Raw genomic sequence first — 144,179 nt, 5'->3', positions numbered from 1 at the left:
TCTTTGCGGAAATGGAATCTAAGTCATGGCTAGAATCGGCTCTAGCTGCTTTAGATGATCTAACGATATCTTTTTCTTGGTGCCACTCATGTGAGTGGGAAGCAGTATTATCAATAATTTTGTAAGCATCAGTTTTGGTTTTCTTCATAATAGAACCACCAGCTGCTATATCTATGTCTTTCCTTGTAGTGATGTCGCATCCTTGGTAGAATATTTGTACTATTTGACAGGTGTCTAAACCATGTTGCGGACATCCTCTTAATAACTTTCCAAATCTTGTCCACGCCTCATATAGAGTTTCATTCGGTTTCTGTGTGAACGTAACAATTTCTGCTTGAAGTCTTACGGCTTTAGATGCCGGAAATAATTGTTTAAGAAATTTTTCAACTAAAACATCCCATGTATCAATCGCCCCTTCAGGTAACGATTCCAATCAATCTTTGGCTTCTCCCTTTAAAGTCCAGGGAAATAACATGAGATATATCTGTTCATCCTCCACTTCTCGGATTTTAAATAGTGTGCAGATCCTATTAAAGGTACGTAAATATTCATTTGGATCTTCCTTCGGCGCACCACTAAATTGGCATTGATTAGTCACCATGTGTAGAATTTGTCCTTTGATTTCATAATCTGGCGCATTAATGTCTGGATGAGTAATTGCGTGACCTTGGCCAGTGTGTTTAGCTCTCATTCGGTCTTCCATACTTAAAGGTTCCAGATTCTCCATAATTGAATTTGTTGAGTCGGAATCACTAGAGGATTCTGATTTTATGGTTCGTTTCTCAACAATCTCTGTTTGAATGATTGGTGGTTCCGGAGGAAAGTTTAGTGGTTCAGGATCTACGAATCGTTCCTGAATATTCTCCGGATTCTCAATTATGAGGTCGGGTTCAAAAAATGGATTATCGGAAATTTGAACTGGAGTACTTGGTCGACTGGATGACGATTCTAAAGAAAAATCAACGGCGGTAATATTTGCTAAATGTCTTGATCTAGTTAAAGGTGGTGAACGTACAAAAGGTGGTGAACGTCTTGCTCGGTGCATTCACTGAATATCCTATTAGTTTTTAAAAGGAAAGAAAAATTATAATAAGTTATCCAATCAATAGACTTTTCTGATTTTGCCCACGTTTCGAATAGCCAAAAGATGCAGCAGAGGGGCAGGATTCGTTTGGTCTCAATATAATTGAGGACTGTTTGGCTCCAATAACCCGGTCCACGTACAAATTCAACTATTACTACGAACCAGAAAATTTTGATGTCTATCAATTTAACCACTTAAAATAAATTTTCGTAATTTTAAGAAATTTAGATAAGAAGTAGAATAAAAATCTATGTCCTAAAACTAGAATAGCGAGAAATAAGAAAGAAAAAGAGCGTTTCGAAAAAGGTCGAAAAAGAAAAATGGTTGAAAAATAAAAGGTGACGGAAAAATAAAAGAAACTTATAAAACTTAAAAACACTTGACTAACCTAATCTTATTACTACAACTAACTTAAAATTATAATCGCAAATTGAGATTATTAATTGGAATGATAATTGATACATAGGTAAAAGTCGTCTAAAAATATGAAAGCTTACAGGAAAAACTAAATCCCAAATGGAAATAACTTAAAAAGAAACTAAAACTTAAAAAGGCGTCGCAAAATTCTAAAGCACCTAAATCTTAGTCTAAAGAAAAAGCACTTAAGGAATTCTACGGCAAAGCCTAAAAATCTAGAAGTAAAATAACTATGGCTAAAACTAAGTTTAAAACTAAATATGAGCTAAAAATACAAATATTACGTTAAAACTATTGAAAAGGGACAAAATATAAAAATATACAAAAAGTTGTAAAAAGTACAATTTTTATAAAAATATTATTTTTATATTATTTATTTATTAAAACTATTAATTTTACAATTTAATTAAACTAATTTAACTAAAATATAAATTAAATAAAAAGTAACTTAAAATAAAACTAATTATAATAATAATAATAATTAGGGTTAATATTAATAATAATTAATAATTACCCGTAATTAATGCTGAATTAGGGTTCTGTCAGCGCGTCAGAGAAGCTCCGCGAGTTGCGGTATTCCAAGAAGCAAACCCCGCGAGTCGCGGGGTTCAGAAATTCAAATGACAGCTTGTTTAAAATTCGACGCGTTTTTATTATTTTTTTTTATTTTTTTTTCTGTTTTTGCTGTAAAATATAAAATATATTTATAAATTAAATAAAACTTATATTTTTACAAACTAAAAAAATAGAAATAAAGAAACTTTATAAAACTTAAATATTTACCAAACTCTTAAAACAAAAAAAAATATTTATATTTTTGTTTTTCTTTTAATATTTTTGAATATTTAAAACGTATTTTTACAAAAGCGTACTAAAAATAAAAATCTTTTTTTTTATATTAGCGTTGGGCTTCCGGCTTTTAAGCTAGATTGATTCCCCGGCAGCGGCGCCAAAAAATACTTGATGTTTTAGCAGAGGTATACGAAATACTATTAAATTTCGACAGGAAAATACTATTAAATACGATACAATTTTACACAAGATATTTTTTTATTTAGAGAATGGATATACTTAAACCTTGCTACAACACTTATAGGCAGTGTACCTAATCGTACAGTAGTTTAGTTTTTAGTAAGTCCGGTTCGTTCCACAGGGAAAATCTTTAAACAAAGCTTAACGCTATATTAGTTTACTTTTATAAAAATACAAATATATATATAAGTAATATTATTATTATAAAGGGGGGTTTTTACCGTTTAATGACCGGTTTGTCGATTTTAAAACTTTAGTCGCAGTTAAAACCAAATGTAAAATATTAAAAATAAATACAAGACTTAAATTAAAGCGTAAAGTAAATAACGATAATGAAATTGCGAATAATAAAAGAGCGATAAAATAAACTTGTGATAATTAAAAAGTACGATAATTAAAAGTGCAATTAAATACAATAACAATAAATAAAAATGCGATAATTAGAAGTGCAATTAAATATAAAATAAAGGAAATAAAATATGAAATAAATTAATTATGCTTATTTAAACTTCCGTAATCATGATGTTTGACGTGTTGATTTTAGTTTTATGCCCATGGGTTAATTGTCCTTTGTCCTGGATTATTTAATATGTCCATACGGATTTGTCCATAATAGTCCATCAGTCATAAATATAAAGAGCGAAAGCCTTCGTCAAATTATTCTTATTCCCGAAGTCAAATATTTCAACTAATTGGGGATTCGAATTGTAACAAGGTTTTAATACTTTGTTTAATGAATACACCAGGTTATCGACTGCGTGTAAACCAAGGTTTTACTACTTTGTTAACAATTACACCAATTACCCTTGAATGTAATTCACCCCTGTTTCAACAAGTTTATTAACTATTAATCCAGTTCCGTATCCGGTAAAATGAATAATTATTGGTATATATAGATATCCCGCCCACCGTACCCAGTCAAGCGTATGTGGTTATATATAAATACGTCAAATTATAAGTTTGTATATTAAATTAACAAGGTATTGTTTAGTTAATATAAAACTCATTAATAGCCCATAGTCTAATTTCCACAAGTGTCGTTCTTTTATCCAAACCCCAATTATGGTACAAAGCCCAATTATCCAATTTTAGTAATTAGCCCAACATCATGATTACTTCGGATTAAATAAGCATAATAATAACTTAGCTACGAGACATTAAATTAAAAAGGTTGAACATAACTTACAATGATTAAAAATAGCGTAGCGTTACACGGACAGAATTTCGACTTACACCCTTACAACATTCGCTAACATACCCTTATTATTAGGATTAAAATTAAAATTAAAATTAAAATATAAATTATAAATATAAATATTACGATATAGATAGAGAGATGGATATATGTTGGATGATTTTTACGATCAGAATGCGCAAGCTTTATAGGGAGTTTCAGAATTTGGGGCTCCGCGACTCGCGGTCCTTTTTGCCTTCAAACTCCGCGAGTCGCGGAGTTTGTAAATACAGCTCACCCAAGTTTGGAGCCTTTCTTGCCGACGGTTTATAATATATTATATAATATATAAATAATTATAAGAATTATTTAAATATTATATTATATTTATGTGCATAGTTGATTTGTAATTTTCAGTCCGTTGCGTCGAGCGTTGAGAGTTGACTCATGTTCCAGTTCCGGATTTTTGAATGTCCTTGCGTACAATTTTATATTTCGTACTTTGCGTTTTGAATCTTGTACTCTTGTAATTTCGAGACGTTTCTTATAAATAATTGGAACCTCTTTGATTGTCTTTTGTACCTTTGAGCTTTTTGGTCGTTTGCGTCTTCAATTCGTCGAATCTGTCTTTTGTCTTCACCTTTTATTATTTAAACGAATATCACTTGTAAATAGAACAATTGCAACTAAAAGCTTGTCTTTCTTGAGGAATAATGCTATGAAATATATGTTCGTTTTTAGCATTATCAAATATTCCCACAATTAAGCGTTGCTTGTCCTCAAGCATTATCGTCTTGAAATACTAGAATCACTTCTTTATTCTTCACACTTTGTACATCAGTGATTTCTATACGGCGGTATAAACAATGGTAGTAACGATATGGTTTACAGTCCCACATGACTATAAAAATTTAGATCCATTAAGGAAATTGGATCTTTATGAAAACATTTGATCTTTTGAAAATTGAATCTAGTTTTTACCCTAGATAAGTGTTCCGGAATAACCCTTCACCGGTGTTTGCAAAATATTTTTGTGGGTTTGGTAGGTTTCAGATTTGAAAATTTTAGCTCAAAACTTGCGGTTTTGTGTCACCCACTTGCTAACCTTGTATTAGGAAAGCAACACGTTCAGTTTACTTGTCCCGTATATTACCTTTCAGTAAACTACCGTCCGGTTGTAAAGGGAAGCGTTGAACAAGCAACTGTTAAGGCAATGTCCCCTGACATGCTTTTAATTATGGTCTATAACGTGTCAGACGCAATTACTATCCTTGGTAGGAGCAATAGTAAAGCTCACCCTTATAATTTTTTGGTCTGGCATAAGGTCCTGTCTTTGACCATGCTATGCAACCACCATTCTTACGGTTGACACCCGATTTGGTTCAGGTGACCTAATGAATTCCAGGTGAATTCCTAGGATTTTACGTTCAATGGTAATGAACGCATTGAAAATAGGGTTTTCAGAAAACAAATTGGTTTGTAATTTTGATCAAAATATTTTCTCGTTCAAGCTCGAGTTTAGATATCATTGAATTCCATGAGTTTGTAATTCTCAATCTTTAAGGTCAATCTCAAGGATTGAGTAATATCAGGCTTAAAAGCTGATTTTTGATCTTTTAAGAAGATTATCCTTTCTGGGGATCTGATTCATTAGTCTTATCCAGCTAATTTGCATGGTGCCCCCCATTGTACGAGATAAATCCTTCTCATGGTTAGGATAAATCTGACCACTTGGCGACCCTGTTTAATGCCGAGGTCCGTGGATTTCCTGCTGATTTTAGTGATGACTTTTCTAGATTTTTCGTCAACCTACAGCTGGTCTGGACGACAACTTCTTGACCTAAATCAAGAAGCGTGTGTCTTTTTCCGGAAGACTTTACTTCCTCTTAATGATGGAATTGATTCATCGTGTAGATCCATCTTTTCTTTTCTTTCATCGGGTAAAATAGTTAATTTAGTCCAAGACAAAAGTATTTTCAGTTATTTGTTACAGATATATGTGACATATGTTTAAGATAACTTGGTAAATTTTCCCACACTTGGCTTTTATTTTCCTTTTTATCGTCCTCTATTCCATTTTAAATGAATTTTAACATTTTGGTTTGTTTCTCAATTTATGTCCTTTCTGAGGTAACAATAATTTCGGTGTTAAAACCTAGTTTTATCGTTCATAAATATGTATAAACATAATTTTGAGTTCATTTAATTGAAAATTTTTACTAGAATTGGGTAGTCAGTTTTACAGACTTTGCTTATCGCGTCAGAAATATTAATCATACAAAGATTAAGTTTAAATTTGGTCAGAAATTTCCGAGTCATCACAGTACCTACCCGTTAAAGAAATTTCGTCCCGAAATTTGAGTGAGGTCGTCATGACTAACAATAAAAATGTTTTCATGACGTATATGTGTTGATAAATAGAGTTTTATCACCGTTGAATAATATGGATAAAACAATCCGATTATTCGAAGTGTATGAGAGAAGTTATCGTAAAAAAGTGAAATGAAGAATAGAGATTCGTCTTAACTCTTGACATATTAATGATTGATTTCCGTAATTTAAGGAATAGAAAATCTCCATAATCTAAATAAGATTTGATTCTTCGGAATTTAAGGAAATTAAGATTTCTTTTGATTAAATGCGTAATTTGCCTCGATTGCTATGTTTGATATTTCGCTATAAATTGACCTCTTCCGTTTCATTATTTTCATCACTCTTACATCTTCTTCCTCATTTTCTATTTTCAAAAGATTGTGAAAAATGCTTCATCCAGTTCTGATTCTTGATATACTCCTAACTTTCATATCTGTCATTCTTCTTTTTCATCTACCACCAGAGGAAGCAATTTTCTTCTACCATTACCTTGGGGTTATAGTGTTTTTTATTCTCCCGTGTCTTTATATTGCTATACGCATTGATATACACGGTTTATAATTTCTGGGTGGTTGTTGGGTTTTATATCTTCCCTTATATTTCGATGTCTCTGCTTATGTCTTTCCATAATCATTGACATCCACAGTTAATACTCTCTCCAATTTACTGTGATTTATATATACTCCCATTGATATTTTGAAGCTTCATGCTTTTGTTTTATCTTCCCGACTTTAAATCAAGCGAATAATGGTCCAGAATTCTTAGGTATGAATTTCGGAATGAACATAATTAATGTTCTAAAAAGAAATGGTAATAGCACAATCTGACTTGTCAAATTACCAGAATACCTCGAAAAAGACAGAAAATATTTTCTTGATAGTTTAGAGGTTAAATTGAATGAAAGAGTTATGTAACATGGTTTATAATGAGGGTATGATCTGTGAACCTTTATCACATTCTATTAGAAACTCAGCATGACTTACTGTAATATAATCACGTTGATCAAGTGTCATTATATTATACTAACTCATGCTTCAGTTCCCAATACCTCTTCAAAAATATTCATATTTTAAACTCGAAGGTTTCAGAATTTAGAAACTAAAATAGTTTTTTTTTATGATGTTACACAGATATCGCAAGGAGAAAATTGATATCCGATAAGAATGATTATGGAATTATCTCCAGAAATATGGAGGATATTTATAATGAAAGATACAATGATATCTTAGAATTTCTAATATCAGAGGATGATGAAAAATATTGTCCGCAAGGGTTTAGATTCAGAAGCAAGGTATTCGTTAATGTCTTCAGCAGATACTGAATCATTTGGATTCTTTGAAGTCAGGTTTCGTACTTGTGATTTATCCACAGCCTCTTTCATACTTTGCTCAATCCGTTTTCCAGTTCCAAACTTTCTCTTTTTCTGAGCTTTGCCAGCACACTATCCTTTATCATCAAACTTTTGGCTATTAAGGTCGTTTACAGTTTTTGCTGCTTCATCAGCATTCAAAGTTATCATAACCGAATCGCTGATATCAATCCGAGGTGTTTTCAAAAGTTTGAAGGGTTTGCATGAAGATTGTAATTGTCAAGATACATATGATGTTCTAGAATTTTGAACGATACAAATTTTTTTTTCTGGGTTTATGAATAGAAGTGATGTTCTAGCACAGTTTTGAAGTCAAAGTATAGCATTTGAAAGATGTAAGAATCTAAGAGTGATGTTTTCTGTTAAATCTTGGCTTGGATTCTGATTTTTCAAAATCAGAATATGTAATTGAATTTGTATGGAAACGATTGTATATCGCTGTGAGCATAGTTAATAATTTTTGAATCAAAGTTGAAGAATGTACAGTATAACTTATTAATTGTGAACTTATATATTTCCCGAGTATTACCTACCCGTTAAAGATTTCACAATTAATACTTTGTACAAAAGAATTTTTTTTTATTACCGTCTTTATGAAAATATATGTATGTATATCTTCTTCAGATGTAATACAGATTTGATGAGTTAATATCATATTAAGCTCATTTGATTTTTGAATTGAATGAATAATCTCTAAAACATTAAGGATTACATAATCTTGGCGGAGTATTTCACTAATGAAATCAATACTTCATTATTTATTCTTATTCCTCGGTGAAGGATGTTGATGCTCGTGGAATTCTTATGAACTTCATAAGATATAAATGATGTTTTCTAGAAAGTTTCGAATACATCGAAGATGAAAGTATAAAATCAAACATATAATTGAATAATATACTTAGTTTATTATGAAATGGAATTCATTGAGTTGAAACAGAGATTGTAGTTAACGATGGTTAAGTCGTTAACGAAGGATGTACATCATAGCATATTAGTAATATGAATTAACCGAGTAGTATTTACCCTTTTTCAATTCATACATAATAGCTTAGTACGAAAAAATTTATAATGGTTTTAAAATTTATATATATAAGATATACATATAAATTCTTTAGAGGAATTGAGTTATTACTTCATAACTCATTGATACAATATACTCGTTGTTGACTCGTAATGATGTCCACGGTGCTTTCTTGAACTGACGGAGCTTGTGATGTTAGAGGTGCTGCTGATTCTGACGATGTTGACAGCACTGACTGTGCTGGTGAGGCTAAGGGTACTGTTGATGCTGTTGGTAAAACAAGTCTAGCTTATATCTTACACCATTCGGATAAGGGTTTCTACTCTATCTGATTTAGGGTTAAGGCTAGAATAGATAATCTTTAAACTTTAGAAATTACATAATCGCCGTAGAATATTTCTCCGATGAAGTTATGAATCCATACTTCATCGTTTGTCGTTGCTGGTACTTCTTGGTACCTATGGTGCGTATGATGTTGATATCCGAGGTACAGATTGTGATGTTGAGGCGTGTGATGCGGATGTGGTTGTTGGTGGTGGTAATGATCCTGTTGGTGTGGATGATGGTGGTACCGGTTATGCTACGGCTCCTGCTGCTGGTGTTCGTAACCCTTGCACCATATTCTCCAAAGCCACTACCCGAGCACGAAGCTCGTTGACTTCTTCTATTATACCGGGATGATCGGTGGTTTGGACGATCGGATAAATAAGATTTATAATATGGGATAGTATATAATCATGATGAGATACTCTGGAAATGAGAGAGAAAATAGTATTACGAATAGGTTTGCCAGTAAGTGCTTCAGGTTCTTCGCCAAGAGGTGAATGTGGTGGATGGAAGGGATCACCTTCTTCTTGTCTCCAATGATTAAGTAGGCTACGAACCCATCCCCAATTCATCCAGAATAGGTGATGGCTGATTGGTTGATCCATTCTGGTTACACTTTCTTCAGAGTTCAGGTGAATATCCATATCGGAATAGCTGTCAGAATTTAAGAAATTTGAACTAGATATGTGATCCATCTTGTTTAATTAGAGGGATAATTTTTGATATGAAATAGATTATAGAATTTAGATTGGTACTCTTCAATACATAATTTACATATGTATATATAATACCAAAATCCCGTAAATTACGAAGAAATTTTCGAAAGATGGCAGTAAAAGTTTACTGTAATAGATATGCCAAGATATGAATTTTGTCTATACACTATCTATGCAATCAATGCAATAAGACGCATTTAGACTTAAGATGATAGACAGGTAATTTCTGACAAGAAATGATAAGCAAAACTTTTGACATGCAGACACAGTCGAAGTCCAGACTTACTAATGCATCCTAAAAACTATCAGTTAGACACACTTATGCAAGACCTGGTTCACTAGGACCAACGCTCTGATACCAACTGTGACGATCGCTCCAAATCCATATGGATGAACACGTCATTCATTGATTTCATTGCGAGGTATTTGACCTCTATATTATACGTTTTGTAAACATTGCATTCTTTTCAAAAGGTACACAATAAATGAATATCAATTTCTAAGGTTTTCAATGTTTGATGATTTCTACATATAGACAATCACCATAAATAATAGTTTACCATAATACATCCGTTGACAATAAAGTCAAAATAAGATACATGGTGATGATTTTGTGAATGCAAAGTTTTCTTGAATAAAGCATGTATGACTCCATGCACATAGCTTGTATCACATATAAGCAAACAGCGGAAGACTTCTAGAAACCTGAGAATAAACATGCTTAAAAGTATCAACACAAAGGTTGGTGAGTTCATAGTTTTAATGTTGCGCATAATCTGTATATAAAGGTGAATCACAAGTTTTCAGTTGTTTCATCTAGAAACGTTTATCAAAATATTCTACGAAATTGAGCACCCTGGTAACTAAACTTAACGTATATATATTTTATACCCTTTGTATAATCATATTAATAATACACGCAAACCAACGTGTACGCTTCTCAAATAGCATACGTCCGTTAAAAGGCTAGCGCTCTAGCTCAGACGGGGATATCAAGCCCTATGGATCCATATACTACTACTCGCGCCCACCAGTTCTTATAACCGGCAGTTACTAGTTACCAAAGCTAAGGGATTTTCGGTTCAAACTCAGTGTAGAATTTAGTATGTACTTGTATACATTGTGTTTAAAATAAAGTGCATGTATTCTCAGCCCAAAATATAGATTGCAAAAGCAAATAAAAAGGGAGCAAATGAAACTCACCTTAGCAACACATAAGGTCATTCACCAAAAAGTGACCGTAACTCGGAATGCAAGATTAACCGTAGATCTCAACCTAGAGAACATATGTTGGTCAATACATGTCTAATAAACTAGGTTGGGTTATAGTGTATCACAATCCTAATGCTCGAGATCGACATACAAAAGTTATCAAAAGTCATTTCAAAAAGTCAATTTTGACAATTGTTCAACAAAACGAGAAGTGCCTTATATAAGGATTCATTTACTTGGCTAGTAGTATTTTATCAATCTCATAAACAGGTTGTTTAAATATTAATTGCAGATTTAAAAGCAATTCCAATTAACGTCAATTATAATTCAGTTGACCATATCTTTTGATTCGTTCATCGAAATTACGCGATTTCTAAATGAAAAGTTATTGATTTTTCACCAGCTTTCCGAAAACATGTATATCATATACCTTTTACCAGTAATATATGTATTTAATTCTTGATTCATTATAAACTGTTTAATGACGAAATTTAGCATACAAGCATGTATAAATATATACTCGAGCACTAGACATGTATACACTATTAATATATAAAAGATAAGATATGAATGCTCACGTATCAATATTGAGATTCAATATTGCAGGAAAGTACATAAACGCAACAGAGATGATAAATACCAGGTTTGACTTGCGAACAATACCCATGAACATTACCCATAACCTCCATAGCTATAACCCATAATTTCCTTAGTTCTATCCCGTTTGAAGCTTGTTTTGAAAGTGACACGCTCATGTCCTCGTCGTAATATTTTATGTATAATATTACTAAAAATATTAAGATTAATAATAATAATAATAATCTTAATAATATAATTATAATAATAATAATAATAATAATAATAATAATAATAATAATAATAATAATAATAATTAAATACTTACAGAATATATGTGTAAAAGAAATTGAGCAGAAACTGGACTTTTATAGGCAACTTTTTGAAATCTGATGCCCATGCGATCGCATGGGTTTTATGCCTATTTCTCATGCGATCACATGGCCATCAGATCCAGCTCACATATTTTTTGTTTTCTTGTTTGTCGACATAATTAAATATAATATATATAATATATATAATTTAAATAATTAATTATATATTATATTAAATTTATGTACATAGTTGACTTGTAATTTTCATTCCGATGACTCGTACATTGTCACTCGACTTATGTCCCGGTTCCACTTTCTCGAACGCATTTTCGTACGCTTAGAAAACTCGCAATTTACGTTTTGTGACTCGTACCTTTGTCAAAATATAGTCTTAAATTATCAATAAACTATATCATTCTAAGTGTATCTTAAACTTTCGAGTGTTTTGGTCATTTACTTCTATAAATTATTGTCTCGCTATTTGTTAATATATATTTAATAACAAATCGTTTTATGACCAAGTTAATATATATTTTAAACATTCATAAACACGTTTTAAATATATGTCGCAAGTTATTCATACAATTAATATTCCAACTTTTCATATATATTCAAATAAATATTTAAACCAATAAGTTTAATGTACGGTATCAAACAATTAATACATTGTTACATTTTCAAGTTATAGTATATATATATATATATATATATATATATATATATATATATATATATATATATATATATATATATATATATATATATATATATATATGTATCTATATACATATAATTGTTCGCGAATCGTCAAGAACAACCGAAAGGTATTTGAATATATGAAAGTAGTTCAAAAATTTTGAGATTCAGTTTTACAGACTTTGCTTATCGCGTCAGAAATATTAATCATACAAAGATTAAGTTTAAATTTGGTCAGAAATTTCCGGGTCATCACACCTCTCTACTACTTTCTCAATATATTTGGATTGAGACAAGTATAGAGTACCTTCCACACGATCACGCACAATACTCATGTCAAGTATTTGCCTAGCACCACCAAGATCTTTCATCTCGAATTCACGGGAAAGTAATCCCTTCAACTTGTTAATTTCGGACATGTTGGAACCTGCAAGTGACATATCATCAACATACAACAATAAGATTATATAAGAAGACTTGAGTTTCTTCAAGTAGCAACAGTGATCCGCTTCACATCTTAAGAAACCAATCTTCTTCATAAAATCATCAAACTTCAAGTACCATTGTCGAGGTGCTTGCTTCAACCCATACAAATTTTTCTTTAGCTTACAAACCCACTTCTCTTTACCCTTTACCTTAAAGCCCTCGGGTTGCCTCATGTAGATCTCTTCAACAAGATCGCCATGCAAGAATGCGGTCTTCACATCTAGTTGCTCTAGATGTAAGTTTTCGGATACAACCATAGAAAGTACCAAACGGATAGTAGTTATTTTAACTACTGGTGAAAATATCTCTTTGTAGTCAACCCCTTCCTTTTGTTGAAAGCCTTTGACTATGATGTGTGCAGCAGCGTATACGAAATAGTTATAATTTTACTGCAAAATACTATTAAATACGATACAATTTTACACAAGTTATTTATTTATTTATAGAGTGGATATACCTAAACCTTGCTACAACACTTATAGGCAGTGTACCTAATCGTACAGTAGTGTAGTTTTTAGTAAGTCTGGTTCGTTCCACAGGGAGACGTCTTATTGCGTACACTATATTTTTATATAACAAGATATAAATATATATATATTACAATTATTATTATTATAAAAAGGGGGTTTTACCGTTTAATGACCGGTTTGTCGATTTTAAATAAAGCGTAAAGATAAATGATGATAATATAAATGACAGAATTTAAATTGCGATAAAGTAAATTGCAGTAATTAAAATGATAGTAAATAAAGGTACGATGAAATATGAAATAAAAGTATTATGCTTATTTAAACTTCATTAATCATGATGTTTGACGTTTTAATTTTAATTAATTGTTACCCGGGTTAATTGTCCTTTGTCCTGGTTTATTTGATACCTATCTGGTTTTTGTCCATAATAGTCCATCGGTCATAATTATAAAATGCTCGTCAAATTAACCTTATTCCCGAAGTCAAATATTCCAACTAATTAGGGATTCGAACTGTAATAAGGTTTTAATACTTTGTTAATAATTACACCAGGTTATCGACTGCGTGTAATCCAAGGTTTTAATACTTTGTTAACAATTACACCAATTATCCTTGTATGTAATCCACCCTTGTTTTAATGAGATATGAATATTAATTTACCCACTTGAACGGAATGAATAATCAATTACCCAACCCGAATAATTAATTAAATGATCGTAAAAGATGTCGTATAAACGTCACTAAATAGAACATACATAATCATTTTAATAATTATTAGATTAACTAAATTGAAGATAGGTTCGACAGATTCTAATGAGTTGTCATTCGATTAGACAATACCCCCTATCTATTAATAGTCAATAGTCCAATGTCCACAAGTGTCGGTCTTTTGTCCAAACCTTAATTATAGTACAAAATCTAATAACCCCGTCTTAATATTTTAGTCTAACATCACGATTACTTTGGCTCAAATAAGCATAATAATAACTTAGTTACGATACATTAATTTAAAAAGGAAAAACATAGCTTACAGTGGTGATTAATCGTATAGCGTTACACGGACAGAGTTCAGACTTACAAAACCTTAAAACATTTCTTACAATAACCCAATTATTATTAAACTTAAATTAAACTTTAAATTATATATATATATATATATATATATATATATATATATATATATATATATATATATATATATTCTTACAGAAAAAGGAAGAGAAAAAGATATGTTTTACTCGTCGAAAAATGCTGAATTTATAGGATCTGGCCAGGTTTCTGGCTTCATACGATTGCATGAATAATGGTCTTCCTGGCCATGCGATCGCATGGCCAGCTGGATCTAGCTCCATCACTTTGTTTTCTAGTTTTGCCGACGTTTTATTATAATATATATATATATATATATAATTTTAAGAATTATTTATATATTATATTATATTCATGTGCATAGTTGACTTGTCATTTTAGCTCCGTTGTGTCGCGCGTTGAAAGTTGGTTCATGTCCCGGTTCCGGATTTTCGAACGTCCTTGCGTACTATTTAATATCTTGTACTTTGCATTTTGCGGCTTGTACTCTTATCATTTTTGGACGTTTCTCATCAATAAATTGAACCACTTGAATTATATCTTGTACATTTGAGCTTTTTGGTCATTTGCGTCTTCAAATCGTCGTTTTCTTCTTTTGTCTTCGTACTTATTTATTTAAACGAATATTACATAAAAATAGAACAATTGCAACTAAAAGCTTTACATATTGAAAGGATATTGTGCCTAAATATATGTTCATTTGGAGCACTATCAAATATCCCCACACTTGAGCGTTGCTTGTCCTCAAGCAATACAAAACTTAAAATAAAATCACACTTCACTCGAATCACTTTTTTTTTATTCTCACACTTTATACATCAGTGATTTTGATACAGTGATATAAACAATGATAGTAACGATGTGGTTTACAGTCCCACATGACTATGAAAATTTAGATCCTTTAAGGAAATTGAATCTTTATGAAAACATTTGATCTTTTGAAAATTCATTCTAGCTTTTACCCTAGATAAGTTTTCTGGAATAACCCTTCACCGGTGTTTGCAAAATATTTTTGTGGGTTTGGTGGGTTTCAGATTTGAAAATTTTAGCTCAAAACTTATGATTTTGTGTCACCCACTTGCTAACCTTGTATTAGGAAAGCAACACGTCCAATATACTTTCTCCGTATATTACCTTTCGGTAAACTACCGTCTGGTTGTAAAGGAAAGCGTTGAACAAGCAACTGTTAAGGCAATGTCCCGTGACATGCAAATAATTATGGTGAAAAATGTGTTGGATGCAATTACTATCCTTTGTAGGAGAAATAGTAAAGATCACCCTATAATTTTTCGGTCTGGCACAAGGTCCTGTCTTCGACCATGCTATGCAACCACCGTTCTTACGGTTGATACCTGATTTGGTTCAGGTGACCTAATGAATTCCAGGTGAATTCCTAGAATTTTACGTTCAATGGTAATGAACGCATTGAAAATAGGTTTTCAGAAAACATATTGGTTTGTAATTTTATCAAAATATTTTCTCGTTCAAGCTCGAGTTTAGATATCATCGAATTCCATGAGTTTGTAATTCTTAATCTTTAAAGTCAATCTCAAGGATTGAGTAATATCAGGCTTAAAAGCTGATTTTTAATCTTTAAGGAGATTATCCTTTCTGGGGGTCTGATTCATTAGTCTTATCAAGCTAATTTGCACGGCGCCCTCCCCATTTTACGATACAGATCCTCTCATGGTTAGGATAAGTCTGACCACTTGGCGATCCTGTTTGATGTTGAGGTCCGTGGATTTCCAGCTGATTTTCGAGAAAACTTTTCAATGTTTTTCGTAGACTCTACAACTGGTCTGGACGACAACTTCCTGACCTAAATCAAGAAGCGCGTGTCTTTTTCAGAAGACTTTACTTCCTTTTAATGATGGAATTGATTTATCATGCAGATCCATCTTTCTTTTAAATATATTACAGTAAATTAGGTAAAACTGATTAATTTAGTCCAAAGCAAAAGTACCTGCAATAATCTGTACCAAATATGTGATATGTGTTTTAAAGAAATCGGTAAATTCTTCCCACACTTAGCTTTTATTTATTTTTTTCTTTGCCTTTTTATTCTCCTCTATTCCATTTTAAATGAATTCTAACGTTTTGGGTTGTTTCTCTATTTATGTTCTTTCCGAGGTAACAATAATTTCGGCATTAACACCTAGTTTTATTGTTCATAAATATGTGTAAACATGATTTTGAATTCATTTAGTTGAAATTTTTTCAAATTTTCACAAAATTTGGCAATTAAACTAAGTGTAAACCCGAGAAAATTTATAACCCTTCCCCACACTTGAGATCATGCAATGCCCTCATTTGCATGAAATCATACTATAATTATAAATTCATGAGGGTGATTAGTGTAGAAAAGTGTTTAAAAATACCGAGTTTGCAAACATATTATTTTATATGACATTTGATATTTTGCGTCTTGTCGTCAAAATTAGTAGCTTTTGCTTAACTTTAATGTCAGTCTTTGAAAATGCGCTGTTTTACCCTGTTTTGTACATAAGATAAACTATAAACATATATATATATATATATATATATATATATATATATATATATATATATATATATATATATATATATATATATATATATATATAAAACCTTTATTTATTAAAACAATTTAAATGAATAATTTTTTAAAATTTTGTTTTCTTTTACTTTAGGTAGTTTCGGTATGTTTACTTAGTCCGTCCCTCGACAAAATTTAAAAATTGTCCTTTTTAAAGCGATTGTTTTAAAAGCAAAGTTTTTTGGGTTTTTTTTTTAATTTTTTTGATATACTTTAGATCAATAAAATTAAAAAATAATGTTAACAAAATTTTTCGCCCCGCCCTCGGGTAAAGCAATTTTGGTTCCATGACCTAGTCTTTAACTTACGACGAATTTTAGAAATCATTTTTTTTTAAACTTAATGAAATAAAGTAATTTTTGTTTTTAAATTCACACAAAACTTAAATTTAAAAAGCATATTAATTTCATACAAAGCCTACAAAACAAAAATTCAGAATGGGGGGAGAAAACTAGTTCTTTAGTGTCTGCTAGTGGAAAAGACCAATCAGATTCCATTCTCGGAACTACATGAGAACAAAACAACTAACTCTAGACAACGTTTTCTTTTTAGAACATTTGAATCTCCCCACACTTAGGTAGCTGTGGTGTCGAAATTGTGATTAACTTCATTGTCAATTTCTTTTGGACCATAGTAAACTTGCATATCTGTGACTTTTGCTTTAAGCCATTGGTTGGATTCCTGTGTAATATCCACAAATTCAACTAGTTTCGCCTTTTCTTTAGGCAATAGATTAGATACTAACCGGTTACATAACTTAAAGTTCCCCTTGGTTCTAGCATTGCGAATCCGTTTAATAAGTTTCTTCACTGAACTGTCAATAACGGAGTCATTTAATTTCGTTTCAACAACGGGGTTCTTTGTTATCAGGTCATCATTAGGTTTTACTTCATCTTCCCCACACTTAAGCGTTTTATTATTGTTAAGCACTATCGTTGGAGTTGGTAAAACAATATGGTTCTTACCAATCATTTTTGTTGGTTCAACGGTATTAGTTGGTGGAGATTTAGACTTTCGAATCACAAAGGTGATCTATTTGTCACCATCACTAAGTGTCATTCTACCCTCTCTTACATCAAATAACGCCCCGGTGGAAGCTAAGAATGGTCGACCTAAAATTAGAGGAATGTTTGAGTCCTCTTCTATGTCAATGACAATAAATTCAACTAGAAAGGTTAAATTACCTACTTAAACGGGTAGGTTGTCAGCAATTCCAACTGGGTGCTTAATGGTTTGATCAAAGAGTCTAACACTCATTTTCGTTGGACTTAACTCACCTACTCCTAATCTCTTATATAATGAAAGAGGCATAACACTTATACTCGCACCTAAATCTGCTAGTGCATCATACATGACACAATCACTAAGTAGACAAGGAACAATAAATTCACCCGGATCACCCAACCTGATTGGAGGTTTCGGTGGAACTGTCTTTACCGGGTTTACTTCTACTGTTTTTGTTTCTTGCACTTTCTTCTTCTTCTTCTTCTTCTTCTTCTTCTTTCCAAAGGTATCACAAACTTTATTACCTATCACTTGCTCATACTCAACTCCTTTTCTTGGAAACAGAATGGGTGGTCTGTTTGGTGCAACCACTGGCTTTACATACTCGGGTGGTGGTGGTGGTGATGTAACTTCTTCATTGTTACTTACATCTAAAACCTTTCCATCTTCTGGTGCTGGTTTTTCAGAATTTGTTGACACCATATTAACATTCTCATTCCAAGGATTCACTTCAGTATTATTTGGTAGCTTTCCTTGTTCCCTCTCACTCATCATGCTAGCAAGAGTACCTACGTGTTTTTCTAGATTCAAAATGGAAGCTTGTTGAGTTCTTAATGACTGATCAAACCTCTCATTTGTTTGGGTTTGAGATGTAATAAATTGTGTTTGAGATTCCATTAGCTTTGCCATCATTTCTTCCAGATTTGGCTTTTTCTCTTCGATTTGTTGTGGTGGTTTATACAAGTTAGGTCTTTGTTGATTGAAAGTGTTGTTTTGAGTTGGTTGGTTATTCAGACCTTGTTGGTTGTACGAGTTATTGTTGGGTCCATTTGGATTGTAAAGAATGTTTTGATTTCGATTAAAGTTTAGCCTTGGCGGTTGATAATTATTTTGATAATTATTTTCCGGCCTTTGATTCATGTAGGAAACATTCTCACGTTGTTCCATCGTTTGCTCAATGTGACAATCTTTTGTTAAGTGTGGTCCACCGCATTGCTCACAACTGATTCGTATTGCGTGAATATCTTTATTCATCTTTTCCATTCGTCTTTCGAAAGCATCAATTTTTGCTGAAACGGAATCAAAGTCATGGCTAGAATCGGCTCTAGCCACTTTAGATGAACGAAAAATATCTTTTTCCTGGTGCCACTCATGCGAGTGGGAGGCTGTGTTATCAATGATTTTGTGAGCTTCGATTGCGGTTTTCTTCATAATGGAACCACCAGCTGCTGTGTCGATGTCTTTTCGTGTGGCGATGTCGACACCTTGGTAGAATATTTGTACTATTTGATAAGTGTCTAAACCATGCCGAGGACATCCTCTCAACAACTTTCCGAATCTTGTCCACGCCTCATATAATGTTTCATTTGGCTTTTGCGCGAACGTAACAATTTCTCCTTGAAGTCTCACGACTTTAGATACCGGAAAGAATCTTTTAAGAAAATTTTCAACTAAGACATCCCATGTGTCAATCGCTCCTTCGGGTAACGATTCTAACCAATCTTTAGCTTCTCCCTTTAAAGTTCAGGGAAACAACATGAGATAGATCTGTTCATTCTCAACTTCTCTGATTTTGAATAGAGTACAGATCCTATTAAAGGTTCGAAGATGTTCGTTTGGATCTTCTTTTGGCGTACCACTATATTGGCATTGATTAGTTACCATGTGTAGGATTTGTCCTTTGATTTCATAATCTGGGGCATTAATGTCTGGCTTAATAATGGCGTGACCTTGGCCGATGCGTGTGGCTCTCATTCGATCTTCCATACTTAGAGGTTCCGTTATTTCCATATTTGAAATTGTTGAATTCGAATCACTAGAAGATTCTGATTTAACGGTTTGTGGTTCAGGAGGAATGATTAGTGGTTCAGGATCTTGGAATTTTCCTTGAATATCCTCCGGGTTGTCAATTGTGAAGTCGGGTTCAAAAAATGGATTATCAGAAATTTGAATTGGAGTACTTGTTCGACTAGATGATGTTTCTAAAGAAAAATCAACGGCGACAATATTGGCTAGATGTCTTGATCGAGTTATAGGTGGTGAACGTATGAAAGGTGGTGAACGTTTTGCTAGGTGCATTCACAGAATATCCTATTAGTTATAAAAGATAAAAATTATATAAGTTATCAAATTAATAGACTTTTCTGATTTTGCCCACGTTTCGAATAGCCAATAGATGCAGCAGGTAGCCAGGACCCTTTAAATCGGAAGTCCACAACTCGCCACTAACAAATCCAACTATTACTACGAACCAGAAAATTTTGGATGTCTATCAATTTAACCACTTAAAATAATTTTTTCGTTTTGAAATTTTAGAGAAGAAATAGAAAATTCTATGTCCTAAAAACTAGAGCGTCGAGAAATAAGAAAGAAAAAGAGCTCGTCGAAAATGTCGAAAAACAAACAATCGAAAAATAAAAATAAGAAAATAAGCATCGAAACTTAAAAGTCTAAAAACTAAAAATTACGTCTAAAGGAATTAAAGCTTAAAAGGAATTCTATATCCAAAATGGCAATAACTTAAAAGGCACTAAAATATATAAACGGCGTCGCAAAATTCTAAAGCGCCTAAATCTTAATCTAAAGAAAAAGCACTTAAGGGATTTTACGGCAAAGCCTAAAAACTAGAAATATAAAAATAACTACGGCAAAATACTAATCTTAAAATTAATTATGAATGATAAATATACAAATTATGAATTAAACAATAAAAATACAAATTATAACTATAATGATAAAAATACAAATTTTATAAAAATATTAATCTTAATAGTAATATTTAAACTTAAAATTACAAATAAAACTAAAACTAAAAACAAATATATTAATTGTTGTAAACCTAATTAGGGTATAATAATAATATTAATTAAAAATATAACCCTAATTCCGTAATTAATGAAGTCCAATGTTCAGCCTGTCAGACGGCTCCGCGAGTGCGGATGGTTATTGCTCAAAAAGCTCCGCGAGTGCGGAGTTTGCAGATTCAGATACTGTGCAGGCTCAAACTGGTTCGGCAGATTTAGTTTATTATTATTATTATTATTTTGATTTTTATTTTATTTTTCTGATTTTAATTTTTAGAAAATTTAATTTAAGTAAAACTTATATTTTAACAAAAATTACTTATTAGTTTTTGTAACTAAAAAAAATAAATAAAAACTTTTTTAATTTAAAAATATAGATATATATATATTTTTTTATTTTGATTTTTTTTATTTAAAACTTATATAAATATATTTTTATAAAAATAGCTTAATTTTTTTTATATAGCGTTTCGCTTTCGACTCCCGGGCAGCAGCGCCAAAAAAACTTGATGTGTGCAGCAGCGTATACGAAATAGTTATAATTTTACTACGAAATACTATTAAATATGATACAATTTTACACAAGTTATTTATTTATTTATAGAGTGGATATACCTAAACCTTGCTACAACACTTTTAGGCAGTGTACCTAATCGTACAGTAGTGTAGTTTTTAGTAAGTCCGGTTCGTTCCACAGGGAGACGGCTTATTGCGTACACTATATTTTTATATAACTATATTTGTACAAGATATAAATATATATATTACAATTATTATTGTTTTACCCATAACTTCTTCATTTTAAATCCGTTTTGAGTGAATCAAATTGCTATGGTTTCATATTGAACTCTATTTTATGAATCTAAACAGAAAAAGTATAGGTTTATAGTCGGAAAAATAAGTTACAAGTCGTTTTTGTAAAGGTAGTCATTTCAGTCGAAAGAACGACGTCTAGATGACCATTTTAGAAAACATACTTCCACTTTGATTTTAACCATAATTTTTGGATATAGTTTCATGTTCATAATAAAAATCATTTTCTCAGAATAACAACTTTTAAATCAAAGTTTATCATTGTTTTTAATTAACTAACCCAAAACAGCCCGCGGTGTTACTACGACGGCGTAAATCCGGTTTTACGGTGTTTTTCGTGTTTCCAGGTTTTAAATCATTAAGTTAGCATATCATATAGATATAGAACATGTGTTTAGTTGATTTTAAAAGTCAAGTTAGAAGGATTAACTTTTATTTGCGAACAAGTTTAGAATTAACTAAACTATGTTCTAGTGATTACAAGTTTAAACCTTCGAATAAGATAGCTTTATATGTATGAATAGAATGATGTTATGAACATCATTACTACCTTAAGTTCCTTGGATAAACCTACTGGAAAATAGAATAATGGATCTAGCTTCAACGGATCCTTGGATGGCTCGAAGTTCTTGAAGCAGAATCATGACACGAAAACAAGTTCAAGTAAGATCATCACTTGAAATAAGATTGTTATAGTTATAGAAATTGAACCAAAGTTTAAATATGATTATTACCTTGTATTAGAATGATAACCTACTGTAAGAAACAAAGATTTCTTGAGGTTGGATGATCACCTTACAAGATTGGAAGTGAGCTAGCAAACTTGAAAGTATTCTTGATTTTATGTAACTAGAACTTGTAGAATTTATGAAGAACACTTAGAACTTGAAGATAGAACTTGAGAGAGATCAATTAGATGAAGAAAATTGAAGAATGAAAGTGTTTGTAGGTGTTTTTGGTCGTTGGTGTATGGATTAGATATAAAGGATATGTAATTTTGTTTTCATGTAAATAAGTCATGAATGATTACTCATATTTTTGTAATTTTATGAGATATTTCATGCTAGTTGCCAAATGATGGTTCCCACATGTGTTAGGTGACTCACATGGGCTGCTAATAGCTGATCATTGGAGTGTATATACCAATAGTACATACATATAAAAGCTGTGTATTGTACGAGTACGAATACGGGTGCATACGAGTAGAATTGTTGATGAAACTGAACGAGGATGTAATTGTAAGCATTTTTGTTAAGTAGAAGTATTTTGATAAGTGTATTGAAGTCTTTCAAAAGTGTATAAATACATATTAAAACACTACATGTATATACATTTTAACTGAGTCGTTAAGTCATCGTTAGTCGTTACATGTAAGTGTTGTTTTGAAACCTTTAGGTTAACGATCTTGTTAAATGTTGTTAACCCAATGTTTATAATATCAAATGAGATTTTAAATTATTATATTATCATGATATTATCATGTATGAATATCTCTTAATATGATATATATACATTAAATGTCTTTACAACGATAATCGTTACATATATGTCTCGTTTAAAAATCATTAAGTTAGTAGTCTTGTTTTTACATATGTAGTTCATTGTTAATATATTTAATGATATGTTTAATTATCATAGTATCATGTTAACTATATATATATCCATATATATGTCATCATATAGTTTTTACAAGTTTTAACGTTCGTGAATCACCGGTCAATTTGGGTGGTCAATTGTCTATATGAAACATATTTCAATTAATCAAGTCTTAACAAGTTTGATTGCTTAACATGTTGGAAACATTTAATCATGTAAATATCAATCTCAATTAATATATATAAACATGGAAAAGTTCGGGTCACTACAGTACCTACCCGTTAAATAAATTTCGTCCCGAAATTTTAAGCTGTTGAAGGTGTTGACGAATCTTCTGGAAATAGATGCGGGTATTTCTTCTTCATCTGATCTTCATGCTCCCAGGTGAACTCGGGTCCTCTACGAGCATTCCATCGAACCTTAACAATTGGTATCTTGTTTTGCTTAAGTCTTTTAACCTCACGATCCATTATTTCGACGGGTTCTTCGATGAATTGAAGTTTTTCGTTGATTTGGATTTCATCTAACGGAATAGTGAGATCTTCTTTAGCAAAATATTTCTTCAAATTCGAGACGTGGAAAGTGTTATGTACAGCCGCGAGTTGTTGAGGTAACTCAAGTCGGTAAGCTACTGGTCCGACACGATCAATAATATTGAATGGTCCAATATACCTTGGATTTAATTTCCCTCGTTTACCAAATCGAACAACGCCTTTCCAAGGTGCAACTTTAAGCATGACCATCTCTCCAATTTCAAATTCTATATCTTTTCTTTTAATGTCAGCGTAGCTCTTTTGTCGACTTTGGGCGGTTTTCAACCGTTGTTGAATTTGGATGATCTTCTCGGTAGTTTCTTGTATAATCTCCGGACCCGTAATCTGTCTATCCCCTAATTCACTCCAATAAATCGGAGACCTGCACTTTCTACCATAAAGTGCTTCAAACGGCGCCATCTCAATGCTTGAATGGTAGATGTTGTTGTAGAAAATTCTGCTAACGGTAGATGTCGATCCCAACTATTTCCGAAATCAATAACACATACTCGTAGCATGTCTTCAAGCGTTTGTATTGTCCTTTCGCTCTGTCCAACAGTTTGTGGATGATAGGCAGTACTCATGTCTAGACGAGTTCCTAATACTTGCTGTAATGTCTGCCAGAATCTTGAAATAAATCTGCCATCCCTATCAGAGATAATAGAGATTGGTATTCCATGTTTGGAGACGACTTCCTTCAAATACAGTCGTGCTAACTTCTCCATCCTGTCATCTTCTCTTATTGGCAGGAAGTGTGCTGATTTGGTGAGACGTGTAGTGACCCGAACTTTTCCATGTTTATATATATTAATTGAGATTGATATTTACATGATTAAATGTTTCCAACATGTTAAGCAATCAAACTTGTTAAGACTTGATTAATTGAAATATGTTTCATATAGACAATTGACCACCCAAGTTGACCGGCGATTCACGAACGTTAAAACTTGTAAAAACGACATGACGATATATATATGGATATACATATGGTTAACATGAGATTATGATAAGTAAGTATCTCCATAAGTATATTAACAATGAGTTATATACATATAAACAAGACTACTAACTTAAGGATTTCGAAACGAGACATATATGTAACGATTATCATTGTAACGACATTTAAATGTATATATATCATATTAAGATATATTAATATATCATAATATCATGATAATATAATAATTTAACATCTCATTAGATATAATAAACAATGGGTTAACAACATTAATTGAGATCGTTAACTTAAAGGTTTCAAAACAACACTTACATGTAACGACTAACGATGACTTAACGACTCAGTTAAAATGTATATACATGTAGTGTATTTAGATGTATTAAAATACTTTTGGAAGACTTCAAGACATATATCAAAACACTCATACTTAACGAAAATGGTTACAGTTACTTTCTCATTCTTTTCTTTCATCAAGAATTCTAGTCGTATTCTTACCCGTATTATACACAGCTTCAAAACGTACTTACTATGGGTATATACCAATAGGAACTAGCATGGGATTCCTCTCTTGATTATGTCATGTATGACTAATCAATTTTAACTTCTACCATGAGCTAGTCAACTAACTAGAACTCCTTTTAACCCCACTCACCACTCACCAATTACCACTCATCATTCACTCCATTTCACTTCCAATTCTCTTTCTAATTCTCTCTCAATACACACACACTATTATGAACGTATTTTTCCATTAGTTAATCATTATCTTCATCAAAAATCACTTCAAGAATCAAGCTATAATCATCATAGGAAGAACACTTCAAAAATCCCTTCAAGTTTACTAATTTACTTCCAAGCTTTCTAATCCATTCCAAGTAATCATCTAAGATCAAGAAACCTTTGTTATATACAGTAGGTTATCTTTCTTATTCAAGGTAATATTCATATTCAAACTTTGATTCAATTTCTATAACTATAAACTATCTTAATTCGAGTAAAAATCTTACTTGAACTTGTTTTTGTGTCATGATCCTACTTCAAGAACTTTCAAGCCATCCAAGATCCTTTGAAGCTAGATCATTTCTTGTCACTTCCAGTAGGTTTACCTACTAAACTTGAGGTAGTAATGATGTTCATAACATCATTCGATTCATATATATAAAACTATCTTATTCGAAGGTTTAAACTCGTAATCACTAGAACAAAGTTTAGTTAATTCTAAACTTGTTCGCAAACAAAAGTTAATCCTTCTAACTTGACTTTTAAAATTAACTAAACACATGTTCTATATCTATATGATATGCTAACTTAATGATTTAAAACCTGAAAACACGAAAAACACCGTAAAACCGGATTTACGCCGTCGTAGTAACACCGCGGGCTGTTTTGGGTTAGTTAATTAAAAACTATGATAAACTTTGATTTAAAAGTTGTTATTCTGAGAAAATGATTTTTATTATGAACATGAAACTATATCCAAAAATTATGGTTAAACTCAAAGTGAAAGTATGTTTTCTAAAATGGTCATCTAGACGTCGTTCTTTCGACTGAAATGACTACCTTTACAAAAACAACTTGTAACTTATTTTTCCGACTATAAACCTATACTTTTTCTGTTTAGATTCATAAAATAGAGTTCAATATGAAACCATAGCAATTTGATTCACTCAAAACGGATTTAAAATGAAGAAGTTATGGGTAAAACAAGATTGGATAATTTTTCTCATTTTAGCTACGTGAAAATTGGTAACAAATCTATTCCAACCATAACTTAATCAACTTGTATTGTATATTATGTAATCTTGAGATACCATAGACACGTATACAATGTGCCGACCTATCATGTCGACACATCTATATATATTTCGGAACAACCATAGACACTCTATATGTGAATGTTGGAGTTAGCTATACAGGGTTGAGGTTGATTCCAAAATAGATATAGTTTGAGTTGTGATCAATACTGAGATACGTATACACTGGGTCGTGGATTGATTCAAGATAATATTTATCGATTTATTTCTGTACATCTAACTGTGGACAACTAGTTGTAGGTTATTAACGAGGACAGCTGACTTAATAAACTTAAAACATCAAAATATATTAAAAGTGTTGTAAATATATTTTGAACATAATTTGATATATATGTATATATTGTTATAGGTTCGTGAATCAACCAGTGGCCAAGTCTTACTTCCCGACGAAGTAAAAATCTGTGAAAGTGAGTTATAGTCCCACTTTTAAAATCTAATATTTTTGGGATGAGAATACATGCAGGTTTTATAAATGATTTACAAAATAGACACAAGTACGTGAAACTACATTCTATGGTTGAATTATCGAAATCGAATATGCCCCTTTTTATTAAGTCTGGTAATCTAAGAATTAGGGAACAGACACCCTAATTGACGCGAATCCTAAAGATAGATCTATTGGGCCTAACAAACCCCATCCAAAGTACCGGATGCTTTAGTACTTCGAAATTTATATCATATCCGAAGGGTGTCCCGGAATGATGGGGATATTCTTATATATGCATCTTGTTAATGTCGGTTACCAGGTGTTCACCATATGAATAATTTTTATCTCTATGTATGGGATGTGTATTGAAATATGAAATCTTGTGGTCTATTGTTACGATTTGATATATATAGGTTAAACCTATAACTCACCAACATTTTTGTTGACGTTTTAAGCATGTTTATTCTCAGGTGATTATTAAGAGCTTCCGCTGTCGCATACTTAAATAAGGACGAGATTTGGAGTCCATGCTTGTATGATATTGTGTAAAAACTGCATTCAAGAAACTTATTTTGTTGTAACATATTTGTATTATAAACCATTATGTAATGGTCGTGTGTAAACTGGATATTTTAGATTATCATTATTTGATAATCTACGTAAAGCTTTTTAAACCTTTATTGATGAAATAAAGGTTATGGTTGGTTTTAAAATGAATGCAGTCTTTGAAAAACGTCTCATATAGAGGTCAAAACCTCGCAACGAAATCAATTAATATGGAACGTTTTTAATCAATAAGAACGGGACATTTCAGTTGGTATCAGAGCGTTGGTCTTAGAGAACCAGAATTTTGCATTAGTGTGTCTTATCGAGTTTGTTAGGATGCATTAGTGAGTCTGGACTTCGACCGTGTTTACTTGAAAAATGATTGCTTAACAAATTTTGTTGGAAACTATATATTTTTAACATGTGAATATTATGTGATATATTAATCTCTTAACGCGTTTGATATTATGTGATAGATGTCTACCTCTAGAATAAGTCCCATTGACTCACCTAATAATAATGAAGAGTCAAATGTAAATTGGAATGATTCGTGGACTGATTCACAAGTTCCCGAAGAGGAACCGGAAGAAGAGTCGGAACCAGAAGAAGAATCGGAACCGGAAGAAGAATCGGAATCGGATGAAGAAATAGAACCGGTGGGGGAAATAATAAAACGGTTAAGTAAAAGAAAATCCTCAACCAACCGACCAAGGTTAATTATGGTCAATGGTGTTTCCGCTAAGGAAGCAAAATATTGGGAGGATTACCAATTCTCCGATGAATCGGATTCTGACGAGAATTCCGATGATGTTATAGAAATTACCCCAATTGAATTTAAAAAGGCAAAAGAAAATAATAAGGGAAAGGGCATAAAAATAGAGAAATCTAATTCCAACCCCGATGAACTTTATATGTATCGTCAACCCCCGAAGTCCTTAAGTTGTAACAATGACCCGGGAACCTCTAAACCACCAGGTTTTTCTAAACCAATGTGGAAAACGACGGCTCGTATTAGGGGAACATCATATATCCCTAGAAACTTGGCAAAACGAACCAAAACCGAAGAAGAAGAAACAAGCGAGTCGGAATAAGATAGTTGTATTCGTGTGGTGTAATATATGTAATATAATGTGCTTATGCTTTATGATATATGTAAAAATTGCTTGTATTAATAAGTATTTTTTTTTTGAATCTAACTCTTGTCAATTTTACAGTATAAAAACACAAAATGGATAGACAACCCAATATTTTAAGAGACCTACCCGGAGACATGATTGATTAAATCTTGTCTAGAGTCGGTCAGAATTCTTCGGCACAACTATTTAAGGCAAGATCAGTTTGTAAGACATTCGAAGAACGTTCCAAGAATGCCTTGGTTTATAAAAGGCTTTCATTCGAAAGATGGGGGATATCACATTGGGAAATCCATAAGTTACGATGTGTTTACTTTGACGCATATATTGCGGGGAACCCAAATGCTATTTTACGCAATGGGTTAAGAAATTATTTTGACTCAATATATCCGAATATTGGACTTCGTGATTTAGAAAAAGCGGCTAACATGCAACATAAAGAAGCATGTTATGCTTACGGATTAGTAATGTTCGCTTCTCACCAAAGTGAGAACAAGAACATCGGCCTACAACTATTTAACAAAACGTTCCCACAAGTGACGGAGTCGGTAATTGGGGTAAGAAATGAGGTTTTTAGATTGTTACGGGACTGTTGGGCATTACGTAACCCTCGTCCCTTTGACGACGTTACAACACGCTGTCTTATCAACGGCCATAACGGTTATGTTCCACAAGACCAAGGATGGGAAGTAGTCCTAGTAAAACCAGAATGCATGACTTGTTTCTGGACGTATGAATTACGTGTCTTTATTGCCTTTACTGAACGACTTGTGTACTAGCTAGAATTATCTTCACAACTATCTTGTATCAAAGTTATTGTATGCTATATTTCATGCTTTATGTAAAATAAGCGGTATTGTAAGTTTGTAAAATAGTGTATAAAAGTTTGAACGCAAAATATTATTATAATCAGTTTTTCATATAGAATTGTAGTAGTTGAATTGTATATTAGCTACTAAGTATGAACTTAACGGGTAGGTACTACCCAAATTTAAACTTATAAAACGCTAATATGAAGAAAAAGCTTTTATAAATGAGTTCATATTATGCTACGAAATACTATTAACTACTCTTAATATTCTGTATGATTAACTTGTTCCATTTGACTATTTTGAAGGAAATGGCACCGACTACTCGACACACCGTGAATATGAATGAAGAGGAATTCCGTACTTTTCTAGCTTCAAACATAGCCGCAGTACAGGCTGCGCTACATACCAACAATAACCTTGGATCTAGCAGTACAGGAAATCGTGTAGGATGCACCTACAAAGAATTCACTGCCTGCAAACCTTTGGAATTTGATGGAACCGAAGGACCGATTGGATTGAAACGGTGGACCGAGAAGGTCGAATCGGTGTTTGCCATAAGTAAGTGTACTGAAGAGGACAAAGTAAAGTACGCTACGCATACCTTCACAGGTTCTGCGTTAACATGGTGGAATACCTATCTAGAGCAAGTGGGACAAGACGATGCGTACGCACTACCGTGGTCAGCATTCAAGCACTTGATGAACGAGAAGTACCGTCCCAGAACCGAGGTCAATAAGCTCAAGACAGAACTTAGAGGGTTACGAACCCAAGGATTTGATATTACCACGTACGAAAGACGATTCACAGAATTGTGCCTATTGTGTCCGGGAGCATTCGAAGATGAGGAAGAGAAGATCGACGCGTTTGTGAAAGGATTACCGGAAAGAATCCAAGAAGATATAAGTTCACCCGAGCCCGCCTCCATACAACAGGCATGTAGAATGGCTCACAAACTAGTGAACCAGATTGAAGAAAGAATTAAAGAACAGACTGCTAAAGAGGCCAATGTGAAGCAAGTCAAAAGAAAGTGGGAGGAAAACGGTGATAAGAATCACCAATACAACAACAACAGCAATTACAACAATAATCGCAACAATTATCCCAACAATCGCAACATCAATCGCAACTACAACAAACGGCCCAACAACAACAACAACAACAACAACAACAACAACAACAACAACAACAACAACAACCACAACAACAACAACAGCAACTACAACAATCATCTCAACAACAATAATAACCGCAACAACAACAACAACAATCAGAAGCAGCTATGCCAAAGGTGTGAAAAGTATCACTCGGGGTTCGGCACCAAATTTTGCAACAAGTGTAAAAGAAATGGTCATAGCGTGGCGAAGTGTGAGGTCTACGGACCAGGGGTTAATGGAACGAAAGGAACAAATGGTGTCGGAACGAGTAATGGCGGAGCAAGTAGTGTCGGAGCAAGTTATGCCAATATAGTTTGTTATAAATGTGGAAAACCGGACCACATTATTAGAAATTGCCCGAACCAGGAGAACACGAATGGACAAGGCCGCGGAAGAGTTTTCAATATTAATGCGGCAGAGGCACAGGAAGACCCGGAGCTTGTTACGGGTACGTTTCTTATTGACAATAAATCTGCTTACGTTTTATTTGATTCGGGTGCGGATAGAAGCTATATGAGTAGAGATTTTTGTGCTAAATTAAGTTATCCATTGACGCCTTTGGATAGTAAATTTTTACTCGAATTAGCAAATGGTAAATTAATTTTAGCAGATAATATATGTCGGAATCGAGAAATTAAACTGGTTAGCGAAACATTTAAGATTGACTTGATACCAGTAGAGTTAGGGAGTTTTGATGTGATAATCGGTATGGACTGGTTGAAAGAAGTGAAATCAGAGATCGTTTGTTACAAAAATGCAATTCGCATTATACAAGAAAAAGGAAAACCCTTAATGGTGTACGGAGAAAAGGGCAACACGAAGCTACATCTTATTAGTAATTTGAAGGCACAAAAACTAATAAGAAAAGGTTGCTATGCTGTTCTAGCACACGTCGAGAAAGTACAAACTGAAGAAAAGGGCATCAATGATGTTCCCGTCTCAAAAGAATTTCCCGATGTATTTCCGAAAGAATTACCGGGATTACCCCCACATCTATCCGTTGAATTTCAAATAGATCTTGTACCAGGAGCTGCACCAATAGCTCGTGCTCCTTACAGACTCGCACCCAGCGAGATGAAAGAACTGCAAAGCCAATTACAAGAACTTTTAGAGCATGGTTTCATTCAACCAAGCACATCACCGTGGGGAGCTCCTGTTTTGTTTGTCAAGAAGAAAGATGGTACATTCAGGTTGTGTATCGACTACCGAGAGTTGAACAAACTTACCATCAAGAACCGCTACCCACTACCGAGAATCGACGACTTATTTGATCAACTACAAGGCTCGTCTGTTTATTCAAAGATTGACTTACGTTCCGGGTATCATCAAATGCGGGTGAAAGAAGATGATATTCCAAAGACTGCTTTCAGAACACGTTACGGTCATTACGAGTTTATGGTCATGCCATTTGGTTTAACTAATGCACCAGCTGTGTTCATGGACCTTATGAACCGAGTGTGTGGACCATACCTTGACAAGTTTGTCATTGTTTTCATTGATGACATACTTATTTACTCAAAGAATGACCAAGAACACGGTGAACATTTGAGAAAGGTGTTAGAAGTATTGAGGAAGGAAGAATTGTACGCTAAATTTTCAAAGTGTGCATTTTGGTTGGAAGAAGTTCAATTCCTCGGTCACATAGTGAACAAAAAAGGTATTAAGGTGGATCCGGCAAAGATAGAAACTGTTGAAAAGTGGGAAACCCCGAAAACTTCGAAACACATACGCCAGTTTTTAAGACTAGCTGGTTACTACAGAAGGTTCATCCAAGACTTTTCCAGAATAGCAAAACCCTTGACTGCATTAACGCATAAAGGGAAGAAATTTGAATGGAAGGATGAACAAGAGAAAGCGTTTCAGTTATTGAAGAAAAAGCTAACTACGGCACCTATATTGTCATTGCCTGAAGGGAATGATGATTTTGTGATTTATTGTGACGCATCAAAGCAAGGTCTCGGTTGTGTATTAATGCAACGAACGAAGGTAATTGCTTATGCGTCTAGACAATTGAAGATTCACGAGCAAAATTATACGACGCATGATTTGGAATTAGGCGCGGTTGTTTTTGCATTAAAGACTTGGAGGCACTACTTATATGGGGTCAAAAGTCTTCAACACATATTTAATCAGAAACAACTGAATATGAGGCAGCGTAGGTGGATTGAATTGTTAAATGATTACGACTTTGAGATTCGTTACCACCCGGGGAAGGCAAATGTGGTAGCCGATGCCTTGAGCAGGAAGGACAGAGAACCCATTCGAGTAAAATCTATGAATATAATGATTCATAATAACCTTACTACTCAAATAAAGGAGGCGCAACAAGGAGTTTTAAAAGAGGGAAATTTAAAGGATGAAATACCCAAAGGATCTGAGAAGCATCTTAATATTCGGGAAGACGGAACCCGGTATAGGGCTGAAAGGATTTGGGTACCAAAATTTGGAGATATGAGAGAAATGGTACTTAGAGAAGCTCATAAAACCAGATACTCAATACATCCTGGAACGGGGAAGATGTACAAGGATCTCAAGAAACATTTTTGGTGGCCGGGTATGAAAGCCGATGTTGCTAAATACGTAGGAGAATGTTTGACGTGTTCTAAGGTCAAAGCTGAGCATCAGAAACCATCAGGTCTACTTCAACAACCCGAAATCCCAGAATGGAAATGGGAAAACATTACCATGGATTTCATCACTAAATTGCCAAGGACTGCAAGTGGTTTTGATACTATTTGGGTAATAGTTGATCGTCTCACCAAATCAGCACACTTCCTACCAATAAGAGAAGATGATAAGATGGAGAAGTTAGCACGACTGTATTTGAAGGAAGTCGTCTCCAGACATGGAATACCAATCTCTATTATCTCTGATAGGGATGGAAGATTTATTTCAAGATTCTGGCAGACATTACAGCAAGCATTAGGAACTCGTCTAGACATGAGTACTGCCTATCATCCACAAACTGATGGGCAGAGCGAAAGGACGATACAAACGCTTGAAGACATGCTACGAGCATGTGTTATTGATTTCGGAAACAGTTGGGATCGACATCTACCGTTAGCAGAATTTTCCTACAACAACAGCTACCATTCAAGCATTGAGATGGCGCCGTTTGAAGCACTTTATGGTAGAAAGTGCAGGTCTCCGATTTGTTGGAGTGAAGTGGGGGATAGACAGATTACGGGTACGGAGATTATACAAGAAACTACCGAGAAGATCATCCAAATTCAACAACGGTTGAAAACCGCCCAAAGTCGACAAAAGAGCTACGCTGACATTAAAAGAAAAGATATAGAATTTGAAATTGGAGAGATGGTCATGCTTAAAGTTGCACCTTGGAAAGGCGTTGTTCGATTTGGTAAACGAGGGAAATTAAATCCAAGGTATATTAGACCATTCAAGATTATTGATCGTGTCGGACCAGTAGCTTACCGACTTGAGTTACCTCAACAACTCGCGGCTGTACATAACACTTTCCACGTCTCGAATTTGAACAAATGTTTTGCTAAAGAAGATCTCACTATTCCATTAGATGAAATCCAAATCAATGAAAAACTTCAATTCATCGAAGAACCCGTTGAAATAATGGATCGTGAGGTTAAAAGACTTAAGCAAAACAAGATACCAATTGTTAAGGTTCGATGGAATGCTTGTAGAGGACCCAAGTTCACCTAGGAGCATGAAGATTAGATGAAGAAGAAATACCCGCATCTATTTTCAGAAGATTCGTCAACACCTTCAACAGCTTAAAATTTCGGGACGAAATTTATTTAACGGGTAGGTACTGTAGTGACCCGAACTTTTCCATGTTTATATATATTAATTGAGATTGATATTTACATGATTAAATGTTTCCAACATGTTAAGCAATCAAACTTGTTAAGACTTGATTAATTGAAATATGTTTCATATAGACAATTGACCACCCAAGTTGACCGGCGATTCACGAACGTTAAAACTTGTAAAAACGACATGACGATATATATATGGATATACATATGGTTAACATGAGATTATGATAAGTAAGTATCTCCATAAGTATATTAACAATGAGTATATACATATAAACAAGACTACTAACTTAAGGATTTCGAAACGAGACATATATGTAACGATTATCATTGTAACGACATTTAAATGTATATATATCATATTAAGATATATTAATATATCATAATATCATGATAATATAATAATTTAACATCTCATTAGATATAATAAACAATGGGTTAACAACATTAATTGAGATCGTTAACTTAAAGGTTTCAAAACAACACTTACATGTAACGACTAACGATGACTTAACGACTCAGTTAAAATGTATATACATGTAGTGTATTTAGATGTATTAAAATACTTTTGGAAGACTTCAAGACATATATCAAAACACTCATACTTAACGAAAATGGTTACAGTTACTTTCCCATTCTTTTCTTTCATCAAGAATTCTAGTCGTATTCTTACCCGTATTATACACAGCTTCAAAACGTACTTACTATGGGTATATACCAATAGGAACTAGCATGGGATTCCACTCTTGATTATGTAATGTATGACTAATCAATTTTAACTTCTACCATGAGCTATTCAACTAACTAGAACTCCTTTTAACCTCACTCACCACTCACCAATTACCACTCATCATTCACTCCATTTCACTTCCAATTCTCTTTCTAATTCTCTCTCAACACACACACACACTATTATGAACGTATTTTTTCAGTAGTTAATCATCATCTTCATCAAAAATCACTTCAAGAATCAAGCTATAATCATCATAGGAAGAACACTTCAAGAAAACTAAAAAATCCCTTCAAGTTTACTAATTTACTTCCAAGCTTTCTAATCCATTCCAAGTAATCATCTAAGATCAAGAAACCTTTGTTATATACAGTAGGTTATCTTTCTTATTCAAGGTAATATTCATATTCAAACTTTGATTCAATTTCTATAACTATAAACTATCTTAATTCGAGTAAAAATCTTACTTGAACTTGTTTTTGTGTCATGATCCTACTTCAAGAACTTTCAAGCCATCCTAGATCCTTTGAAGCTAGATCATTTCTTGTCACTTCCAGTAGGTTTACCTACTAAACTTGAGATAGTAATGATGTTCATAACATCATTCGATTCATATATATAAAACTATCTTATTCGAAGGTTTAAACTCGTAATCACTAGAACAAAGTTTAGTTAATTCTAAACTTGTTCGCAAATAAAAGTTAATCCTTCTAACTTGACTTTTAAAATTAACTAAACACATGTTCTATATCTATATGATATGCTAACTTAATGATTTAAAACCTGAAAACACGAAAAACACCGTAAAACCGGATTTACGCCGTTGTAGTAACACCGCGGGCTGTTTTGGGTTACTTAATTAAAAACTATGATAAACTTTGATTTAAAAGTTGTTATTCTGAGAAAATGATTTTTATTATGAACATGAAACTATATCCAAAAATTATGGTTAAACTCAAAGTGGAAGTATGTTTTCTAAAATGGTCATCTAGACGTCGTTCTTTCGACTGAAATGACTACCTTTACAAAAACGACTTGTAACTTATTTTTCCGAATATAAACCTATACTTTTTCTGTTTAGATTCATAAAATAGAGTTCAATATGAAACCATAGCAATTTGATTCACTCAAAACGGATTTAAAATGAAGAAGTTATGGGTAAAACAAGATTGGATAATTTTTCTCATTTTAGCTACGTGAAAATTGGTAACAAATCTATTCCAACCATAACTTAATCAACTTGTATTGTATATTATGTAATCTTGAGATACCATAGACACGTATACAATGTTTCGACCTATCATGTCGACACATCTATATATATTTCGGAACAACCATAGACACTCTATATGTGAATGTTGGAGTTAGCTATACAGGGTTGAGGTTGATTCCAAAATATATATAGTTTGAGTTGTGATAAATACTGAGATACGTATACACTGGGTCGTGGATTGATTCAAGATAATATTTATCGATTTATTTCTGTACATCTAACTGTGGACAACTAGTTGTAGGTTATTAACGAGGACAGCTGACTTAATAAACTTAAAACATCAAAATATATTAAAAGTGTTGTAAATATATTTTGAACATACTTTGATATATATGTATATATTGTTATAGGTTCGTGAATCAACCAGTGGCCAAGTCTTACTTCCCGACGAAGTAAAAATCTGTGAAAGTGAGTTATAGTCCCACTTTTAAAATCTAATATTTTTGGGATGAGAATACATGCAGGTTTTATAAATGATTTACAAAATAGACACAAGTACGTGAAACTACATTCTATGGTTGAATTATCGAAATCGAATATGCCCCTTTTTATTAAGTCTGGTAATCTAAGAATTAGGGAACAGACATCCTAATTGACGCGAATCCTAAAGATAGATCTATTGGGCCTAACAAACCCCATCCAAAGTACCGGATGCTTTAGTACTTCGAAATTTATATCATATCCGAAGGGTGTCCCGGAATGATGGGGATATTCTTATATATGCATCTTGTTAATGTCGGTTACCAGGTGTTCACCATATGAATAATTTTTATCTCTATGAATGGGATGTGTATTGAAATATGAAATCTTGTGGTCTATTGTTACGATTTGATATATATAGGTTAAACCTATAACTCACCAACATTTTTGTTGACGTTTTAAGCATGTTTATTCTCAGGTGATTATTAAGAGCTTCCGCTGTCGCATACTTAAATAAGGACGAGATTTGGAGTCCATGCTTGTATGATATTGTGTAAAAACTGCATTCAAGAAACTTATTTTGTTGTAACATATTTGTATTGTAAACCATTATGTAATGGTCGTGTGTAAACTGGATATATTAGATTATCATTATTTGATAATCTACGTAAAGCTTTTTAAACCTTTATTGATGAAATAAAGGTTATGGTTTGTTTTAAAATGAATGCAGTCTTTGAAAAACGTCTCATATAGAGGTCAAAACCTCGCAACGAAATCAATTAATATGGAACATTTTTAATCAATAAGAACGGGACATTTCAAGACGATCAACTATTACCCAAATAGTATCAAAACCACTTGCAGTCCTTGGCAATTTAGTGATGAAATCCATGGTAATGTTTTCCCATTTCCATTCCGGGATTTCGGGTTGTTGAAGTAGACCTGATGGTTTCTGATGCTCAGCTTTGACCTTAGAACACGTCAAACATTCTCCTACTTACTTAGCAACATCAGCTTTCATACCCGGCCACCAAAAATGTTTCTTGAGATCCTTGTACATCTTCCCCGTTCCAGGATGTATTGAGTATCTGGTTTTATGAGTTTCTCTAAGTACCATTTCTCTCATATCTCCAAATTTTGGTACCCGAATTCTCTCAGCCCTATACCGGGTTCCGTCTTCTCGAATATTAAGATGCTTATCCGATCCTTTGGGTATTTCATCCTTTAAATTTCCCTCTTTTAAAACTCCTTGTTGCGCCTCCTTTATTTGAGTAGTAAGGTTATTATGAATCATTATATTCATAGATTTTACTCGAATGGGTTCTCTGTCCTTCCTGCTCAAGGCATCGGCTACCACATTTGCCTTCCCCAGGTGGTAACGAATCTCAAAGTCATAATCATTCAACAATTCAATCCACCTACGTTGCCTCATATTCAGTTGTTTCTGATTAAATATGTGTTGAAGACTTTTGTGGTCGGTATATATAATACTTTTGACCCCATATAAGTAGTGCCTCCAAGTCTTTAATGCAAAAACAACCGCGCCTAATTCCAAATCATGCGTCGTATAATTTTGTTCGTGAATCTTCAATTGTCTAGACGCATAAGCAATCACCTTCGTTCGTTGCATTAATACACAACCGAGACCTTGCTTTGATGCGTCACAATAAATCACAAAATCATCATTCCCTTCAGGCAATGACAATATAGGTGCCGTAGTTAGCTTTTTCTTCAATAATTGAAACGCTTTCTCTTGTTCATCATTCCATTCAAATTTCTTCCCTTTATGCGTTAATGCAGTCAAGGGTTTTGCTATTCTTGAAAAGTCTTGGATGAAGCTTCTGTAGTAACCAGCTAGTCCTAAAAACTGGCGTATGTGTTTCGGAGTTTTTGGGGTTTCCCACTTTTCAACAGTTTCTATCTTTGCCGGATCCACCTTAATACCTTCTTTGTTCACTATGTGACCAAGGAATTGAACTTCTTCCAACCAAATTGCACACTTTGAAAACTTAGCGTACAATTCTTCCTTCCTCAATACTTCTAACACCTTTCTCAAATGTTCACCGTGTTCTTGGTCATTCTTTGAGTAAATAAGTATGTCATCAATGAAAACAATGACAAACTTGTCAAGGTATGGTCCACACACTCGGTTCATAAGGTCCATGAACACAGCTGGTGCATTAGTTAAACCAAACGGCATGACCATAAACTCGTAATGACCGTAACGTGTTCTGAAAGCAGTCTTTGGAATATCATCTTCTTTCACCCGCATTTGATGATACCCGGAACGTAAGTCAATCTTTGAATAAACAGACTAGCCTTGTAGTTGATCAAATAAGTCGTCGATTCTCGGTAGTGGGTAGCGGTTCTTGATGGTAAGTTTGTTCAACTCTCGGTAGTCGATACACAACCTGAATGTACCATCTTTCTTCTTGACAAACAAAACAGGAGCTCCCCACGGTGATGTGCTTGGTCGAATGAAACCACGCTCTAAAAGTTCTTGTAATTGGCTTTGCAGTTCTTTCATCTCGCTGGGTGCGAGTCTGTAAGGAGCATGAGCTATTGGTGCAGCTCCTGGTACAAGATCTATTTGAAATTCAACGGATCGATGTGGGGGTAATCCCGGTAATTCTTTCGGAAATACATCGGGAAATTCTTTTGCAATGGGAACATCATTGATGCTCTTTTCTTAAGTTCGTACTTTCTCGACGTGTGCTAGAACAGCATAGCAACCTTTTCTTATTAGTTTTTGTGCCTTCAAATTACTAATAAGATGTAGCTTCGTGTTGCCCTTTTCTCCGTACACCATTAAGGGTTTTCCTTTTTCTCGTATAATGCGAATTGCATTTTTGTAACAAACGATCTCTGCTTTCACTTCTTTCAACCAGTCCATACCGATTATCACATCAAAACTCCCTAACTCTACTGGTATCAAATCAATCTTAAATGTTTCGCTAACCAGTTTAATTTCTCGATTCCGACATATATTATCTGCTGAAATTAATTTACCATTTGCTAATTCGAGTAAAAATTTACTATCCAAAGGCGTCAATGGACAACTTAATTTAGCACAAAAATCTCTACTCATATAGCTTCTATCCGCACCCGAATCAAATAAAACGTAAGCAGATTTATTGTCAATAAGAAACGTACCCGTAACAAGCTCCGGGTCTTCCTGTGCCTCTGCCGCATTAATATTGAAAACTCTTCCGCGGCCTTGTCCATTCGTGTTCTCCTGGTTCGGGCAATTTCTAATAATGTGGCCCGGTTTTCCACATTTATAACAAACTACATTGGCATAACTTGCTTCGACACTACTTGCTCCGCCATTACTCGTTCCGACACCATTTGTTCCTTTCGTTCTATTAACCCCTGGTCCGTAGACCTCACACTTCGCCGCGCTATGACCATTTCTTTTACACTTGTTGCAAAATTTGGTGCAGAACCCCGAGTGATACTTTTCACACCTTTGGCATAGCTGCTTCTGATTGTTGTTGTTGTTGCGGTTATTATTGTTGTTGGGATGATTGTTGTAGTTATTGTTGTTGTTGTTGTTGTTGTTGGGCCGTTTGTTGTAGTTGCGATTGATGTTGCGATTGTTGGGATAATTGTTGCGATTATTGTTGTAATTGTTGTTGTTGTTGTTGTATTGGTGATTCTTTTCACCGTTTTCCTCCCACTTTCTTTTGACTTGCTTCACATTGGCCTCTTCAGCAGTCTGTTCTTTAATTCTTTCTTCAATCTGGTTCACTAGTTTGTGAGCCATTCTACATGCCTGTTGTATGGAGGCGGGCTCGTGTGAACTTATATCTTCTTGGATTCTTTCCGGTAATCCTTTCACAAACGCGTCGATCTTCTCTTCCTCATCTTCGAATGCTCCCGGACACAATAGGCACAATTCTGTGAATCATCTTTCGTACGTGGTAATATCAAATCCTTGGGTTTGTAACCCTCTAAGTTCTATCTTGAGCTTATTGACCTCGGTTCTGGGACGGTACTTCTCGTTCATCAAGTGCTTGAATGCTGACCACTGTAGTGCGTACGCATCGTCTTGTCCCACTTGCTCTAGATAGGTATTCCACCATGTTAACGCAGAACCTGTGAAGGTATGCGTAGCGTACTTCACTTTGTCCTCTTCAGTACACTTACTTATGGCAAACACCGATTCGACCTTCTCGGTCCACCGTTTCAATCCGATCGGTCCTTCGGTTCCATCAAATTCCAAAGGTTTGCAGGCAGTGAATTCTTTGTAGGTGCATTCTACACGATTTCCTGTACTGCTAGATCCAAGGTTATTATTGGTATGTAGCGCAGCCTGTACTGCGGCTATGTTTGAAGCTAGAAAAGTACGGAATTCCTCTTCATTCATATTCACGGTGTGTCGAGTAGTCGGTGCCATTTCCTTCAAAATAGTCAAATGGAACAAGTTAATCATACAGAATATTAAGAGTAGTTAATAGTATTTCGTAGCATAATATGAACTCATTTATAAAAGCTTTTTCTTCATATTAGCGTTTTATAAGTTTAAATTCGGGTAGTACCTACCCGTTAAGTTCATACTTAGTAGCTAATATACAATTCAACTACTACAATTCTATATGAAAAACTGATTATAATAATATTTCGCGTTCAAACTTTTATACAATATTTTACAAACTTACAATACCGCTTCTTTTACATAAAGCATGAAATATAGCACACAATAACTTTGATACAAGATAGTTGTGAAGATAATTCTAGCTAGTACACAAGTCGTTCAGCAAAGGCAATAAAGACACGTAATTCATACGTCCAGAAACAAGTCATGCATTCTGGTTTTACTAGGACTACTTCCCATCCTTGGTCTTGTGGAACATAACCGTTATGGCCGTTGATAAGACAGCGTGTTGTAACGTCGTCAAAGGGACGAGGGTTACGTAATGTCCAACAGTCCCGTAACAATCTAAAAACCTCATTTCTTACCCCAATTACCGACTCCGTCACTTGTGGGAACATTTTGTTTAATAGTTGTATCCGATGTTCGTGTTCTCACTTTGGTGAGAAGCAAACATTACTAATCCGTAAGCATAACATGCTTCTTTATGTTGCATGTTAGCCGCTTTTTCTAAATCACGAAGTCCAATATTCGGATATATTGAGTCAAAATAATTTCTTAACCCATTGCGTAAAATAGCATTTGGGTTCCCCGCAATATATGCGTCAAAGTAAACACATCGTAACTTATGGATTTCCCAATGTGATATCCCCCATCTTTCGAACGAAAGCCTTTTATAAACCAAGGCATTCTTGGAATGTTCTTCGAATGTCTTACAAACTGATCTCGCCTTAAATAGTTGTGCCGAAGAATTCTGACCGACTCTAGACAAGATTTCATCAATCATGTCTCCGGGTAGGTCTCTTAAAATATTGGGTTGTCTATCCATTTTGTGTTTTTATACTGTAAAATAGACAAGAGTTAGATTCATAAAAAAAATACTTATTAATACAAGCAATTTTTACATATATCATAAAGCATAAGCACACTATATTACATATATTAAACCACACGAATACAACTATCTTATTCCGACTCGTTTGTTTCTTCTTCTTTGGTTTTGGTTCGTTTTGCCAAGTTTCTAGGGATATATGATGTTCCCATAATACTAGCCGTCGTTTTCCACATTGGTTTAGAAAAACCTGGTGGTTTAGAGGTTCCCGGGTCATTGTTACAACTTAAGGACTTCGGGGGTTGACGATACATATAAAGTTCATCGGGGTTGGAATTAGATTTCTCTATTTTTATGCCCTTTCCCTTATTATTTTCTTTTGCCTTTTTAAATTCAGTTGGGATAATTTCTATAACATCATCGGAATTCTCGTCGGAATCCGATTCATCAGAGAATTGGTAATCCTCCCAATATTTTGCTTCCTTGGCAGAAACACCATTGACCATAATTAACCTTGGTCGGTTGGTTGAGGATTTTCTTTTACTTAACCGTTTTATTATTTCCCCCACCGGTTCTATTTCTTCATCCGGTTCCGATTCTTCTTCCGGTTCCGATTCTTCTTCCGGTTCCGACTCTTCTTCCGGTTCCGACTCTTCTTCCGGTTCCTCTTCGGGAACTTGTGAATCAGTCCAGGAATCATTCCAATTTACATTTGACTCTTTATTATTATTAGGTGAGTCAATGGGACTTGTTCTAGAGGTAGACATCTATCACATAATATCAAACGCGTTAAGAGATTAATATATCACATAATATTCACATGTTAAAAATATATAGTTTCCAACAAAATTTGTTAAGCAATCATTTTTCAAGTAAACACGGTCGAAGTCCAGACTCACTAATGCATCCTAACAAACTCGATAAGACACACTAATGCAAAATTCTGGTTCTCTAAGACCAACGCTCGGATACCAACTGAAATGTCCCGTTCTTATTGATTAAAAACGTTCCATATTAATTGATTTCGTTGCGAGGTTTTGACCTCTATATGAGACGTTTTTCAAAGACTGCATTCATTTTAAAACAACCCATAACCTTTATTTCATCAATAAAGGTTTAAAAAGCTTTATGTAGATTATCAAATAATGATAATCTAAAATATCCTGTTTACACACGACCATTACATAATGGTTTACAATACAAATATGTTACAACAAAATAAGTTTCTTGAATGCAGTTTTTACACAATATCATACAAGCATGGACTCCAAATCTCGTCCTTATTTAAGTATGCGATAGCGGAAGCTCTTAATAATCACCTGAGAATAAACATGCTTAAAACGTCAACAAAAATGTTGGTGAGTTATAGGTTTAACCTATATATATCAAATCATAATAATAGACCACAAGATTTCATATTTCAATATACATCCCATACATAGAGATAAAAGTCATTCATATGGTGAACACCTGGTAACCGACATTAACAAGATGCATATAAGAATATCCCCATCATTCCGGGACACCCTTCGGATATGATATAAATTTCGAAGTACTAAAGCATCCGGTACTTTGGATGGGGTTTGTTAGGCCCAATAGATCTATCTTTAGGATTCGTGTCAATTAGGGTGTCTGTTCCCTAATTCTTAGATTACCAGACTTAATAAAAAGGGGCATATTCGATTTTGATAATTCAACCATAGAATGTAGTTTCACGTACTTGTGTCTATTTTGTAAATCATTTATAAAACCTGCATGTATTCTCATCCCAAAAATATTAGATTTTAAAAGTGGGACTATAACTCACTTTCACAGATTTTTACTTCGTCGGGAAGTAAGACTTGGCCACTGGTTGATTCACGAACCTATAACAATATATACATATATATCAAAGTATGTTCAAAATATATTTACAACACTTTTAATATATTTTGATGTTTTAAGTTTATTAAGTCAGCTGTCCTCGTTAGTAACCTACAACTAGTTGTCCACAGTTAGATGTACAGAAATAAATCGATAAATATTATCTTGAATCAATCCACGACCCAGTGTATACGTATCTCAGTATTGATCACAACTCAAGCTATATATATTTTGGAATCAACCTCAACCCTGTATAGCTAACTCCAACATTCACATATATAGTGTCTATGGTTGTTCCGAAATATATATAGATGTGTCGACATGATAGTTCGAAACATTGTATACGTGTCTATGGTATATCAAGATTACATAATATACAATACAAGTTGATTAAGTTATGGTTGGAATAGATTTGTTACCAATTTTCACGTAGCTAAAATGAGAAAAATTATCCAATCTTGTTTTACCCATAACTTCTTCATTTTAAATCCGTTTTGAGTGAATCAAATTGCTATGGTTTCATATTGAACTATATTTTATGAATCTAAATAGAAAAAGTATAGGTTTATAGTCGGAAAAATAAGTTACAAGTCATTTTTGTAAAGGTAGTCATTTCAGTCGAAAGAACGACGTCTAGATGACCATTTTAGAAAACATACTTCCACTTTGAGTTTAACCATAATTTTTGGATATAGTTTCATGTTCATAATAAAAATAATTTTCTCAGAATAACAACTTTTAAATCAAAGTTTATCATAGTTTTTAATTAACTAACCCAAAACAGCCCGCGGTGTTACTACGACGGCGTAAATCCGGTTTTACGGTGTTTTTCGTGTTTCCAGGTTTTAAATCATTAAGTTAGCATATCATATAGATATAGAACATGTGTTTAGTTGATTTTAAAAGTCAAGTTAGAAGGATTAACTTTTATTTGCGAACAAGTTTAGAATTAACTAAACTATGTTCTAGTGATTACAAGTTTAAACCTTCGAATAAGATAGCTTTATATGTATGAATCGAATGATGTTATGAACATCATTACTACCTTAAGTTCTTTGGATAAACTTACTGGAAAAGAGAATAATGGATCTAGCTTCAACGGATCCTTGGATGGCTCGAAGTTCTTGAAGCAGAATCATGACACGAAAACAAGTTCAAGTAAGATCATCACTTGAAATAAGATTGTTATAGTTATAGAAATTGAACCAAAGTTTGAATATGATTATTACCTTGTATTAGAATGATAACCTACTGTAAGAAACAAAGATTTCTTGAGGTTGGATGATCACCTTACAAGATTGGAAGTGAGCTAGCAAACTTGAAAGTATTCTTGATTTTATGTAACTAGAACTTGTAGAATTTATGAAGAACACTTAGAACTTGAAGATAGAACTTGAGAGAGATCAATTAGATGAAGAAAATTGAAGAATGAAAGTGTATGTAGGTGTTTTTGTTCGTTGGTGTATGGATTAGATATAAAGGATATGTAATTTTGTTTTCATGTAAATAAGTCATGAATGATTACTCATATTTTTGTAATTTTATGAGATATTTCATGCTAGTTGCCAAATGATGGTTCCCACATGTGTTAGATGACTCACATGGGCTGCTAAGAGCTGATCATTGGAGTGTATATACCAATAGTACATACATCTAAAAGCTGTGTATTGTACGAGTACGAATACGGGTGCATACGAGTAGAATTGTTGATGAAACTGAACGAGGATGTAATTGTAAACATTTTTGTTAAGTAGAAGTATTTTGATAAGTGTATTGAAGTCTTTCAAAAGTGTATAAATACATATTAAAACACTACATGTATATACATTTTAACTGAGTCGTTAAGTCATCGTTAGTCGTTACATGTAAGTGTTGTTTTGAAACCTTTAGGTTAACGATCTTGTTAAATGTTGTTAACCCAATGTTTATAATATCAAATGAGATTTTAAATTATTATATTATCATGATATTATCATTTATGAATATCTCTTAATATGATATATATACATTAAATGTCTTTACAACGATAATCGTTACATATATGTCTCGTTTAAAAATCATTAAGTTAGTAGTCTTGTTTTTACATATGTAGTTCATTGTTAATATACTTAATGATATGTTTACTTATCATAGTATCATGTTAACTATATATATATATCCATATATATGTCATCATATAGTTTTTACAAGTTTTAACGTTCGTGAATCACCGGTCAATTTGGGTGGTCAATTGTCTATATGAAACATATTTCAATTAATCAAGTCTTAACAAGTTTGATTGCTTAACATGTTGGAAACATTTAATCATGTAAATATCAATCTCAATTAATATATATAAACATGGAAAAGTTCGGGTCACTACAAACGGTGTTGAGGGTCCCCTATTTATCAAATAAGCCGTCGTGTTAACCGCATCCGCCCAAAATATTTTAGGCAAACCGGCATGTAGTCTCATACTCTTAGCCCTTTCATTTAACGTACGATTCATACGTTCGGCGACCCCATTGTGTTGCGGTGTCTCCGGTACTGTTTTTAACATTCTAATACCGAGCTTTGTGTAGTGACCCGAACTTTTCCATGTTTATATATATTAATTGAGATTGATATTTACATGATTAAATGTTTCCAACATGTTAAGCAATCAAACTTGTTAAGACTTGATTAATTGAAATATGTTTCATATAGACAATTGACCGCCCAAGTTGACCGGTGATTCACGAACGTTAAAACTTGTAAACACTATATGATGACATATATATGGATATATATATAGTTAACATGATACTATGATAAGTAAACATATCATTAAGTATATTAACAATGAACTACATATGTAAAAACAAGACTACTAACTTAATTATTTTTAAACGAGACATATATGTAACGATTATCGTTGTAAAGACATTTAATGTATATATATCATATTAAGATATATTCATACATGATAATATCATGATAATATAATAATTTAAAATCTCATTTGATATTATAAACATTGGGTTAACAACATTTAACAAGATCGTTAACCTAAAGGTTTCAAAACAACACTTACATGTAACGACTAACGATGACTTAACGACTCAGTTAAAATGTATATACATGTAGTGTTTTAATATGTATTTATACACTTTTGAAAGACTTTAATACACTTATCAAAATACTTCTACTTAACAAAAATGCTTACAATTACATCCTCGTTCAGTTTCATCAACAATTCTACTCGTATGCACCCGTATTCGTACTCGTACAATACACAGCTTTTAGATGTATGTACTATTGGTATATACACTTCAATGATCAGCTCTTAGCAGCCCATGTGAGTCACCTAACACATGTGGGAACCATCATTTGGCAACTAGCATGAAATATCTCATAAAATTACAAAAATATGAGTAATCATTCATGACTTATTTACATGAAAACAAAATTACATATCCTTTATATCTAATCCATACACCAACGACCAAAAACACCTACAAACACTTTCATTCTTCAATTTTCTTCATCTAATTGATCTCTCTCAAGTTCTATCTTCAAGTTCTAAGTGTTCTTCATAAATTCCAAAAGTTCTAGTTTCATAAAATCAAGAATACTTTCAAGTTTGCTAGCTCACTTCCAATCTTGTAAGGTGATCATCCAACCTCAAGAAATCTTTGTTTCTTACAGTAGGTTATCATTCTAATACAAGGTAATAATCATATTCAAACTTTGGTTCAATTTCTATAACTATAACAATCTTATTTCAAGTGATGATCTTACTTGAACTTGTTTTCGTGTCATGATTCTGCTTCAAGAACTTCGAGCCATCCAAGGATCCATTGAAGCTAGATCCATTTTTCTCTTTTCCAGTAGGTTTATCCAAGGAACTTAAGGTAGTAATGATGTTCATAACATCATTCGATTCATACATATAAAGCTATCTTATTCGAAGGTTTAAACTTGTAATCACTAGAACATAGTTTAGTTAATTCTAAACTTGTTCGCAAACAAAAGTTAATCCTTCTAACTTGACTTTTAAAATCAACTAAACACATGTTCTATATCTATATGATATTCTAACTTAATGATTTAAAACCTGGAAACACGAAAAACACCGTAAAACCGGATTTACGCCGTCGTAGTAACACCGCGGGCTGTTTTGGGTTAGTTAATTAAAAACTATGATAAACTTTGATTTTAAAGTTGTTATTCTGAGAAAATGATTTTTATTATGAACATGAAACTATATCCAAAAATTATGATTAAACTCAAAGTGGAAGTATGTTTTCTAAAATGGTCATCTAGACGTCGTTCTTTCGACTGAAATGACTACCTTTACAAAAACGACTTGTAACTTATTTTTCCGACTACAAACCTATACTTTTCTGTTTATATTCATAAAATAGAGTTCAATATGAAACCATAGCAATTTGATTCACTCAAAACGGATTTAAAATGAAGAAGTTATGGGTAAAACAAGATTGGATAATTTTTCTCATTTTAGCTACGTGAAAATTGGTAACAAATCTATTCCAACCATAACTTAATCAACTTGTATTGTATATTATGTAATCTTGAGATACCATAGACACGTATACAATGTTTCGACCTATCATGTCGACACATCTATATATATTTCGGAACAACCATAGACACTCTATATGTGAATGTTGGAGTTAGCTATACAGGGTTGAGGTTGATTCCAAAATATATATAGTTTGAGTTGTGATCAATACTGAGATACGTATACACTGGGTCGTGGATTGATTCAAGATAATATTTATCGATTTATTTCTGTACATCTAACTGTGGACAACTAGTTGTAGGTTACTAACGAGGACAGCTGACTTAATAAACTTAAAACATTAAAATATATTAAAAGTGTTGTAAATATATTTTGAACATACTTTGATATATATGTATATATTGTTATAGGTTCGTGAATCAACCAGTGGCCAAGTCTTACTTCCCGACGAAGTAAAAATCTGTGAAAGTGAGTTATAGTCCCACTTTTAAAATCTAATATTTTTGGGATGAGAATACATGCAGGTTTTATAAATGATTTACAAAATAGACACAAGTACGTGAAACTACATTCTATGGTTGAATTATCGAAATCGAATATGCCCCTTTTTATTAAGTCTGGTAATCTAAGAATTAGGGAACAGACACCCTAATTGACGCGAATCCTAAAGATAGATCTATTGGGCCCAACAAGCCCCATCCAAAGTACCGGATGCTTTAGTACTTCGAAATTTATATCATATCCGAAGGGTGTCCCGGAATGATGGGGATATTCTTATATATGCATCTTGTTAATGTCGGTTACCAGGTGTTCACCATATGAATGATTTTTATCTCTATGTATGGGATGTGTATTGAAATATGAAATCTTGTGGTCTATTGTTACGATTTGATATATATAGGTTAAACCTATAACTCACCAACATTTTTGTTGACGTTTAAAGCATGTTTATTCTCAGGTGAATATTAAGAGCTTCCGCTGTTGCATACTAAAATAAGGACAAGATTTGGAGTCCATGTTTGTATGATATTGTGTAAAAACTGCATTCAAGAAACTGATTTCGGTGTAACATATTTGTATTGTAAACCAGTATGTAATGGTCGAGTGTAAACAGGATATTTTAGATTATCATTATTTGATAATCTACGTAAAGCTTTTTAAACCTTTATTTATGAAATAAAGGTTATGGTTTGTTTTAAAAATGAATGCAGTCTTTGAAAAACGTCTCATATAGAGGTCAAAACCTCGCAACGAAATCAATTAATATGGAACGTTTTTAATCAATAAGAACGGGACATTTCAGTTGGTATCCGAGCGTTGGTCTTAGAGAACCAGAATTTTGCATTAGTGTGTCTTATCGAGTTTGTTAGGATGCATTAGTGAGTCTGGACTTCGACCGTGTTTACTTGAAAAATGATTGCTTAACAAATTTTGTTGGAAACTATATATTTTTAACATGTGAATATTATGTGATATATTAATCTCTTAACGCGTTTGATATTATGTGATAGATGTCTACCTCTAGAACAAGTCCCATTGACTCACCTAATAATAATGAAGAGTCAAATGTAAATTGGAATGATTCCTGGACTGATTCACAAGTTCCCGAAGAGGAACCGGAAGAAGAGTCGGAACCGGAAGAAGAGTCGGAACCGGAAGAAGAATCGGAACCGGAAGAAGAATCGGAACCGGTGGGGGAAATAATAAAACGGTTAAGTAAAAGAAAATCCTCAACCAATCGACCAAGGTTAATTATGGTCAATGGTGTTTCCGCCAAGGAAGCAAAATATTGGGAGGATTACCAATTCTCCGATGAATCAGATTCCGACGAGAATTCCAATGATGTTATAGAAATTACCCCAACTGAATTTAAAAAGGCAAAAGAAAATAATAAGGGAAAGGGCATAAAAATAGAGAAATCTAATTCCAACCCCGATGAACTGTATATGTATCGTCAACCCCCGAAGTCCTTAAGTTGTAACAATGACCCGGGAACCTCTAAACCACCAGGTTTTTCTAAACCAATGTGGATAACGACGGCTCGTATTAGGGGAACATCATATATCCCTAGAAACTTGGCAAAACGAACAAAAATCGAAGAAGAAGAAACGAACGAGTCGGAATAAGATAGTTGTATTCGTGTGGTGTAATATATGTAATATAGTGTTCTTATGCTTTATGATATATGTAAAAATTGCTTGTATTAATAAGTATTTTTTTATGAATCTAACTCTTGTCTATTTTACAGTTTAAAACACAAAATGGATAGACAACCCAATATTTTAAGAGACCTACCCGAAGACATGATTGATGAAATCTTGTCTAGAGTCGGCCAGAATTCCTCGGCACAACTATTTAAGGCGAGATCAGTTTGTAAGACATTCGAAGAACGTTCCAAGAATGTCTTGGTTTATAAGAGACTTTCGTTTGAAAGATGGGGGATATCACATTGGGAAACCCATAAGTTACGATGTGTTTACTTTGACGCATATATTGCGGGGAACCCAAATGCTATTTTACGCAACGGGTTAAGAAATTATTTTGACTCAATATATCCGAATATTGGACTTCGTGATTTAGAAAAAGCGGCTAACATGCAACATAAAGAAGCATGTTATGCTTACGGATTAGTAATGTTCGCTTCTCACCAAAGTGAGAACAAGAACATCGGGCTACAACTATTAAACAAAACATTTCCACAAGTGACGGAGTCGGTAATTGGGGTAAGAAATAAGGTTTTTAGATTGTTACGGGACTGTTGGACATTACGTAACCCTCGTCCCTTTGACGACGTTACAACACGCTGTCTTATCAACGGCCATAACGGTTATGTTGCACAAGACCAAGGATGGGAAGTAGTCCTAGTAAAACCAGAATGCATGACTTGTTTCTGGACGTATGAATTACGTGTCTTTATTGCCTTTGCTGAACGACTTGTGTACTAGCTAGAATTATCTTCACAACTATCTTGTATCAAAGTTATTGTGTGCTATATTTCATGCTTTATGTAAAATAAGCGGTATTGTAAGTTTGTAAAATATTGTATAAAAGTTTGAACGCGAAATATTATTATAATCAGTTTTTCATATAGAATTGTAGTAGTTGAATTGTATATTAGCTACTAAGTATGAACTTAACGGGTAGGTACTACCCGAATTTAAACTTATAAAACGCTAATATGAAGAAAAAGCTTTTATAAATGAGTTCATATTATGCTACGAAATACTATTAACTACTCTTAATATTCTGTATGATTAACTTGTTCCATTTAACTATTTTGAAGGAAATGGCACCGACTACTCGACACACCGTGAATATGAATGAAGAGGAATTCCGTACTTTTCTAGCTTCAAACATAGCCGCAGTACAGGCTGCGCTACATACCAACAATAACCTTGGATCTAGCAGTACAGGAAATCGTGTAGGATGCACCTACAAAGAATTCACTGCCTGCAAACCTTTGGAATTTGATGGAACCGAAGGACCGATCGGATTGAAACGGTGGACCGAGAAGGTCGAATCGGTGTTTGCCATAAGTAAGTGTACTGAAGAGGACAAAGTAAAGTACGCTACGCATACCTTCACAGGTTCTGCGTTAACATGGTGGAATACCTATCTAGAACAAGTGGGACAAGACGATGCGTACGCACTACCGTGGTCAGCATTCAAGCACTTGATGAACGAGAAGTACCGTCCCAGAACCGAGGTCAATAAGCTCAAGACAGAACTTAGAGGGTTACGAACCCAAGGATTTGATATTACCACGTACGAAAGACGATTCACAGAATTGTGTCTATTGTGTCCGGGAGCATTCGAAGATGAGGAAGAGAAGATCGACGCGTTTGTGAAAGGATTACCGGAAAGAATCCAAGAAGATATAAGTTCACACGAGTCCGCCTCCATACAACAGGCATGTAGAATGGCTCACAAACTCGTGAACCAAATTGAAGAAAGAATTAAAGAAAAGACTGCTGAAGAGGCCAATGTGAAGCAAGTCAAAAGAAAGTGGGAGGAAAACGGTGATAAGAATCACCAATACAACAACAACAGCAATTACAACAATAATCGCAACAATTATCCCAACAATCGCAACATCAATCGCAAGTACAACAAACGGCCCAACAACAACAACAACAACAACAACAACAGCAACTACAACAATCATCCCAACAACAATAATTACCGCAACTACAACAACAATCAGAAGCTGCTATGCCAAAGGTGTGAATAGAATCACTCGGGGTTCTGCACCAAATTTTGCAACAAGTGTAAAAGAAATGGTCATAGCGCGGCGAAGTGTGAGGTCTACGGACCAGGGGTTAATAGAACGAAAGGAACAAATGGTGTCGGAACGAGTAATGGCGGAGCAAGTAGTGTCGGAGCAAGTTATGCCAATGTAGTTTGTTATAAATGTGGAAAACCGGGCCACATTATTAGAAATTGCCCGAACCAGGAGAACACGAATGGACAAGGCCGCGGAAGAGTTTTCAATATTAATGCGGCAGAGGCACAAGAAGACCCGGAGCTTGTTACGGGTACGTTTCTTATTGACAATAAATCTGCTTACGTTTTATTTGATTCGGGTGCGGATAGAAGCTATATGAGTAGAGATTTTTGTGCTAAATTAAGTTGTCCATTGACGCCTTTGGATAGTAAATTTTTACTCGAATTAGCAAATGGTAAATTAATTTCAGCAGATAATATATGTCGGAATCGAGAAATTAAACTGGTTAGCGAAACATTTAAGATTGACTTGATACCAGTAGAGTTAGGGAGTTTTGATGTGATAATCGGTATGGACTGGTTGAAAGAAGTGAAAGCAGAGATCGTTTGTTACAAAAATGCAATTCGCATTATACGAGAAAAAGGAAAACCCTTAATGGTGTACGGAGAAAAGGGCAACACGAAGCTACATCTTATTAGTAATTTGAAGGCACAAAAACTAATAAGAAAAGGTTGCTATGCTGTTCTAGCACACGTCGAGAAAGTACAAACTGAAGAAAAGAGCATCAATGATGTTCCCATTGCAAAAGAATTTCCCGATGTATTTCCGAAAGAATTACCGGGATTACCCCCACATCGATCCGTTGAATTTCAAATAGATCTTGTACCAGGAGCTGCACCAATAGCTCGTGCTCCTTACAGACTCGCACCCAGCGAGATGAAAGAACTGCAAAGCCAATTACAAGAACTTTTAGAGCGTGGTTTCATTCGACCAAGCACATCACCGTGGGGAGCTCCTGTTTTGTTTGTCAAGAAGAAAGATGGTACATTCAGGTTGTGTATCGACTACCGAGAGTTGAACAAACTTACCATCAAGAACCGCTACCCACTACCGAGAATCGATGACTTATTTGATCAACTACAAGGCTCGTCTGTGTATTCAAAGATTGACTTACGTTCCGGGTATCATCAAATGCGGGTGAAAGAAGATGATATTCCAAAGACTGCTTTCAGAACACGTTACGGTCATTACGAGTTTATGGTCATGCCGTTTGGTTTAACTAATGCACCAGCTGTGTTCATGGACCTTATGAACCGAGTGTGTGGACCATACCTTGACAAGTTTGTCATTGTTTTCATTGATGACATACTTATTTACTCAAAGAATGACCAAGAACACGGTGAACATTTGAGAAAGGTGTTAGAAGTATTGAGGAAGGAAGAATTGTACGCTAAGTTTTCAAAGTGTGCATTTTGGTTGGAAGAAGTTCAATTCCTCGGTCACATAGTGAACAAAGAAGGTATTAAGGTGGATCCGGCAAAGATAGAAACTGTTGAAAAGTGGGAAACCCCGAAAACTCCGAAACACATACGCCAGTTTTTAGGACTAGCTGGTTACTACAGAAGGTTCATCCAAGACTTTTCCAGAATAGCAAAACCCTTGACTGCATTAACGCATAAAGGGAAGAAATTTGAATGGAATGATGAACAAGAGAAAGCGTTTCAGTTATCGAAGAAAAAGCTAACTACGGCACCTATATTGTCATTGCCTGAAGGGAATGATGATTTTGTGATTTATTGTGATGCATCAAAGCAAGGTCTCGGTTGTGTATTAATGCAACGAACGAAGGTGATTGCTTATGCGTCTAGACAATTGAAGATTCACGAACAAAATTATACGACGCATGATTTGGAATTAGGCGCGGTTGTTTTTGCATTAAATACTTGGAGGCACTACTTATATGGGGTCAAAAGTATTATATATACCGACCACAAAAGTCTTCAACACATATTTAATCAGAAACAACTGAATATGAGGCAGCGTAGGTGGATTGAATTATTGAATGATTACGATTTTGAGATTCGTTACCACCCGGGGAAGGCAAATGTGGTAGCCGATGCCTTGAGCAGGAAGGATAGAGAACCCATTCGAGTAAAATCTATGAATATAATGATTCATAATAACATTACTACTCAAATAAAGGAGGCGCAACAAGGAGTTTTAAAAGAGGGAAATTTAAAGGATGAAATACCCAAAGGATCGGAGAAACATCTTAATATTCGGGAAGACGGAACCCGGTATAGGGCTGAAAGGATTTGGGTACCAAAATTTGGAGATATGAGAGAAATGGTACTTAGAGAAGCTCATAAAACCAGATACTCAATACATCCTGGAACGGGGAAGATGTACAAGGATCTCAAGAAACATTTTTGGTGGCCGGGTATGAAAGCCGATGTTGCTAAATACGTAGGAGAATGTTTGACGTGTTCTAAGGTCAAAGCTGAGCATCAGAAACCATCAGGTCTACTTCAACAACCCGAAATCCCGGAATGGAAATGGGAAAACATTACCATGGATTTCATCACTAAATTGCCAAGGACTGCAAGTGGTTTTGATACTATTTGGGTAATAGTTGATCGTCTCACCAAATCAGCACACTTCCTACCAATAAGAGAAGATGACAAGATGGAGAAGTTAGCACGACTGTATTTGAAGGAAGTCGTCTCCAGACATGGAATACCAATCTCTATTATCTCTGATAGGGATGGCAGATTTATTTCAAGATTCTGGCAGACATTACAGCAAGCATTAGGAACTCGTCTAGACATGAGTACTGCCTATCATCCACAAACTGATGGGCAGAGCGAAAGGACGATACAAACGCTTGAAGACATGCTACGAGCATGTGTTATTGATTTCGGAAACAGTTGGGATCGACATCTACCGTTAGCAGAATTTTCCTACAACAACAGCTACCATTCAAGCATTGAGATGGCGCCGTTTGAAGCACTTTATGGTAGAAAGTGCAGGTCTCCGATTTGTTGGAGTGAGGTGGGGGATAGACAGATTACGGGTCCGGAGATTATACAAGAAACTACCGAGAAGATCATCCAAATTCAACAACGGTTGAAAACCGCCCAAAGTCGACAAAAGAGCTACGCTGACATTAAAAGAAAAGATATAGAATTTGAAATTGGAGAGATGGTCATGCTTAAAGTTTCACCTTGGAAAGGCGTTGTTCGATTTGGTAAACGAGGGAAATTAAATCCAAGGTATATTGGACCATTCAAGATTATTGATCGTGTCGGACCAGTAGCTTACCGACTTGAGTTACCTCAACAACTCGCGGCTGTACATAACACTTTCCACGTCTCGAATTTGAAGAAATGTTTTGCTAAAGAAGATCTCACTATTCCGTTAGATGAAATCCAAATCAACGAAAAACTCCAATTCATCGAAGAACCCGTTGAAATAATGGATCGTGAGGTTAAAAGACTTAAGCAAAACAAGATACCAATTGTTAAGGTTCGATGGAATGCTCGTAGAGGACCCGAGTTCACCTGGGAGCGTGAAGATCAGATGAAGAAGAAATACCCGCATCTATTTCCAGAAGATTCGTCAACACCTTCAACAGCTTAAAATTTCGGGACGAAATTTATTTAACGGGTAGGTACTGTAGTGACCCGAACTTTTCCATGTTTATATATATTAATTGAGATTGATATTTACATGATTAAATGTTTCCAACATGTTAAGCAATCAAACTTGTTAAGACTTGATTAATTGAAATATGTTTCATATAGACAATTGACCGCCCAAGTTGACCGGTGATTCACGAACGTTAAAACTTGTAAACACTATATGATGACATATATATGGATATATATATAGTTAACATGATACTATGATAAGTAAACATATCATTAAGTATATTAACAATGAACTACATATGTAAAAACAAGACTACTAACTTAATGATTTTTAAACGAGACATATATGTAACGATTATCGTTGTAAAGACATTTAATGTATATATATCATATTAAGAGATATTCATACATGATAATATCATGATAATATAATAATTTAAAATCTCATTTGATATTATAAACATTGGGTTAACAACATTTAACAAGATCGTTAACCTAAAGGTTTCAAAACAACACTTACATGTAACGACTAACGATGACTTAACGACTCAGTTAAAATGTATATACATGTAGTGTTTTAATATGTATTTATACACTTTTGAAAGACTTTAATACACTTATCAAAATACTTCTACTTAACAAAAATGCTTACAATTACATCCTCGTTCAGTTTCATCAACAATTCTACTCGTATGCACCCGTATTCGTACTCGTACAATACATAGCTTTTAGATGTATGTACTATTGGTATATACACTTCAATGATCAGCTCTTAGCAGCCCATGTGAGTCACCTAACACATGTGGGAACCATCATTTGGCAACTAGCATGAAATATCTCATAAAATTACAAAAATATGAGTAATCATTCATGACTTATTTACATGAAAACAAAATTACATATCCTTTATATCTAATCCATACACCAACGACCAAAAACACCTACAAACACTTTCATTCTTCAATTTTCTTCATCTAATTGATCTCTCTCAAGTTCTATCTTCAAGTTCTAAGTGTTCTTCATAAATTCCAAAAGTTCTAGTTTCATAAAATCAAGAATACTTTCAAGTTTGCTAGCTCACTTCCAATCTTGTAAGGTGATCATCCAACCTCAAGAAATCTTTGTTTCTTACAGTAGGTTATCATTCTAATACAAGGTAATAATCATATTCAAACTTTGGTTCAATTTCTATAACTATAACAATCTTATTTCAAGTGATGATCTTACTTGAACTTGTTTTCGTGTCATGATTCTGCTTCAAGAACTTCGAGCCATCCAAGGATCCATTGAAGCTAGATCCATTTTTCTCTTTTCCAGTAGGTTTATCCAAGGAACTTAAGGTAGTAATAATGTTCATAACATCATTCGATTCATACATATAAAGCTATCTTATTCGAAGGTTTAAACTTGTAATCACTAGAACATAGTTTAGTTAATTCTAAACTTGTTCGCAAACAAAAGTTAATCCTTCTAACTTGACTTTTAAAATCAACTAAACACATGTTCTATATCTATATGATATTCTAACTTAATGATTTAAAACCTGGAAACACGAAAAACACCGTAAAACCGGATTTACGCCGTCGTAGTAACACCGCGGGCTGTTTTGGGTTAGTTAATTAAAAACTATGATAAACTTTGATTTTAAAGTTGTTATTCTGAGAAAATGATTTTTATTATGAACATGAAACTATATCCAAAAATTATGATTAAACTCAAAGTGGAAGTATGTTTTCTAAAATGGTCATCTAGACGTCGTTCTTTCGACTGAAATGACTACCTTTACAAAAACGACTTGTAACTTATTTTTCCGACTACAAACCTATACTTTTCTGTTTATATTCATAAAATAGAGTTCAATATGAAACCATAGCAATTTGATTCACTCAAAACGGATTTAAAATGAAGAAGTTATGGGTAAAACAAGATTGGATAATTTTTCTCATTTTAGCTACGTGAAAATTGGTAACAAATCTATTCCAACCATAACTTAATCAACTTGTATTGTATATTATGTAATCTTGAGATACCATAGACACGTATACAATGTTTCGACCTATCATGTCGACACATCTATATATATTTCGGAACAACCATAGACACTCTATATGTGAATGTTGGAGTTAGCTATACAGGGTTGAGGTTGATTCCAAAATATATATAGTTTGAGTTGTGATCAATACTGAGATACGTATACACTGGGTCGTGGATTGATTCAAGATAATATTTATCGATTTATTTCTGTACATCTAACTGTGGACAACTAGTTGTAGGTTACTAACGAGGACAGCTGACTTAATAAACTTAAAACATTAAAATATATTAAAAGTGTTGTAAATATATTTTGAACATACTTTGATATATATGTATATATTGTTATAGGTTCGTGAATCAACCAGTGGCCAAGTCTTACTTCCCGACGAAGTAAAAATCTGTGAAAGTGAGTTATAGTCCCACTTTTAAAATCTAATATTTTTGGGATGAGAATACATGCAGGTTTTATAAATGATTTACAAAATAGACACAAGTACGTGAAACTACATTCTATGGTTGAATTATCGAAATCGAATATGCCCCTTTTTATTAAGTCTGGTAATCTAAGAATTAGGGAACAGACACCCTAATTGACGCGAATCCTAAAGATAGATCTATTGGGCCCAACAAGCCCCATCCAAAGTACCGGATGCTTTAGTACTTCGAAATTTATATCATATCCGAAGGGTGTCCCGGAATGATGGGGATATTCTTATATATGCATCTTGTTAATGTCGGTTACCAGGTGTTCACCATATGAATGATTTTTATCTCTATGTATGGGATGTGTATTGAAATATGAAATCTTGTGGTCTATTGTTACGATTTGATATATATAGGTTAAACCTATAACTCACCAACATTTTTGTTGACGTTTAAAGCATGTTTATTCTCAGGTGAATATTAAGAGCTTCCGCTGTTGCATACTAAAATAAGGACAAGATTTGGAGTCCATGTTTGTATGATATTGTGTAAAAACTGCATTCAAGAAACTGATTTCGATGTAACATATTTGTATTGTAAACCATTATGTAATGGTCGAGTGTAAACAGGATATTTTAGATTATCATTATTTGATAATCTACGTAAAGCTTTTTAAACCTTTATTTATGAAATAAAGGTTATGGTTTGTTTTAAAAATGAATGCAGTCTTTGAAAAACGTCTCATATAGAGGTCAAAACCTCGCAACGAAATCAATTAATATGGAACGTTTTTAATCAATAAGAACGGGACATTTCACTTTGCACAATGGTCTTTAAACTCAAGACTACCATATTTCCCTCCATTATCCGACTTCAAGCAATTAACCTTCAAGTTAGTCTCATTTTCTACCATAGCTTTCCACTTCACAAAAGTATTAAATACATCGGATTTAGCTTTAAGAAAATAAACCCATACCTTTTGAGTGGAGTCGTCAATGAAGGTGACATAATAGCGAGAACCTCCATGTGATTCTACATTGGTTGGACCAAACACATCCGTATGAACAAGCTCCAATTTCTCCAACTTAGGAGCATTTCCTGATTTCCCAAAAGTCACCTTCTTTTGCTTCCCATATACACATGGTTCGCAAAATTCAGGTTATACCTTTTTCAAATATGGAATTCTCCCACTCGAAACAAGCATCTTCATACCCTTCTCACTCATATCCCCGAGTCTTCAGTGCCATAGAGTTGACTCAGACTCAACATGAACCGTAGCAACCACCGTGTCTTCATCAAACACTTCAACCATATAAAGAGTTTCCCTTTTAAGTCCACGGGCCACAATACAACTACCCTTAACCACCTTCCATTGGCGGTTTTCAAAAGTAACCGCGTTACCTTCATCATCTAATTGACCAACCGAAATAAGTTTCCTTTTTAATTTAGGAATGTACCTTACGTTTTTCAAGGTCCAATTAGAGCCAAGAGTAGTCTTCAATACAACATCTCCAATGCCCTCTATATTGAGTTGTTTGTCGTCCGCCAATCTCACCTTGCCTTGATATGAACGAAAATTCTTTATCATGAGTAGCATGAAACGAAGCTCCCGAATCCAAAATCCAAGACTCCATAGAATTTTCAACACTATATAAAAGTGCATCATCACTTTCTTCCTCGGTCAAGTTCACACCTTTCGCCGGACCATTTTTACAATTCTTTTGAAAGTGTCCTTTTTGATTGCAACCCCAACAAACAGCTTCACTTCTATCTTTCGATGTATACCTCTTCTTAGACTTCTTTCTACCCTTCTTCTCACCGCGATCAAATTTTCTACCACGGTTGTCGGTACTTAACAAAGAACCGGATGTCGATTCCCCCGAGTTTCTCCTACGAGTATCTTCACCAAGAATCAAATCTCTTATTGCTTCAAACGCTAGCTTAGTAGTTCCCGTAGAGCTACTAACCGCGGTAATCGTACCCGACCAACTTTCCGGTAATGATGAAAGCAAGATTAGTGCTTTTAGTTCATCATCAAACTTAATCTCTACCGATTCAAGCATTGAAACGATATTATTAAATTCATTGATATGATCCGTTGCACTCGTACCTTCCTTCATCTTTGTATTGAACAATTGATGCATGAGAAATACATTATTAGAAGCGGTAGGTTTCTCATACATGTTAGAGAGTGCTTCCAAGCAAGCAAACGTCGTCTTCTCATTCACAACGTTGTATGCAACTTTCTTAGCAAGTGAAAGACGAATAGCGCCCAAAGCTTGATTATCCAAAAGCGTCCAATCAGCATCGTTCATGCTTTCAGGCTTGGTCTCTAACAAGGGTTGGTGTAGCTTCTTATGATACAAGTAATCTTCAACTTGCATCTTCCAAAAGCCAAAGTCTCTCCCATCGAATCGGTCGATTCTAAATTTCCCATCTTCCGCCATCGTTCCCTTAACGAAACCTTATGCTTTGATACCAGTTGTAAGGATATTAGGACCCAAAACAACGCAAGTGATTCAACAAGATCACTCACCGGTAGTAATTCTACAAGATTACTAACCCACTTAATGAACGAAAGATTAAAAATGCAAGAAATGTAAATCGACACAAGAGATAACGTGGTTATATGCAATCGTTGTGATTGCTTTAGTCCACGGACCAACTAGAGAATGTATTTACTGAATATTTGTGGTGTGTTTACAATGAGTTACAAGAGGGTCTATTTATAGAATGGTTTAAGGAGTAAGCTAAAAACAATTCCTTGAAGCTTCATGTGAGTTTCCTGACAGCTTCATGGAGGCTACATGTGAGTTTCCTGACAGCTTCATGTGAATTTCCTCACAACTTCGTGGAAGCTACATGTGAGTTTCCTAACAACTTCGTGGAAGCTTCGTGTGAGTTTCCTGGAATCTTCCCTCTAATTGTTTAAAGTTCTCCATATCTCCAACAACTACATGTATATATAACTATGAGTTTCGTTCGAAACTAAAATCAAAATATAACTAATGAAAAAGAATCTTCGTTAGTCTAAATCATTTATATTTGCGCTTATACGAACACTTAACACTATCAAACTTTGTAGATGGAACTTTACCTTCAAAACTCGATGAAACCTCCAAATTATCACACATAATATCATATCTTTCACTATTCCCATACCACGACATAGCTTTAGACCTTGTCACAAGTCTCACCTTCAAACCAATGTTATAACCACCCTTCTTATTTTCCGACATGTAAACCAAACTCTCATTACCATTAATCAGCTTCAATACTTTTTCACCACTTAATACCACATTGAGTAAACTTTTCTCCTTCTAATGTCCTAAATAAAACACGTCAGAGACCCCTTGAGTCCCCAATAGCTGACCTTGATACATCAAATTCACCTCAATTTTATCAATATGTATCCCAACACGGTTGTAAGGGTTTCGAAAGGTCATGTTAGTCGCAAGATTGTAGAACAAAGTATTGTTTGTTGGTAAAAGCATGAATTGAGTGAGAGCGACATCATTGACATGAACTTTTGGAAAATGACCGTGTGTCATGCCAACAAAGGTTAATGGGATGAAAACGAGTAAGGAGACACAAAACAAACATAGGAAACAAATACATTTGATCATGATGAACAGAACTGGTGAGATGTACGTACGTAAATTGTGGGTTTTTGGAGTGTAGGTACGTTGAAGTTAAAGCAGAAAACATCAACTACACGATTTTGATGCTTATTATAAACTTTCATCAATGCATTGTAGTATTTGTACGTTGTGCATTTGTGAGTTGAACTTTGATCGGTTGCACACCTTATATTTTACACTTAGATTGTGTAAATCTTTGAAACGGGGTATCGTGAACATGTTTAAACGAATGTGTAGATACTCGTACGTTTTGCCGTTCTGGGATACAAATTTATAAAGACGTGCACATTAATTAATTGTGGATCTTGTGTTCTATTTAAGATATAGATAATGATGATATAGATGCATATTTTGTACATATATCATAGATGTTCTTTGTGGAAAACATAGTAATTTTGATTTTGGTGATTCTCCGTATCTAAATATTTAAGACTTTATATATTTTTATTTATTTGTATATTTCATTTATTTTATTTGATGTTTTATGTTGATTATATTGATTGATGACATACTAATATAATTATTAAAAACATAAATATTTAATTTAGAGCAAACTTTATTACTACCACCGTCCCATCTTAAGTGTCCACCAATCTATTTTGGACTGTCTCATTTTAAGTATCCACTTGATGTTTCAACCAATCAGAAAAGGTTATTCTAAAGAGAGAAGATTTATGATTGGTGGCGAATGAAGTTAGTGGAATTTTCTAAAACTTTGTGCAAAAAGTAAGTGGACACTTGTAGTGGGACGAAGAAGTATTATTATATTATTATTATTATTCAAATATAGGTTATCTTTACGGGATTAATTACGTTACATATGATTGCGAAATACATGTCTCAATAAAATATTGTAATGTAGCTTTAATGATAAGAGAAATAATAATTGTGATAAAAATTAGAAGAAAGTGGTGGGAGAATAAATGTAGTTAATTTATTCTGACTAAGTTAAGTATATCATTATGTTTGTAAAAACAACGACAAGTTTCTTAGTCGGATATGTGGTTCCACGGGTCATTAAACTAAATTACTTTAGCATTTACGTTCACTTAATACATAAAACATATCATTAAACTGTTTCGCTTAAACAAACCAGTGATTTCACGGGTTATTTCACTAGTTATATTAATTAGAGGTGTTCCTCCTTTTATCAACTATATGACTAAATATGTCAATTAGACGTGTTAACAAGTCTAAATAATATGTTAATTAGAGTTGTTGCGTCATTAGACGTATCCATTTATTTATTTAGACGTGTTAATTTATTAACACACACACACACACACACACACACATATATATATATATATATATATATATATATATATATATATATATATATATATATATATATATATAAAAGGATCTAATGAGAATAAATGTGATAGTGAGAGTTAGTTCAGAAATTTAATTCGTACTTAAGAGTATTTTCTAATGGTGTAGTAAAATCAAAAGATGAGGGTCTACATTAAAAACACACTTTTAAGTTTTAATGTAGATATAATGTATGGTGTTTTTAATGTATAGACGTGTACTTGTGTTTTTGTTTTTAACTAGTCCGGACCGGCTCGCGCGTTGCGGCGGGGACGTTGGTCCGGTTTGAATGTACTTACTTTCGTTTTGTTGATAAAAGTATTTCGAGTCTAACGTTGCTGGCGGAAAAATTTAACTCGCGGCGAGCAGGAAGATACGGACTGTCGTTGTGTTTAGCTTTTTTAAAAGGTATCCGTTTTGAACGTACTTTTTATTGTTTTGTTCATAAAATTATTTCGAGTAAGACGCTGCTGTCGAAAAAATTTAACTCGCGGCGCCCGTAAAGATACGGGTTGTCGTTATGTTTAGCTTTTTTAAAAAAGTGTCCGTTTTGAATGTAGTTAGTTTCATTTTGTTCACAAGAATATTTCGAGCTTAACGGCGTGGTCGGTGAAATTTAACTTGGAGCGAGGAGGAAGATACGGGCTGTTGAAGTGTTTGGGTGGGGTTTTTATTTTAATTTACAAAATTGACGGTTTAAACCCCTGGAGTTTGGGGTTTTTTTTTGTAAGGTGTTTATAGTTGAAGGGGTAAGAATGAAAAATCAAGTGTGAAAAGGGGGTTGGAAAATTGTCGTTTTGGACCAGTTGAAACGACCAAGATCCTCTTCTATTAGTGTATATATATAAAATATAATATAATATATAATATGTGATGCCCCGTACAAAACCATCGTGTACGAATCATCAACAACAGGATCATTACAAGGTTAAGTACTACATGCTGTAATAAAAGAAGTTGCATTCACGATAAAAAGGTGACGTCATAACCGACATCAAATGTTTTACAATCCAAAAGCATGCTTCGCTAAGTAGAAGCAAATAATAAGTGTATGTGACCACAATGGTCGTTACAAGTCATAGTTCAAAAGTACTAATGTTTGAATGCAAAATAAAGTAGTTCATGCGATAGCAACTCTAAGCAGCGGGTGTCTACAGCACGACTAGTACACAGCGGAAGCTAACCTCAAGCACCTGAGAAAAACATGCTTAAAAACGTCAACACAAAGGTTGGTGAGCTATAGTTTAAGTATAACAGTAAGTAAGGTAGGCCACGAGATTTCAGTGCTACAAAGAGCGTTTCAAAACAGTATGATAAAGTATATGTTAACCGTGGGCACTTGGTAACTAACTTAACGTTTATACCCCCTGAAAGTACACTTGGCAAGTGCGTATGTCTACGAAGTATTAAACACTCGTTAAATGCTAGCGCTACTAGCCCGAGTGGGGATGTCAAACCCTATGGATCCATATCTAAGATTCGCATTCACGGTTCAAAAACCAATGATTAAACGTTACCGAGCTAAAGGGAATGTTTATGCCGTTGTATAACCCACACATATATAAGTTTAAGTACTCGTGCCTAGTATGTAAAACATAAAATCCGCATGTATTCTCAGTTCCCAAAATAAGTTAAAGTAAAAAGGGAATGCTATAACTCACAATGATAATGTAGTCGTAAAGTCGGTTCGGAAAAGGTGTGCAAGTAATCGGTCCGAAGGTCCTCAACCTAAGGAAAATAGTACTAAGTCAGTAAATCGTCTTAATAGGTTTAAAAGTATGTAAATAAGGTCTTAAAGGGTCATCATCATTCATCATCAAACAAAAGGCGTAAAGTAAGTTACGTTTATGAAAGTAGTTTAAAACAAAGGCTGACTTCGGTCAGTCACCACGGCCTCTACCCTTACTGAATTAAGGTGAGACCAGTGGCCATGGCTCCATATATGAGTCCTTTAAGTGTGGTAAAATTTACAGAAGCAAACTCGTCTTCGTTTAACCGTGGTGACGGTTTAAGTGCGAGTAGGTCTGAAATTTCTGCACAACGTTAAAAGGACCTAGTGACGATCGGAGGGCCATAAATCCTAAACCGTAACTCGGATGAAGACGAGTCTTAAATGAAAAGTTATCTAATCGAAAAGAGATATTTGAAAATCATAATCACAATAGTCCAGGTCTACTGGTATGTTACAGAAACAGCAGAACAATAGGCAGAGAACAGTAAGCAGAATAAAAATGGGTTCCGGTGAGTTTGGTGCTTGATGTTCATCATGGTTCTCATCCTTGATGACTATAGCTTCAAGTGTACAACTCATTGATGTGTTTACATCATCTTTACCAAGGTTGGACCATCATAACCCTTGTGCAAGTCTAAGATATGTAGCACAACTTCACTTAAGAGTTGTAAGTGTTTTGATGAACCAAAGTTACATCAAGGTCTTAGATCTAACACATACATGAACTTTAAAGCTAATAACAAGTTACAAACTTGAAAATAAACTAACTAATCAAGATCTTAAGATGTAGAACATAGTTCTTAGTTAGATCTTGAAGATCCAAGACTCAAAAGTCTAGATCAAGCATAAGTATACAAAGTTATATTTAAAGAAAACTTATTTGAGTGTTCTTGAACTTTCAAGTTAACTTTTTGTTCAAGATTAATGAGATCAAAGTTAACTAGTAACATTTGACCAATAATAACATAAATCATGAAATTAAAGTGCAAGTAAATGAAGTAAATAGCTAAGTAAACAAGTAATTAAGTTCATGAGTTTCATACTTTAAAGATTTAGAAAGTAAACATTAAGTTCACTTCATGTACTTCAAGTATGAGTTACAACACAAGAACTTTACATCTTTTGACATAATGTATGTAGAACATAACTAGGAAGTTAGTTCTTGTATGTTCTTGAAAATACAAGATTAATATAAAGAATCAAACTAGAAAGTTCATTCTTGTAACATGAAAGTAAGTAACAACAATAATCAAGTAACAACTATAACTAACAAAAGATTATAACAATCAAAGAATGATGATGATTATGGGGTGTCTTGGTCACGGTTTTGGGACAAAGAAAAGGGAAGAAAAGTTGTTCATAATACTTACAATCTTTAGAGAAAAATGAGAGAGAAAAGAGAGAAAAGTATGCAAGTATGTGTGTGTGTTTGAATGAGGTTTACAAGTAATGAAGTAATACAAGGAAATGAACCAAAAATTCCCTCCAAGACCCCTTAGGCCTACGGCCTGCAGCAGTAACAAGAGGGGGAAGGGAGTTATTTGATGGTTACTTGCAAGTAAAGCTCATAAAAGTTGGATACTTGGTGTTAGTTCATGGGAATTACAAGTTAACTAGATTCCTCATCTCCTTAACTAACTAGTTATCATATACAAGTAATACGTACAAGTCTTATGGGCTAATTAAGTCCATTTAATATGTAGGGTGGGCTTATAAGCCTTATTCATGAGTCTATTAACTTTAAACAAGCCCAAGTCCAATTAATAACAAGTTAATCCAAATAAAGCCCAAGTAATTAACTAAAACCCTTAGTTAATTAAAATGATTAATAAAACTAATCATGAATGTAAATAATATCCTAAAAATATTATTCGTGAAGTTTCGGGTGTCACAAAGACTTTTCGGGCAATTAAAGTCAAGTTCGGGCAATCATGGCAACATGTAAATGTAATAACATACATTCGTTTAATCACACGTATTAATAATAATAATTATTAATAAATAAACATTGGAAAATCCAGGGTCGTTACATTACCCACCTGTTAAAGAAAATTTCGTCCCGAAATTTAAGCTGAGGTAGATGGAGGAGTTGGGAAAAGGTGAGGATACTTTCGCATCATTTGATCCTCTCGTTTCCAAGTAAATTCAAGTCCTCGTTTGGCATTCCATCGCACTCGGAAGATCGGAATCTTGTTGCGTTTCAAAGTTTTGATCTCACGATCCATAATTTCAACAGGTTCTTCCACAAAGTGGAGTTTGTCGTCAATCATAAGTTCTTCCAATGGTATGATAAGTTCAGGTGCAGCAAGACACTTCTTCAAGTTCGACACATGGAAGGTAGGATGAACCGAGCTCAATTGTGCTGGTAGATCCAAACGGTAAGCAACGGGTCCAACACGTTCTAAGATTTCAAAAGGACCAATGTATCGTGGGTTTAACTTTCCACGTTTTCCAAAATGGATCACACCTTTCCAAGGTGCAACCTTTAACATTACACGATCACCAACATTGAATTCAAATTCCTTACGTTTAAGATCGGCATAACTCTTTTAGCGATCGCGGGCAGTCTTAAGTCTAGCTTGAATCTGAGCAATCTTCTCCATCATTTCGTGGACTACCTCGGGTCCGGTGATTTGCTTTTCGCCTACATCGGCCCAACAAATAGGAGATCGGCACTTGCGGCCATACAATGCTTTAAAAGGTGCAGCATTAATGCTAGAGTGATAACTGTTGTTGTACGAGAATTCGGCTAGTGGCAAATGTCTTTCCCAGGCCTTTCTAAAATCAATGACACATGCGCGCAACATGTCCTCCAAGGTCTGAATTGTTCGTTCACTTTGCCTTTCAGTCTGAGGGTGATAAGCAGTACTCATGCCGAGACGGGTTCCCATGGCTTCTTGTAAAGAACGCCAAAATCTAGAAGCAAAACGGGGGTCGCGATCGGAGATGATCGATAAAGGTACACCGTGTCGTGATACAACCTCCTTGATGTATAGATGAGCAAGTCTTTCCATTGTATCAGTTTCCTTCATTGCTAGGAAGTGTGCAGATTTGGTAAGGCGGTCAACAATAACCCAAATAGTATCGTATCCGCCCACCGTCTTTGGCAGCTTGGTGATGAAATCCATTGTGATCCTTTCCCACTTCCATTATGAGATCTCCGGCTATTTAAGTAAACCAGAAGGTCTCTGATGCTCGGCTTTAACCTTCGAGCAGGTCAAACACTTTCCAACATAAGTCGCAACGTCCTTCTTAAGATTCGGCCACCAATACTGTTCCTTAAGGTCGTGGTACATCTTGCCCGCTCCAGGATGAATCGAATATCTCGATTTGTGGGCTTCATCAAGTATCAAGTTTCGTAGATCTCCATAATAAGGTACCCAAGTTCTTCCGGCATAACATCGGAGTCCGGACTCCCTAACCTCGAATTGAGAGACAAGTATGTTCAAATGTTCATGAGTTATGTTCTCCTCCTTGAGAACCTCATCTTGGGCTACTCTGATCTGACTATTGAGGTTCGAATGGATGATGATGTTCAGAGCCCTAACACGAAGAGGTGACATCCTCTCCTTTCGGCTTAAAGCGTCAGCTACAACATTGGACTTGCCAGGGTGATAACGGAGTTCAATTGCTTCTGATCGAAGATGTGTTGGAGACTCTTGTGATCGGTGAAGATAGTGCACTTAGTTCCATACAAATAATGTCTCTACAATTTGAGTGCAAAGACAACAGCTCCAAGTTCAAGATCATGAGTAGTGTAGTTTCGCTCGTGAATCTTCAATTGGCGGGAGGCATAGGCAATAACCTTTGATCATTGCATCAGTACACAACCAAAACCACTTTTCGAAGCATCGCAATAAACAATGAAATCGTCACTACCTTCGGGAAGTGATAGGATAGGTGCGGTGGTTAACTTCTTCTTTAAAGTTTGGAATGCTGATTCGTGTGCGGGTTCCCAAATGAACTTCTTGCCCTTGTGAGTCAGCGCGGTCAAAGGACGCGCAATCAGAGAAAAACCTTCGATAAACCTTCGGTAATAGCCGGCGAGACCTAAAAATTGGCGAATATGCGTTGGAGTAGTGGGGGTCTCCCACTTGCTGATGGCTTCAATCTTGGCGGGATCAACTTTGATACCCTGGTCGCTCACAACATGACCCAGAAATTGTACTTCCTTCAACCAAAATTCGCACTTGGAGAAATATGGCGTAAAGTTGCTCTTGTCTCAAGAGTTCAAGTACTAGTCGGAGGTGTTGCTCATGCTCTTCTTCGCTATTAGAGTAGATGAGGATATCATCTATGAAGACGATAACAAACTTATCCAAGTACGGTTTGCAGACACGATTCATGAGGTCCATGAACACGGCAGGTACATTTGTCAAACTGAATGGCATCACGAGAAACTCATAATGACCATAACGGGTCCTGAATGCAGTCTTCATCACGTCACTTTCCTTCACCCTCAGCTGATGATAACCGGATCGCAAATCGATCTTTGAGTAAACGTTCGATCCTTGTAGTTGATCAAAAAGATCGTCAATTCGTGGAAGAGGATACCGATTCTTGATAGTCAATTTGTTGAGTTCACGGTAGTCGATACACATACGGAAGGATCCATCCTTTTTCTTCACAAATAGAACAGGTGCGCCCCAAGGCGAAAAACTTTGTTGGATAAACCCTCGGTCAAGTAGTTCTTGTAGTTGGCTCTGTAATTCTTGCATCTCAGAAGGTGCGAGTCTATAAGGTGCGCGAGCTACAGGTGCGGCTCCTGGTACTAAATCAATTTGAAACTCTACTGCTCTCGGCGGTGGTAATCCAGGCAATTCTTCAGGGAAGACATCGGAAAATTCGTTCATAATTCGAACGTTGTTCACATTCTTCACCTCGGTTTCTACCGTTTTCACATGCGCTAGGACAGCAAGACGTCCCTTCTTCATAATCTTTTGTGCTTTCACGCAACTAATGAGGTTCAACTTAGAGGTACATCTTTCTCCGTAGATGATCACTGGCTCACCGTCTCCGTGTGGTATACAAAGTGCTTTATCTTCGCAGATAATATCGGCCCTTATCTTGCTCAACCAATCCATACCAACGATCACGTCAAAACTTCCCAGTTTGATAGGTATCAAATCAATTTCGAAATCTGCACCGGCTATGTTGATAATAGCTCCACGACTAATATGGTCAACCTTTTCAAGTTTTCCATTGGCGACCTCGACAAGCATACTCTCTTTTAACGGGACTAATGACCAATTAATCTTATCGCAAAAATGTCTACATACATAACTTCTATCCGCACCAGTATCAAACAAGACAGAAGCTAAAAGATTGTTGATTTTGAATATACCTGTCACCAAGTCGGGGTTTTCGCGTGCGTCCCTTGCATTAACATTGAAAGCTCGCCCGCGGGGTGGTCTGCCATCTTTTCGCTTGTTTGGGCATGCATTTCTGAAATGGCCCATCTGCCCGCACTCGTAGCACTTCTTAGGTCCATTGGTATTCGGCTTCCCGTTCAAAGTGGTGACCTTGCAGTCTTTCCCGATATGCCCAGCCCGTTGGCATTTCTCACAAACAACATTGCAATACCCAGTGTGGTGTTTGTAACACCTCTTGCATTGAGGTAGGGTTCCCTTGTAGTTCGGGTTGGAGTTGGTGTTGTTGTTGAGGTTGGGGTTTCCACCGTTGTTGTGCCTCTTGGCGGGGGTCTGGTCATAGGTTCTCCCCCTGTTGTTGTGGTGGTGGTTGTTGTTGTTGTTATTATTATCCCACTTTCTCTTTTCGCTACTACCAGCTTCAAACTTAGCCTTCTCCGGCTCATCAATAATGATTTGGTTCATGAGAGTATGCGCCATGCGCATTGCTTCGGGAACATTCGGTGGTTTGGACGATGTGACGTTTCCTTTGATGGACTTAGGGAGTCCCCAGAAGTATCTCTCCATACGCTTGAATTCCGGGGTGACCATTGTCGGACACATAAGAGCTAACTCAAGAAACCTCCTGTTGTAACCATCAAGGTCGTTCCCAACGGCCTTTAACTGCATGAATTCCATTTCCATCTTCTGGATTTTGGTTCTCGGACAATACTCATCAATCATAGCAGCTTTGAATTCCTCCCATGGCGTAGCATACGCCTCATCAATGCCTTTCGCTTGAGCTAACGTGTTCCACCACGTTAGCGCGCCGTCAGATAGCGTGCACGAAGAAAACTTGGTCTTATTATCCTCCGAACATTTGCTAACTCGGAATACTAATTCAAGTTTCTCGAACCATCTGGTGAGACCAACCGGTCCCTCGGTTCCACTGAAGTTATGTGGTTTGCAGCTCTGGAATTCCTTGTAAGTACACCCATTTTGAACGGGTGGGATAACCGGTGGTGGTGGCGGTGGAGCTTGGAGGTTTCTTTCTGCTAGGGCTGCAGCTACACGTTCTTGGATCATCTCTTCAATTTGAGCAGTAGTAGGTGTGGATCGACCGTTAGCCATGGTGTTCTATACAAACATTTTGACTCAAGTCAAAATCCAGCATTTAATATATAATAATATAGTGTATAACAACCAACATGTAAACAGCATAACACATGTTAATTAAGTAACGCAAGTTGATACAAGTACCGCAAAACACCATACAGTAACATAAATAGAACATCGTGCAAAGATTAAATAATGTAAAGTTCCATTAATAATAATAATAAGTTTCATACATCCGAATAAGTCCGTACAATACATGAGTAATACAATAAACTACAACTAGATTACATAACGAAATCTAAATACAAAAGTCCTACGGTGAAGGTGGGTGAAGGATGTCTAAAACCTGAGCCAACTGCTCCTCGAGTTCAGTAACCCGAGCTCGGAGGATTCCCACCTCCCTTGTCAATTCCTCGACAGTGGGAGTGGGTGGGGCAAGCGGTGCTGGTGGTGCAGGTGGGGCCGGTGGAGTGGATGGTGCTGGTGGAGCGGGTGGTGCTGGTGGAGCGGGTGGTGCAGACCGCACGAAACGGGGTGCAGATGTCCCGGCTCCAGAAATAGTCAGCACGTAACGAGGTGCCTTACGTATGAGTGGGTCGGCAGGGTACGGCACAAGCCGCTTACTAGCAGTAACCCTCCGACACCGACCAAAAGCGTCAGTGAAAGCACGACCCCCATTCACCCCTAGAATGACGGTGCCGTCAGGATGGTACCGCTTCTTCGGCGGGGTGGAGGGTGCCTGTATAGGTACGTCACCTAGGTCTTCGTCGTCACTGGAGTCCGACGAAGAATCATCTGATGAAGAATCGGCGGATGATGAGTCATTCGAATCATGCGGTGGTGGCACGGGTGGCTGAACTGGCAGTCCGAAGGCGGCCAACATCTCTCTGTGTCTGCCTGGCAGAATCGGCACTAAACGTCCATCTGGAGTGCGTCGGTACGGCATGCGCATATGGTTGCGGAATGGCCCTTCCCCGAACTCCGCTGGGATCACAACTCCACCGATGCGGGGCTGTGAATCCGAGGGTCCGGGAGCAGACGGAGCTGGAATCTCCGTAGGGCTCACGTGTCCATCAGAAGTAGCCACTGGTGCAGTGTAGCGACCCGACCAAATCATGTTTGACGGCGCCGTCTACTTAGGTCCCGTTACGTGGTCATAAGTCTTTAAAACAACGTTTGACCAAAAGATATGTCGCATTCATTTCAAATGTAAAGATTGTTCAAAGTTTACGAGAATAGTTCCACCACAAGTTACGATACAAAGTTTTAAGTACAAATGAAACTTATGCGACACAATTTAAAAGTAGTCAAAAGATGCTCCATGTATGCATATATACTCGACATCCAATGCAAGTATCAAAATAATGAGCGGAAGCATGTATCATGTATCGTTCAAGGACCTGAGAAAAACATAGAAATCTGTCAACGAAAACGTTGGTGAAATCATAGGTTTAAGTAAGTAAGTACAAGTGAACCACAAGATTTGCATCAATGAATTAATAGTAATACATTCCAAAAGTTTGTTTCACGAGCACCCAATTATCAATGCTTAACATTTCCTTCCATTGAACCCCATCACTTAGTGCTAGAACATACACTGTTTCTCGAAAATATATTTCATTCGTAAACGGTAGCGAACCGTTTGAATGAGGGTTTGTCAAACCCATATGGATCCATACAACATAAGTTCTCGCTTACACCCGGCAAGTGTAACTAATGATAATCGAATTGAGGATTTTGTTCTAAACTCGTATGTAGAATGTTTGTTTTCCTGTACTTGTGTTCACTTAGTAAAGAAATGTTTATGTTTTCTCATCCCAAATGTAAGTTCAAAAGAGTAAAAGTGGGACTATGATCTCACCTTGAGTGCACGAGTAGTAAAGTACTTCAACAAGTAAACGTGTGCAAAGAACAATGCTAGTCTTGACCTAAACAATAGGTTGTATCAATAACGGTAAACACGATAGGTCAAAGATGTTCAATTAGTCCTATGGCTCGTTAAGACTCGATCATAATAGCATGTGAATCAAATTGTCATGTTTCATGCAAGGTACAAGTATAAAAACATGTTAGAACGATTGCACAAATATTTGGTTAAGTTTGATTAAAAGTCAACTTGGTCGGGTCAAAGTCAACGAAAAAGTCAACATGTTCGGGTCGGGTCCCGAACTATTTTTCTGAGGTTTTTAATCATATATGAGCATGTTAGAACAAGTTTCATGTGAATCGGAGGTCCGTAGTATGCCAAACATTTTTCGTATTTTGGACATGGAGGTCAGAACCTGACCACGGCATATGCCGCGCCGCGGCCAGAGGTGTCGCGCCGCGACATTAGGCGTGGCCTGGTACCTGGTCAGTTTCAAATGTTCAAGTCTTGGTCAAAACTTCAAACAACCATAAAACGCAAACCGTAAGCAACTAGAAGGCGTATCTTATACCGTTGGAAAGCTCTTTTGACAAGGAACACAACTAAACATGTATCATCAATCAAAAACATCATTTTCAACAACCGATTTCTCGTCAAGTGATCAATAAAAGTCTATTTTCAAATTTTCAAGTTCATCAAATGCATTTTGAGTTTCGGGAATCCAATTCTCACATATGATATGCCGTTTTGAAGGTAATGAGGCATACATTACAACTAAACACTAACAATTAACATTCCATGGCATTCAAGCATCCACAAATTCATGTCAAGAACCATCAAACCCTAGTCAAACATCTCAAAATCAATAATCATGCTTTTGAAGTTTTCTTAATCAACCTACACATCAAATTGAAGCTAGTGATACTAGGAACACAATTAGAACATGAACTTTTAACATCTAACAACATATGATCATCCAAAATTCAAGAACAACACACCAAAATTCAAGTTCATGCTAGTTATACTAAAACAACGAGATCGAGCATACAAATTACATACACGACATCACAATGAGCCATAGACACTAACTAACACCATTTCAAGTCAAAAACACGAATTTAGAGAAATCTAGAGTTTTAGAAATGTTACCCAAATGAGATGAAGTTGGTACCAAAATGAAGAGGATGAAGAGAGGATCACGAATATGTAATTTATTTTGTTGTAAGCCTCCTAGATTGAATTTAGATGATGATTGAATGAATTTGGAAATTGGGTGTGTGTTCTTGCTAGAGAGAAAGAGAGAGATGGAGATGATAATGAATGGGTGAAGGGGGTTTGACCCTTTGACCTAGTCAAGGGTTTGATCCCTTGTCAATTTTAGTCCCTCAACTTTCGTTCGGGTGCGTGAATTACCTAAACGAGATAATTTAAAACGCGTATCAACGGGAGATGTTATAAACATATAACGGAGTTTAAATTAGTATAACGGAAAAGTAAATGGAAAAAGGCGGGATGTTACATTACCTACTCCTTAAAAGAAATTTCGTCCCGAAATTTAAGTAGGCGTAGTAGTCGTTGTTTCTTCCTCGAGATCTTGCGTTTCTGAATTCACGAATAGATGAGGATACTTCCTTTGCATTTGATCTTGTCTTTCCCAAGTAAACTCGGGTCCCCTTTTGGCATTCCAACGGACTTTAACAATCGGGATTCGGCTTTGTTTCAATGTCTTGACGGAGGTGTCCACAATTTCAACCGGTTCCTCCACAAAATGAAGTTTGTCATCAATAGTAAGTTCCTCGAGAGGAATGACGATATCGGGTTCGGCAAGACACTTTTTCAAGTTAGGATGAACGATGGAAGGTAGGATGAACAGAACTCAGTTGAGGCGGAAGATCTAAACGATAAGCAACGGTTCCAATACGCTCCAAGATTTCGAAAGGACCAATATACCGCGAATTTAGCTTCCCGCGTTTCCCAAAATGGATTACACCCTTCCAAGGTGCGACTTTTAACATTACTCGGTCACCGACTTGAAATTCAAGATCGTTGCGTCGTTTGTCGGTATAGCTCTTTTGACGACTTCGGGCCGTCCTAAGCCTATCTCGGATTTGAACGATTTTCTCGGTGGTTTCGTGAATGAGTTCGGGTCCAGTGATTTGTACGTCGCCCACTTCGGCCCAACAAAGAGGTGAACGGCATTTTCGGCCATATAGCGCTTCAAAAGGTGCGGCTTTAATACTCGCGTGATAACTATTGTTGTAAGAGAACTCGGCGAGAGGTAAGTGCTTGTCCCAAGCTTTTCCGAAATCAACCACGCAAGCTCGTAACATGTCCTCTAAGGTTTGAATTGTACGTTCGCTTTGTCCATCGGTTTGAGGATGATATGCGGTGCTCATGTCTAAATGCGTTCCCAACGCTTCTTGCAATGTACGCCAAAATCTAGAAACGAAACGGCCATCTCGGTCGGAGATAATCGATAAAGGTACACCGTGTCGGGCTACGATCTCCTTAATGTAAAGTTGTGCAAGTTTCTCCATTTTGTCCGTTTCTTTCATGGCCAGGAAGTGTGCGGATTTGGTGAGACGGTCAACAATAACCCAAATGGTATCATAACCGCCCGTCGTTTTTGGTAGTTTGGTGATAAAATCCATCGTTATTCTTTCCCACTTTCATTACGGGATCTCGGGTTGTTGAAGTAGTCCGGATGGTCTTTGGTGTTCGGCTTTGACTTTGGAACATGTCAAACACTTGGAAACATAAGTAGCTACGTCCCTTCTGATGTTCGGCCACCAATATAGCTGTTTAAGGTCGTGGTACATCTTATTGGCACCGGGGTGGATCGAGTATCGTGACTTATGGGCTTCATCTAAAATGAGACTTCGTAGGTTCCCATAACTAGGCACCCAAATCCTTCCGGCGAAACATCGGAGTCCGGTTTCCTTAGTTTCGAATCGAGAGACGAGAATGTTCAAGAGCTCGTGTGAAACGTTTTCGTCCTTGAGAGCCTCATCTTGGGCTACCCGAATTTGGCTATTAAGGTTGGTGTGGATGGTGATGTTTAAGGCTCGGACACGAAGAGGCACCGCTCTTTCTTTTCGACTTAAGGCATCGGCTACTACGTTTGCCTTCCCGGGATGGTAACGAAGTTCGCAATCGTAATCGTTTAAGGTTTCAATCCACCTTCGTTGTCTCATGTTTAGTTGCTTTTGATCGAAGATGTGTTGGAGACTTTTGTGATCGGTAAAGATAGTACTCTTGGTTCCATAAAGATAGTGTCTCCACATTTTAAGTGCAAAGACAACGGCTCTGAGTTCGAGATCATGCGTCGTGTAGTTTCGTTCATGAATTTTGAGTTGTCGGGAGGCATAAGCAATGACTTTCTTTCGTTGCATCAATACACACCCAAAACCATGTTTCGAGGCATCGCAATATACAACAAAATCATCATTGCCTTCGGGAAGTGACAAGATAGGAGTGGTGGTTAGCTTTTTCTTCAAGATTTGGAACGCGGATTCTTGCTCGGTCGCCCAAATGAATTTCTTTCCCTTGTGAGTTAAAGCGGTTAGGGGACGAGCAACCAAAGAAAAATCCTTGATGAATCTACAGTAGTATCCGGCGAGACCCAAGAATTGACGAATGTGAGTAGGAGTCTCCCATTTGCTAATGGCTTCGATTTTTGTTGGATCGACTTTAATACCTTGGTCACTTACAACATGACCAAGAAATTGAACTTCCTTTAACCAAAATTCACACTTGGAGAATTTGGCATAGAGTTGTTCTTGTCTTAAAAGTTCAAGCACAAGTCGGAGGTGTTCCTCGTGTTCTTCTTCGCTTTTTGAATAGACTAAAATATCATCGATGAACACGATAACGAATTTGTCAAGATACGGTTTGCACACGCGGTTCATAAGATCCATGAACACCGCCGGTGCGTTAGTGAGACCAAATGGCATGACAAGGAATTCATAACTACCATAACGAGTTCGGAAAGCGGTTTTGGAGACATCTTCCCCCTTAACCCTCAATTGATGATAACCCGAGCGGAGATCGATTTTCGAATATACACAAGACCCTTGTAGTTGATCAAAGAGGTCATCGATGCGAGGAAGAGGATATCGGTTCTTAACTGTCAATTTATTCAGTTCACGATAATCAATGCACATTCGTAGGGATCTGTCTTTCTTTTTAACAAACAAAATCGGAGCGCCCCAAGGTGAATGGCTAGGTTGGATAAAACCACGATCAAGTAGTTCTTGGATTTGACTTTGCAATTCTTGCATTTCGGATGGAGCGAGTCTATATGGTGCACGTGCTACGGGTGCGGCTCTCGGGATAAGATCGATTTGGAATTCTACCGGTCGATGAGGTGGAAGACCCGGCAATTCGTCGGGAAATACATCGGAAAAGTCACTAACAATTGGCACATCATCGATATGCTTATCATCGGACTCGACTTTCTTAACGTGGGCAAGGATCGCAAAACAACCCTTACGGAGTAGTTTTCTAACTTTAAGGCACGAAACGAGGTTGAGTCTGGTGCAACTCTTATCGCCATAAACAATCAAAGGTTCACCATTCTCGATAGGAATTCGGATTGCGTTAAGATCACAAAGGATGTGAGATTTCGTTTTGACTAACCAATTCATACCGATTATTACATCAAAGCTTCCTAGTTCTATGGGTATCAAGTCAATTTCAAATTCTTTACCCAAAATGTTTATCGTACACCCCCGGTAATATGTGTCGGCACTTAATAGTTTCCCGTTAGCCACTTCAATGGTATAAGTGGTATCTAATGGAAGATGTGGAGTGCTAAAAGAATGAGTCAAAGTCTTGGATACAAAGCATTTATCGGCACCCGAATCGAATAAGCAAGAGACATAAGAATTGTTGAGAAGAAACGTACCCGTGACTAGTTCAGTGTCATCCCGGGCTTCCTCGGTGTTGATGTTGAAAGCTCGGCCGCGCGTATTGGGGTTATCTTTCTTCTTTGGGCATGCATTTCTATAATGACCCGTTTGGCCACATTCGTAACAAGTGCCCGTCTTTGGTGCATTGGGCCACTTTCGAGCGACGGGAGTGGCACTTTTACAATCGTTGGCCTTATGACCAACTCCTTGGCACCGGTGGCAAATTAACTTACTACATTCGCCAAAGTGATGTTTGTTGCATTTGTTGCAAAGAGGTAGGTTCCCGGCATAACCCTTCTTGCCGTCGGAGGTGTAAGGCTTCTTAGCAAAGTTGTTGTTGTTGCTTGACTGGGAGGGTTCCCACTTTCTTTTGTTGCCGCCCGATTTATCCTCGGCCTTAGGTGCCGGAACTACGATTTCGTCAACCGTTTCTATCAATTTGCGGGCCATGTTCAAAGCTTCTTGATGATTAGTGGGTTTGGATGACATTACTCCGTGTTTGATACTCTTTGGAAGACCATCCATGTAAAGTTCAACCCTTAAAGCTTCGGGGTTTACAAGATTTGGGCACATCAAGGCTAGTTCGGAAAATCATTGATTGTAAGCCTTGAGATCATTTCCGATTGCCTTTAAAGTTCTTAGCTCTTGTTCGAGCCTTCGGGTTTCTTAACGAGGGAAATATTCGACAATCATCTTTTCCCTCAAGTCGGCCCAAGAGAGGGCGTGAGCTTCATCGGTACCCACCGATTGTACATAAGTATTCCACCATGTAAGAGCGACACCGGCGAAGGTGTGAGTGGAGTATTTGACCTTGTCTTGGTCCCGACAACCGCTTATGCTAAAGACGGCTTCCGTTTGCTCAAACCATCGGGTGAGCACGACCGGTCCCCCGGTTCCATCGAAAGTGTGAGGTTTGCACCCCATGAAAGCTTTATAGGAGCATCCCTCGTTTGAGTTTCCGGCTCCATTGTTGTTGTTGTTGTTGTTGTTGTGGTTGTTATTATTATTGTTGTTGGATGAGTGACCGGCCATGGCCGCATCTACGGCGGTAGCTATCATCCGTTCGAGAGCTTGTTCGGGAGTTTCATTGCGGCGTACACGACGAGGAGCCATTGTTCCTTCAAGACACAAGAATAGCATTGATTAGTATTCTCAATAATACTAACCGTGATATAGAATAAAGATAAAGAGAAGTTTTTCCTCGACTCGCCTTAAATTCTTTATGCCATAATGTCGGAACGTTCATATGAGTCACCGTAATATAATCCCGGAAATTATATTACCCTGATTCATATGTGCATTCGACATTATTCTATAAAGTCAAGGTGGCGTGTCAATCAAATTAAACAACGTGAGATTAAGATGAACTAAGAGTAGATATGAGTAGAAGCGTTCGAGTATAAATGCACAAGTAGTCAAGTAATTCCTACTTCAAGTCTATATGCCGGTTGTACTCTAGACTCACCAATGTACCCTATGACTCGAGGTTGACACCAATGAACTCTAAATCCCTACAACCAACACTCTGATACCATCTGTAGCGACCCCACCAAATCATGTTTAACGGCGCTGTCTACTTAGGTCCCGTTACGTGGTCATAAGTCTTTAAAACAACGTTTGACCAAAATATATGTCGCATTCATTTCAAATGTAAAGATTGTTCAAAGTTTACGAGAATAGTTCCACCACAAGTTACGATACAAAGTTTTAAGTACAAATGAAACTTATGCGACACAATTTAAAAGTAGTCAAAAGACGCTCCATGTATGCATATATACTCGACATCCAATGCAAGTATCAAAATAATGAGCGGAAGCATGTATCATGTATCGTTCAAGGACCTGAGAAAAACATAGAAATCTGTCAACGAAAACGTTGGTGAAATCATAGGTTTAAGTAAGTAAGTACAAGTGAACCACAAGATTTGCATCAATGAATTAATAGTAATACATTCCAAAAGTTTGTTTCACGAGCACCCAATTATCAATGCTTAACATTTCCTTCCATTGAACCCCATCACTTATGTAGTGACCCGAACTTTTCCATGTTTATATATATTAATTGAGATTTATGTTTACATGATTAAATGTTTCCAACATGTTAAGCAATCAAACTTGTTAAGACTTGATTAATTGAAATAGGTTTCATATAGACAATTGACCACCCAAGTTGACCGGTGATTCACGAACGTTAAAACTTGTAAAAAAACTATATGATGACATATATATGGTTATATATATAGTTAACATGATATTATGATAAGTAAACATATCATTAATTATATTAACAATGAACTACATATGTAAAAACAAGACTACTAACTTAATGATTTTGAAACGAGACATATATGTAACGTTTATCGTTGTAACGACATTTAATGTATATATATCATATTAAGAGATATTCGTACATCATAATATCATGATAATATAATAATTTAAAATCTCTTTTGATATTATAAACATTGGGTTAACAACATTTAACAAGATCGTTAACCTAAAGGTTTCAAAACAACACTTACATGTAACGACTAACGATGACTTAACGACTCAGTTAAAATGTATATACATGTAGTGTTTTAATATGTATTTATACACTTTTGAAAGACTTCAATACACTTATCAAAATACTTCTACTTAACAAAAATGCTTACAATTACATTCTCGTTCAGTTTCATCAACAATTCTACTCGTATGCACCCGTATTCGTACTCGTACAATACACAGCTTTTAGATGTATGTACTATTGGTATATACACTCCAATGATCAGCTCTTAGCAGCCCATGTGAGTCACCTAACACATGTGGGAACCATCATTTGGCAACTAGCATGAAATATCTCATAAGATTACAAAAATATGAGTAATCATTCATGACTTATTTACATGAAAACAAAATTACATATCCTTTATATCTAATCCATACACCAACGACCAAAAACACCTACAAACACTTTCATTCTTCAATTTTCTTCATCTAATTGAACTCTCTCAAGTTCTATCTTCAAGTTCTAAGTGTTCTTCATAAATTCCAAAAGTTCTAGTTTCATAAAATCAAGAATACTTTCAAGTTTGCTAGCTCACTTCCAATCTTGTAAGGTGATCATCCAACCTCAAGAAATCTTTGTTTCTTACAGTAGGTTATCATTCTAATACAAGGTAATAATCATATTCAAACTTTGGTTCAATTTCTATAACTATAACAATCTTATTTCAAGTGATGATCTTACTTGAACTTGTTTTCGTGTCATGATTTTGCTTCAAGAACTTTGAGCCATCCAAGGATCCATTGAAGCTAGATCCATTTTTCTCTTTTCCAGTAGGTTCATCCAAGGAACTTAAGGTAGTAATGATGTTCATAACATCATTCGATTCATACATATAAAGCTATCTTATTCGAAGGTTTAAACTTGTAATCACTAGAACATAGTTTAGTTAATTCTAAACTTGTTCGCAAACAAAAGTTAATCCTTCTAACTTGACTTTTAAAATCAACTAAACACATGTTCTATATCTATATGATATGCTAACTTAATGATTTAAAACCTGGAAACACGAAAAACACCGTAAAACCGGATTTACGCCGTCGTAGTAACACCGCGGGCTGTTTTGGGTTAGTTAATTAAAAACTATGATAAACTTTGATTTAAAAGTTGTTATTCTGAGAAAATGATTTTTATTATGAACATGAAACTATATCCAAAAATTATGGTTAAACTCAAAGTGGAAGTATGTTTTCTAAAATGGTCATCTAGACGTCGTTCTTTCGACTGAAATGACTACCTTTACAAAAACGACTTGTAACTTATTTTTCCGACTAGAAACCTATACTTTTTTTGTTTAGATTCATAAAATAGAGTTCAATATGAAACCATAGCAATTTGATTCACTCAAAACGGATTTAAAATGAAGAAGTTATGGGTAAAACAAGATTGGATAATTTTTCTCATTTTAGCTACGTGAAAATTGGTAACAAATCTATTCCAACCATAACTTAATCAACTTGTATTATATATTATGTAATCTTGAGATACCATAGACACGTATACAATGTTTCGACCTATCATGTCGACACATCTATATATATTTCGGAACAACCATAGACACTCTATATGTGAATGTTGGAGTTAGCTATACAGGGTTGAGGTTGATTCCAAAATATATATAGTTTGAGTTGTGATCAATACTGAGATACGTATACACTGGGTCGTGGATTGATTCAAGATAATATTTATCGATTTATTTCTGTACATCTAACTGTGGACAACTAGTTGTAGGTTACTAACGAGGACAGCTGACTTAATAAACTTAAAACATCAAAATATATTAAAAGTGTTGTAAATATATTTTGAACATACTTTGATATATATGTATATATTGTTATAGGTTCGTGAATCAACCAGTGGCCAAGTCTTACTTCCCGACGAAGTAAAAATCTGTGAAAGTGAGTTATAGTCCCACTTTTTAAAATCTAATATTTTTGGGATGAGAATACATGCAGGTTTTATAAATGATTTACAAAGTAGACACAAGTACGTGAAACTACATTCTATGGTTGAATTATCGAAATCGAATATGCCCCTTTTTATTAAGTCTGGTAATCTAAGAATTAGGGAACAGACCCCCTAATTGACGTGAATCCTAAAGATAGATCTATTGGGCCTAACAAACCCCATCCAAAGTACCGGATGCTTTAGTACTTCGAAATTTATATCATATCCGAAGGGTGTCCCGGAATGATGGGGATATTCTTATATATGCATCTTGTTATTGTCGGTTACCAGGTGTTCACCATATGAATGATTTTTATCTCTATGTATGGGATGTGTATTGAAATATGAAATCTTGTGGTCTATTGTTACGATTTGATATATATAGGTTAAACCTATAACTCACCAACATTTTTGTTGACGTTTTAAGCAATGTTTATTCTCAGGTGATTATTAAGAGCTTCCGCTGTCGCATACTTAAATAAGGACAAGATTTGGAGTCCATGCTTGTATGATATTGTGTAAAAACTGCATTCAAGAAACTTATTTTGTTGTAACATATTTGTATTGTAAACCATTATGTAATGGTCGTGTGTAAACAGGATATTTTAGATTATCATTATTTGATAATCTACGTAAAGCTTTTTAAACCTTTATTGATGAAATAAAGGTTATGGTTTGTTTAAAAATGAATGCAGTCTTTGAAAAACGTCTCATATAGAGGTCAAAACCTCGCAACGAAATCAATTAATATGGAACGTTTTTAATCAATAAGAACGGGACATTTCAGTTGGTATCAGAGCGTTGGTCTTAGAGAACCAGAAAATTTGCATTAGTGTGTCTTATCGAGTTTGTTAGGATGCATTAGTGAGTCTGGACTTCGACCGTGTTTTCTTTAAAAATGATTGCTTAACATTTTTGTTGGAAACTATATATTTTTAACATATGAATATTATGTGATATATTAATCTCTTAACGTGTTTGATATTATGTGATAGATGTCTACCTCTAGAACAAGTCCCATTGACTCACCTAATAATAATGAAGAGTCAAATGTAAATTGGAATGATTTGTGGACTGATTCACAAGTTCCCGAAGAGGAACCGGAAGAAGAGTCGGAACCGGAAGAAGAATCGGAACCGGAAGAAGAATCGAAACCGGATGAAGAAATAGAACCGGTGGGGGAAATAATAAAACGATTAAGTAAAAGAAAATCCTCAACCAACCGACCAAAGTTAATTATGGTCAATGGTGTTTCCGCCAAGGAAGCAAAATATTGGGAGGATTACCAATTCTCCGATGAATCGGATTCCGACGAGAATTCCGATGATGTTATAGAAATTACCCCAACTGAATTTAAAAAGGCAAAAGAAAATAATAAGAGAAAGGGCATAAAAATAGAGAAATCTAATTCCAACCCCGATGAACTTTATATGTATCGTCAACCCCCGAAGTCCTTAAGTTGTAACAATGACCCGGGAACCTCTAAACCACCAGGTTTTTCTAAACCAATGTGGACAACGACGGCTCGTATTAGGGGAACATCATATATCCCTAGAAACTTGGCAAAACGAACCAAAACCGAAGAAGAAGAAACGAGCGAGTCGGAATAAGATAGTTGTATTCGTGTGGTGTAATATATGGAATATAGTGTTCTTATGCTTTATGATATATGTAAAAATTGCTTGTATTAATAAGTATTTTTTTATGAATCTAACTCTTGTCTATTTTACAGTTTAAAAACACAAAATGGATAGACAACCCAATATTTTAAGAGACCTACCCGGAGACATGATTGATGAAATCTTGTCTAGAGTCGGCCAGAATTCTTCGGTACAACTATTTAAGGCGAGATCAGTTTGTAAGACATTCGAAGAACGTTCCAAGAATGTCTTGGTTTATAAGAGACTTTCGTTTGAAAGATGGGGGATATCACATTGGGAAACCCATAAGTTACGATGTGTTTACTTTGACGCATATATTGCGGGGAACCCAAATGCTATTTTACGCAACGGGTTAAGAAATTATTTTGACTCAATATATCCGAATATTGGACTTCGTGATTTAGAAAAAGCGGCTAACATGCAACATAAAGAAGCATGTTATGCTTACGGATTAGTAATGTTCGCTTCTCACCAAAGTGAGAACAAGAACATCGGGCTACAACTATTAAACAAAACGTTTCCACAAGTGACGGAGTCGGTAATTGGGGTAAGAAATGAGGTTTTCAGATTATTACGGGACTGTTGGACATTACGTAACCCTCGTCCCTTTGATGACGTTACAACACGCTGTCTTATCAACGGCCATAACGGTTATGTTGCACAAGACCAAGGATGGGAAGTAGTCCTAGTAAAACCAGAATGCATGACTTGTTTCTGGACGTATGAATTACGTGTCTTTATTGCCTTTGCTGAACGACTTGTGTACTAGCTAGAATTGTCTTCACAACTATCTTGTATCAAAGTTATTGTGTGCTATATTTCATGCTTTATGTAAAATAAGCGGTATTGTAAGTTTGTAAAATATTGTATAAAAGTTTGAACGCGAAATATTATTATAATCAGTTTTTCATATAGAATTGTAGTAGTTGAATTGTATATTAGCTACTAAGTATGAACTTAACGGGTAGGTACTACCCGAATTTAAACTTATAAAACGCTAATATGAAGAAAAAGCTTTTATAAATGAGTTCATATTATGCTACGAAATACTATTAACTACTCTTAATATTCTGTATGATTAACTTGTTCCATTTAACTATTTTGAAGGAAATGGCACCGACTACTCGACACACCGTGAATATGAATGAAGAGGAATTCCGTACTTTTCTAGCTTCAAACATAGCCGCAGTACAGGCTGCGCTACATACCAACAATAACCTTGGATCTAGCAGTACAGGAAATCGTGTAGGATGCACCTACAAAGAATTCACTGCCTGCAAACCTTTGGAATTTGATGGAACCGAAGGACCGATCGGATTGAAACGGTGGACCGAGAAGGTTGAATCGGTGTTTGCCATAAGTAAGTGTACTGAAGAGGACAAAGTGAAGTACGCTACGCATACCTTCACAGGTTCTGCGTTAACATGGTGGAATACCTATCTAGAGCAAGTGGGACAAGATGATGCGTACGCACTACCGTGGTCAGCATTCAAGCACTTGATGAACGAGAAGTACCGTCCCAGAACCGAGGTCAATAAGCTCAAGACAGAACTTAGAGGGTTACGAACCCAAGGATTTGATATTACCACGTACGAAAGACGATTCACAGAATTGTGCCTATTGTGTCCGGGAGCATTCGAAGATGAGGAAGAGAAGATCGACGCGTTTGTGAAAGGATTACCGGAAAGAATCCAAGAAGATATAAGTTCACACGAGCCCGCCTCCATACAACAGGCATGTAGAATGGCTCACAAACTAGTGAACCAGATTGAAGAAAGAATTAAAGAACAGACTGCTGAAGAGGCCAATGTGAAGCAAGTCAAAAGAAAGTGGGAGGAAAACGGTGATAAGAATCACCAATACAACAACAACAGCAATTACAACAATAATCGCAACAATTATCCCAACAATCGCAACATCAATCGCAACTACAACAAACGGCCCAACAACAACAACAACAACAACAGCAACTACAACAATCATCCCAACAACAATAATAACCGCAACAACAATAACAATCAGAAGCAACTATGCCAAAGGTGTGAAAAGAATCACTCGGGGTTCTGCACCAAATTTTGCAACAAGTGTAAAAGAAATGGTCATAGCGCGGCGAAGTGTGAGGTCTACGGACCAGGGGTTAATAGAACGAAAGGAACAAATGGTGTCGGAACGAGTAATGGCGGAGCAAGCAGTGTCGGAGCAAGTTATGCCAATGTAGTTTGTTATAAATGTGGAAAACCAGGCCACATTATTAGAAATTGCCCGAACCAGGAGAACACGAATGGACAAGGCCGTGGAAGAGTTTTCAATATTAATGCGGTAGAGGCACAGGAAGACCCGGAGCTTGTTACGGGTACGTTTCTTATTGACAATAAATCTGCTTACGTTTTATTTGATTCGGGTGCGGATAGAAGCTATATGAGTAGAGATTTTTGTGCTAAATTAAGTTGTCCATTGACGCCTTTGGATAGTAAATTTTTACTCGAATTAGCAAATGGTAAATTAATTTCAGCAGATAATATATGTCGGAATCGAGAAATTAAACTGGTTAGCGAAACATTTAAGATTGATTTGATACCAGTAGAGTTAGGGAGTTTTGATGTGATAATCGGTATGGACTGGTTGAAAGAAGTGAAAGCGGAGATCGTTTGTTACAAAAATGCAATTCGCATTATACGAGAAAAAGGAAAACCCTTAATGGTGTACGGAGAAAAGGGCAACACGAAGCTACATCTTATTAGTAATTTGAAGGCACAAAAACTAATAAGAAAAGGTTGCTATGCTATTCTAGCACACGTCGAGAAAGTACAAACTGAAGAAAAGAGCATCAATGATGTTCCCATTGCAAAAGAATTTCCCGATGTATTTCCGAAAGAATTATCGGGATTACCCCCACATCGATCCGTTGAATTTCAAATAGATCTTGTACCAGGAGCTGCACCAATAGCTCGTGCTCCTTACAGACTCGCACCCAGCGAGATGAAAGAACTGCAAAGCCAATTACAAGAACTTTTAGAGCGTGGTTTCATTCGACCAAGCACATCACCGTGGGGAGCTCCTGTTTTGTTTGTCAAGAAGAAAGATGGTACATTCAGGTTGTGTATCGACTACCGAGAGTTGAACAAACTTACCATCAAGAACCGCTACCCACTACCGAGAATCGACGACTTATTTGATCAACTACAAGGCTCGTCTGTTTATTCAAAGATTGACTTACGTTCCGGGTATCATCAAATGCGGGTGAAAGAAGATGATATTCCAAAGACTGCTTTCAGAACACGTTACGGTCATTACGAGTTTATGGTCATGCCGTTTGGTTTAACTAATGCACCAGCTATGTTCATGGACCTTATGAACCGAGTGTGTGGACCATACCTTGACAAGTTTGTCATTGTTTTCATTGATGACATACTTATTTACTCAAAGAATGACCAAGAACAAGGTGAACATTTGAGAAAGGTGTTAGAAGTATTGAGGAAGGAAGAATTGTACGCTAAGTTTTCAAAGTGTGCATTTTGGTTGGAAGAAGTTCAATTCCTCGGTCACATAGTGAACAAAGAAGGTATTAAGGTGGATCCGGCAAAGATAGAAACTGTTGAAAAGTGGGAAACCCCGAAAACTCCGAAACACATACGCCAGTTTTTAGGACTAGCTGGTTACTACAGAAGGTTCATCCAAGACTTTTCCAGAATAGCAAAACCCTTGACTGCATTAACGCATAAAGGGAAGAAATTTGAATGGAATGATGAACAAGAGAAAGCGTTTCAGTTATTGAAGAAAAAGCTAACTACGGCACCTATATTGTCATTGCCTGAAGGGAATGATGATTTTGTGATTTATTGTGACGCATCAAAGCAAGGTCTCGGTTGTGTATTAATGCAACGAACGAAGGTGATTGCTTATGCGTCTAGACAATTGAAGATTCACGAACAAAATTATACGACGCATGATTTGGAATTAGGCGCGGTTGTTTTTGCATTAAAGACTTGGAGGCACTACTTATATGGGGTCAAAAGTATTATATATACCGACCACAAAAGTCTTCAACACATATTTAATCAGAAACAACTGAATATGAGGCAGCGTAGGTGGATTGAATTATTGAATGATTACGATTTTGAGATTCGTTACCACCCGGGGAAGGCAAATGTGGTAGCCGATGCCTTGAGCAGGAAGGATAGAGAACCCATTCGAGTAAAATCTATGAATATAATGATTCATAATAACATTACTACTCAAATAAAGGAGGCGCAACAAGGAGTTTTAAAAGAGGGAAATTTAAAGGATGAAATACCCAAAGGATCGGAGAAGCATCTTAATATTCGGGAAGACGGAACCCGGTATAGGGCTGAGAGGATTTGGGTACCAAAATTTGGAGATATGAGAGAAATGGTACTTAGAGAAGCTCATAAAACCAGATACTCAATACATCCTGGAACGGGGAAGATGTACAAGGATCTCAAGAAACATTTTTGGTGGCCGGGTATGAAAGCCGATGTTGCTAAATACGTAGGAGAATGTTTGACGTGTTCTAAGGTCAAAGCTGAGCATCAGAAACCATCAGGTCTACTTCAACAACCCGAAATCCCGGAATGGAAATGGGAAAACATTACCATGGATTTCATCACTAAATTGCCAAGGACTGCAAGTGGTTTTGATACTATTTGGGTAATAGTTGATCGTCTCACCAAATCAGCACACTTCCTATCAATAAGAGAAGATGACAAGATGGAGAAGTTAGCACGACTGTATTTGAAGGAAGTCGTCTCCAGACATGGAATACCAATCTCTATTATCTCTGATAGGGATGGCAGATTTATTTCAAGATTCTGGCAGACATTACAGCAAGCATTAGGAACTCGTCTAGACATGAGTACTGCCTATCATCCACAAACTGATGGGCAGAGCGAAAGGACGATACAAACGCTTGAAGACATGCTACGAGCATGTGTTATTGATTTCGGAAACAGTTAGGATCGACATCTACCGTTAGCAGAATTTTCCTACAACAACAGCTACCATTCAAGCATTGAGATGGCGCCGTTTGAAGCACTTTATGGTAGAAAGTGCAGGTCTCCGATTTGTTGGAGTGAGGTGGGGGATAGACAGATTACGGGTCCGGAGATTATACAAGAAACTACCGAGAAGATCATCCAAATTCAACAACGGTTGAAAACCGCCCAAAGTCGACAAAAGAGCTACGCTGACATTAAAAGAAAAGATATAGAATTTGAAATTGGAGAGATGGTCATGCTTAAAGTTTCACCTTGGAAAGGCGTTGTTCGATTTGGTAAACGAGGGAAATTAATTCCAAGGTATATTGGACCATTCAAGATTATTGATCGTGTCGGACCAGTAGCTTACCGACTTGAGTTACCTCAACAACTCGCAGCTGTACATAACACTTTCCACGTCTCGAATTTGAAGAAATGTTTTGCTAAAGAAGATCTCACTATTCCGTTAGATGAAATCCAAATCAACGAAAAACTCCAATTCATCGAAGAACCCGTCGAAATAATGGATCGTGAGGTTAAAAGACTTAAGCAAAACAAGATACCAATTGTTAAGGTTCGATGGAATGCTCGTAGAGGACCCGAGTTCACCTGGGAGCGTGAAGATCAGATGAAGAAGAAATACCCGCATCTATTTCCAGAAGATTCGTCAACACCTTCAACAGCTTAAAATTTCGGGACGAAATTTATTTAACGGGTAGGTACTGTAGTGACCCGAACTTTTCCATGTTTATATATATTAATTGAGATTTATGTTTACATGATTAAATGTTTCCAACATGTTAAGCAATCAAACTTGTTAAGACTTGATTAATTGAAATAGGTTTCATATAGACAATTGACCACCCAAGTTGACCGGTGATTCACGAACGTTAAAACTTGTAAAAAAACTATATGATGACATATATATGGTTATATATATAGTTAACATGATATTATGATAAGTAAACATATCATTAATTATATTAACAATGAACTACATATGTAAAAACAAGACTACTAACTTAATGATTTTGAAACGAGACATATATGTAACGTTTATCGTTGTAACGACATTTAATGTATATATATCATATTAAGAGATATTCGTACATCATAATATCATGATAATATAATAATTTAAAATCTCTTTTGATATTATAAACATTGGGTTAACAACATTTAACAAGATCGTTAACCTAAAGGTTTCAAAACAACACTTACATGTAACGACTAACGATGACTTAACGACTCAGTTAAAATGTATATACATGTAGTGTTTTAATATGTATTTATACACTTTTGAAAGACTTCAATACACTTATCAAAATACTTCTACTTAACAAAAATGCTTACAATTACATTCTCGTTCAGTTTCATCAACAATTCTACTCGTATGCACCCGTATTCGTACTCGTACAATACACAGCTTTTAGATGTATGTACTATTGGTATATACACTCCAATGATCAGCTCTTAGCAGCCCATGTGAGTCACCTAACACATGTGGGAACCATCATTTGGCAACTAGCATGAAATATCTCATAAGATTACAAAAATATGAGTAATCATTCATGACTTATTTACATGAAAACAAAATTACATATCCTTTATATCTAATCCATACACCAACGACCAAAAACACCTACAAACACTTTCATTCTTCAATTTTCTTCATCTAATTGAACTCTCTCAAGTTCTATCTTCAAGTTCTAAGTGTTCTTCATAAATTCCAAAAGTTCTAGTTTCATAAAATCAAGAATACTTTCAAGTTTGCTAGCTCACTTCCAATCTTGTAAGGTGATCATCCAACCTCAAGAAATCTTTGTTTCTTACAGTAGGTTATCATTCTAATACAAGGTAATAATCATATTCAAACTTTGGTTCAATTTCTATAACTATAACAATCTTATTTCAAGTGATGATCTTACTTGAACTTGTTTTCGTGTCATGATTTTGCTTCAAGAACTTTGAGCCATCCAAGGATCCATTGAAGCTAGATCCATTTTTCTCTTTTCCAGTAGGTTCATCCAAGGAACTTAAGGTAGTAATGATGTTCATAACATCATTCGATTCATACATATAAAGCTATCTTATTCGAAGGTTTAAACTTGTAATCACTAGAACATAGTTTAGTTAATTCTAAACTTGTTCGCAAACAAAAGTTAATCCTTCTAACTTGACTTTTAAAATCAACTAAACACATGTTCTATATCTATATGATATGCTAACTTAATGATTTAAAACCTGGAAACACGAAAAACACCGTAAAACCGGATTTACGCCGTCGTAGTAACACCGCGGGCTGTTTTGGGTTAGTTAATTAAAAACTATGATAAACTTTGATTTAAAAGTTGTTATTCTGAGAAAATGATTTTTATTATGAACATGAAACTATATCCAAAAATTATGGTTAAACTCAAAGTGGAAGTATGTTTTCTAAAATGGTCATCTAGACGTCGTTCTTTCGACTGAAATGACTACCTTTACAAAAACGACTTGTAACTTATTTTTCCGACTAGAAACCTATACTTTTTTTGTTTAGATTCATAAAATAGAGTTCAATATGAAATCATAGCAATTTGATTCACTCAAAACGGATTTAAAATGAAGAAGTTATGGGTAAAACAAGATTGGATAATTTTTCTCATTTTAGCTACGTGAAAATTGGTAACAAATCTATTCCAACCATAACTTAATCAACTTGTATTATATATTATGTAATCTTGAGATACCATAGACACGTATACAATGTTTCGACCTATCATGTCGACACATCTATATATATTTCGGAACAACCATAGACACTCTATATGTGAATGTTGGAGTTAGCTATACAGGGTTGAGGTTGATTCCAAAATATATATAGTTTGAGTTGTGATCAATACTGAGATACGTATACACTGGGTCGTGGATTGATTCAAGATAATATTTATCGATTTATTTCTGTACATCTAACTGTGGACAACTAGTTGTAGGTTACTAACGAGGACAGCTGACTTAATAAACTTAAAACATCAAAATATATTAAAAGTGTTGTAAATATATTTTGAACATACTTTGATATATATGTATATATTGTTATAGGTTCGTGAATCAACCAGTGGCCAAGTCTTACTTCCCGACGAAGTAAAAATCTGTGAAAGTGAGTTATAGTCCCACTTTTTAAAATCTAATATTTTTGGGATGAGAATACATGCAGGTTTTATAAATGATTTACAAAGTAGACACAAGTACGTGAAACTACATTCTATGGTTGAATTATCGAAATCGAATATGCCCCTTTTTATTAAGTCTGGTAATCTAAGAATTAGGGAACAGACCCCCTAATTGACGTGAATCCTAAAGATAGATCTATTGGGCCTAACAAACCCCATCCAAAGTACCGGATGCTTTAGTACTTCGAAATTTATATCATATCCGAAGGGTGTCCCGGAATGATGGGGATATTCTTATATATGCATCTTGTTATTGTCGGTTACCAGGTGTTCACCATATGAATGATTTTTATCTCTATGTATGGGATGTGTATTGAAATATGAAATCTTGTGGTCTATTGTTACGATTTGATATATATAGGTTAAACCTATAACTCACCAACATTTTTGTTGACGTTTTAAGCAATGTTTATTCTCAGGTGATTATTAAGAGCTTCCGCTGTCGCATACTTAAATAAGGACAAGATTTGGAGTCCATGCTTGTATGATATTGTGTAAAAACTGCATTCAAGAAACTTATTTTGTTGTAACATATTTGTATTGTAAACCATTATGTAATGGTCGTGTGTAAACAGGATATTTTAGATTATCATTATTTGATAATCTACGTAAAGCTTTTTAAACCTTTATTGATGAAATAAAGGTTATGGTTTGTTTAAAAATGAATGCAGTCTTTGAAAAACGTCTCATATAGAGGTCAAAACCTCGCAACGAAATCAATTAATATGGAACGTTTTTAATCAATAAGAACGGGACATTTCAACTTAGTGCTAGAACATACACTGTTTCTCGAAAATATATTTCATTCGTAAACGGTAGCGAACCGTTTGAATGAGGGTTTGTCAAACCCATATGGATCCATACAACATAAGTTCTCGCTTACACCCGGCAAGTGTAACTAATGATAATCGAATTGAGGATTTTGTTCTAAACTCGTATGTAGAATGTTTGTTTTCCTGTACTTGTGTTCACTTAGTAAAGAAATGTTTATGTTTTCTCATCCCAAATGTAAGTTCAAAAGAGTAAAAGTGGGACTATGATCTCACCTTGAGTGCACGAGTAGTAAAGTACTTCAATAAGTAAACGTGTGCAAAGAACAATGCTAGTCTTGACCTAAACAATAGGTTGTATCAATAACGGTAAACACGATAGGTCAAAGATGTTCAATTAGTCCTATGGCTCGTTAAGACTCGATCATAATAGCATGTGAATCAAATTGTCATGTTTCATGCAAGGTACAAATATAAAAACATGTTAGAACGATTGCACAAATATTTGGTTAAGTTTGATTAAAAGTCAACTTGGTCGGGTCAAAGTCAACGAAAAAGTCAACATGTTCGGGTCGGGTCCCGAACTATTTTTCTGAGGTTTTTAATCATATATGAGCATGTTAGAACAAGTTTCATGTGAATCGGAGGTCCGTAGTATGCCAAACATTTTTCGTATTTTGGACATGGAGGTCAGAACCTGACCACGGCATATGCCGCGCCGCGGCCAGAGGTGTCGCGCCGCGACATTAGGCGTGGCCTGGTACCTGGTCAGTTTCAAATGTTCAAGTCTTGGTCAAAACTTCAAACAACCATAAAACGCAAACCGTAAGCAACTAGAAGGCGTATCTTATACCGTTGGAAAGCTCTTTTGACAAGGAACACAACTAAACATGTATCATCAATCAAAAACATCATTTTCAACAACCGATTTCTCGTCAAGTGATCAATAAAAGTCTATTTTCAAATTTTCAAGTTCATCAAATGCATTTTGAGTTTCGGGAATCCAATTCTCACATATGATATGCCGTTTTGAAGGTAATGAGGCATACATTACAACTAAACACTAACAATTAACATTCCATGGCATTCAAGCATCCACAAATTCATGTCAAGAACCATCAAACCCTAGTCAAACATCTCAAAATCAATAATCATGCTTTTGAAGTTTTCTTAATCAACCTACACATCAAATTGAAGCTAGTGATACTAGGAACACAATTAGAACATGAACTTTTAACATCTAACAACATATGATCATCCAAAATTCAAGAACAACACACCAAAATTCAAGTTCATGCTAGTTATACTAAAACAACGAGATCGAGCATACAAATTACATACACGACATCACAATGAGCCATAGACACTAACTAACACCATTTCAAGTCAAAAACACGAATTTAGAGAAATCTAGAGTTTTAGAAATGTTACCCAAATGAGATGAAGTTGGTACCAAAATGAAGAGGATGAAGAGAGGATCACGAATATGTAATTTATTTTGTTGTAAGCCTCCTAGATTGAATTTAGATGATGATTGAATGAATTTGGAAATTGGGTGTGTGTTCTTGCTAGAGAGAAAGAGAGAGATGGAGATGATAATGAATGGGTGAAGGGGGTTTGACCCTTTGACCTAGTCAAGGGTTTGATCCCTTGTCAAGTTTAGTCCCTCAACTTTCGTTCGGGTGCGTGAATTACCTAAACGAGATAATTTAAAACGCGTATCAACGGGAGATGTTATAAACATATAACGGAGTTTAAATTAGTATAACGGAAAAGTAAATGGAAAAAGGCGGGATGTTACATGCAGGCGGCTGGCTGCTAGTCCCGGAAGATGAAGCGCCGGGGTCACTCGTGCGTATCGGGATCGGTGGATCGGCAACAGTGGTAGGTGGAGTAGCTGAAGAGTCTAAACTGCCCAAAACGCTAGCAGGTGGTACATCCGACATCTGAACAAGGAAAAATAAATTTTACATGTCAGTAAGTCATAAGCAAGCACGTATTAGGCCAACAGTTTAAATCATGTATAACAATAAGTAGCATGGCAATAATAACGAATCGTACAGAAGTAGCATGCAATCGAAAGCAAGTAATATCATGCAGTAGTGAAATCATGTAATAGCATACGGCATATAGCAGTAAAAGTAAGCAGCAGCATGCAGTAAGCTCAGCAGAAACACGTAAACTAGCAAGTTGTAGATTAGTCCTATTAGTGAATCCTACTCGGGTCGGTCTTAGACTCACTAATGCAACCTAATTCCCTACAACCAATGCTCTGATACCAAATGTGATGCCCCGTACAAAACCATCGTGTACGAATCATCAACAACAGGATCATTACAAGGTTAAGTACTACATGCTGTAATAAAAGAAGTTGCATTCACGATAAAAAGGTGACGTCATAACCGACATCAAATGTTTTACAATCCAAAAGCATGCTTCGCTAAGTAGAAGCAAATAATAAGTGTATGTGACCACAATGGTCGTTACAAGTCATAGTTCAAAAGTACTAATGTTTGAATGCAAAATAAAGTAGTTCATGCGATAGCAACTCTAAGCAGCGGGTGTCTACAGCACGACTAGTACACAGCGGAAGGTAACCTCAAGCACCTGAGAAAAACATGCTTACAAACGTCAACACAAAGGTTGGTGAGCTATAGTTTAAGTATAACAGTAAGTAAGGTAGGCCATGAGATTTCAGTGCTACAAAGAGCGTTTTAAAACAGTATGATAAAGTATATGTTAACCGTGGGCACTTGGTAACTAACTTAACATTTATACCCCCTGAAAGTACACTTGGAAAGTGCGTATGTCTACGAAGTATTAAACACTCGTTAAATGCTAGCGCTACTAGCCCGAGTAGGGATGTCAAACCCTATGGATCCATATCTAAGATTCGCGTTCACGGTTCAAAAACCAATGATTAAACGTTACCGAGCTAAAGGGAATGTTTATGCCGTTGTATAACCCACACATATATAAGTTTAAGTACTCATACCTGGTATGTAAAATATAAAATCCGCATGTATTCTCAGTTCCCAAAATAAGTTAAAGTAAAAAGGGAATGCTATAACTCACAATGATAATGTAGTCGTAAAGTCGGTTCGGAAAAGGTGTGCAAGTAATCGGTCCGAAGGTCCTCAACCTAAGGCAAATAGTACTAAGTCAGTAAATCGTCTTAATAGGTTTAAAAGTATGTAAATAAGGTCTTAAAGGGTCAACATCATTCATCATCAAACAAAAGGCGTAAAGTAAGTTTCGTTTATGAAAGTAGTTTAAAACAAAGGCTGACTTCGGTCAGTCACCACGGCCTCTACCCTTACTGAATTAAGGTGAGACCAGTGGCCATGGCTCCGTATATGAGTTCTTTAAGTGTGGTAAAATTTACAGAAGCAAACTCGTCTTCGTTTAACTGTGGTGACGGTTTAAGTGCGAGTAGGTCTGAAATTTCTGCACAACGTTAAAAGGACCTAGTGACGATCGGAGGGCCATAAATCCTAAACCGTAACTCGGATGAAGACGAGTCTTAAATGAAAAGTTATATAATCGAAAAGAGATATTTGAAAATCATAATCACAACAGCCCAGGTCTACTGGTATGTTACAGAAACAGCAGAACAGTAGGCAGAGAACAGTAAGCAGAATAAAAATGGGTTCCGGTGAGTTTGGTGCTTGATGTTCATCATGGTTCTCATCCTTGATGCCTATAGCTTCAAGTGTACAACTCATTGATGTGTTTACATCATCTTTACCAAGGTTGGACCATCATAACCCTTGTGCAAGTCTAAGACATGTAGCACAACTTCACTTAAGAGTTGTAAGTGTTTTGATGAACCAAAGTTACATCAAGGTCTTAGATCTAACACATACATGAACTTTAAAGCTAATAACAAGTTACAAACTTGAAAATAAACTAACTAATCAAGATCTTAAGATGTAGAACATAGTTCTTAGTTAGATCTTGAAGATCCAAGACTCAAAAGTCTAGATCAAGCATAAGTATACAAAGTTATATTTAAAAAAAACTTATTTGTGTGTTCTTGAACTTTCAAGTTAACTTTTAGTTCAAGATTAATGAGATCAAAGTTAACTAGTAACATTTGACCAATAATAACATAAATCATGAAATTAAAGTGCAAGTAAATGAAGTAAATAGCTAAGTAAACAAGTAATTAAGTTCATGAGTTTCATACTTTAAAGATTTAGAAAGTAAACATTAAGTTAACTTCATGTACTTCAAGTATGAGTTACAACACAAGAACTTTAAATCTTTTGACATAATGTATGTAGAACATAACTAGGAAGTTAGTTCTTGTATGTTCTTGAAAATACAAGATTAATATGAAGAATCAAACTAGAAAGTTTATTCTTGTAACATGAAAGTAAGTAACAACAATAATCAAGTAACAACTACAAATAACAAAAGATTATAACAATCAAAGAATGATGATGATTATGGGGTGTCTTGGTCACGGTTTTGGGACAAAGAAAAGAGAAGCAAAGTTGTTCATAATACTTACAATCTTTAGAGAAAAATGAGAGAGAAAAGAGAGAAAAGTATGCAAGTATGTGTGTGTGTTTGAATGAGGTTTACAAGTAATGAAGTAATACAAGGAAATGAACCAAAAATTCCCTCCAAGACCCCTTAGGCCTACGGCCTGCAGCAGCAACAAGAGGGGGAAGGGAGTTATTTGATGGTTACTTGCAAGTAAAGCTCATAAAAGTTGGATACTTGGTGTTAGTTCATGGGAATTACAAGTTAACTAGATTCCTCATCTCCTTAACTAACTAGTTATCATATACAAGTAATACTTACAAGTCTTATGGGCTAATTAAGTCCATTTAATATGTAGGGTGGGCTTATAAGCCTTATTCATGAGTCCATTAACTTTAAACAAGTCCAAGTCCAATTAATAATAAGTTAATCCAAATAAAGCCCAAGTAATTAACTAAAAACCTTAGTTAATTAAAATGATTAATAAAACTAATCATGAATGTAAATAATATGCTAAAAATTTTATTCGTGAAGTTTCGGGTGTCACAAAGACGTTTCGGGCAATTAAAGTCAAGTTCGGGCAATCATGGCAACATGTAAATGTAATAGCATACATTCGTTTAATCACACGTATTAATAATAATAATTATTAATAAATAAACGTTGAAAAATCCAGGGTCGTTACATAATATATAATATAATATAATATATAATAATATAATGTACTTGTATTTTTAATGTACTTGTGTTTTTATGTATGGTGTTTTATGATTAAAAACACAATTTTAAAACACAAGTAGATTAAAAACACAAGTACAAGTCTTGAATATTTCTTAAGTTTTGTTTCTATTATGTGTAATATTTTTTCATGGTGTTACGTTGATATTATGGATGGATAGACGTTATAAAATTAATGTTTTTCTGAGTGTTTTGGGCTTTGGCTGTTTTGACATATGATGTACTGTGTAACAAGGTTATAGGCCTCTTTACACTATGGCCCAAAAACAACGTTGCTGCAACTGGATTTTGCTGGACATCGTGATGAAGGGAATGAATAAATTCATTATTGAATGTTGATAACCAAATTTAACGAACCAAAATTAAAATATAAACCCTTTTCCACTTCAAATATTCTTTCAATCAAAAAGTCAAAATCTTTGACTAGCATAGTATAACCTTAACCTCAAGTTATACAAGCAAAACACCACCTAATAAACACTTATCATATCAGAGCATATTGTTGTTCAAGTTAGCTCAACACCATAACTACTTTCTTAACAACTTCGAACTGCGATCATCTATAAATTTCATTCTCCCTTCATTTGTATTATATCACCAAATATTATCCAACATTCACTATCTATCTATCATAAACGTTAAAATCTCAATTTTTTGTGTAACTTATTTTCGCGGCACACGAAATTATGGCTTATTTTCATTACTTCGCTTTGATTTTGACCGTGACAACATGCTCAGTGGTTGCACCGACTAGTTTACTCTCAAGTAAGCACCCCATGTTCTGCTTCAATGATAACTAGCTTTACTCCATGTTTGAACTTTCTATCATATAGTACAGCCGCCAGTGGTACGACACCAACTTCAGATTGTTGCAATTCACTCAAGAACATAACGAGCAGTGGAACTCATTGTCTTTGTCTCATTGTTACTGGAAGCGTGTACCCTAGCCATTTCTTTACGTTTGTGGTCATATTTATCATGATGATTGTTTGGAAAAACATACTCACGATGAAGATAAAATAAAAGTGATCCACCCTGCCCTTTGTGTATATCCTCAGCTATTGACAATTGAGTCGTCGTGGGGATGCATTAGCTTTTGTACTTAGTGCTTCCTTAGTTTGTACCTTGAAAATTAGGAGCTTGTAGAAAAAATATAACAGTAGATTAAAAGTTTGCTTTCGATCCGTATGAAGTCTCTGTATGCAAATCTCTGCATCGCTTGTATATCAGCTAGCAAGGTTTGTTATTGCTTCTAAAAGTTACGTAGATTTTAGTAGTATTTTATAAGTATCAGCAATTACCAAATCTACATGTCCTCAAGCATGTGTATGAACATGGTATGATGTATTGACGCATAGTCTAGGCAACCCTAACAGTTATAAATAAAGTGGTGGTTGATATAAGCGTGTTTATAACTTAAGTTAAATCGCGTATATTGAATAAAGGTATTCTGTCATTTTTAGCTAACCCGAACTTAAAAAAAAAACTTTATCCAGGAGGTATGAATTAATGACCACAGTATTAGTTTTTAAATGATAAAAAATGATCACGGTATAACTCAGTATAACTCGATATATCGCCATCTCGTAGCACCACAACACCGATTCCCAAACAAAACCCCCGATTTCCGATTAAAAATAATCATCTTTCTTGAAAAGACTTAACAGTTTTCCGTTTAGTATCAGTTTTTAAAAAATTATCATATGCCACAAATTATACACTTACCAAAAAAAATTATATGAAAAGCATGTATAACAACCCAACCAAGTGACCAACTCATTACATCAACTAACAACTTATCACATGGGTATCGTAATTGAATTTTTTGATATTGCCAATTGAGTGCAATTCTAGCCTTTCACTTTTTGGAAGTGACTTATTCATGGTACATGATATTACTTATATGTCTCCAAATAATTTATGATTTATTATAATTATTTTTTTCCTAAATGTTAAAACACAAATGAGTGGCTTGCTTGTAATCACATTCTTTCTAAGTTTGTAGCTCAAGGTCACTTTTATTTACTAACAACTACTTCATTATTTGATAATGTCACTTTAAGATAGGCATTCTTAACTGTTGTTAGTTGTTACTATTAATATTAAAATTGAAATTGAAATTAATATTAATACAATCAATATAAATCTAGATATCTATCAGTAATAAATATTTATGTTATTATGCACTTGTTATTATGCAATGTATACGTAAGTCATTTTCAAGCTTTAGTGAGAAAGGAACTGCAAAGTTTTGAATCCTCAAGGGGCCATGGCAACATTGTCTTTTTGCTAGGTGAACGGTGAAACATTTAAGTACGATATTTTTTAATGTACAAAATAAAGTTTTGAATCTACATGATATAATATTTGTCGAATTATAGTGATGCTATATCTGTTTTAGATTGATTTAAGAGTTATACGACAAATTTGACATTATGATCAGGGCAACTGCAGTCAGCCACTCTCAGCAATCGAATTCTTTGTTACTATTATAGACCCAACAAGTATTATGTAGTATACTCTGTAATAGCTTAGTATATGAAGGGATATACAACGATTAAATATGATTTGCAGTTTAATTATAAATAAATGACGCACGAATAATTTACTTGACTTTTAGCCAGGTCAAGTGGGCATGTTGCCACTTTGGTCACTCAACGTTTTGTAACCAGGGACCCACTATGACAGTTGGCGACTTGGCCCCAACTTGGTAGTATTTTGCAATTTTGTCCCTCCAAATATTTCTATTTACAATTAGGCAAGAATCATTTGTAATTTCCTTAAAATATATATTGGGTTTTTTGTGTTTAAACATCATTGATTTTTTTTTTTTTTTTTTTGGTAAGGGTTTTCACCCGGCAAATTTCATTGATGATTAAAGTTACAAAAACGGCTGACAAGAAAAGCAGCCTATCAACTAGGCATTATGAGCCAACAATAGGCCAACAAGCCAAACAAAGAAAATACAAAGCAACAAGAAAACTAAACTAGCTAAATATTCCATCTAAATTTCAAGTCACGAACGTGTTGCGAATCCTTGAGCTTCAAAGACATCATCTTGAGTTTGACCGAAGAAAAAATAGCCTTAAAAACTTGATCAGAGCTTCTATTACCTCTCTTGAAAAGCCAAGCATTTCTTTCTTGCCATATAAAATAAATCGAGGCGGAGAATAAAAGCTTCGATACAACCACACGAGCGACACGACGATTAGCCACCAAACTGAGGATGTCGCTAATCTCTTTCCATTTATCATTCACAATCGGCAACGGAATCCATCTTTTCACCTGCTCCCAAACACGAATCGAAAACGGGCATTCGAAGAATAAATTGTAACTTCATGTAGTTCATGTCAATTTGTATGCTTTTCGTATGAAGTACTAAACGACCAACTAGGCAACAAAAAAAAAAAAAAGGTGATGAAATACAAAATTTGTATGTGAGAGTTAAATTGGCTACATGGTACTAATTCGATTTAGTTTGATTTGATATCATTTCAAAAATCTTAATTGAGTTATCTCTTAAATATAAAACACCTTGATCCATAACAAGTTTATGTTTCTCATGGTTTTTACATGTGTATTAACTAAGCATATATCAATCATTTTCTTAATATGCGACTTAAAAAATCATAATAAGTACAATTTACAGTATAATTAATGACTAAAAATATTAATAATGCTACAATCATATAAACAACCAAAAAAAATACATATTAAGTTGTTAGTTACAAACATAATATCTTAAACGGCTCAAAACGTTTAAAGGACTCAAATTTTAAAATTGCTTATATATAATACATTTATTAATATATCGTGAAAGAATATCATCGAGACAGAGATTTTAAATTGAAATTAACTAGTTTATAGATCACGAGTTTAAAAAAGTTAGTTTATATGTATTTAAAAGTTTAACATCTATAAAAACTCATTTTATGTATTGAACATGAACTTTCAAATTAGTGTGACGACCTTGTTGATGACTATGTTAGCTATTTAATTTAACTTATATTTAATTCATGATAACTTCATTTTTCTATGCACACAACTTAGTTTAAAAATCAAAATGAAAGTTGTTATTTCTAAATGTTTGTTACTTTATGTAATTTCTAATTATCTAAATGTTTGTTACATTATTTCTAATATATGTCATATATTTCTATATATAAAAATATAAAAATATAACGTACTTAACACATGTCATTTTAATAATTTTTATAAACATTACGTCAAAGTCGATAACTACTTGAAACAAACCAAACAAAATACGAGTATATATTTTTTTTTACCTGCAATTTAAATGCACCGAAATTTCAAGGGCCTAATAGCAATATTTTGAAATATTAATTTCTGACAAAAACATAGTTTGAATCACCCACCTTCATATTCAAAAGATTCGATACCATACCATCATCAATCATCAAATCAATATAAAATCTTAAAATAATTTATAATTATGATTTTTCAAGTAATGGAACAATAATAATTTACTTCGCCTCCTAAAATAATTTTCTCTTTGTAAATATTACTCCGTAATACATATCTTCAAAAATAACACATACCAAATTTTATCAATGTAAGTATAATTTCACTTTTAGAAAAGCAAATTTATACGGAGTATATAAAAGGTAGTATTAAACTGTCAATTTTTTATATAATGTATATATGTATATGTATTGTTTATATATAATAACTTTATGTATGTTGTAAATTTAGTAGTTAAATATGGATGGTAATTACTCAAATATGGATAGTAAAATTTGTACTATATATATATGTGCATAATGTAAGTTACAAAAACACACATATACATTAAATACATCACACCTCTTCAACCTCTTTCTCTCCTATATCTTCTACAACACATCTCTCTTTTATTGGTTCTTTCAATTTGAATATATTGAACCAGGCCACTAAAGGTAGTTATAAGCCTACTGAAATATAACACGTTATCAGCACGAAGTGCTCCGTATAATCAAGGTTTATCTAAGCAAGCACACGTCACTAATCAAGGTAAAAAATTATCTAACTTTTATTAACTTCACTAACATTTATATTTATGTTATTTAAGTTATATATGGTCGGTTATACCGCCTGAATTATATTTCTGTAATCTAACTTTTATTAACTTCACTAACATTTATATTTATGTTATTTAAGTTATATATGGTCGGTTATACCGCCTGAATTATATTTTCTGTAATCTAACTCTTATTAACTCCACTAACATTTATATTTATGTTAATAAGACCTCATGATTGTACGCAACACGTCATTTGACAACACGGTACTTTATGTACGCAACACGTCATTTGACAATACGGTACCATGGGTCGAGATTAATTCCGATCAATACGAATACGATGGGGTCTTTATATGTTATCTAACATTTATGATTACTTATGCAATTAATCATTATTTATTTAATGCATATTAATATTTATTCTTAAAAGTTAAAATAAGAAAAAAATAGTTTGTATTTTTATTAAAAGTAAATCTTAAAAGTTAAAATAAGAAAAAGTAGTTTGTATTTTTATTAAAAGTAAATCTTAAAAGTTAAAATAAGAAAAAGTAGTTTGTATTTTTATTAAAAGTAAATCTTAAAAGTTAAAATAAGAAAAAGTAGTTTGTATTTTTATTAAAAGTAAATCTTGAAAGTTAAAATAAAAAAAAGTAGTTTGTATTTTTATTAAAAGTAAATCTTAAAAGTTAAAATAAGAAAAGTAGTTTGTATTTTTATTAAAAGTAAATCTTAAAAGTTGAAATAAGAAAAGTAGTTTGTATTTTTATTAAAAGTAAATCTTAAAAGTTAAAATAAGAAAAAGTAGTTTGTATTTTTATTAAAAGTAAATCTTAAAAGTTAAAATAAGAAAAAAAAATCTTGTCCTTTATATTACTCATACGCGTTTTGATATAGTGACTTTATTCGTTAACGTCAACTAACGACGTTACAACGGTCATATATACATAACGGTTGTTAACGTCAACTGACGACGTTACAACAACTATATTTTTCAAATATAAAATAAGCACCTCCGTTTTCACATTTTCACAAATCAATCTTCATTTTTCAGATTACTACTCTCAAAATTTTTTTGTAAAAATGATTCACACAAGGATGATTTTTTCTATTGTATTGGTCATATTAACTATCATCATTGTTGCTAATATACCACCGGGTGAACCTATATTCTATCCTGCCCTTGTGGTTTTATTATTTGTAATCATACCATTATTTTGTTGTTTGCTACTTATGAATTTAAAATGATTCTAATTTCATTTTATTATTTGTCTATGAATAGAAGTTTATTATGATTATGATTTATGTTATTCATCTTTTTTATAATAGAAAATGTCGAATTTGAAAAGGCTTAAATTTGCTCATTTAGAACAAGTGGGAACAACTACTTAACATGGGTTATGAATGTAGAAAAACATCTCGAATCAAACGGTATTTTAGAAACCCTGAATGAAAATAACAATTATTCCGAACAAGAGAAAGCAATAGTAAGTATTTTTCTTAGCAAACATATTGACGAGTCCTTAGAATCTACATATTATATGATCGAAAATCCAAGTGTATTATGGAAAATACTCAAAGATAGATACGATATTAATTATCAAAAAAAAAAAAATAATAACGGTGATCCATGAAAGAATAAAATTAAAGATATTAGTAGACGCTCTTATAAGAATTCCGGAGATTCTTATTAATGATCTGGTAACGTGGATCATCAGTCTAGTATTTCTTGAATACATGAACTGTCACACCCCCAAATAGGGTCCGGGGCATTTGTGACTAATTATATTAAATCACAGTTGTATAAACGAGAACGACTCTACATGAGACGTTTTGTTGAGTTTTGCAGCGGAAGATAAATATGTCTTTAATTGATATGATATGTAATGAAGACTCCAAGCATAGCAAGCAATCATCATCAAAGCAGTAGATATACAGCGGAAGCAATATTTAAGTACCTGAGAATAAACATGCTTAAAAAGTCAACACGAGGTTGAGTGAGTTCATAGGTTTGTCATAAATAATGATTTCAGTAATAGTGTTAGATCACAAGATTTAGTTTGTAAAGTAGATCTCGCAAGATCCAAAAGTTGATCTCCCGCAGGATCAAAAAGTTATGCCAGTGCGTGATATTTAGACTAAACGTTGTTTACCCTGTGACAAGTTGTTCTGTCCTTGTCGTTTAATTTCATTATCAAGTAATACAAAGACTTAGTCAAATGTATCGGGGACGTTACTCCCGATAGGCCTATCCCCAATAATTAAGAATGCCGCAGCAATTAAAAATATCATTGTAGGGACTTAGTCGGACATAGCCGGGTATAGCATAGTTTAACAGTTGGTACTGATATTTAGACTAGACTTTCAAGTTTACCCCGTACAAGTTATCGTTTATACTTGTCGGTTGGGGACTTGCTGGTCATAGCCCAACATATCACAGTTTAATAGTTGGTACTGATATTTAGACTAGACTTTCAAGTTTACCCCGTACAAGTTATCGTTTATACTTGTCGGTTGGGGACTTGCTGGTCATAACCCAACATATCACAGTTTAATAATTGATACGTGTAAAACAGTTATAAAAGTTGCGCATGTATTCTCAGCCTAAAAATATATAAAAAGGGAGCAGATGAACTCACATTAAATAGCAGTTGAAGTATTCCACGCAAGAAGGAAAGTAAAGCAAGTAAGTGATCTGGATATCAACCTTGAGGTATAACGTTTGATTAGTTAATGTCTAACTTGACATAAAGTATGTTTATTAATATAGCACCTATATTGACAGTGACGGTTTTCGAGAAAAGTTCCTATTTCTCAAAAGTTTCTATTTTTGGAAACCTACTATTTATGAAAAACTTCCACTTATAGTAAGCATCTAGTTTAAGAATGTTCGGGTTATAATTCTTAACAAAGATGTTGTACAATCTCGCCCAAACTTCGTCGCTAACATGCAAGTCACTCGAATGATCTATTGTTACCGAGCGGCCCAGGATCTCTTGACCAGAATCTAAGTCTTGGCATTCGAGATCCACAAGCGTCCCATAATGGTAACAAGGATCACCCTAGGCCACAAGTAGCAGTGATGTTTGTAGTCTTTGTACGCTATCTTTAATTATAACCTTCACGTTAGGTGCGTATATACATATATATTCATTAATTCGATTTTAATTATAACTCCTATATATTAATTCATAAAAAATACTTTTATAATTTTTAGTAACATATATTACTAATTATAACATGTTATTTATTTTAATTTTAATTGCATATAATTTATAACATTATTTACATGTTTTGGTAAAAAAATAATAAACTAAAGTAAATAGTAAAAAGTAAAAAGTAAAAAGTAAAAAGTAAGAAAAGAATACTTACTAGTAGTAATTCTTCAAAGAGAGAATGAGAGAAATTTTGGTGTGAGTTTGAATGAGAAATGAGGGGTATTTATACTTGAAAAAATTAGGTAAAAAGAATAAAATAATTAAAAGAAAAAGAAATATTTTAATTTTTAATGGAATTTTAAAATTCAAAAGTATTAAATGTTAGGTCATGGGATAATGCACAAAATAAAATAATAAAAGTAGTTTTCCATTATAATTTTTAATTAAAAAGTAATTTATTTATTTATTTATTTATTTATTTTATTAAAAAAAATTATTTATTTTAAGGATTTTTTTTATATATATATTTTTTTAAAATAAACAAATTGATTTACTACTTTTCCAAGAATATTTGTCAATATTTTTTTTATTCATAATAACAATACTGATAATAAAGATATTAATTATTGATATCTTGTTTAAAAAGGATATTATTAATAATAATATTAATATATCAAATTAATGCGTAATTATTTACAAATAATTGTTCGTGAATCGTCGGAATTAGTCGAGGTTAAATGAAATCATATAAAGATTTTTGTTTAAATATTGCCAGAAATTTACGGGTTGTCACAGTATCCCCCTGTTAATAGAAATTTCGTCCTGAAATTTAGTTGTTGCCATTAGTCGGCGTTGTTTGTAAACAGGTGAGTATATTTTCGTTTTATTTGGTTTTCACGTTCCCAGGTATGCTCGGGGCCTTTCGTGAATTCCAACTAATAGGATATTGTTTTGTTTCTAGTGTTTAAATCTTACGATCCATAAATTCTACGAAGTGCGTTTTATTATTAATGCGGAGGTTATCTAAAGGATTTAACAAGAGTGTCATTGATTAGGTTTTTCTCAGAAAGAGATGATGACGTTATACAAGCATTTCAATATATATGAAATGTGTGATGAATAATAGTGAGCTTATTTAAACCTTGAGCGTTTATGCCACAATATTAGGGTAGACAAAATAGAGAGGAGTTCATGAAAATCATAATCATGAAATTTGATAGAGATCATCATTCTTTACAACAAGAATGATGAATATGAGTTGAAAAATAGAGTTTTATCACCTTTTGAATAATTCGGATAAAACGATTCGATTATAAAAAGAGTATAAACGAAGCTATCACAAAAGAGGAAATTAAATGTTTGCCTTAACTTTTGATATAGTTAAAGTTGATTTCCGGAATTCAAGGGATTTAAAGAAATCTTCATAATCCTTATAAGATTTGATTCTCCGGTAATCACGGAAATTAGGATTTTCTTTGATTAAATGCGGTGAATTGCCTCGATTGTTGTGTCTGGAATTTCGCTATAAATTAGCTTCTTCCGTTTCATTATCTTCACCACTTCTATACTTTCTTCCTCAATTCATACTTTCAAAAGATTTGTTAATATGCTCAATCCAGTTCTTATTCTTGACCTTATATTGGTTATTGCCACAATCTTCCTTCTTTTCCAACTCCCACCAGAGGAGTCTGTTTACTTCTATTATGCTCTAGGATTTATTGTGTTTTTAGTTCTCCCGTGTCTTTATATTGCTATACGCATTGATATACACGGTTTTAATTTCAGTGTTGTTATCGGGCTTTATATTTTCCCTTATATGTCGAAGCTTCATGCTTTCGTAAAGAAAGTAATGGTCCAGAATTCGTAGGTATGAAGTTTCGAATGAACATAATATACAAAGCAGAAGGAAAGGTAATAGCACGATTTGATTTATCAAATTACCAGAATATCCGGAAAGATAGGACTATTAAGAAAATATGTTCTTGATATGTTTAGAGATTTAAGTAGAATGTAAGTGTCGTGTAACATGGCAAATGATGATTATAAAGTCTATGAATCATCATCTTCCATTAAAAATTTAGCATGACTTACTGTAATATAATCACGTTGGCCTGACGTCATTATATTATACTAACTCATGCTTCAATTCCCAACACTTCTTCAAAACATTTATAATTTAAACTTGAATATAGAAACTAAAACAGTTTCCTTTATGATGTGATAAAGTTATCGCAAAGAGATAATTAATTGCGGACAAGAATCGTTATAAAGATATCTTCAGAAATATAGAGGATATTTATAACAAAAGATACGGTGATATCTTAGAATTTCTAAGATCGAAGGATGATAAAGAAGATTTGTCCGTAAAGGTTTAGAGTCAGGAGCAAGGTATTCGTTAATGACCTCAGCAGATACTGAATCATTTGGATTCTTTGAAGGTAGGTTTAATCTTTGTGATTTATCCACAGCCTCCTTCATACTTTGCTCAATCCGTTTTCCAGTCCCAAATCTGAGCTTATACCATTCTTTATCATCAAACTTTTGGCCCTTAAGACCTTCTACAATGTTTCCTCTGCATTTAATGCATCTATATTTGAATCATCGGTTATCAATGGTTTCAAGAAATTTTATTTTTAGATGATTAAACGCTGACTGTAATCGTCAACGGATCTAATGGTTGACGAATAGGCGTTGTTGATTTCAAAAATAATGAATGATAATTTCGGTGGTTTGATGTGATAATTCATCATAGAATACGAATGAATATAATTCATGAATGTAGTAATCTTTAGGAAGATAACACCTGCTAAAGCTTTACTTGAATTCCGATATGTTAATTTCAGAATGTGTAATTGATTTTGTATGAAGATGATTGTGTATCATTGTGAAGGTAGTGCGTATAATTAATGATTTATGAATCAAAATTAAAGAATGTACAATGTATTAATGTGAGATGTAAATATTTCTCGGGTATTACCTACCCGTTAAAATATTTTCACAATTAACAGTTTGTACAACAGAATTTACAATCTTTATGAAGATATACGTTCATATATGTATTCTTCAGATATAATCATGAATTTAATGAGTTAATATATGTTAAACTCATCTGATTTGCGGTTTGGAACGAGAGTAAATAATCTCCAAAACCTTAGAGATTTCATAATTGTCGCGAAATATTTCGCTAATGAAGTTATGAATCAATACATTCATCGTTACACTTGATTTATTATGAAATGGAGTTTATTGTGTTGAAGCAGTGATTAACAATTGTTAAGTCATTAACGAAGGGTGTACATCATAGCATATTAGTGATATGAATCAACCAAGTAGTACATACTAGTTGAGATTCACACGTAATTTCTTAGTACGACAAGATTTATTATTGTTCCAAATCATATATATATAAGGAATACATATATAATTCTTCACGAAGAATGAGTCAATACATCTTAACTCATTATTACTAATATTCCTTGGTATCTATGGGCGTATGATGTTGATATTTGAGGTACTGAGTGGGATGCGGATGTTGTTGTTGATGAAGTTGATGCTGTTGGTGGTGATGTTGATGGTATTGGTGGTACTGGTTATGCTGCTGGTGCTGCTGCTGGTGTTCGTAGGTTTCGCACCATATTCTCCAGAGCCACTACTCGAGCGCGAAGCTCGTTGACTTCTTCTACTATTCCGGGATGATTGACAGTTGGAACAAGGGGGTGAATAAGATCTAGAATCTTTGATATTATATATTCGTGACGGGATACCCTGGAAAGAAAAGAGAAAATGGTGTTTCGGACTGGTTCGCCGGTAAGTGCTTTAGGTTCTTCGCCAAGAGGTGAATTCGGTTGGTGGAAGGGATCACCTTCTTCTTGCCTCCATTGATTGAGTCAGCTACGAACCCATCCCCAATTCATCCAGAATAGATGATGGCTGATTGGTTCGTTTGTTCTGGTTACGCTGCCATTGGAGCTCGAGGAGTTCGAGAAATTCATATTATGTGTTTGGAATAGGGTTTGAAATGAAATGGGTATTGAATACTGAATGATATATTCGTCTCCTTGAATACGTATTTATAGCAAAAAGATTTCTGTAATTTACGGAGGAAATTTAGAAAAAGTGGTAGACAAGGTCTATTGGGATAGATATGATAAGATATGATTTGTCTATACTCCAATAATGGCAGTATGACGTGTCGAGATTATAAAATGATAAGTATGTAATCTAATAATCTTTCGATTAAAGACTTTCAATTCGTATACTATGATAACCCAATGACATTTTCCGGTTCGCAAACCGATGCATAAAGGTATAAGGCATATAGGTACGTGATATAACAAGGAGTTATATACGTTTGAGTATGAATAGTAACAATTATAGGAGTTTTAAAAATCATGGATAATATTTCATGTAATACACAAAACCATGATAGATGATATAGGAATGTCAAGAATTTCAGAAATCATGGTGTCACATTTAACTGCGGTGGCGTAATTGGATAATACTTAGGAAAGTGAGCAGAGTTCTTAGGTTGGCTCAGCATTCTAAGATAAGTAAAGTTTCTAAAGTATAGTGTTGCATTTAACAGTTAAAGGCAACAAGTAAAGACACTACGGTCAAGGAAAATTGTAGTCCTACATTGCTAAGGTACCTAATTGTATAAGGCACACATAAAATGCAATCCTGGTTCTCTACAACAACCTGCTCTGATACCAATCTGTCACACCCCCAAATAGGGCCTGGGGCATTTGTGACTAATTATATTAAATCACAGTTGTATAAACGAGAACGACTCTACATGAGACGTTTTGTTGAGTTTTGCAGCGGGAGATAAATATGTCTTTAATTGATATGATATGTAATGAAGACTCCAAGCATAGCAAGCAATCATCATCAAAGCAGTAGATATACAGCGGAAGCAATATTTAAGTACCTGAGAATAAACATGCTTAAAAAGTCAACACGAGGTTGAGTGAGTTCATAGGTTTGTCATAAATAATGATTTCAGTAATAGTGTTAGATCACAAGATTTAGTTTGTAAAGTAGATCTCGCAAGATCCAAAAGTTGATCTCCCGCAGGATCAAAAAGTTATGCCAGTGCGTGATATTTAGACTAAACGTTGTTTACCCTGTGACAAGTTGTTCTGTCCTTGTCGTTTAATTTCATTATCAAGTAATACAAAGACTTAGTCAAATGTATCGGGGACGTTACTCCCGATAGGCCTATCCCCAATAATTAAGAATGCCGCAGCAATTAAAAATATCATTGTAGGGACTTAGTAGGACATAGCCGGGTATAGCATAGTTTAACAGTTGGTACTGATATTTAGACTAGACTTTCAAGTTTACCCAGTACAAGTTATCGTTTATACTTGTCGGTTGGGGACTTGCTGGTCATAGCCCAACATATCACAGTTTAATAGTTGGTACTGATATTTAGACTAGACTTTCAATTTTACCCCGTACAAGTTATCGTTTATACTTGTCGGTTGGGGACTTGCTGGTCATAGCCCAACATATCACAGTTTAATAGTTGATACGTGTAAAATAGTTATAAAAGTTGCGCATGTATTCTCAGCCCAAAAATATATAAAAAGGGAGCAGATGAACTCACATTAAATAGCAGTTGAAGTATTCCACGTAAGAAGGAAAGTAAAGTAAGTAAGTGATCTGGATACCAACCTTGAGGTATAACGTTTGATTAGTTAATGTCTAACTTGACATATAAGTATGTTTATTAATATAGCAACTATATTGACAGTGACGGTTTTCGAGAAAAGTTCCTATTTCTCAAAAGTTTCTATTTTTGGAAACCTACTATTTATGAAAAACTTCCACTTATAGTAAGCTTCTAGTTTAAGAATGTTCGGGTTATAATTCTTAACAAAGATGTTGTACAATCTCGCCCAAACTTCGTCGCTAACATGCAAGTCACTCGAATGATCTATTGTTACCGAGCGGCCCAGGATCTCTTGACCAGAATCTAAGTCTTGGCATTCGAGATCCACAAGCGTCCCATAATGGTAACAAGGATCACCCTAGGCCACAAGTAGCAGTGATGTTTGTAGTCTTTGTACGCTATCTTTAATTATAACCTTCACGTTAGGTGCGTATATACATATATATTCATTAATTCGATTTTAATTATAACTCCTATATATTAATTCATAAAAATACTTTTATAATTTTTAGTAACATATATTACTAATTATAACATGTTATTTATTTTAATTTTAATTGCATATAATTTATAACATTATTTACATGTTTTGGTAAAAAAATAATAAACCGAAGTAAATAGTAAAAAGTAAAAAGTAAGAAAAGAATACTTACTAGTAGTAATTCTTCAAAGAGAGAATGAGGGAAATTTTGGTGTGAGTTTGAATGAGAAATGAGGGGTATTTATAATTGAAAAAATTAGGTAAAAAGAATAAAATAATTAAAAGAAAAAGAAATATTTTAATTTTTAATGGAATTTTAAAATTCAAAAGTATTAAATGTTAGGTCATGGGATAATGCACAAAATAAAATAATAAAAGTAGTTTTCCATTATAATTTTTAATTAAAAAGTAATTTATTTATTTATTTATTTTATTAAAAAAATCATTTATTTTAAGGATTTTTTTTATATATATTTTTTTTAAAATAAACAAATTGATTTACTACTTTTCCAAGAATATTTGTCAATATTTTTTTTATTCATAATAACAATACTGATAATAAAGATATTAATTATTGATATCTTGTTTAAAAAGGATATTAATAATAATAATATTAATATATCAAATTAATGCGTAATTATTTACAAATAATTGTTTGTGAATCGTCAGAATTAGTCGAGGTTAAATGAAATCATATAAAGATTTTGGTTTAAATTTTGCCAGAAATTTACGGGTTGTCACATGAACATCTTGTTTAGCTCTACAAATAAGTCCCAAAAGAAAAGAAAACGAGAGTGAATCTGTTGACAAATCTTGATTAAATTAACCCTGAGCTACCTTGAGACTTGAATGGTTTGAATTTTCTAAGATGCCTAGTTTTTTTTTATGTATCACTCATAAATAAATGGTTTTAGACCATAACGCATATGTTTTATTAAGTGTTATCTTTTATGTACTTCAGATTATAACTTGTTTGCAGGTAATATAATTTGATTATCTTGCTGAAATATAACTCATTATTTGCTTATCTTATTTGAAGTTTTAGTATGAATCCTGCTGAAATACAACATCAATTAAATGGTAAAGACCTATGTATTGCAGATAGTAGTAACATACACACTATGATCAAATCTAAGAAATATTTCATTGATTTAAATCAAATGAAGGAATTATAATACTATATCAACTCTTGCAAACTTGATATAAGGAACGAAAAAGGCAAAATTTCATATTACCAAATGGTACGAATTTTTTGGTAAACAATGTCTTGTTTTCTCCCAAATCAAAGAGAAATTTGTTAAGTTTATCTGATATATATCATAATGGATATGATTATCAGTCAATGATAATCGAAAATGAGAAATATCTATGTAGCACCGAAAAGCGCATATGATAAAAAGCGCATATGATGAAAAGCGCAGCGCATATAATTAAAAGCGCATATAATGAAAAGTGCATATGACGAAAAGCGCAACACATATGATTAAAAGCGCATATGGTGAAAATGATATATGATGAAAAGCACATATGGTGATTAATGAAAATCACATATGGTGATTAATGAAAAGCACATATAGTGATTAATGAAAAGCACATATAGTGATTAACGAAAAACACATATGGTGATTAATGAAAAGCACATATGGCGATTAATGAAAAGCACATTGAGAAATAATCACCAATGTTTCTTAAAAGAATTCAAGGGTATATATATGGACCAATTCATCCATCATGTGGAACATTTTTCTAATAGACGCATCTAACGCATGGTCTCATGTTTGTGTGTTATCAAGCCGTAATATGGCATTTGCAAAGTTTCTTGCACAAATTATTAAATTAAGAACACATTATTCTGATTATACCATTAAAAGGATGAGACTTGATAATGCTGGTGAGTTAACATCTCAAGCTTTTAATGATTATTATATGTCTACAAGGATTGTTGTTGAACATCCAGTTGCTCATGTGCATACATGATGTTTTAGCAGAGTAGTATATAAAATAGCTTATTTTTACAGAAAATACTATTAAATACGATACAATTTTACACAAGATATTTATTTATTTATAGAATGGATATACTTAAACCTTGCTACAACACTTATAGGCAGTGTACATAATCGTACAGTAGTGTAGTTTTTAGTAAGTCCGGTTCGTTCCACGGGGAATCTTTTTAAACAAAGCTCAACGCTATATTAGTTTACTTTTATAAAAATACAAATATATATATATAAGTAATATTATTATTATAAAGGGGGGTTTTTACCGTTTAATGACCGGTTTGTCGATTTTAAAACTTTAGTCGCAGTTAAAACCAAATAAATACAAGACTTTAAATTAAAGCATAAAGTAAATAACGATAATGAAATTGCGAATAATAAAAGTGTGATAAAATAAACTTGCGATAATTAAAAAGTACGATAATTAAAAGTGCAATTAAATACAATAACAATAAAAATGCGATAATTAGAAGTGCAATTAAATATAAAATAAAGGAAATTAAATATGAAATAAAAGAATTATGCTTATTTAAACTTCCGTAATCATGATGTTTGACGTGTTGATTTTAGTTTTATGCCCATGGGTTAATTGTCCTTTGTCCTGGATTATTTAATATGTCCGTCTGGTTTTTGTCCATAACAGTCCATCAGTCATAAATATAAAGTGCGAGTGTCCTCGTCAAATTATTCTTATACCCGAAGTTAAATATTCCAACTAATTGGGGACTTAAACTGTAGCAAGATTTTAATACTTTGTTTAATAATTACACCAGGATGTCGACTGAGTGTTACCCAAGGTTTTAATATTTTGTTATCAATTATACCAAGTGTCCTTGTACATAATTTCACCCCTGTTTTAATTATTCTAGTGGCTATTAATCCATTCCCGTGTCTGGTTAAATGAACGATTATTCGTACATATAAATACCCCGCCCATCGTGTCCGATTGAGTGTATATGGTAAATTATAGGGACGCCCAATTGTAAATCTTTATATTAACATTAACAAACTATCATTTAGTTAAACAAATATAAAGCCCATTAATAGCCCATAGTCTAATTTCCACAAGTATCGTTCTTTTGTCCAAACCCCAATTATGGTACAAAGCCCAATTACCCAGTTTTAGTAATTAGCCCAACATCATGATTACTTCGGATTAAATAAGCATAATAATAACTTAGCTACGAGACATTAATGTAAAAAGGTTGAACATAACTTACAATGATTAAAAATAGCGTAGCGTTACACGGACAGAATTTCGACTTACACCCTTACAACATTCGCTAACATACCCTTATTATTATAATTATAATTAAAATTAAAATATAAATTATAAATATATATATATATATTTTACGTATGAATGAGGAGAAGAAAAAGATGATTTTTTACGATCAGAATGCGGGAGCTTTATAGGGAGTTTCTGAAATTGGGGTTCCGTGACTCGCGGCCATTTTGGCCTTCAAACTCCGCGAGTCGCGGAGTTTACTTTTACAGCTCACACAAGCTTGGCTCTTTGTTTACCGACGGTTTTAAATATAAATATAATATATTAAATAATTATAAGAATTATTTAAATATTATATTATATTTATGTGCATAGTTGACTTGTAATTTTTAGTCCGTTGCGTCGAGCGTTGAGAGTTGACTCTGGTCCCGGTTCCGGATTTTTGAACGTCCTTGCGTACAATTTAATATCTTGTACTTTGCGTTTTGAATCTTGTACTCTTGTAATTTCGAGACGTTTCTTGTCAATAATTGGAACCTTTTTTTATTGTCTTTTGTACTTTTGAGCTTTTTGGTCGTTTGCGTCTTCAATTCGTCGAATCTGTCTTTTGTCTTCACCTTTTATTATTTAAACGAATATTACTTGTAAATAGAACAATTGCAACTAAAAGATTGTCTTTCTTGAGGAATAATGCTATGAAATATATGTTCGTTTTTAGCATTATCAAATATTCCCACACTTGAGCGTTGCTTGTCCTCAAGCAATATCGTCTTGAAATACTAGAATCACTTCTTTATTCTTCACACTTTGTACATCAGTGATTTTCTATACGGCGGTATAAACAATGGTAGTAACGATATGGTTTACAGTCCCACATGACTATAAAAATTTAGATCCATTAAGGAAATTGGATCTTTATGAAAACATTTGATCTTTTGAAAATTAAATCTAGTTTTTACCCTAGATAAGTTTTCCGGAATAACCCTTTACCGGTGTTTGCAAAATATTTTTGTGGGTTTGGTGGGTTTCAGATTTGAAAATTTTAGCTCAAAACTTATGGTTTTGTGTCACCCACTTGCTAACCTTGTATTTGGAAAGCAACACGTCCAGTTCACTTGTCCCGTATATTACCTTTCGGTAAACTACCGTCCGGTTGTAAAGGAAAGCGTTGAATAAGCAACTGTTAAGGCAATGTCCCCTGACATGCTTTTAATTATGGTCTATAACGTGTCGGACGCAATTACTATCCTTGGTAGGAGCAATAGTAAAGCTCACCCTTATAATTTTTCGGTATGGCACAAGGTCCTGTCTTTGACCACTATGCAACCACCGTTCTTACGGTTGACACCCGATTTGGTTCAGGTGACCTAATGAATTCCAGGTGAATTCCTAGGATTTTACGTTCAATGGTAATGAACGCATTGAAAATAGGGTTTTCAGAAAACAAATCGGTTTGTAATTTTTGATCAAAATATTTTCTCGTTCAAGCTCGAGTTTAGATATCATTGAATTCCATGAGTTTGTAATTCTCAATCTTTAAGGTCAATCTCAAGGATTGAGTAATATCAGTCTTAAAAGCTGATTTTTAATCTTTAAGGAGATTATCCTTTCTGGGGATCTGATTCATTAGTCTTATCCAGCTAATTTGCATGGTGCCCCCCATTATACAAGATAAATCCTTCTCATGGTTAGGATAAATCTGACCACTTGGCGACCCTGTTTAATGCTGAGGTCCGTGGATTTCCTGCTGATTTTAGTGATGACTTTTCTGGATTTTTTGTCAACCTACAGCTGGTCTGGACGACAACTTCATGACCTAAATCAAGAAGCGCGTGTCTTTTTCGGAAGACTTTACTTCCTTTTAATGATGGAATTGATTCATCGTGTAGATCCATCTCTTCTTTTCTTTCATCGGGTAAAACAGTTTAGTTTAGTCCAAAGCAAAAGTATTTTCAGTTATTTGTTACAGATATATGTGACATATGTTTAAGATAACTTGGTAAATTTTCCCACACTTGGCTTTTATTTTCCTTTTTATCGTCCTCTATTCCATTTTAAATGAATCTTAACATTTTAGTTTGTTTCTCAATTTATGTCCTTTCCGAGGTAACAATAATTTCGGTGTTAACACCTAGTTTTATCGTTCATAAATATGTATAAACATGAATTTGAGTTCATTTAATTGAAAATTTTTAAAAATTTTACTAGAATTGGGTAGTCAGTATATAAGACTAGGGCTGTTCTTTATTATCAGAGAGCACTAGATTCTAATACAACTACTGCTTTACTAGTATTTTTAATGGTAACCAAGTGTATAAAGTAAAAAATTTTAAAATTCGAAAGAATTTAACCCCTTCCCACACTTAAGATCTTGCAATGCCCTCATTTGCAAGAAATCAGTAATAATTTAAATTATTGAGGGTGATTTGTGTGAAAATGATTAAATTTTTACCAAAGTTTCCAAATATATTGGCGTTTGTTTGCTGAATGATAAATGGTGCACATCATTTGTTCATTCCGTCTTGTTGTTATTTCACATATATTTTGCATCTTGTCGTCAAAATTAGTTGCTTTTGCTGAACTTAATGCCAGTCTTTGAAAATGCGTTGTTTTACCCTGTTGTGTACATAAGATAAACTGCAAACATATATACATATTTTTGAAGTTTGGTATATTACCCCACATTCAAAAATTATTAAAATCTAAGAATAAAAGTTAGACAATTATAAAAACTATTACAATATTAACAAAAGTATTAAACGTATCAATCATTACAAATTACAAAATAAATAAAACTAAGTATACTAGGGATGATACTGGTACCAATAGGGGTTCCAGGCATAACCATAGGTGCTATAGAATGCTTCGGCAGGGTTATACGTAGGATACGGTGGTTGCATCTCTATAGACCAGGGAGGGAAGATGGGTTTTGGTGTAGGAATATAGTTTCAACCTATATGTTGGCAATGAGCTATGATTTGGTTCTGATGAACTTGCCAATCTTCAAATGCTCTCTGTCTAGCATTTTCGTACTCCTGTGAAGCTATAAACCTTTGCATTTCTTGCATCTCATTTCCCCCTCCTACATTACCTTGCTGTTGGTTTCTCTCAACCTGTGGATGTCTACCATGGTATGGTACTGCGGCGTTATTTCGCCTCTTCAAAACTTTCGCACCATGGTATACATTTAAACCTATAGTATCGCGGGGTTCTGGTTCTTCTACTAATAATCCCCCCCGACTTATATCCACACCGAGATATTCACCAATCAAAGTAATAAAAATACCACCTCCTATTATGCTATGCGGTCGCATCCCCCTAACCATAGCTGATAAATAATAACCCACACAATATGGTATACTTACAGCGCTTTGTGGGTCTCGAATACACATATGGTAAAACAAATCCTGTTTATTTACCTTTTCCTTGTTCTTACCTCTTTGTGTAATCGAATTAGCTAAAAACCTATGAATCACTCTTAATTCGGCTCTATCTATATCCAAATAAGAGTAATTTCCCCCTTTGAAACGGTGATGGCTTGTCATTTGACTCCACACACTGTGTGTATCAAAATTTTTATCTATCTTTCTACCGTTTAGTATCAACCCTCTACAATCGGCAGATGCTAACTCCTCAGGCGTATATATACGTAAAGCCTGAGCCATGTCTAGTAAAGACATGTGGCGCATCGAACCGCCTAACAAAAATCTAATAAAAGATCGATCGGTTAAACTAGGTACCCGATCATTCAACTCTATACTACACAATAATTCTTCACACCATACTTTATATACAGGTCTACGCATGGTGAATAAACGTACCCAGTCATTAAAAGTAGAATTACCATACCTCTGTACAAGTAATTCCCTAATTGGCCCGGCCAATTCTACAGCTTCTAAGGGTCCCCATTCTATGACCCTCGGTACCTCAACAACCTTAGAATGAAGAGTATGCAAACCCCTTTGGTATTTTGGATAATCTATCCAAAGTCTGTCAAATCTCAGGTTCGGGTGCAACTCTTCCAAGTGCATATCAGAAAAGGTCATGACTGGATGAGGTATATCCTGCTTGTAGTAGTTATCCACCTCCTGTTGTTCCGCATTCTCAGCAGGAGCATTGCGAGCTTGGGATGAAGATTCACCCCTTTCATTCTGCAAAACACATCAAACACAATTTTTGTGCATCCAAATATGCATTAGTGTCAGCAAAATCATCAATCAAAATAATTACAATGACATGATCAATTTATATCAAACTTAAGCTCATTTTCATATTTTTATCAAATCTACACTTTTTCAAATAAGCATATATGAAAATGTTCGCCAAGTTCATAAGCATTTAACTCAAATAACATGTCAAAATAATCATTACTAGCAATTAAACAAGTCTCAAATGGCATTATCTCTCAAAAATCAAGTTCATGAATTTTAGACTTTGAAAAAGTCTACTTTAATTCTCAAAATCATGTTTAGGCTCAAAGTTTGGATCATTTAACTACCTAAACATGTTACACTACTTAATTTAGCAACAATTCATGACAAAAATCGGCCATAACCTGTTTATATCAAAAAGCCCCAAATTTGCTCAAGAACACAAACCCTAGATTACTCAAATTTTGAAGTTTAAGGCTTCTAATCATGTTAAATAGCATCAATCTAGGTTATACAATCATAATACATAAACAATTTAAGCATAATTACACTAAAAAGCATCAAAATCAAATTGGGGAAAAAATTGCTCAAGAACACCAAATTTCGGATTAAATGGTGTTTAGGTGTAGAAATTTACCGTTTTTCTTGAGTAATTCCTAGATAGCATCCTTCTCAACATGATTTTAGTAAAAAATTTGGTGATTAACGGTTAAAAATTGTGATTTTGGGGTGTATTTTTCGGGTTTTTCGCGCAGGCTTTTCGGCAGTTTTGTGTTTTGTGGTGTGGGGAATGAACTGATCTATTTTTTTACATTTTATTTTTTTCTGGGTCTTGGTCCCTCCGCGAGTCGCGGCATTTAAGCCTTCAAACTCCGCGACTCGCGGAGTTTGCTTTTTTTTTTTTATATATATCTTATACTAATTAAAACAATTAAGTAATTAATTTTAAAATTTTGTTTCCCTTGTTATTTAGGACGAGGTCGTTTCGGATCGATGTCCTAGTCTGTCCCTCGACAAAATTTTAAAATTTGTCTTTTTGTAGCGATTGTTTTAAAAGCTAAGATTTTTGGGTTTTTTTAATGTTTTTGGCATACTTTAATTCAATAAGATTAAAAATAATGATATTAAAAGTTCTCGTCCCTCCCTTGGGTAAAGCAATTTCGGTTCAAAGACCTAGTCTTCAACTTACGACGAATTTTAAAAATCATATTTTTTTACTTAATGAGATAAAGTAAATTTTTGTTTTTAAATTCACACAACTTAAATATAAAATTCAAAATTAATATTAAAAATTCACACCAAACTTAAAATTTGAAATGCATAAAATTAAAAATTCATATTTTAAAAATTAAAAATTCACACCAAATTTATATTAATTTTTCAAATATTTACAATTTTAAATATATTGATTTTACAAAGTTTACAATATTAATTTAAGATTTAAATATTAATTTTAAAAACATGGTAAAAATAAAATTAAAAATCTTTTTGGCTTTTTATCCCACTTTAATCAATCAAATATTATCAAAAATATGCGCCCCTATTTTTGGTAAAGTAATTTCGGTTTCAAGACCTAATTTAACTCATGACGAATTTTTGAAATATTTTGAGTTGATTGATTAAAGATATTTATACCTTAAGAATAAACGTTAAATTTCGCAGTGATGTAATAAATTTTTGAATGATATCAATAATTTCGGTCGCCAAACCTAATTTTATTCAATACCAATTTAATACTTTATAGCGAACAAATTAGCGTTTATTATCAAAAGGTTAAAAATAAAAAATAAAAATAAAAACTGTACAGACATACCTGTGAAATAGATTTCTTAGTTATATGATCTATCCCATTCATAAGATAGTCGGTTTAATTGGTTTTCCATAGCTACATAGGTGTAACCTCGAGCATTCAGTGTCTTTTCTTCTAAACATATGAACGGTCCGTCTCTGCATAAAGTAACAAATTCGGTATTTGAATAGGTTTGATTATTTGAACATTTACCTCCATGTGACCATTTTCCGCATTTGTGACATCGTTCTAGGTGTCGTGCTCTTCTTTTTGCTGCGGATTTTGATTTTCCTTTACCAAATTGTAACTTATTATCTTCGCATCTGGATTCTTTTCTAACTCCGTCCATTCTTTCTCTGATTACTGATACTAATTCACTCGGTAGTATGTCATTATTACGTTTAGTGATCAAAGCGTGTAGCATTAGACCATGGTTTAGTTCACAGGCAGTCTTCATTTCGTAAAAACCTAAAAAAAATAAAAATTCAGAATGGGGGGAGAAGACTAGTTCTTTAGGGTCTGCTAGGGAAAGACCATTCGGGTTCCATTTTCGAGAACTACACGAAAACAGACAATCTAACTCTAACAGAAATACATATTATCCTTTAAAGACTTGATTCTCCCCACACTTAGTTAGCTGTGGTGTCGAAATTGTGATTAACTTCGTTGTCGACTTCCATCGGACCATGTATGTAATGTTTAAATCTGTGACCATTAACTTTAAATTCAATCCCATTTGAATTTATTAATTCTATCGTTCCGTATGGGAAAACTCTTTTGACTATGAATGGTCCAGACCATCTTGATTTCAATTTTCCAGGAAATAGCTTGAATCGTGAATTGAAAAGAAGAACTCTGTCTCCTTCTTTAAATTCTTTTGAACTTCTGATTCTTTTATCATGCCATTTCTTTGTTCTTTCTTTATAGATTAACGAATTTTAGTATGCTTCATGTCTTAATTCTTCTAATTCGTTTAGTTGACTTAATCGTAGACGTCCAGCTTCATGTAAATCAAGATTACATGTTTTCAAAGCCCAAAATGCTTTGTGTTCAATTTCTACTGGAAGATGACATGCTTTTCCATAAACAAGTCTAAAAGGTGTGGTTCCAATTGGAGTTTTGTAGGCTGTTCTAAAAGCCCAGAGTGCATCCTCCAATTTAATGGACCATTCCTTTGGATTTGATCCTACGGTTTTCTCTAGAATACGTTTTAAAGCTCGGTTGGTATTTTCAACTTGTCCACTTGTTTGTGGATGATATGCGGTGGAGATTTTATGAGTTACTCCATATCTTTTAAGAACTTTCTCAAGTTGATTATTACAGAATTGAGTACCCCGATCACTTATTAAAGCTTTCGGTGTTCCAAACCTTGCAAAAAGACGTTTTAAAAAGTTGACTATAACTCGTGCATCGTTAGTTGGGAGAGCTTGTGCTTCCGCCCATTTAGATACATAATCAATGGCTACGAGTATATATAGATTATTATGAGATTTTGGAAATTGACCCATGTAATGACCCGCACTTTTTCGATCATTCTATACTTATAAGATTAATATTTACATAAATTAAACCTTACCAACATGATAAGCAATCCAAATTATTGAGATTTATGTTTTTGAAATGAGTTTTACACAACGTTTGACCGTCTAGTTTGACCGATGATATCACGAACTATATAACATATGATAATTATACGTTTGTGTATATATATGTATATATACATATTTAACATGATCTAAGGATGTTTTAATACCTCATTTTGTATTAATAACAATAAGTTATAAGTATATTTTGAAACTACTAACTTAAGTTTTCAAAACGATAACCATACGTAACGTTATTTGACATAAATACTTATGACCAATAATGTTTATACATATATCGTATAAGTAATGTATTTAATCACTTTTAAGGACTTAAATACATAAAACAATATAAGTATATTCACAAAAGATAGCTATATTTGAATTCTCATTCCATTTTTCACAAGATTTCTATACGTATATCTACGGTATATGTACCCGTATCATACCTAGCTTCTATACGTATTTACTATTGGTATATACACATCAAATCACCACCAACCAGCCCTTGTTCATGCCTTATGTATAAGGTAATTACTTTTGTATTATTGTATGACTAATTAACAAGATTACAAACTTGAAAATTGTCTTTGTCTCCCCCCATTCACGTTTTTAAAGGGGTTAAGAGTACTCCATTTTTGATTCATTTTTACCTCAAATCTCTAGCTAAATACACACACACTTATGAACCCTAAACACCTTAACCATCTCAGCTCACAACCATGAAGATCTAGCTTCAAAAACATCACTTAATCACCATAATAAAACCCTTACAAAAACACTTCAAGAATCCTTCCAAGAACACAAGTTTACTTCCAATTTTTCATTCAACTCCATCACTCTTTTGGTTCTAGGTTTTTACTCCTCTTTTACAGCAATCTTGTCCAAGTAACTTGAGGTAGTAACTTTGTTCATAACCTTATTCGATTCATATATATATAGCTATCTTATTTTATGGTATAAAATATTAACAACAAGAACATAGTTTGAATGTTTTCAAACTTGTTTGCAAACTAAATAGATCCTTCTAACTTAACTTTTAAAATACTTCAAGACCTGTAATATATCATAAATATATTCTAATTTAACAAGGTATAACTTGGTTTTTCAAAGAACACCTTAAAAACTGAATTTACGACGTCGGAGTGCAACCGGGGGCTGTTTTGGGTTGGATAATTAAAAACTATTTTGAACTTTGAATTGGAGGCTTATTTTCTGGAAAATTGATATTTACTATGAATATGTTAACACATAAAAATTTCATGATTTAACTCAAAGTATAAGTATTTTTAGAAAAAAATAATCATTTAAGGTTGTTTACATGATGGAAAATGATCAATTTCATAAGTTTCACTAAAGTTTGACCTATGACCTGTGATTTCGAATACAAACTAAGGTATTTACAGTTCATATTCTTAAATAAGGACTCGATCCAAGGAAGTGGCAAGTTGAACCAACGAAAACGGAGTTGTAATGAAGAAACTATGACCAAAACAAAATCGGATATCCAAGACTAGTTTAGCCACGAAAATAATTGGAGAAAAATTAAATAAATCACATCTTTTTAAAATAACATGATATTTTATATATATGTACTCATAATTTAATTTTATATATTTCAGGATCACCCGTAAACAATACGAGAAGATTAATCATAAGATCCCATGATTGTACGCAACACGTCATTTGACAACACCGGTACTTTATGTACGCAACACGTCATTTGACAACACCGGTACCGTGGGTCAAGATTAATCCCGACCAATACGAATACGATGGGGGTTTTATTCATTTCGATGGGGGTTTTATTTAATTATTAAAACACCTAAAAATGAACCATTAAAATTAAATTACTAACTACGGAGTAAGAAGACATAAAAAGTATTATAAGTATATATATGTGACGATTGTTTAAAATAAAAATATATTGATATATTATATATGGATAGGTTCGTGATATCAACCGGAGACCAAGTCAAAATATATATCTTCAAGGCAAAAGTGAGTATATAGTCCCACTTTTAAACTCTAAGTATTTCGGGATGAGAATACATGTATTTTATGTTTTACGTTATGGACACAAGTAACTGAAAAATATATTCTACGTTGAGTTGTACCACTGGCATACTTCCCTGTAGCTTGGTAACTATTATTTACAGCAGTATTGTAAACGCGAATCCTGTTGATAGATCTATCGGGCCTGACAACCCCAACCGGACTGGACGACCAGTATTCAACGGTTGCACAGTACTTCGTTTCGTGACTACACTTGGTACGGTGTAGTAAGATTTCATAATAAAGGGAATATGCGACGTGATTAAATGTTAAGTATGGTTACCAAGTGCTCAACCACTTAGAATATTTTTATTAAAATGTTTACATATGAAATCTTGTGGTCTATATTTATACCGCTGCCGGCATTAAACCTATATCTCACCAACTTTATGTTGACGTTTTAAACATGTCTATTCTCAGGTGATAACTAAAAGCTTCCGCTGCAACATGTTGAATTTAAGCAAGATCTTGAGTATGCATATTTGTGTCAAAAATAAAACTGCATATCCGAGGAATTGTAATGTAAAATATGCTAGAAATCGTATTGTTATCATCACATGTAAAGTTTGTAAGTCTAAGATTATCGCTAAACGATAATCATCTTTATATTGTCTAAAGCTTGTATTAATATAAGAGTTATGGTTTGTAATGTAAAATAAATGCAGTTGTTCTTTTAAAAATGTCGCATATAGAGGTCAATACCTCGCAATGAAATCATACGTTATCTAACTCGTTCTTATGGTTAAGGACGGGTTATGACATGTGGTATCAGAGCGGTGGTCTTAGCGAACCAGGTTTGCATTAGTGTGTCTAACTGATAAGTCGTTAGGATACATTAGTAAGTCTGGACTTTGACCGGATCTGATTTAACAACCATTGCTTATCATTGTTGGTTAAAATTTATATGTAAATATTATGTAGTACTAATGGGTTAGTTGTTGTGTGATAGATGTCGGACTCAAAACTTATTATCACATTCAGCGACTCCGAATCAGAATCTTCAGATGGTGTTTCAGTCATTAACCTATCCGATGACGAAAATAATATCTTTGGGGAAGACTCACAAATTCCGGATGAACCAACAATAAAGAACCCGGAAAGTGAACCCGAGGAGGAAAGTGAACCCGAGGAAGAAATACAAGAAATTACGAAAGACAAGTTCGAACTAGGAAAGAAACGAAAGGCTAATGAATTAGAAAATCCAAATCCTGAGTTTAGTAAGGATGATGTGGCACCAACTCCACTAGACACTACCACCCCTATTCCCGCTATTCCTATTCGTTCTATCCCGGCATCTAGTTCTTCAGCCCCACAGCCAAAATATAGGCAGACAGCTAGGATAAGCGTTAGGCGATTCATTGAACCTAAACGTCTTAGAAAATAGACCAAACGATGCGCTGCCGTATTAAACCATGGGATCATATAATGTTTTGTATAATATTATTAGTGTGGTTTGCTTAATGTTCGATGTAAGATAAGCATATGTAAAATAGTGAAGTGTGAAATGCAATAATTTTCCATGGTTAAGTATTATTTAGATGCTAGTAATTGATTCTGTACTAAGCTATTAAGTATGGACATTAACGGGTAGGTACTACCCTAGATATAATTATAAAACGCTAATAAGAAGAAAAGGCTTTTATAATAATACCTGGTTCATATTATTAATAAGCTATAATGTACTGTAAATATACACTACATCTATAATATTCCATGTGAATAATTATTTTCTTTTCATTCTTATAGAAGAATATGGCGCGATTGAACCGAATGACGGAACAAGAAATCCAGGAACTCATCAATCAGCGAGTGAACGACAGAATGTTATGGGTCGAGGCTGCAAGAGGTGCTGCAGTTAACCCAAATCCTCGTGTGGGGTGCAGTTACAAAACTTTTCAAGCTTGCAAGCCTTCATCATTCAGTGGAACAGAAGGACCGATCGGTTTAACCCGGTGGATAGAAAAGATGGAGACTGTGTTTAAAATAAGTGGTTGTGTTGAAAAGGACATGACCAAGTATGCATCGTGCACTTTACAAGATAGTGCACTCACGTGGTGGAAAAATTATGTGAAGGCTGTAGGAGGAGATGTAGCTTATGATACTCCTTGGGAAGAATTCAAAACAATGTTAATCAACGAGTATTGTCCAAGGAACGAGGTTAGGAAGTTGGAAGATGAATTACGAAGCCTGAAGGTTGTTGGTACTGAAATCACCAACTACAATCAGCGATTCATGGAATTAGTTTTTCTATGTCCTGAATTGGTTCTAACCGAAGAACGGAAGATTGAAATGTACAAAGATGGTTTGCCCAAAAAGGTCAAGGCAAATGTTACAGCATCGAAACCTAAGACAATTCATGAAGCTATAACCATGGCAAATGAGTTAATGGATCAGGTCATCATGGATAAGAAAGTATCCAATACTGATGTGAAGGTATCAGGTAACAAAAGAAAGTGGAATGGAAATTATGATCGAGGTAACCAACAACAATCTTTTAAGAAACAAGAAATCACGCAAGGTGCGGGTAGTGGTTTAAGCTTTGGTTATAAAGGACAAAATCCTTTATGCAACCGATGCCACAAACATCACTCTGGTTACTGTAATGTGGTATGCAACAAATGTAATCGAAAGGGTCATCTTGCTGAAGATTGTAGGGCTCTCGTTACAAATACAAATGGTACCAAGACTCCTGCCACTAATGCAAATAGAACTGCTTTGGCTACTGTTACTTGTTATGGATGTGGGAAACAGGGTCATTATAAGAGCCAGTGCCCGAATCCAGAGAAGAATATCGGACCTGCACGAGGGAGAGCATTTGTTATTAATGCTAGAGAGGCGTGTGAAGACCCGGAGCTTGTTACGGGTACGTTTACCATTAATAACTTATCCGCATCTATTATATTTGATACTGGTGCTGATAGAAGTTACGTGTGTAGAGACTTTCACGCTAAATTGAATTGTTCATCATTACCTCTAGATGCTAAGTACATGATTGAGTTAGCTAATGGTAAACTAATTAAAGCCGATAAAATTTGTCGTGATTGTAAAATAAATTTAAACGTTTAAAATTGACTTGATACCCGTAGAATTAGGAAGTTTTGATGTAATAGTCGGCATGGACTGGATGTACAAAGTAGGAGCTGAAGTTGTGTGTGCCAAGAAGGCAATTCGCATTCCTTGTAAGGATAAAATGCCGGTGATGATTTATGGAGAGAAGGGTAACTCAAAGTTAAAACTCATTAGCTGTTTGAAAGCCAAGAAGTGTTTAGAAAATGGATGTTATGCTATTCTAGCACATGTTAATAAAGTCGAAAAGAAAGAAAAAGAGAAGTGCATCAACGATGTGCCTGTGGCAAGAGATTATCCTGAAGTTTTTCCGGAAGAGTTGCCAGGATTACCTCCATTTAGATCTGTAGAATTTCAAATAGATTTAGTACCAGGAGCTGCACCAGTGGCCCGTGCTCCATATAGACTTGCACCGTCTGAGTTAAAAGAACTTCAGAGTCAGTTAAAAGAATTACTGGATCGTGGATTCATACGACCAAGTACTTCACCGTGGGGAGCTCCAATTTTATTCGTCAAGAAGAAAGACGGATCTTTCCGAATGTGTATAGATTATCGTGAATTAAATAAGTTAACTATCAAGAATCGGTATCCACTACCGAGAATTGACGACTTATTTGATCAACTCCAAGGATCATGTGTGTACTCGAAAATTGACCTAAGATCGGGCTATCATCAATTACGTGTCAAAGAAGAAGATATACCGAAAACTGCTTTTCGGACACGTTACGGTCATTACGAATTTTTGGTCATGCCGTTTGGATTGACGAATGCGCCAGCTGTATTCATGGACCTCATGAATCGAGTTTGTAGTCCATATTTAGATAAGTTTGTTATTGTTTTCATTGATGACATTCTTATCTATTCCAAGAGTGAGCAAGAGCATGAGCAGCATTTAAGGTTGATATTAGAGTTGTTGAGAAAAGAACAGCTATATGCTAAATTTTCTAAGTGTGCTTTTTGGTTGAAAGAAGTGCAATTTCTTGGCCACGTTGTTAGTAGCAAAGGAATTCAGGTTGATCCAGCAAATATTGAAGCCATTGAAAAATGGGAGACTCCTAAGATACCAATGCAGATACGCCAATTTTTGGGTTTAGCCGGTTATTATAGAAGGTTTATTCAAGATTTTTCCCGAATAGCTAAGCCGTTGACAGCGTTAACGCAAAAAGGGAAGAAATATGAATGGACTTCTGAGCAGGAGAGTGCATTTCAATTACTGAAAAAGAAGTTGACTACGGCGCCTATTTTATCGTTACCAGAAGGGAATGATGATTTTGAAATATATTGTGACGCTTCGCGACAAGGTTTTGGTTGCGTTCTTATGCAACGGAAGAAAGTTATTGCATACGCATCCCGACAATTAAAGATTCACGAGCAGAATTATACGACGCATGATCTAGAACTGGGAGCAGTCGTGTTTGCATTGAAGATATGGAGACACTACTTGTATGGGGTTAAATGCACTGTGTTTACTGATCATAAAAGCCTTCAACATATTTTCGATCAAAAACAGCTGAACATGAGGCAACGTAGGTGGGTTGAGTTAATAAATGACTATGATTGTGAAATTCGTTATCATCCCGGGAAAGCGAACGTGGTGGCCGACGCTCTAAGCAGAAAGGAACGAGAACCAATTCGAGTACGAGCGATGAACATAAAAATTCGCATGAATCTCAACTCACAAATCAAAGAAGTTCAACGAGAAGCATTTACTAAAGAAAATATAGGAAATGAAATAATGAAGAAGTATGAGAAGCAACTCGTTATGCGGGAAGATGGAATTCGATATTTTGCAAATCGTATTTGGGTACCGAAGTTGGGTGGATTAAGGAAGTTGATATTGAACGAGGCACATAAGACAAGATATTCGATACATCCTGGAGTTGGAAAGATGTACCAAGATCTTAAGACACATTATTGGTGGCCTAATTTAAAGACAGACGTTGCAACATATGTTGGGGAGTGTTTAACTTGTTCCAAAGTCAAAGCAGAACACCAGAAGCCGTCAGGGTTACTTCAACAGCCAGATATTCCAGAATGGAAATGGGACGGTATTACCATGGATTTCATCACGAAGTTACCAAAGACTGCCTGGGGATACGACACCATTTGGGTAATTGTTGATCGTCTTACCAAATCTGCACATTTCTTGCCTATAAAGGAAACAGATAGAATGGAGAAATTATTACGATTATATATAAAGGAAATAGTTTCAAGGCATGTAATACCTATTTCCATTATATCTGATCGTGATAGTAGATTTACCTCAAAGTTCTGGCAATCACTACAGGAGGCACTAGGAACTCGTTTGGATATGAGCACCGCATATCATCCGCAAACCGATGGGCAGAGTGAAAGAACAATTCAGACTCTTGAAGACATGCTCAGGGCATGTGTGATCGATTTTGGAAACGGATGGGATAAATATCTACCATTAGCACAATTCTCGTATAATAATAGTTATCATGCGAGCATTAAAGCTGCGCCATTCGAAGCATTGTACGGAAGGAAGTGTAGATCTCCTATTTATTGGAATGAAGTAGGAGATCGACAATTAACTGGTCCCGAGATCATACACGAAACGACTGAGAAGATAGTACAAATCAAGGAGAGATTGAAAACAGCCCGTAGTCGCCAAAAGAGCTACGCCGATGTTCGAAGGAAACCATTAGAGTTTCAGATCGGTGATATGGTTATGTTAAAGGTGTCACCTTGGAAAGGTGTAATACGTTTTGGAAAAAGGGGTAAACTAAACCCAAGGTATGTAGGCCCGTTCAAGATCATCGAACGCATTGGACCGGTAGCTTATCGACTCGAGTTACCGCAACAACTCGCCGGAGTACATAATACCTTTCACGTCTCAAACCTTAAGAAGTGTCTTGCAAAGGAAGACCTCACCATTCCTCTTGAAGAAATCCATGTCGACGATAAACTACAATTCATCGAAGAACCAATCGAAATCATGGATCGTTAAGTTAAACGGCTCAAGCAGAGCAACATACCGATCATTAAGGTTCGTTGGAATGCTCGAAGGGGTCCCGAGTTTACTTGGGAATGAGAGGATCAAATGAAACAAAAGTATCCACACTTGTTTCCCGATGACGCAAAATAGGTACAATTTTAAAATTTCGGGACGAAATTTATTTAACGGGTAGGTACTGTAATGACCCGCACTTTTTCGATCATTCTATACTTATAAGATTAATATTTACATAAATTAAACCTTACCAACATGATAAGCAATCCAAATTGTTGAGATTTATGTTTTTGAAATGAGTTTTACACAACGTTTGACCGTCTAGTTTGACCGATGATATCACGAACTATATAACATATGATAATTATACGTTTGTGTATATATATGTATATATACATATTTAACATGATCTAAGGATGTTTTAATACCTCATTTTGTATTAATAACAATAAGTTATAAGTATATTTTGAAACTACTAACTTAAGTTTTCAAAACGATAACCATACGTAACGTTATTTGACATAAATACTTATGACCAATAATGTTTATACATATATCGTATAAGTAATGTATTTAATCACTTTTAAGGACTTAAATACATAAAACAATATAAGTATATTCACAAAAGATAGCTATATTTGAATTCTCATTCCATTTTTCACAAGATTTCTATACGTATATCTACGGTATATGTACCCGTATCATACCTAGCTTCTATACGTATTTACTATTGGTATATACACATCAAATCACCACCAACCAGCCCTTGTTCATGCCTTATGTATAAGGTAATTACTTTTGTATTATTGTATGACTAATTAACAAGATTACAAACTTGAAAATTGTCTTTGTCTCCCCCCATTCACGTTTTTAAAGGGGTTAAGAGTACTCCATTTTTGATTCATTTTTACCTCAAATCTCTAGCTAAATACACACACACTTATGAACCCTAAACACCTTAACCATCTCATCTCACAACCATGATGATCTAGCTTCAAAAACATCACTTAATCACCATAATAAAACCCTTACAAAAACACTTCAAGAATCCTTCCAAGAACACAAGTTTACTTCCAATTTTTCATTCAACTCCATCACTCTTTTGGTTCTAGGTTTTTACTCCTCTTTTACAGCAATCTTGTCAAAGTAACTTGAGGTAGTAACTTTGTTCATAACCTTATTCGATTCATATATATATAGCTATCTTATTTTATGGTATAAAATATTAACAATAAGAACATAGTTTGAATGTTTTCAAACTTGTTTGCAAACTAAATAGATCCTTCTAACTTAACTTTTAAAATACTTCAAGACCTGTAATATATCATAAATATATTCTAATTTAACAAGGTATAACTTGGTTTTTCAAAGAACACCTTAAAAACTGAATTTACGACGTCGGAGTGCAACCGGGGGCTGTTTTGGGTTGGATAATTAAAAACTATTTTGAACTTTGAATTGGAGGCTTATTTTCTGGAAAATTGATATTTACTATGAATATGTTAACACATAAAAATTTCATGATTTAACTCAAAGTATAAGTATTTTTAGAAAAAAATAATCATTTAAGGTTGTTTACATGATGGAAAATGATCAACTTCATAAGTTTCACTAAAGTTTGACCTATGACCTGTGATTTTGAATACAAACTAAGGTATTTACAGTTCATATTCTTAAATAAGGACTCGATCCAAGGAAGTGGCAAGTTGAACCAACGAAAACGGAGTTGTAATGAAGAAACTATGACCAAAACAAAATCGGATATCCAAGACTAGTTTAGCCACGAAAATAATTGGAGAAAAATTAAATAAATCACATCTTTTTAAAATAACATGATATTTTATATATATGTACTCATAATTTAATTTTATATATTTCAGGATCACCCGTAAACAATACGAGAAGATTAATCATAAGATCCCATGATTGTACGCAACACGTCATTTGACAACACCGGTACTTTATGTACGCAACACGTCATTTGACAACACCGGTACCGTGGGTCAAGATTAATCCCGACCAATACGAATACGATGGGGGTTTTATTCATTTCGATGGGGGTTTTATTTAATTATTAAAACACCTAAAAATGAACCATTAAAATTAAATTACTAACTACGGAGTAAGAAGACATAAAAAGTATTATAAGTATATATATGTGACGATTGTTTAAAATAAAAATATATTGATATATTATATATGGATAGGTTCGTGATATCAACCGGAGACCAAGTCAAAATATATATCTTCAAGGCAAAAGTGAGTATATAGTCCCACTTTTAAACTCTAAGTATTTCGGGATGAGAATACATGTATTTTATGTTTTACGTTATGGACACAAGTAACTGAAAAATATATTCTACGTTGAGTTGTACCACTGGCATACTTCCCTGTAGCTTGGTAACTATTATTTACAGCAGTATTGTAAACGCGAATCCTGTTGATAGATCTATCGGGCCTGACAACCCCAACCGGACTGGACGACCAGTATTCAACGGTTGCACAGTACTTCGTTTCGTGACTACACTTGGTACGGTGTAGTAAGATTTCATAATAAAGGGAATATGCGACGTGATTAAATGTTAAGTATGGTTACCAAGTGCTCAACCACTTAGAATATTTTTATTAAAATGTTTACATATGAAATCTTGTGGTCTATATTTATACCGCTGCCGGCATTAAACCTATATCTCACCAACTTTATGTTGACGTTTTAAACATGTCTATTCTCAGGTGATAACTAAAAGCTTCCGCTGCAACATGTTGAATTTAAGCAAGATCTTGAGTATGCATATTTGTGTCAAAAATAAAACTGCATATCCGAGGAATTGTAATGTAAAATATGCTAGAAATCGTATTGTTATCATCACATGTAAAGTTTGTAAGTCTAAGATTATCGCTAAACGATAATCATCTTTATATTGTCTAAAGCTTGTATTAATATAAGAGTTATGGTTTGTAATGTAAAATAAATGCAGTTGTTCTTTTAAAAATGTCGCATATAGAGGTCAATACCTCGCAATGAAATCATACGTTATCTAACTCGTTCTTATGGTTAAGGACGGGTTATGACATGTGGTATCAGAGCGGTGGTCTTAGCGAACCAGGTTTGCATTAGTGTGTCTAACTGATAAGTCGTTAGGATACATTAGTAAGTCTGGACTTTGACCGGATCTGATTTAACAACCATTGCTTATCATTGTTGGTTAAAATTTATATGTAAATATTATGTAGTACTAATGGGTTAGTTGTTGTGTGATAGATGTCGGGCTCAAAACTTATTATCACATTCAGCGACTCCGAATCAGAATCTTCAGATGGTGTTTCAGTCATTAACCTATCCGATGACGAAAATAATATCTTTGGGGAAGACTCACAAATTCCGGATGAACCAACAATAAAGAACCCGGAAAGTGAACCCGAGGAGGAAAGTGAACCCGAGGAAGAAATACAAGAAATTACGAAAGACAAGTTCGAACTAGGAAAGAAACGAAAGGCTAATGAATTAGAAAATCCAAATCCTGAGTTTAGTAAGGATGATGTGGCACCAACTCCACTAGACACTACCACCCCTATTCCCGCTATTCCTATTCGTTCTATCCCGGCATCTAGTTCTTCAGCCCCACAGCTAAAATATAGGCAGACAGCTAGGATAAGCGTTAGGCGATTCATTGAACCTAAATGTCTTAGAAAATAGACCAAACGATGCGCTGCCATATTAAACCATGGGATCATATAATGTTTTGTATAATATTATTAGCATCTTGTTTTGAAAATAGGTATCTAAGAGCAAAATGGTCGGTATAGACCACCGTTTTTGCTAGAACGAGATATGATCGAAATTTGTCAAAAGCAAAGACAATAGCAAGCAGTTCTTTCTCAGTAGTTGTATAGTTTGTTTGTGCTCCTTGTAACGTCTTACTAGCATAATATATAGGTTGAAATCGTTTTTCATGCCTTTGTCCTAAAACGGCTCCCATTGCAAAATCACTTGCATCGCACATTAGTTCAAATGGTAGATTCCAATTTGGTGTTATCATGATCGGCGCATTAGTGAGTTTCTCTTTAAGAATATTAAAAGATTTGATACACTCATCTGAAAAGATGAATGGAGCATCCTTTTCTAGGAGTTTATTCATAGGAGTGGCAATTTTAGAAAAATCTTTTATGAAACGTCGGTAAAAACCGGCATGCCCTAGAAAACTCCTAACTCCTCTAACATTGGTGGGATGTGGAAGTTTAGCAATTACATCTACTTTAGCTCTATCCACTTCAATTCCTTCTTTTGAAATTTTATGACCAAGAACGATGCCTTCTTTAACCATGAAATGGCATTTCTCCCAATTAAGAACTAGATTTGATTGTTCGCATCTAATTAGCATTCGTTCCAGATTAACTAGACATGATTCAAATGTATCACCGAAGACTGAAAAGTCATCCATGAATACTTCCATGCATTCTTCTATCATGTCATGAAAAATCGCCATCATACACCTTTGAAAGGTTGCAGGGGCGTTACAAAGTCCAAATGGCATGCGTTTGTAAGCAAAAGTACCATAAGGGCACGTGAATGTGGTTTTCTCTTGATCTTCTGGTGCTATTGGAATTTGAAAATATCCGGAAAATCCATCTAGACAACAATAGTAACTATTTCTGGCTAATCTTTCCAACATTTGATCTATGAAAGGTAAGGGAAAGTGATCTTTTCTGGTGGCGTCATTTAATTTTCTATAATCAATACATACACGCCATCCTGTTACAGTCCTAGTAGGAATAAGCTCATTTTTCTCATTCGTAATGACAGTCATGCCACCCTTCTTAGGTACGCATTGAACTGGGCTTACCCATGGACTATCAGAAATTGGATAAATTAAACCTGTGTCTAGCAGTTTAATAATCTCTTTCTTAACTACATTTTGCATATTAGGATTTAGTCTTCGTTGGCGTTGCACATACGTTTTATGACCTTCTTCCATAAGGATTTTATGTGTGCAATACGAAGGACTTATTCCTTTAATATCATGAATCTTCCATGCAATGGCTGGTTTATGAGCTTTCAACACAGAAATGAGTTGTGATTTCTCATTTCAGTAAGAGAAGACGATATTATTACAGGTAATTCAGATTCACCATGTAAATACGCGTATTCCAAATGGTTTGGAAGTGGCTTTAACTCTAATTTCGGAGGTTCTTCTATCGATGATTTATATCGATATCTGTCTTCTTCTTTTAGCATTTGAATTTCTTCTGTTGTTGGTTCATATCCATTAGCTATAAGTGTAGCTAACATTTCAGCTTCATCAATTGGTTCATTACCTTCTCCTAAAGAACATTCTCCTGTTCCTTGTAATTCTGGAAATTCTTCTAACAATTCTGCATGTGCATCTATAGTTTGAATATAATAACATGTATCATCTGCAGATTGTGGTTGTTGCATTGCTCTATCAACTGAAAAGGTAACACTCTCATCCTCTATACTTAAGGTCAATTTCTTACCGAACACGTCTATCATTGCTTTAGCCGTGTTTAAGAATGGTCTTCATAATATGAGAGGAACTTGAGAATCTTCTTCCATGTCCAGAACAACAAAATCTACTAGAAATACTAAAGTACCAACTTTAACTAGCATGTTCTCCATTATCCCTCTAGGATATTTTATTGATCTATCGGCTAGTTGTATGCTTATTCTTGTTGGTTTCAATTCTCCAAGGTCTAGTTTAGTGTATAGTGAATACGGCATTAGATTTATACTAGCACCTAAGTCTGCCAATGCTTCTATTGAACTAAGACTACCCAGAAAACATGGAATTGTGAAACTTCCTGGATCAGATAGTTTTTCTGGTATCTTATTCAACAGCACGGCTGAACAATTAGCATTCATAGTAACAGCCGAGAGTTCTTCCATTTTCTTTCTATTTGAGATTAGATCTTTCAAGAATTTAGCATATCTAGGCATTCCTGAAATTAATCAATGAAAGGAAGATTTACATTTATCTATTTAAACATATCCAAGAATTTGGATTGCTCGGCTTCAAGTTTCTCTTTCTTCATTTTACTCGGGTAAGGAAGTGGTGGTTGGTATGGTTTAACATAAGGTTTATCCTTAACTGTGTTATCTTCATTAACCTTTTCAACTACCGGTTCTTTTTCCTTATCTTGATCAGGTTGTGGTTCTTGTGGAGTAGGAATAGTTTCATCAGAAGTTACAGGTATTTCAGGTGGTTTAAGTGTTGTACAATTTCTTGTGGTAATGGCTTTAGCTGTTTCATTCCGGAGGTTAGCATTTGTATCACTAGGAAGACTTCCTGGTTTTCTTTCACCTATTAACCTTGCTAGGTTACTCACTTCTTGTTCCAGATTTTGAATAGAAGCTTCTTGATTTCTAAATGCTTGAGCATTTTGTTCATTGGTTTGTTTTTGAGATGTGAAAAACTGCGTTTGAGTTTCAACTAGCTTCGTCATCATATCTTCTAAAGTTGGCTTTTTATCATCGGTTTGTTGTGGTGGCTTGTTTTGAAAATTAGGTCTTTGCTGATTGTAAGTATTATTGGTTACTTGTTGATTGCTAGGACCTTGTTGGTTGTTGTATGGAATATTTCGGTTATAATTCTGGTTTTGATTGTAAATTGGTCTTGGCGGTTGATAATTATTCTGATAATTATTTCCAGGCCTTTGGTTTATGTATGAAATATTCTCTCTTTATTCCATTGTTAATTCAATACTGAGACAATCTTTTGTCAAATGTGGTCCTCCACACTGCTCACAACTAATTCGTATTGAGTGAATATCCTTAGTCATCTTTTCCATTCGTCTCTCGACAACATCTATCTTTGCGGAAATGGAATCTAAGTCATGGCTAGAATCGGCTCTAGCTGCTTTAGATGATCTAACGATATCTTTTTCTTGGTGCCACTCATGTGAGTGGGAAGCAGTGTTATCAATAATTTTGTAAGCATCAGTTTCGGTTTTCTTCATAATAGAACCACCAGCTGCTATATCTATGTCTTTCCTTGTAGTGATGTCGCATCCTTGGTAGAATATTTGTACTATTTGACAGGTGTCTAAACCATGTTGCGGACATCCTCTTAATAACTTTCCATATCTAGTCCACGCCTCATATAGAGTTTCATTTGGTTTCTGTGTAAACGTAACAATTTCTGCTTGAAGTCTTATGGCTTTAGATGCAGGAAAGAATTGTTTAAGAAATTTGTCAACTAAAACATCCCATGTATCAATCGCCCCTTCAGGTAACGATTCCAACCAATCTTTGGCTTCTCCCTTTAAAGTCCAGGGAAATAACATGAGATATATATGTTCATCCTCCACTTCTCGGATTTTAAATAGTGTGCAGATCCTATTAAAGGTACGTAGATGTTCATTTGGATCTTCCTTCGGCGCACCACTAAATTGGCATTGATTAGTCACCATGTGTAGAATTTGTCCTTTGATTTCATAATCTGGCGCATTAATGTCTGGATGAGTAATTGCGTGACCTTGGCCAGTGCGTTTAGCTCTCATTCGGTCTTCCATACTTAAAGGTTCCAGATTCTCCATAATTGAATTTGTTGAATCGGAATCACTAGAGGATTCTGATTTAATGGTTCGTTCCTCAACAATCTCTGTTTGAATGATTGGTGGTTCCAGAGGAAAGTTTAGTGGTTTAGGATCTACGAATCGTTCCTGAATATTCTCCGGATTCTCAATTGTGAGGTCGGGTTCAAAAAATGGATTATTGGAAATTTGAACTGAAGTACTTGGTCGACTGGATGACGATTCTAAAGAAAAATCAACGGCGGTAATATTTGCTAAATGTCTTGATCTAGTTACAGGTGGTGAACGTACAAAAGGTGGTGAACGTCTTGCTCGGTGCATTCACTGAATACCCTATTAGTTTTTAAAAGGAAAGAAAAATTATAATAAGTTATCCAATCAATAGACTTTTCTGATTTTGCCCACGTTTCGAATAGCCAAAAGATGCAGCAGAGGGGCAGGATTCGTTTGGTCTCAATATAATTGAGGACTGTTTGGCTCCAATAACCCGGTCCACATACAAATCCAACTATTACTACGAACCAGAAAATTTTGATGTCTATCAATTTAACCACTTAAAATAAATTTTCGTAATTTTAAGAAATTTAGATAAGAAGTAGAATAAAAATCTATGTCCTAAAACTAGAATAGCGAGAAATAAGAAAGAAAAAGAGTTCGTCGAAAAAGGTCGAAAAATAAAAATGGTTGAAAAATAAAAGGTGACGGAAAAATAAAAGAAACTTATAAAAACTTAAAAATACTTGACTAACCTAACCTTATTACTACAACTAACTTAAAATTATAATCGCAAATTGAGATTACTAATTGGAATGATAATTGATACATAGGTAAAAGGTGTCTACAAATATTAAAGCTTATAAGTAAAACTATATCCCAAATGGAAATAACTTAAAAAGAAACTAAAACTTAAAAAGGCGTCACAAAATTCTAAAGCACCTAAATCTTATTCTAAAGAAAAAGCACTTAAGGAATTCCACGGCAAAGCCTAAAAATCTAGAAGTAAAAATAACTATGGCAAAAACTAAGTTTAAAACTAAATATGAGCTAAATATACAAATATTACGCTAAAACGATTAAAAAGGGACAAAATATAAAAATATACAAAAAGTTGTAAAAAGTACAATTTTTATAAAAATATTATTTTTATATTATTTATTTAATAAAACTACTAATTTTACAATTTAATTAAACTAATTTAACTAAATTAAACAAATTAAATAAAAAGTAAAACTTAAAATAAAACTAATTATAATAATAATAATAATTAGGGTTAATAATAATAATAATAATTAATTACCCGTAATTAATTTCAGTTTAGGGTTTCTGTCGGTGTCAGAGAAACTCCGCGAGTTGCGGTATTCAAGGCATCAAACCCCGCGAGTTGCGGGGTTCCAGTTTTCAACTGACAGGTTATTTAAATTCAACGCGTTTTTCTTTATTTATTTATTTTTTTTTTATTTTCTGTTTTTAATTTTTTCTGTTTATAAAAAAAAATATGTGTATAATAAAAACTTATATTTAAAACTTAAATAAAAATAGAATTACTTTATAATTTTATAAATAAAAATCTTAAAACTAGATTTATATATATATTTTTTTATATGTTTTTAAATAAAAACAAAATACTTAAATAAAACTTATATAAAAATAAAGAAACTTTATAAAACTTAAATATTTAACAAAATCTTAAAAATACATAAATTTTTTTTTTCTTCTATATTAGTGTTGCGCTTCCGGCTTTTAAGAGACTCCCCGGCAGCGGCGCCAAAAATACTTGATGTTTTAGCAGAGTAGTATATAAAATAGCTTATTTTTACAGAAAATACTATTAAATACGATACAATTTTACACAAGATATTTATTTATTTATAGAATGGATATACTTAAACCTTGCTACAACACTTATAGGCAGTGTACCTAATCGTACAGTAGTGTAGTTTTTAGTAAGTCCGGTTCGTTCCACGGGGAATCTTTTTAAACAAAGCTCAACGCTATATTAGTTTACTTTTATAAAAATACAAATATATATATATATATAAGTAATATTATTATTATAAAGGGGGGGTTTTTACCGTTTAATGACCGGTTTGTCGATTTTAAAACTTTAGTCGCAGTTAAAACCAAATAAATACAAGACTTTAAATTAAAGCATAAAGTAAATAACGATAATGAAATTGCGAATAATAAAAGTGCGATTAAATAAACTTGCGATAATTAAAAAGTACGATAATTAAAAGTGCAATTAAATATAATAACAATAAAAATGCGATAATTAGAAGTGCAATTAAATATAAAATAAAGGAAATTAAATATGAAATAAAAGAATTATGCTTATTTAAACTTCCGTAATCATGATGTTTGACGTGTTGATTTTAGTTTTATGCCCATGGGTTAATTGTCCTTTGTCCTGGATTATTTAATATGTCCGTCTGGTTTTTTTCCATAACAGTCCATCAGTCATAAATATAAAGTGCGAGTGTCCTCGTCAAATTATTCTTATACCCGAAGTTAAATATTCCAACTAATTGGGGACTTAAACTGTAACAAGATTTTAATACTTTGTTTAATAATTACACCAGGATGTCGACTGAGTGTAACCCAAGGTTTTAATATTTTGTTATCAATTATACCAAGTGTCCTTGTACATAATTTCACCCCTGTTTTAATTATTCTAGTGGCTATTAATCCATTCCCGTGTCCGGTTAAATGAACGATTATTCGTACATATAAATACCCCGCCCATCGTGTCCGATTGAGTGTATATGGTAAATTATAGGGACGCCCAATTGTAAATCTTTATATTAACATTAACAAACTATCATTTAGTTAAACAAATATAAAGCCCATTAATAGCCCATAGTCTAATTTCCACAAGTGTCGTTCTTTTGTCCAAACCCCAATTATGGTACAAAGCCCAATTACCCAGTTTTAGTAATTAGCCCAACATCATGATTACTTCGGATTAAATAAGCATAATAATAACTTAGCTACGAGACATTAATGTAAAAAGGTTGAACATAACTTACAATGATTAAAAATAGCGTAGCGTTACACGGACAGAATTTCGACTTACACCCTTACAACATTCGCTAACATACCCTTATTATTAGAATTATAATTAAAATTAAAATATAAATTATAAATATATATATATATATATATTTTACGTATGAATGAGGAGAAGAAAAAGATGATTTTTTACGATCAGAATGCGCGAGCTTTATAGGGAGTTTCTGAAATTGGGGTTCCGCGACTCGCGGCCATTTTGGCCTTCAAACTCCGCGAGTCGCGGAGTTTACTTTTACAGCTCACACAAGCTTGGCTCTTTGTTTACCGACGGTTTTAAATATAAATATAATATATTAAATAATTATAAGAATTATTTAAATATTATATTATATTTATGTGCATAGTTGACTTGTAATTTTTAGTCCGTTGCGTCGAGCGTTGAGAGTTGACTCTGGTCCCGGTTCCGGATTTTTGAACGTCCTTGCGTACAATTTAATATCTTGTACTTTGCGTTTTGAATCTTGTACTCTTGTAATTTCGAGACGTTTCTTGTCAATAATTGGAACCTTTTTTTATTGTCTTTTGTACTTTTGAGCTTTTTGGTCGTTTGCGTCTTCAATTCGTCGAATCTGTCTTTTGTCTTCACCTTTTATTATTTAAACGAATATTACTTGTAAATAGAACAATTGCAACTAAAAGCTTGTCTTTCTTGAGGAATAATGCTATGAAATATATGTTCGTTTTTAGCATTATCAATACACAAAATTGGTTTAGCTGAATCAATAGATAAACGCTTACAGCTAATAACTAGACAATTAGAAATGAGTACAAAACTCTCAATATTTATATGGAGACATGTAAATTTACATGATGTGACATTAATTCGCATTAAATCAAGTGCAAGTTATAAATATTCTCCATTACCAACTTAATTTTGGTGGAGACCGAATATTTTCCATCTTAGAACATTTGGTTGTGCAGTGTATTTTTAATTGAACTATCACAACAAATGGTTCCTCAAAGAAGGATTGAAATATATGTTAGATATGAAACATCTTCAATCAT

The sequence above is a fragment of the Rutidosis leptorrhynchoides genome, chromosome 2 (genome assembly GCF_046630445.1).
Source record: "Rutidosis leptorrhynchoides isolate AG116_Rl617_1_P2 chromosome 2, CSIRO_AGI_Rlap_v1, whole genome shotgun sequence".
In the NCBI taxonomy this organism is placed as follows: domain Eukaryota; kingdom Viridiplantae; phylum Streptophyta; class Magnoliopsida; order Asterales; family Asteraceae; genus Rutidosis; species Rutidosis leptorrhynchoides.
The sequence above is the reverse complement of the archived record's forward strand: the minus strand, read 5'-3'. Positions refer to the sequence as shown.